The 144,179-nt window shown below is 39.1% G+C and overlaps 1 protein-coding gene across 1 annotated transcript; it reads right to left on the bottom strand.

Annotated features, from left to right (window-relative positions):
- Positions 1-69,397: 69,397 nt before the first annotated feature.
- LOC149174105 (neutral/alkaline invertase 1, mitochondrial-like) lies at positions 69,398-120,899 on the bottom strand. The gene is made up of 6 exons (XM_089419170.1): positions 119,738-120,899; positions 119,177-119,342; positions 118,795-119,006; positions 70,567-71,060; positions 70,074-70,122; positions 69,398-69,995 (listed from the first exon to the last, which is right to left on the bottom strand). The coding sequence occupies exons 1-6, from the start codon at positions 120,452-120,454 to the stop codon at positions 69,663-69,665; spliced, it is 1,971 nt and encodes a 656-aa protein (XP_089275296.1). The 5' UTR covers positions 120,455-120,899; the 3' UTR covers positions 69,398-69,662.
- Between the last annotated feature and the right edge of the window lie 23,280 nt (positions 120,900-144,179).

The following is a 144,179-nucleotide window of genomic DNA, read 5'->3' as shown; positions in this document are numbered from 1 at the left end:
GGGGTAGTGCACTGAGAATTTCATCTAATTTCTCTCCAGTTCCATAGCATCCAGGAGTTTGGTTTGATATGAGACCGAATGTGATGTCATTTAATGCTGCATCTCTTCCCTAATATTATTATTTCTTTCTTCAATTAATTTCCCTGCAGGCCAAATGGCCTTTGTCATAGTTTCACTCCCTGTAGAAATTAAAATGGATGCCTTTGAGGATGATGAGGCAGAAACTTGCAATGGATATTCCAAAGTTACATGGAAGCTTGGTTGGACTAGTTTTATCTCCACCAACATATTTCAATTCCCTCTTCCTCTGCTTCCTAGGTTTTGCCATCTTTATAGTGTGAACGTCCCCCATCTCCACGTCCCTTGTTTCATCCACGATCCTTTTTTGTGCCTTGTATTTTTTTGTTGGAGTCTCAATCTCCATTTCTGTGTTAATCGGCCATGAATCAAGGTTAGCCTTCCATTCAATCTCAGGCCTAGATTCATGATCATAAGTTGAAGCATTAATTCTCTTTCTCTTTTTTGCAATGACACCATGAGGGTCATAATGCCAAATATCCCCCATTTCAAAATTCATTTCTTTTAGTAACTCTTCTGCTACCTGAAGGCCTGTCTGGTGTTAATAATGAAAGGACCTACAAACTTACCCAATTTGAACATACACCCCTTTTTAGAAGGGACAAAATAGTCTAGGTCCACATTCAGGCTTTGTCTAATAAACTTCGGGGAAAACATCCTCATTGGCATGAACAAAGGCAAGCAATAAGGGGGAAGCTCACACCCATAAACCCTAATATTTGTATATTCCTCAAACAAATACTAGTCATCCACCCTGGTGCCCTTGCTAAGATGGAGGATCTCTTTCTGTTGGGGAAAGATCCTTGGGCGGGAGACATTATGAATTATTTTGTAAGGAATGGCCATGTAAGAGGATATAAATTGGGATTAGCCCTCATTGTTTGGTTTCTACCTAACAGTAACATCCCAATTGAAGACTAACTTCCTCTCCTTGTTTGAGGCCATTAGACTGATACCTAGGCTCTCAAATTCATCAACATGAGTGTATAGGAACAAGTAAAACATTAGGAAATAGTATCTGAAAATGAAGTGCTATAAAAGTGTTGCAGTTGGAATTTGATGGACTCAACCAGGAAGGAAGGTATGTCAAACAGGTGGCATGGCTACATCATTTGCCTCAGAAACCCTACAATTTCTTTTATAGCAATGTTGTCATCATCCTCTCCAAACATATGGGCAATTATAGTAAGGATGGGTTGCACTACCTCTATGAATATGGACACTAGGATAGTTTCAGTAATAGGCAGAGCTTAGTGACCAGGGGCTAGAATCATTTGCAATAATGGCTTATGTTCCCTAGCTGAGAGGGTGGCATAGTTGTAGAACAAAGTGTTCTCAATGAATTTTATGGTGTAGGAGAAGTTGGGTAAATTTTTCTGGTGTAGGAGAAGTTGGGTAAACTAGAGCCTTCTGGATTAGTTCAAGGGTCACCTCTAATATTTTGGCTCTGGTAACTTATATTAAGCAGTTCTTCTTCTCAATGTAGGATATAGACAGCCACAAGATAAACTCGTGGAAATGATAAACAGAAGGTGCAATTTGATAGTAGATACCTAATCCAACTACTTTGAAAGGGTCTTCCCTCCTGACATGGTTTCCATACAGGTCGAACCGGAGGTTCGAAAGGTGATGAGGATAGGAGGGGTTGAAAATTTGAACCTTTGTTTCCATCTGTGGCTCGATGTTGGGGGAGGGTTTGACTTATCTGGCTTTGGGGGTCTTTGGAGCTGGTTTCTTCATTTTTAACTTATATACAAACAAGTTGTAGGTGGGGAGACTGGTAGGTTTTCTGGTTGACCAAGTGAGAGCTAGAGAATGGCGCTGGTGGGAGCCTTGGACCGATCTGGTGGTTGAACATCAATGTAGACCAGCTCAAATGGTTGGAGAAATTGGGAATAGGAAATACAATTTAAATTCAAACGGTTGCACCGGGAAGGATTTTTATAGGCAGAGGGGAAACAGTTGTATGATGTCAAATGATGTCACGGTGGGGGCACGTGGCAGAAGATGATTGGCGAGGTAACAGGTGGACAAGAGCAGGGGGGGTGGGAGGGGGGGGGGGGGGGGGGGAATTTACTGTTTACCTTCACCGCTCGCTTTATGATGGTATCTACAGATCCATGGCGTGGTGGGTGGTCCCAACCTTTCTCTAGCGGGTGAATGAACTGGGAGCGGGATCAAGCCAAAACCCCCTAGAATCAAACTGGGTTGTTAATCGGTAGATCCCTCCCCACTAAATTTTCCACCCCACTGGGTAGTGTTGGTTTATTCACCGCACAAGTTATCCCCCAGAAGTGTCTCTAGGGTCAGTTGGGTGGAGATGGAAGGTGATCCGCCCTCAAACTTGCTCGATCATTAACCCAACCATCATTCCTTTGTTATTTTATCTTATTAAACTACTTCATCCGCTCAAGGAAGGATTATATTGATGCGAACTCTGACATTAGAGGCTCCTTGTGTACCACTAGGGACCAGAATTTCCCACATGATCAATTGATTTATTTCTAAGCCAGAGATACTTAATGAAACCCTTTTGATACACACACAAAATTAGGGTATACAACAACACAACCAGTACAAGGTTGACCTCAATTTGAAATTTTCTAAGAAGAATACAACAACATACGCAGTGCTTGGGATACCCTCATTCCCAAGGTATCCTAACAGGGATTAAGGTGTCATCTAAGCATTTTCCACTATAGGTACCATAAGGCTACAACCCTGGTATCCATCCAGTAGGACACCATCTAGGATTCCATGCCCTGACACCAACCCTTACAGGGATCTAGGTATCAACACTAAACCAGAGCTCCAAATAATACCCTCCCTTTGGGATCTAGACATTAACTGAGATCTCAATGCTAGCTATGCCACGATGTCCTCCCAAGTACCATCATTATACAGCCAGTTTTATGGTAGTTCGTCTCTTCCTTTCAACCAATTTAGAGATATTTATTAATACGCCAACTTTTCAAGAAGAGATCAACACATCCACCAATTTGAGCATGCTCCTAAAACTAACTTCTTGTGGGAAGAGATTTTATCAACACATCAGCTACTTGTTCATTCATTGGCATGAACTATACCTTCACGAGCCCGACCAGTATTCAACCTTCCAATGTATATGATCTTGTATTCTAGGATAGTCTTCATAGTCTTCAACTAATTAGATCATCATAATATCCAAATACATATTTATGGAAACTTCCTTATTCAACTTCTCTAGTGGCACAAAACTTAGCCTCAACACTTTCCAAAACATTCAATTCTTGTTCACAAATACATTAATCACAAATAACCATTTGTAGTGCTTTAGCCTTTCTCCGCTCTTACTCTTTCTTTATTACAATTGTCACAATATTCCCTCCCTCTTAATTGGAGAGATATACACTCTCTTTATCTAAGCTTCTTCTCTACAAGGGGACAAGTACATCAACAACTTAGCCACATGTTATTTCTTTCGTTTCATCGTATCATCAAAGAACTTAAAGCTTCTGGAACATCATTCTTTCTATCCTCACTTAAAGACAAGGTCATCAGCAATGTATTTACCAAGATTCTTACAGCTCCCTCTTTTCAGCATGCTCAAAATCATCATCGAGTATGAGGTAGGTAAGAATCTTCTACATCTTGAAGACTACATACCTGCAAATCTTCAAAAACAAGTTCAACCAAGTACAAATATAAAGCATGAAGTCAACTTTATCAATATAGGTTTAGAATGTCATCACAATAAGATCATATTGAATCAGACTTTAGATATCAAAACCTAAACCTAGTTAGATTTTCAATAAACAAGGGTTACACTTTTATGCCATAGACTTGCACATCAATCTATGCTAGATTTTTGTCACAAACCCTAGATTCCTATATCAAAATTAAACTTTAGATATTAGCAACTAAATTCAATCATAGTGAAAGCATTTTACATCTAGGGTTTTGTTGTAGCTTATATTGGGCTTGAGGTTTCTTTATCCGTTATATCACTATCGGGAGTTATAAAGCTCCTTTATATCCTTTATCCTTACCGAAAAGTCCAAAAGAAAAGAAATATTTTATTTATTATATATCGGCATCACTAAAGGAAGAGATGCAAAATAATCGGATATAGAGGGTTATATGAAATTATATGTATATATGTATAGCGCAAAGCATAATTGTAATGGATTTACAAAGAAAACATGTGTTAAAGTGATTAACACCGGACCTGGAAAATATATATTATATTTTAAAATTCGGCGGGTCCGTAAAGTGGCCAACACATATGCGTTGGTTCATTACCTATTGCCGATTGCGATTCGAAGAGACGGACCCGAAAGGTATATACGGCATGGTTTAAAGTCTTGTCGGGTCTGCCACACCGTAGAGCTTTGAATGTTAAGAACCGTCGATTGCGACTTGATATGGCGGACCCGAAATATTATATATCCTGTTGTAGAGTTCCGGTGGGTCCACTATATCGAAAACTTTTTCATATACATTATAATTACGCGTTTTTTATATATTTTTATTATAAGGGGAATTATAATGGAAATGAGTGTCAATTGTGATATGGTAAGCCGGACCCGATATTACATGCATTATGGTTAATTATTTCGTCGGGTCTGTGGCCATTATAATATTTATATATATGGTTTCTGGGCCGATTGCGATAAGTGGAAAAAGCATATCCTACAGTATATTTTCGTTATAAAGTATATAATGGAAAAGGGTAGCTTTGAAGAATTAATACGTAAGTATAACATTATATATATATATATATGGAAAATGTTGACTATGTGATGGGTTTTCGGATCTAATGGATTTATGAAATATATTTAATACTTTTGAGTTTCACGGTAAACAAAAGGTTTGCATTATTTTCATTAGAATCAGTGATATGGCCAGATTGGAAGAAAAGGCAGTTGGTCGAATCTGATACATGCGTAACCAGGTTTTACACAAGTTAATCATGATTAAAACATATTAAGGCATTTACTGAGGAATTTAACAGCGGATTAAGCAGAGCGAGCCAGCAGTTATCATCTCCTTCTAGATTCAGTTTTGTTCTTGCTATTTCATGTTCTCTGAGGTGTTTTACCCTCTGTAAATTCTATAGTATTTTTACTTCATATAGTTAGAAAACAGTTAGATAGGTTTCAGAAATCAATAACTGTTCCACAAATGTATAAAGGTGGAAAAGTTTACTAAGAAAGGGGTGGTTGGAATTTTGTGTTGGCATTATGAGACAACTGTTGTCCTTGATGGCAAAATGACAGATTATAGTGCAGCAGGTCAGTAGCAAAGAATTGATGATCAAACTACAAAGAATGAAGAAAGAAGAGTATACACGCAGGTTCACTATATACCAAGTAGGGTATACACGCAGGTTCACTATATACCAAGTCGCGTATATGCAGGTTCGCTATATACCAAGTAGGGTATACAAGCAGGTTCACTATATACCAAGTCGTGTATACACAGGTTCGCTATATACCAAGTAGGGTATACACGCAGTTTCATGCACAGAAAAGCGCGTACATGTCGGAAAGCTTACTTTTGGTCCGTGGTAGTTAGTCCTCAGTATTTGAACCTATGTTTGTGGACCATGGTATCTCGACAAGTGTGTTGATCCCAAGTATTGGGCTTTTGGTATTGATTTATTATGGTTTTGGACCATGGTATTGAGCAAGGCCTAAGACTATAAAAGGAGAAGAAGATCATTAGGAAAATGTATCGAAAAAGTCTTGAATATCTGATGAAGGATGAGATCCAGTATGCAGGTTATGGGTTGATGATGCATTGCTTGATCTGGGCTAAGGAGGGATCTCACCGGTTGATGGAGAACAAGATCTAAGGAGAGATCGGGATCGAATGGTTTTAAATGAACTATCTTTATGATGCTTATTCTAGATCTGCATACTGACGCATGTAATATACTATAAATGTTATGAGTATGACTGATGTCTGGTACAGCTGCAAAGTTATAAGAAAATAATTTTAGATTTGTACGCGGGTTGCCTTTGGCAAAAGCGCGTATGTACGCGGGTTTGATTCATTATAGAAGCGTATACATTATGAAGGATAATATTTGAAGTTGCAGATGGATCTGATGGTTATGGCAGAGTTCTGTTGTCTGCTCTGTGTTCTGGTGACTGTGTTATTGATAGGGTTTCAGTGTTTCAGTGATTTAGAAATTGATGATGCTAGTATTGACTGTTTTGTGCTTCAATGATATTTATGGGTCCAGTATGAAAATTTGATGAAACGTGGCCTTCAGATTATGTGTTGTGTCTGAAAATGTATGAAACGTGGTACCTGGAGGAGAGAAGATTGTAGGCCGGCGCCTACGTACTAGTATCTTAGCTAGTACAAGGGCAAAGGGGGTTGGAGCTCCCTTCCAGGAGAGTCTGGAGAACGAGAGAAGGTTGTAGCCTTCTGCAGGTTGTAGCCTGCGTGTTGGTAAAGGACTGCACCAGTACATTGTAAAAGAAGTTTCTTAATAAAGGAAGATAGAAACGAATTGTAGCAGGTGGTTTTCACCCACATTGGGTTTCCACCTTATATCTGATGTTCATGTATGCTTCTTGTGTGTGATGATCTGTTCTATTTACTGCTACTATTTACTGTTTCTATGGTTAATAATGTTCTGATGCACTCATTAAGGATCAATTAACTGAAACATAAGGTTACTAGATATACGCGGGTTTCGTTAATCACAGTTGCGTATACACGCGGTTTTACTTAAATGAAGTAGCGTATTTGAATCTGAATATGGAAATGAAAACATTTTATTGATCTGATAATACTGATTCACCCCCCCCCTCTCATTATTATTTCCAACATTTTGGAGAACTAAGCCACTGTATTCCTGATAACATCATTGATTAATGAAACAACCAGAAGTTTCCAGGAGTTGTTACATATAATTTGTAAGTTCCGCTATCATGTGTCATGCAATGTTTTCTTCTTTTTAAGTGTAGTAATGAAGCTGCAGGGTAAAATCCCTTAAAGAGCGCTCCTATACTTAAAGTCCTCACTTCCTTTCCAAGTTATAGATAGTAGTTTCTGTGAAAAACCAACATATTTTCTATGATTTATTTCTCATGATCATAATTCCTCTAAGTTACAAATAATAGTTCCTGTGAGAGATCAGCATATTTTCTTTAACTTCCCCTTCAAACTTTCCTCATTCATCATTTATATTTAGCAACAAATGGCATTCTGAGATGTTCTGGTCATACATGTATTAAGAGTCTAAGGTCAAGTTTTCCAAGTCCTTCATTTGGGAATATAATAAACAATAAGTGACAGTAAATAATCTTTATTAATGTCTTAAGCACAATTTCCCTACAACCAGGAAATTGGTTTCTTAAGGAACAACAGGTTTCATTATCATGCTTAAAACCTCATTTCAATCTCTACTAAGGTTTTTTCATAAACCCTAGATCAAAACTTCAATGTTAGATATTCAATAATTTTGACCAAGCAAGGGTTTCAATCATATGGAAGCATATACACCTAGGGTTTCATTACTAGGATCTTTCATTAACTATCACAAGGGTTTTGTCATAAACCCTAATTCATCAAACCCTGAAAACTAGGGTTTCATTATATAACCTAGATATCAACAACAAACCCTAAAAATTTAGGGTTTCATATAAACCTTAAACATTAAGAGATTAGGATTTCATTATATATTCTAGACTTTATCAACAAACTCTAAGTATATTAGGGTTTCATCATTAATGTCAACATATCCTAATCATCAAAGGCTATGGTTTTACAGTGAACCCTAAATGTTAGTGTTTTACCAAAGTAAACAAAAGATAGAATGTGTGACAAGGGTTGATTTAATCTAGAGATTAATCACCCTAATAATTATCATCTTAATGATTCTATAGCAAACCCTAGACACAAAAGAGTTAGTAATACAAATCAAATTTCAAAATGATCGTACCTTTTAATGAAGAAGACCCGCTACAAATCTTGTATTTTATACATACCTAGAGTTGCTTCTTTCACAAACCTTGTAGGGATACCTTTTGAATGGCTCCTCTTTGTAGAAAGGTTTTTACCATGACTCAAGTCTTTGAGAGTCTCCCTCTGAATCTTGACATAATCCTTTTTCTTTTATCTACAAAATCTTTAGAATATACCTTTCAATGAAAATATATAAAAAAAAGGATTATATTTGAGAAACAATAATAAAGCTAAATGTATTAAAATACTTATAATTTTGTGAGAAGGAGGAAGATTATTTTTGAAGGGTTTCCTTTTGTATAATATTAGTATTTCTCCATGTACCTGTAACATTTATTTGACAAGCGCCACGAAAAATATACAAGTACAATACAAGGGATTTCATAGATTCTTTAGGAAGGGAGAAAGTCCTAGGGTTTTCAGATCCAAACCCTAAGATATTTAAATTATAAACAAATGATCATGTTATGCATACCTACAGAATTATATACGCATGCCTTCTATTTAATTTATTGTTCTCTTTGCAAATTGAAGACATATTGTTAGATGTTAGAGACATAAAGAATAAAACAATACAAACTTGACTCTGATCAGCTCCTCAAAGCTTCTTCCACAAGTTGGTGCAAAACAAGTTTTTTAGTGTAGTAGACTTCTTCCTTCCTTGAGATAGAGATGTTAAGATTGTTTGTACTTCAGTGATAACCTATGTATAGAATTATAGTAGGTTGCTTAAGATAAGTCTGAAATGTATTGCACAACAAAAATTCCTTTTGTCTGCTTCTCTATCACTTATAGGTATCAGCCTTTCTATAAATATGTATTCACGGGTCTCTTTAGGTCATATACCTTATACCTTAAATACTTCCTTTGATGCTTTATGAAGCTATACCCTTTTCTATAAATGTATACATGTTTCTTTTCAGTGATGATTGTAGCTCCTAACCTAGCCTTCCAATGGGCTTAATATTGCCTCTATAAAGTGGTGGGCTCCAGTATTGTAGAAATAATGCTACAACTCCTGGAGCTTCCTGTCTCTTAATTTTATCAACCCGGTAGTTCGTACAAACTTGGAAGCGACGGTGTTGTATGCACAAGTACCATCTCTTGTCGCAGCTGTCACTTGGTCAGCTGGCACAAGTCCGCTAGGGCTCAAGCCAACTTCTATAGGCTCACAGAAGAAGCTTTATCAATGATGGACGAAAGCTAACTCAAAGGAGACTAGTCTAATTGCAGAAGGAAACTGAAAACCAATAAAGCATGGAAACCCTAGGAAACCCTAATTTGACTAGCTAGACCCTAACTATGCAAAACTGTGAATGAAACAACTACCAATAATGCCATTACTTGCAGTGAACTGAAATACATGCATCTAAGCTACTTGCATCTGAAAAATCATGTTTTTGTACTTTTTCATTAAGTGGTTGGATTTATTGTGATGATGCTTTTGATTAGGGTTTGGTTGTGCAGGAGCGACTGGAATGGAAGGAAAGCATGGGCAAGGTCAGGATGGCTAAGGGAGGTCCCAGAGGGTCTCCAACATCAGTCCCCAGAAGCCTACCACGTTCGGATGCTCAGCAACCGAGTTTGCAGGTTTCTACAGGAAGTCTGCAGGGGATCCTACAGGAAACTCAGGGGTTTCTACAGGAAGTCTGTGCAATTCTACAGGATGATTGGCCGTGGAAGTTTTGGGAGATGGTGGAGTGTTGGAGTGGTGTGGAAGGATAGGTGAGATGGAGATGGAGCTGGTGATGGCTCAGGAGCAGAGAAATCATATGGAGGAAGAGTGTATGCAGTGGTTTGATGGTTGGAAGGATGGGGTCAACGAAAGTTGAAGTAGATGGAGCTATGTGAGAAATGAGAGAGTTGGAGGGTAAATGAGTTGGACAGAGGCTGAATAGGAATTGAGGATAGATCAAGAAGAAGAAGAAGGAAGTGGAGTGATAAGGAGCAGCGTAAATGAAACAAATGACTTATGCACCAAAACGAGAAATTCATTAACCTATGATAACTGTGCCATGAAACCTATGAACAGCAATGGAAAACCAAGAAATGAAACTTATGCGTGGAAGTGGAATGAAGAAGTATGGTTCAATGTCAAAAATGCATGGATGGATCTTCAATGAAAATGTTTATGTTGCAGCTTGCATGGAAATGAGAAGAACTGCGTTTCTTTTTGGTGGTTGGTCATGGTCTGCACCCCAATCCCTAACAGAGATGGCAGTGAGCCTTTACAACCTTTTTGCTGGAGCTCCAATGATTTATAACTATCCTCCTATCGAACTTAAGCAACTGAAAACAAATCACCATAAACTAATCCTATCTAAGCTCATGAAAAAGACTAAACTAACAAACTGTAAATTCGAATTGCATGTGAAAGTAAACAAACTCAAAGTGCTGGAACGAAATGCAAACACATTACAACACCGAGGAGATCTATTGCTCTCAGGTTGGGCCCTAACCTGAGAGCTATAGCTCCCTTAGAAACTCAGAATGAGACCAAAATCTGACTGCCTTTATTCATAAACGAAAGTCTGATGACATGCCAAAATGGCTTACAAAACCGAGCTGTAGCTCGTACTTCCAAATTACAAGAATAATACCAAGGTTCAAAAAGCTTCTATCCAAGGCTACGGCCTCAGTATTTATGCAAAAACGATCATCCAACAGGTGTCCTTGATTTTAGGAGCTCGGCTGTCCAACTGAAGTTTAACTGCTGATCCTGTAGGACAGTCATAACTATTGTTCCTGTAGAACAGTTATAACTGCTGTTCCTGTAGAACAGCTGGCTGCTTCTAAGCTCGGTGGGGAGATGGATTGGAGATTGGAGCTATGGTGGGAATCACGAGGAAGGTCCCCAAGACCGTGGACATCCTCTCCTAAAAACCAGCAGTGCCACCTCATTGTCTCCTTGTCTCCTTTCTCGTTGTCTTTTCTCCCTTTTAATGCCAAAAACCTGAAAGCATCATGCATTAGTCACGTAGATAGAATGTCTACCCTTCTTCCTACAAACAACATGAATAAACCAAGAAATGAATGCATAAGCAATAAAAAATGAATGGTTTGAGCAAAGCAAGTAGGCCAAATGAGCCCAAATTGTACCAAAAATTGGGGCTCATCATCACCCCCCAGCTAAACTATTTGCTCATCCTTGAGCAACTTAGTCCAAATCTTCATCCTTCATTGCTTTCACTGCTTCCCTTGTATCCCAAGGCTCTGTGGTGGTGTCTTCTCTGTGGATATGAAACCCTGCTTTCCTGTTCACCTCTTCCCATTGTTGACTGTCATCCTCCTCTGTATTTCCTTCAGTCAGTCCTAGCAGTAGTGGTGGGCTGAGTTTAAGGCCAATCCAGCTGGCCTGGAGGCTTTGCATGGATTTCTTGTAAAGTTCAACCCTTGCCAAAGCTTCCCTCATCCAAATGGGGGTGTGGTACTCTCTGATTTTCAAGCTATGTGCCAGGGTATTCCATCTGCGTGCACATGCATGGGTAGCACTTTCTCCCAACAACCTTTCCATGTCTTCAAAGTGGGCTATGGCTTGGGCCTGTTGGTCCATAAATCTCAAGGAAGCTGTGGGATCTGTAGCCAACTGTTGGTGGGCTGAGATGAGTGCCACCGGATCCTCTACTTCTGGTCGAATGAACAGTGGTTCACTTACTTCTCGGTTCATGACCGATTTTGCTTCAGCTGCTCTCTGATCCTCATGGTTTAACCATGAGGCGAACGCCATCAATTGCATATCACCCAAAGAAACATTGGGATCACAGGAGACTTCATTAGGCAAAGCCAAATTGTGGAGGTAAAACTCTGCTAATTTGGCTTTGTCCTCAGATGAACTAGTACTGCACAATTCAGAAAATTGTTGTGGGCTTTGGATATGTGAAATAGCTCTTTGTGCCAAGGTGTTTATTTGGAACTCCAGCCATTGATCTTTTAAGAAAAATCCATAGGATTTTGCAGGTGTTCTGCACTGAATTGCCTCCATGGCCCAACTGGCCATACAGGCCAATTGTGCTTCCTTTTGTTGCAGCTGTTCTCTTAGGGCTTGCACTTCGATTTTTGTTTGCTGTTCTGTTTCCTGTAGAAGTGTCATTGGCCCTTCAAGACTCTTGGTCAACTCCTTTTTTCCTTCTTGTTCATTTGTGATGTCTTTGGAGGATGTTCCTGCCCCTGCCTTTAGTTCCTGTAGCTGCAATTTCAGTTTCTGATTTTCTTCCTGTAGAAGCACACGTTGGCAATTCGCCACATGTTTAGCCATGGTGAATTCACTCCTGACCTCCCTGAGTTGATCTTGTAGAGGGCCTATGTCCGCCACCCCCTTTGATTTGGCGATTTGCATCCATGTGTGGGAACGGACTCTTTCTTTCTCTAGTTCAAAAAATAGAGGTACAGTAAATTTCTGCGGTATGATTTTGCCCGCCTCTAAAAATGTATAGTATGAATTCAGATTAGGTGAAGGGCTAGGTTCTGGTATATGTTCCCTTTCTATCTCTTCAGGTAGTTCTACCTCACCCTCCCTTGGTGGTGATGAGAGTCCTTCTCCTTCCTTATTTTCCGTTTCCTGTAGCCGGGCTAGAGTATCCTGTAGAACATTTTCTGCTTCCTGTAGCCGTGTTTGTTCAGTCAACAAGTCTAACCTTTCTTGCCATGTATTTTTCTTTGGACTCCCTTTCTCATAGGTGACTGTGATCCTGGAGGGTGACTTTTCTTTGGGAGAAACAGATGTATCTTCGATGACAATCAGGCTGCTGGATTGGGCCTGTGGCTTGCCCGTTTTTATCCTAACACTTCTTCGAGCCTTAAAGTATAGAGGGGTCTCCCTCTTCCTCTTTCCTTTTGGCTTAGGTGGCGTGCTGAGGCCAGCTAACACAGCTGCTGCCTCCCGTGCCAGAATATCCACCTTTTTCTCCTTGGGTTTCACCTTTTCGGGGCTTCCTGTAGAAGCCTGTTTCTGCAATTTCGGGCTTCCTGTAGAAGCCTGTTTCCCAACAATTTTCGGGCTTCCTGTAGAAGCCTTGGTCTTTGCTTTTGGGCTTCCTGTAGAAGCCTGCTTCTCCCTGATCTTCGGGCTTCCTGTAGAAGCCTTTGTTTTTGTTTTTGGGCTTCCTGTAGAAGCCTTTTCCTTAATGATTTTCGGGCTTCCTGTAGAAGCCTGAGTTTGTGTTTTCGTGCTTCCTGTAGAAGCCTGTTTTGGCTTTCCTGTAGACACAGGTGTCTCCACTTCCGCTTGCTTGCCTGCCTTAGTTTCGCTTTTTGCTTTGGGTGCAGGTGTTGTTGAGGTACTTGGGCTAACGTGGACCACCTCTGCTTTGTCCATTCTGCTCTTCATCCTCTTTTCCCTTGCTGACAGGATAGGTGTGCCACCCTTTTCTTTGTCCTCCTTTTCCTCATACTTCTTCCTCTGTTCTCCCTTCTGTACTGTTGTCGGGGTCTCTTGGCCTTCTTCTCTCTGTTCCTCGGCCACTGCTTCGTGTTCCTCACTGCTGGAGGAACCCATGTCTTCGATCAACATTTTAATATCCCCATCTTTTGTTAAATTCCGGAAGGATTCCCATGAGAGGGGGACCTTATATGAGTGCAATGCATCTTCCACAAGCAGCTTGATCAGCCCATGGTGGGCTATCTGATCTGGTATTCCCTCTCTCAGCTTTGTAGCACACTCCATTAGAGACTGCAGGAGGTAATAAGGGATGCTCAGTTTTTGTTCTACAGGAAGGTCAATTCGGTGCCTCAACTCAGTGAGCAGCCGAAAGTGATATGCATATACGATGCTGAAACGGCCTTCACAAGTAATATATTTCATGATTTGCAAACTGACTTCATTCCAAGGTGGTGACAGGCTCGTTCTTCGCACCCCGTTTTTGTCCTCCGAGAATTCTTCCTCAGGTGGGAAGAATTCCTTCTTTGCCTGCTGACTCAGCTTTCTCTCCTCTTTATCCCACGGCAGACCCATAGGAAGTTCTGTGATCCGACTTATATGTTCTGGGGTGAGTTTGAGGCTTAGACCTCTGAAGTTTACCGTGGCCAGCATCTGAGATTTAGGCTTCAGAACCTGCAAGAATTCTTCGGCCACTTCATCATCGTAACCCTGCAGCTTATCACAAAAAGGCATCCACTGTGCTCTGGTGAAGAGCTCTACCACTGTCGGGTTTCTCCTTAGTTTAGTTGAATCAGTGGGCTCCCGTCTTATAAACCCACCCGGCATGATGAACACGGTCGGTTTAATTAAAGGTGGCAAATGCAAAAGAGATTTGGTCTATGAAGACAGAGCATGCACATACAAAATTTCAACACAGTCTACTTATACCGACATCCTGTAGAACGGTAGCAAAGGCACAGCAAACAACAATTCCACCAATATCTTGATGACCCGACTGCGGACGATGGTCTTGCCACTTCTAATAACCAGCTACATTAAGAGTTCAGGGTTACCTCTTTAATTGGCCACCTTTTTTCGTGAGGCACCCGCTTTCCTGTAGATGACTGTGTTCCTGTAGACTGCGTTCCTGTAGAACTGCGCTCCTGTAGAACTGCGTTCCTGTAGAACTGCGTTCCTGTAGAAGCCGTGCGCAATTCTCGGGGAGGACTGTAGTTGGCCGCGCTCGAGGTGTGCTTTACCGGCGTTCTGGTAGCCAACAGCTCGGCGTATCAAAGTGCAGAGGAGATCATAATAGCCACCCGAGTTTGAAGTGTTGGATTATAAATGTAGGCGCATGATCTAGCCGATTAGATTTTGAATCGGCGCAATCCGTGGCGCGGGGGATGAGTTGTCCCCGCCGGACCGTTGGGCGACGTCATCCATCATTCGCCTGCGTATTTACTTGCTGCCGCATTCATTCCCACAGATTTGCCGCCGCCTTTTCCTGTTAAACTCATGCTCTGACGAGAGTGTTCTCACGTGCGTGCAGTTCATTCTCTTTGTCGTGGCCGCCACCCACACATCCAATTACACTTTAACTAGCCGACGTGGCCAGTCAACTGGCCATACGGCCGCTCAACCATTCAATTTTACGCCATGCAAACAATTTCAAAGTAAGATTCATGCGATTTGATGGAAGGAAGGGTTGAGACACTTACCTGCGTGGCTGCACACGATTTTTCAGTTCCTGGACGATGGTGAGCGGATCTACCTGCTGCATGCGACTTACACAGACCCGGAGGCTCGTGGTTACAGGCTGCCGACGATGGAGTGGATGTTTTGCTCGCATGCGCCCGCGTTTCATTTCAGATGGCGGTACTGTGAATGGTATCCACTCGAGCAGGTTGAACTGTTACAGGATTCCCGCGAGGGGTCTCGTAACAGTCCTTTCTCCTTGGGTGCATGCTGCACGATGGCGGTTCTGGCCTTTCAATCACGTTCCCGGAGCTCTTTGATGCCTGCGGTATGAGATCCAGCCTTTGTTTGACTTTGAAAATTGCTTTCCCGCGAGAACTCATCGATCTTCTTTGTTTGTGCAGGGAACTTGGTCGCATGTCGACAAGGATGGTGGAGCAAGGTGACAGCAATGTGCAAGGATGCTAACAGAGGCTTGCATGCATCCAAACCAATCCATAGTCGCGAAATCTCTTTTTATGATGAATTCTGGCCGTCCAAAACTCCTACAGGAAGTTTCCTGTAGAACACAGAGCTTCCTGTAGAAAGTTCGGCCTTCCTATAGAAAGTCTGCACTTTCCTGTAGAAAAATTGCGCCTCCTGTAGAAAGACAGCATCTTCCTGTAGAAGATTCAAACCTTGATAAAATTGCACATACCTTGAAAAAACATGGGTACTCTTGGAGGAGGTGCTGGTGAGGTTCCTTGACAGTATGATAAGGACCCCTGGCTGTGAGTTGAAGGGCTTCCTCTTCTCCATAGAGCATCTGCAACCTACATGCAATTTTACCATATTTTGCTTATTGTTTTTTTATTTTTTTTTTCTTTTTCTTTTTTTTTTTTTTTGAAAGATAACAGGGGCGCCTCAAAGAGGTTTTCACCCGTGCCATCTGCCCTGAGCGCCTCAGAGAGGTTTTCACTCAAGGATCTTTTTCAACCCTTTCTCTTTTTTTTTTTGAAAGGCAATAGGGGCGCCTCAATGAGGTTTTCACCCCTACTACCTGCCTTGGGCGCCTCAGAGAGGTTTTCACCCAAGGATCTTTATTTACTTTTCCTTTTTTTTTTCTTTTTTTTCTTTTTTTTTTTTTTTTTTTTTCTTTTTTTCATTTTTTCCTTCAGGGTATGCCAAAAGCAGAGGCAGAACCCTTCTCTATGACCAATACAGATCTCTCCATAGTTTTGATGAATTCTTGTCTTGAGAGAGGTCTCCTGTAGATCTTCAAACGATGCCCATTGACAAGCATGGGAATGGCTTCCTCATCAATGGTTCGAATGAGGACAGATCCATTGTCATGGCATTTCTCCACTGTATATGGTCCTAGCCATCTGGTTCTCAACTTCCCCTTGAAATCTTTGTATCTGGAATCATACAACAAGGCCCAATCTCCCCGTGAAATTGCTTGTCATGGAGATGTTGGTCATGCCACACCTTTCTCTGAAGTTGAACCACTTCTGAGTGAAGGAGGGCCTGCATGCGGTGCTCATCCAAGCCATTTAGCTGCAGCAGCCTTTCTTGCTGTGCATGGCTGAGATCTAGGTCCAGCTGAGCTGCCATCCTCAAGGTGTTGTATTCAAACTCAATGGACAGCAAAGCTCTCTTCCCATAGACCAGCTCATATGGTGTGAAGCCAGTGGTGGTCTTCCAAGTGGTGTTGTAAGCCCATGTGGCTTCAACCAGGCGATCTGCCCAGTCCTTTCGGCTGCTGCTCACCACCTTAGTCAAGATCCCCTCCAATGCTCTATTGGTGACTTCCACCTGCCCATTTGCTTGAGGGTGATAAGGGGTGGAAGTCCTATGCTTGATCTTGTGATGAGCTAGGAGATCTTCAACCAGGTTGGAGGTGAACTGGCTCCCTTGATCGGTGACCAGCTCTCTTGGATAGCCAAACTTATAGAAGATGTTCTCTCTTAGGAACTCGGCCACCTTTTCTTCTGTTGCTGCTTTGATTGCTTTGGTCTCTGCCCACTTTGTCAAATAGTCAGTACACACAATGATGTAAGTCCTTTGCCTCGAAGAGGGGTTGATTGGGCCCACAAAGTCCATGCCCCACTTCTCAAATGGCTCAAGAGTCACTTGAGGTTGGAGAGGCATCTCATCCCTTTGGGTCGGTTTCCCCGTTCTTTGGCATTGGTCACACTGACTGACATATCTTCGGACATCTTGATGAAGTGTGGGCCAATAGTAGCCTGCCTGCAGGATCTTGAAGGCAGTTCTCTTTGCTGCAAAATGTCCTCCACAAGGCCCATCATGACAAGTGAGGAGGATATCAAAGACTTCCTCCTCCCTTACACAATGCCTTAAGATCTGATCGGGGCCAAGCTTGAACAGATTGCCCCCGATCCAAGTGAATGAGGCACTTTTTCTGATGATTCTGCTCTTCTCTCTGGAAGATAGGTGTGGAGGGAACTGTGCTGAAACCAGATAGTTTGCTATATCAGCAAACCATGGAGAGAGTACTGAAATAGCAAACAGATGTTCATCAAGCATCTGATCGTCCACTGTTCCATCCTCATCTGCAGACAAATCCAATCTAGATAAAAAGTCAGCAACAACATTTTCTCTACCTGGTTTATCAACAATGGTTAGATCAAACTGCTGCAATAAAAGTAACCATCTAATAATACGAGCATTCACATCTGGCTTATTCATTAAATATCTAATAGCAGCATGGTCAGTATGTACAAAGGTCTGGTAACCAGTAATATAATGTCGGAACTTGTTCAATGCATGGACCACAGCCAAGAATTCTTTCTCGGTTACAGTGTAATTCAGCTCAGCTTTGGACAAGTTTTTGCTAACAAAGTAAATGGCATATGGAAGTTTCTGCTCAACTTGTCCTAAAGCTTCACCTATGGCCTTGTTCGAGGCATCAGTGTGGATGTGGAAAGGTAGGGCCCAGTTTGGACCTCTCAGGATTGGGGCTGACACCAACTTGTCCTTTAATTCATTTAAAGCCCTCTGACAATCGTCAGTCCAATTAAACTCCACATCTTTTGCCAACAGGCCAAACAATGGCGAGGCTAGCTTGCTGAAATCTTTAATGAATCTCCGGTAGTATCCTGCTAATCCCAAGAAACTCCGGACATCCCTAACCTTTTGAGGAGGTGGAACCCTCTTGATGAGAGCAATTTTGTTGGGATCCACCTGCAATCCTTGGCAAGAAATGGTATGGCCTAGCACGGTCCCTTCAGTCATTAGGAATTCACATTTTTCAGGACTAAGGGACAAGTTCATCTCGGTGCATTTGGTTACGACTTTCCCCAGGTTGGACAATGCTTCCTGGAATTTGGCCCCATAAGGAGTAAAGTCATCCATATAGATTTCTACTGCATCCTGGACCAGCTCCGAGAAGATGCTCAAGACAGCTCTCTGAAAGGTAGCAGGAGCATTGCATAGCCCAAAGGGAAGGACTCGATAGGCAAAGGTACCCCAAGGACAAGTGAAGGTGGTCTTATCTTGGTCTTCCGGGCTGATTTGGATTTGATTGTACCCGCTAAACCCATCCAGGAAAGAGAAGAACTTCTTTCCTGCCAGTCCATCCAACACTTGATCTATGAAAGGTAGAGGGAAATGGTCCTTCTTGGTAGCTTTGTTCAATTCTCGGTAGTCCACACAGATCCTCCATTTCCCATTTTTCTTGGGAACCAACACTAGAGGGGACACCCATTCACTATCTGAGATGGGGTAAATGAATCCGGCATCCAACAGTTTTTGCAATTCTTCCTTAACAATGTCCTTAAGGGCTGGATTCATTCTCCTCTGAGGTTGCCTAACCGGTTTACAATCCTCTTTGATGTATATATGATGGGTACAGACCGAAGGATGGACTCCTTTCATTTCCTTATAGCTCCAAGCGAAAGCATCAAGGTGGTTGGCCAACAGACTGCACAGCTCCTTTTCCTGGGAAGGAGATAGGGAGGAGCTGATCTTCAATGCTTTCTCAGGGCCGAACTCCACATTCTTGACTCTGGGAGTAACAGGGTTGGTTGTACAAAGATCCACTAAGGTGCTAGCTTGGGCATCCTCCACCAATTTCTCTAAGGGTAGTGCACTGGAAGGTGGATTCTGGATCAGGGCCTCGATCAAGTCATCCTCGGTTGGGGGGTCTTTTCTAGTGGTATCTAAGGTGCATAGAGGTGCTGAGTACACCTCATCTTCCTCCCCTTCTTCCAACCAGAGTGGTAAGTCATGCTCTAAGGAGGGTTGGGCAGGAGGGTATAGGACTAGCTGCTTGGACATGGGACCATTTTTTATGGTCATATTTCCTGCACGACAACTTATGTAAGCATCTGCAGTAGCTAACCAAGGCCTTCCCAAAATGAGAGGATATCCGGTAAGTTTGGCCTTTGGTTGCAGAACCAGGAAGTCTGCAGGGTATTCCCAAGAGTCAATAGAGACCAAGACATCCTCCACAATCCCTTCGGGAGTCACGGTGGAGCGATCTGCTAATTGCAGTACTGTCGAGGTCTTCCTCAAGGAACCCTGAAGATTAAGCTTAAGCATGGTATCCCTGGTCATCACATTAATGGCAGCCCCCAGATCAATCAAGGTGTGAGGTATAATGGTGCCATTGATGTGAACATCTACTACAGGACTTCCAGGATCTAGGTACTTTGGGCAGATGACTTGTCCTAGCATAAGGTCAGACAGTTGTCCTATGACATTGATAGTTGAGGCATCTTTCTTCCGTCTGCCTGGGTGTTTGAAGCACTTCTCCTTAACCAGCTTGTTGTATATTGGCACATCCTTGATGGCTTGGAGAAGTGGTATTTTTACACACAACTGCTTGAGCTCACCCAAAAGCTCTTCCTCCTCTGGGTTGGGTTGTGTGGTGGCTGTTAGTCTCTCAGGAAAGGGTGGAATAACCTTTGGTTCACTTTCCTGTTTATCTTCCTCATCCTCTGGGGGAGGAGGTTGGCGATCTGGTAGAGTCTTTCCAGATCGAAGATTGATCTCCTGGATCTCCACAGCATAGGTAGGGCATGAGGTTTCCCCAGTGTATACCTGCTGGGCCTGTCTATTGTTGGGGTTTGGGTTCGGTTGAGCAGGCATTTGAGGCTGCCTTGGAGGAGCAGGAGGCAATGGCTGAGGTTGAACTGGTGGTGGAGGCAAGATGGCAGGAGGAGTGTTGTATTGGGGCCTCCACCCCGACTGAGGTGCATTCCATTGAGGCTGTGGCTGGGCATGTGAGTGGTATGCATGAGAAGTAGGTTGAGTGGGATACTGAGGTGGATAAGACCATGGTGGAGGCATGGACCATGAAGGATGAGCAGGGGGACCCCAGGAAGGCATAGGGGTCGATTGGTTGGGGCTGTAGTAAGCTTGAGATGCCCCTTGCATCCCCTGCTGATAAGGTCTAGATCCCTGTGGCCTCCTTTGGTTGAGGTAATAGAGAGGCTCTGTGGGAGCTTCTGTCCCTTGGTACATGGCTTTAAACCCAGGTAAGGTTGGACACTGATTTGTGGGATGGTCCTCCTCACAAACGAAACACACTTCAACCGAATGCAATGGACATTCGTTCTTAGGGTGCCTCCTTGTGCACCTAGGGCAGAAGACAGCTAAGGCTCTCTCAGCCTCTTCTTTCTTTTGCTGAATCCTGAATGTGTCAAGCTGCATGGCAATGGTTTGTCTCACCTCACTCTTAAGATCTTCTAATTGATTGGCAAGCTCATGTTTGGAGAAAGGGACACTAGTTGCGAGGTGGTTTCCTCTACCTCGTTTCCGAGCTGCCCTGGAGTGGTTTCTAAACACAGTCTTGATGTCTTCATAAGGCAGTTGGTAAATGTCCCCCCCAGCTAACATGTGCAGGGTATCTAAGAGGTCTTCAGGGACTCCTCGGAGCAGGACCAACTTGAGGGATTCAGGGTCAAGTGTGCACCTGGCCCGCTTATAGCTTAGTTGGAACCTCTCCTCATAATCCTCTAAGGACTCATCATTTCCCATGGACATCCGAAAGATTTCCCCCTTTATTTCCTTGGACCTACAGTAATCCCGGTACTTGGTGTTGAAAGCTTGCTGCATCTGAGCCCAAGTGGTGATACTATTCCCAGGTAAACCCATGAACCAGCGTAGTGCTGCATCCTTGAGAGTGGAAGGGAAAAGTTTCAACTTTTGCTCATCTTCAGTATAGTCATAGGTTCTACAAAGGACAGCAAACTCAAACAGGAAGGTGTCTGGATCTTCAGTGGTCAGCCCATGGAAGTGAGGTAAGGCAGAGGGGCTAATGTTCTTCATTTTCATCTCTCCATTGGTCTCTCGGATGGGGAAGGCACCTTCTATCCTCTCATCTTCTCTTCTATTGTCAGCCATAGCTTCAGATGGATTGGTCTCTAACTCTTCTTCTACTATAGGGTCTTTGGATATCTCAGGTTGTTCACCTATAGGTTCTTCTGGGTCACTGTCACCAAAGAAGAGAGAAGGGTGACTCAGTGATGTGGTGGGGGTGTTTGGTAGGAATTTGCCTGATCTATCTCGGTTCCTACGAGGCATGAAATGGAAAAGACTTTCTTTTTCTCTTTGATTGCTTTTGCTTTGCTTTTCTTTTGGTACCTGCAAAACTGAGACAGATTGATCTACAACTAACTATGAAAGATGCAAAATTAACTGAAAGCAGGAAAGAACTAATCTACTTTGCTCAAATGAAATTGCAGAAAGGAAATGCTAGTCTACGCTTGCAGAAAGGAAATGCTAATCTATGAAAGCGAGAAATGCTAATCTATGAAAGCAGGAAATGCTAATCTATGAAAGCAGGAAATGCTAATCTATGAAAGCAGGAAAAGTCTATACTACTTTTGCAAAATGGAAATGAAGTAAACTACTCAGCAGAAGGCAAGAGTAAGGAAGTAGAAGAAAAGCAACAATTACTAATACTCTGACGCTTCCCCGGCAACGGCGCCAAAAAGATGGTGGGCTCCAGTATTGTAGCAATAATGCTACAACTCCTGGAGCTTCCTGTCTCTTAATTTTATCAACCCGGTAGTTCGTACAAACTTGGAAGCGACGGTGCTGTATGCACAAGTACTAGCTCTTGTCGCAGCTGTCACTTGGTTAGCTGGCACAAGTCCGCTAGGGCTCAAGCCAACTTCTATAGGCTCACAGAAGAAGCTTTATCAATGATGGACGAAAGCTAACTCAAAGGAGACTAGTCTAATTGCAGAAGGAAACTGAAAACCAATAAAGCATGGAAACCCTAGGAAACCCTAATTTGACTAGCTAGACCCTAACTATGCAAAACTGTGAATGAAACAACTACCAATAATGCCATTACTTGCAGTGAACTGAAATACATGCATCTAAGCTACTTGCATCTGAAAAATCATGTTTTTGTACTTTTTCATTAAGTGGTTGGATTTATTGTGATGATGCTTTTGATTAGGGTTTGGTTGTGCAGGAGCGACTGGAATGGAAGGAAAGCATGGGCAAGGTCAGGATGGCTAAGGGAGGTCCCAGAGGGTCTCCAACATCAGTCCCCAGAAGCCTACCACGTTCGGATGCTCAGCAACCGAGTTTGCAGGTTTCTACAGGAAGTCTGCAGGGGATCCTACAGGAAACTCAGGGGTTTCTACAGGAAGTCTGTGCAATTCTACAGGATGATTGGCCGTGGAAGTTTTGGGAGATGGTGGAGTGTTGGAGTGGTGTGGAAGGATAGGTGAGATGGAGATGGAGCTGGTGATGGCTCAGGAGCAGAGAAATCAGATGGAGGAAGAGTGTATGCAGTGGTTTGATGGTTGGAAGGATGGGGTCAACGAAAGTTGAAGTAGATGGAGCTATGTTAGAAATGAGAGAGCTGGAGGGTAAATGAGTTGGACAGAGGCTGAATAGGACTTGAGGATAGATCAAGAAGAAGAAGAAGGAAGTGGAGTGATAAGGAGCAGCGTAAATGAAACAAATGACTTATGCACCAAAACGAGAAATTCATTAACCTATGATAATTGTGCCATGAAACCTATGAACAGCAATGGAAAACCAAGAAATGAAACTTATGCGTGGAAGTGGAATGAAGAAGTATGGTTCAATGTCAAAAATGCATGGATGGATCTTCAATGAAAATGTTTATGTTGCAGCTTGCATGGAAATGAGAAGAACTGCGTTTCTTTTTGGTGGTTGGTCATGGTCTGCACCCCAATCCCTAACAGAGATGGCAATGAGCCTTTACAACCTTTTTTCTGGAGCTCCAATGATTTATAACTATCCTCCTATCGAACTTAAGCAACTGAAAACAAATCACCATAAACTAATCCTATCTAAGCTCATGAAAAAGACTAAACTAACAAACTGTAAATTCGAATTGCATGTGAAAGTAAACAAACTCAAAGTGCTAGAACAAAATGAAAACACATTACAACAGCGAGGAGATCTATTGCTCTCAGGTTGGGCCCTAACCTGAGAGCTATAGCTCCCTTAGAAACTCAGAATGAGACCAAAATCTGACTGCCTTTATTCATAAACGAAAGTCTGATGACATGCCAAAATGGCTTACAAAACCGAGCTGTAGCTCGTACTTCCAAATTACAAGAACAATACCAAGGTTCAAAAAGCTTCTATCCAAGGCTACGGCCTCAGTATTTATGCAAAAACGATCATCCAACAGGTGTCCTTGATTTTAGGAGCTCGGTTGTCCAACTGAAGTTTAACTGCTGATCCTGTAGGACAGTCATAACTACTGTTCCTATAGAACAGTTATAACTGTTGTTCCTGTAGAACAGTTGGCTGCTTCTAAGCTCGGTGGGGAGATGGATTGGAGCTCGGAGCTATGGTGGGAATCACGAGGAAGGTCCCCAAGACCGTGGACATCCTCTCCTAAAAACCAGCAGTGCCACCTCATTGTCTCCTTGTCTCCTTTCTCGTTGTCTTTTCTCCCTTTTAATGCCAAAAACCTGAAAGCATCATGCATTAGTCACGTAGATAGAATGTCTACCCTTCTTCCTACAAACAACACGAATAAACCAAGAAATGAATGCATAAGCAATAAAAAATGAATGGTTTGAGCAGAGCAAGTAGGCCAAATGAGCCCAAATTGTACCAAAAATTGGGGCTCATCATAAAGTTCAGTCTTTAAACTTATAGCCTAGCTATTCAGATCAAAATGCCACTTGGCTCCCTTTACTATTGGTCTCAGTCTGGGAAATTGTGGCAAGAAAAGGATTCATTTGACTTGTGTCTTAATCAAATAGAGAAATCCAAATTTCAACTTGAGTAGGATGACTTAATTTGCATTTAGCAGGAATGACATGGCCAAATCACTCTGTTAAATCAGTCAATTCAATTTTGTAGGCTATAAGTAGAATTGTGCATGGGTTGATTGTTAAAATCTAGCAATCTAGTGGATTCACTATTAGTTAAACTCAGTTATATGAGCTCTAGCCCAGAATAGAGTCAGTAGGAGTTCAATTGAGTGATAGTAATTGTTGTTAACTCACTAATCTATCAGTTAACTCGTCAATTTACTAAAATATCCCTAGTAATGCATAGAATTTGAATTACCTAGTTGAGTGGTGGGAAAAGGCATAATTTTATTTATTGTTGTATACTAGTTGAGCGTACAGGGTTTTTCATAAGATCAAGTGATCAATTCCTTCAGGGAATTGCGCAAGGAAATAGAGAATTATACTTTTTTTAGGGGCTAATTCCTCAAGGATTACGTAAGGAAATAGGAGGATATCAGAGACCTATTTTGGCTAAGCGTTGGTCAGAGCAAGTTAATGATCAGGAGATCATAATTGTAGTGAAGGGTGTGCTTCATGTGTGAAGCGGTCATTGTAATTTATCAATATTCTCATCTGAATTAATGAAAAGCAGCGGAGGTGTTTTCCTAGTTGGGTTCCCCTGTAAAATCATTGTGTTCCTTGTGTTTTGATGGTTGCATGTTATTGCATGTGTTTCTATCGTGTCTTTTCCTTTCCGCAGAATAGTAGAAGAAATTTGTGTCTCTTTTTTTAGTTCGAATTCATTAGCAATAGAAAATTTCTTGATATTTATGCATTAGGGTTAATCATTAGTCACCTTCAACCCTAGTCTTATGCACAAATAACCTTATAATAGTTGTGTCTATCCTTTTGTGGACTCCTTAACACTTCACTAGTTGTTAGGGCTATTTCTAGCTCACTACACAAACTTACAGCCCCTTTCCAAAGAAGGATCTAAGGCTCGGCCCTTATTCAAGATTTAGTACAGTTTTGTGACCTAATAACCAAAGGTATAGTCTTAAACACATGCCCAAAAATGTGATATATCAGTTCAGTTCTCCTTTTGGATGGATTGATCTTGAAAGGTAGACTTGAAACTCTTGTTTTTCCTACCAATAGTGATCTTCCATCTACCTTTTCATCACTGACCTTTGCTCTGTTACCATGTTGAGATATACATTAGGGCAGCATTATGACATTTTATTCTTGATTTCTCTTACTTGACATTTACCTGTTAAATTATATTTGTCTTTTTTTTTATTATGTTAGTGTTCTTATCATCAAATAAATGCCAAAAACATGAAAATCACAACTATACAAAATGAACATCAGATGTAGGCACTCATGTAATATCCCCTAATAATAATAAAAATAATAATATAATATTAAAATATAAGTAAATAAATAATAAAGAAAAGATAATAATAGTAAATAAATAATAAATAAATACAGAAAAAAAAATAATAAATAAATAATAAATAATGAAAATAATATAATAATAATAAATAAATAAAATAGTAAATAATAAACTCAAGTTCTAAATAAATATATATAAGTAAACTATTAAAATAGTAAAAATAATTAAAGTTAACAAAAAAGTAAAAAGGAATAAAATAAGAAAGAGTTAAATTAAGAAAATTATTAATTAAGTCAAACTTAAAATAAAGAAATAAAAGTTGTATGTTGGCACATGGAATATGTGCATGCAAACCCCTTTCCTTTGTTTGGTCTATTTAATGGACAATGAAGAAGATGAAATTCATCTATTCTCTTGAGAGAAAAATGTTGTGAGACAAAGGATTCTCTAGTAGTTGTACATTGATTGAGGGCTCGGGGGTGGCCAACAGTAGAAATATTATGTGCCGCTGAGCCTACGGTTAGGTGGAGATTCATCCCCAAAATGTTTGTTGTGGTTAGCATAATTCAAAGAGCATTCAACTCTAAAAGCACAAGTAAAGAATATTGTCAATACAGGTAAGTCGTTTCTACTCGTGTTTTTTGAAAATTCTATGTTAAATAGTTGAATAATTGGGTTTTTGTTATTAATCATATAAATTAATGTAATTATTTGTATATTTTAAGTTAGGGTTGTCTCATATGGTATCAGAGCTAGTTTCCACTTTGTGTGACCTCTAGGTAAAAGTTCGAGAAATATATTTGATTAAATTTATCTATAATTTTGTTTATGGTGAAATTTAAATTAACCCAATTTCGAATTTTGGTAATTGTATGTCTATGACAATAACATTATTTATGATATTCACTAATTTTATTCTCATAACCAAAAAAAAGAAAAATATATTTGAGAAAATACTTAATAAAAGTTCCTATAAATACTCCAAAAATCTATCTTTTATTTAAATTAAAATAATGATAATAATATATTGGATATCTATTTTATTTATTTAATTAATTTATTATTTTAATAAAATCTATCTTTTATTTAAATTAAAATAATGATAATAATATATTGGATATCTATTTTATTTATTTAATTAATTTATTATTTTAATTTTGGTTCATAACCACGTGAATCAGTGCTAATTGCTGCCGTTTCGTATTTTAATAAATCTCTTTCTATATGATGTCTTTCGCATAATACTCTTTCTTAACGATTCCATCCTTTAAAGTCCCATTTAATTTATCTCTCGCATGATTATTTTTATTTCCTTTTGCCTAATATTTGTTCTTTATCAACCTTTTTTCATCGAAGCCTAAATTTTGTTTAGAAAGCCGGAATAGTGTTATCGTCGACGGCAATTTCTTGCTGCCATATCCACCAACTTTTTTGTCTAACGAGAAGAATATATGTTTCTGGTCATAGAATGACACAGAAGTTAAACGAGAAGACGTAGAAACCACGAAATTGAAGCTTAAAAAACCAGAAATCACACTTGTTCCTAAAGCGCGATCCAAAGAAACCTCATGTCGAGTGCGTGCAACACTTTAAGAATGGAGACTTTATTATCTTCTCCACAAAATTTAGCCGCAAGTAACAGTCTAGCTAGGCCTGGCTAATCTTTTTCACCTCTCACAAGCAAATAGTAATGATTATAGATATAATATTGAGAGTCAAAAATAATAAATATATATATATATATATATATATCATCATCTTAAAATAATAATAATAAAACAATTATACCTAAATAAAATTAATGGGATGTGCCACTTGGCCAAAAACATATCTAATTAAAATTCATTCGTGGACTCCTTGTTTAATCAACATGAATGTATATAGATATATTTAAAGGCTTTTATCCCAATAGAGAGATGATTCTCTTTTTAAATAACCCTTAACATCACGAATATTAAGGTTTAGAATGGTTATATAATTATTATTATTATAAAGCAATGAAAAATTTAGCTAAAATATTATTTTTTCTATTCAAGTTTATGTGATTCATAATGAATTAAGCAAAGTTTTTTGGTTTAAATCACATAAGAGAAATTTTTGGCCAACGCGTTTCAAACCAATAATTATGGTTCATCATCAGGACTAGATGAAGAGGCAAACCATGGCAAAGGCTTAAATAGAGAGCAATGTAGAGACAAAATTGTGAAGATCCTAAGGAAGCATAAGGTGCCCTCAACCTTTAGGCCTTTAAATACCATCTGGAGCTCCTTTAGATCTGTAAAAAACCTAGAGGACCCCAAAAATATGAAGTGTTTATGTTATCCCATGCTCTTGTGGGACTCCCTACATTGGTGAGACTGGTTGCTTGATTAATCAAAAGATTTGTGAGCATGTTGCTGATATCAAACATGGTAAGACCTACTCCTCTACTTTGGCAGAGCATGCAGATAAAGCTAAGCATCACATCTGCATTGAGGAGGGCCAAGTCGTTGCTAGGGTTAATCATTTCCATCATTGTAAATTGAGGGAGGCCCTAGAAATTGAAAAAAATCTCAATAATTTGAATAGAGATGATGGTTGGAATATTAGTAGAAGTTGATGTTGGGTTGTATTATATTCTTTCGCAACTAGTCCACGTAGTTAACCAAGGGGTTAGAGGGGGAGTGGCGGGAGGGTCACAGGGGTGGCGGCAGCTCCCCTTGTTTGGGTTTTTGAGGGGGGCAGATAGCCCCCCTCTATGGGGTCCAGGGCAGCGCTCTGGGGAAAAAAAAAAATTGGACCCTATATTAGGTTGGGCGAACCTACCTATGGTTTTGTGCATGATTTTCACACATGGTTTTGGACACGATGGTTTTCGATCCATGGTTTTAGATGCTTCGGCATGTATAAATATGTATTGTAACATTGAAAGGAACATAATGAAAAATCAAGTTAGTAGTCCCGGTTTTGGGATCCAGGGGAAAATCTCTGTGTATATGTGTTTTATGTGTTATGCTCTCTCATTGTTTATTTTCTATGTTTTAGAATTCATATGCATGTAATTTTTGTAGGGGGTTAAAACCTACTGATGCAGGAGCATCTGGACTTAGCCAGCAATGTGAAAGTATGTTCACATGTTGTGGCTAAACAAGTTGAATTTCACTGACCTAAGTGGTCAAAAGTCAGTTTTTACTTAGAGGATTGGATCTCTCAGAAAATGAGTTGTAATTCATTATCATAATAGTTAGAAATTGTCTTATTTTAGATTCAAAGATAGTTTGTTGGCATAGGTGTGTGATATAGCTGGAAAATAGTGATTTGACTGTTAAATTGTTTAAGAATAGAGATTGAGTTGTTAGACAGGACTAGATTGATAAAAATAAGGAAAATGTATTGTATTCGAGATGGAGAGAGAGATAGAGGATTGAGCGAAGCAAGAGTCAAGAAATAGGGTGTGGATTTCCAGATTGAGATAGAGGTCTTATAGTCGCTATAATAGATCCAAAGGCAAGACTCTGTAACCATTTTTATGAATAATTGATGTTGTGTGTATGATTATATATCAAATCTGTGTGAATGTTTATTTTGGGCATCTATGTATTCGCATTCTAGACAAAATCGGTATTTTCCCTCTTCTGCACTCTATATTATTAATCGCTATGTTTATTTGCACTCGGAGCCAAACCAAATATTACTCTGTTGTATGATTCATGTTATAAAATTTAGAGTTCAATGGAATCGCAGCTTTAGTGTTATTATCATTGTTGATGCCGCTTAAGATCCCAACCGTTGATTTACGTTTGAACCAACGGTGCGAAACCCCGCATCGCATCGCAAAAGATTTGTTTACAAGGGGCAGACCTCAAACCTTGAAGAATTGCGATATGCGATCACAACAATATCACATCGCAGACAAACAGTGGAGTATGACCAGATCGAGGTCTTAGGAATCAGCGAGGTGTGATCGCCAAAGTATCGCATCGCAGGAAAGTTATATGTTATCGGAACCCCGGCTAAGGAAACGCCACGACATGCGATTGCGATCCATCGCATCACAACACTTCCCTACCAAAGGAAAAGACCTTGAAACCATAACAATTTGCGATCATGCGATTTAGTCTGGACCGTTGGATCTAAATGTATTATGATCTACGGTGTATCATGAACAGTTCTATTCAAAAGGGAAAATATCAGTGTTATATCAGTGTTCAACTATATAAAGTGGGAGATCAAAGATCGGAGTAGCACAACGAGAGGAACTGTAAGGGAAATAAGAGACGCGGGCGCTGATTATTGTGATTCTTGAGAAACGATTGATTCTTGCGTCATTTGTGGTATCAGAGCACAGAGAGATTAAAGTTGATTGCAGTAAACATGTCGCCAAGGAGAGGAGCTGGCATTGGTCGAGGAAGACCGGAAGCAAATGCAGTTCTATTGGAGGAGATCTGAAGTCTGCGTATGAGGATGGAAACAATTGACACTGCTCAGAGAAGAACACCTAATGAAGGGGATGACAAGGCTAAAGAAGAATCTTCTGAGGAAGAAGAAGAGGAGGAAAATGAAACTATTAAGAGTTGTTAAGATGCTGGTGAAAGTAGGAGGAAAACCAAAGGTGGAAATTCCTACGTATGAAGGGAGTCTCAATGCAGAAGAGCTAATGGATTGGATTAGGTCATTAGACAAATATTTTGACTATGAAGAAGAAGCTGATGACAAGAAGAAGGTGAATATTGCAGTCACCAGATTGAAGGGTCATGCAGCGATTTGATGGGATAATCTACAGACATCCAGAATGAGGAAAGGAAAGTCCAAGATCAAGTAATGGGACAAAATGGTATGTAATATGAAAACCAAATTTATGCCTAAAGATTATCAGTTGAATCTTTTTAAACAGTTTCAAAATTTAAGGCAAAAAGGAATGACTGTTAAAGAGCAAACAGAAGAATTTTATAGATTAAGTATTAGAGCAGGACATGCAGAAGATGACATGGAGAAGGTAGCCAGATATATCAATGGCTTACGATATGACATACAAGACGAGATCAGTTTGTTAAATCTGAAGACTATTGAGGATGTCTATCAAGCAAGTTTGAAGGCAAAGGAGAAGATGTTGAGAAAACAGAATCAGAAGAATAGAGGAAGAAGTGTAGCAAGAGGTAGAGGAAATACCAGACCAAGGGGACAACAACATCAGCATGAAGCAGGCAGTTCAAGTAGAAGACCGCTGCAGAGAGGGGATTTTAATAGAGGAAAATTTGCGCCCAGAGGAAGAGGCCGAGGAAGAGATGTTTGATGCTACACATGTGGAGAATGGGGACATGTGTCGTGGGATTGTCCTCATAATAAACTGGAAAGTCAGAGGAATGCAAATGTGGCTGAGGCAAAGCCAGAAACACCTCGACTTATGGAGAAAGAAGAACCCCTGAAGTAGGAGAATCCCTGATGTTGAGAAGGACATTGCTTAAGACAGAGAAAGAGATTGAAGAACCAGCATAGAGAAATAATTTATTCAGGACTACCTATAAATCAAAAGGTAAGTGTTGTAAAGTAATAATTGACAGTGGAAGCATTGATAACCTTGTTTCTACAGAGATAGTGGACAAGCTTGGATTAGCGAAGACCGTGCACCCTACTCCTTACAAAGTGTAGTGGTTGCAGAAAGGACATCAGATCATTGTGACAGAACAATGCAAGGTTGAAATACAAATTGGTACGTATAAGGATGTAATATTATGTGATGTAATGCCAATGGATGTATGCCATGTATTGTTGGGAAGACCATGGCAGTTCGATCGGAAATATATTCATGATGGGAGGATAAACACTTACACTTTGGAGAAGGATGGAAATAAACATACATTGCTGCCATTGAAGGATGACGTTGACAAAGGAGCGGTTGGATGTAGTGTTATGTTGATGAGCGGAAAGGAGTTGTTGCAAGAGATTGGAAAAGGTGAAGAAATGCGTTTTGTTGTCATAGGGAGACCAAAGGTAATTTTAACTTCCACGAACTTGGATGATTTGCCTGAAGAAGTTAAAATTATGTTAAATGATTTCATTGATATTTTTTTGGATGAGTTGCCAAATGCATTGCCACCGATCAAGAGTATTAGTCATCATATTGACTTAATACCAGGAGTGAGTTTGCCAAATAAAGCAGCATACAGATTGACACCTCAAGAGAATGCAGAAGTTGGAAGGCAAGTGCAAGAAATGATGGATAAGGGACTAATCAGAGAGAGTCTTAGTCCTTGTGTTGTACCAACAGTACTCAATCCAAAGAAAGGAGGTGAATGGCATATGTGCACAAATTCTAGAGCCATAAACAAGATCACAATCAGGTATGATTTCCTTTGCCATGCACAGATGATTTAATGGATTGTTTGAGTGGATCAAAGTATTTTACTAAAATAGATCTGAAGAGTGAATATCATCAAATAAGAATTCGAGAAGGAGATGAGTGGAAGACTACATTTAAAACAAATAGTGGGTTGTATGAGTGGTTAGTGATGCCTTTTGGACTCACTAATGCACCTAGCACATTCATGAGATTGATGAATGAAGTCTTGAAGGAATATGCAAGCAAGTTTGTGATTGTTTATCTTGATGATATTCTAGTTTTTAGTAAAAATAAGGAAGAACATCCAGAGCATCTTAAATTGGTCTTAAGAACTCTGCAGAAAGAAAAACTACTGATAAATATGAAGAAATGTAGTTTCATGAAGGAAGAATTAATTTATTTGGGATTTGTAGTTTCTAAAGAAGGATTGAAAATAGATCCAGAGAAAGTCCAAGCAATTTGGAACTGGCCTATTCCCATAAATATATTTGAGGTAATAAGCTTTCATGGTCTTGCAAGTTTTTACAGAAAGTTTATCAGAGGTTTTAGTCAAATTTGTGCACCAATTCTTGAAATAATCAAGGAGACTAATCAACTGTTCAAGTGGACAAAAGCAGCAGATAGGAATTTTAAATTACTGAAGAAGAAAATCACAGAAGAACCAATTTTAGCTTTGCCATATTTTGAAAAAATATTTCAAGTTGAAACAAATGCTAGTGGAGTTGCAATTGGCGCAGTTCTGAGTCAGGAAAAAAGACGGATAGCGTACTTCAGTGAGAAACTGAATGAAACAAAGAAGAAGTATTCGTCTTACGATAAAGAGTTTTATGCTATTGTACAAGCCTTGAAAAAATGGAGACATTATTTTCTACAAAAGGAATTCATATTGTATTCGGACAATCGTGCATTACAGTTCATAAATAACCAACCGAAATTGAACAAGAAACATGCCAAGTGGGTAGAATTTTTGCAGAGCTTTACTTTTGTGATAAAGCACACAAGTGGTAAGTTAAATAAAATAGTTAATGCGTTGAGTAGGATAAGTTTTATTGTGCAATAATTCAAAGTTGGTGTGGTAGGATTCGAAGAAATGATTAAAATTTACAAAGATGATGTAGATTTCAAAGATATCTATACAACAGTTCAAAATCCAATAGTGCATAACATAAGTCAATGGTTAGATTATCTCATCTAAGGAGGCTTATTGTTTAAAGGCAACAAGTTGTGTATTCCCAAATGTTCTATGAGGAAAAACATAATAAAGGAGAAACATAGTGGAGGATTATCTGGTCACTTTGGACAAGATAAAACCTTTGTTCAGGTGAATGTTTTTTTTTTTATTATTGGCCAAAAATGCAAACTAATGTTAAGAGATTTGTTGAGAAGTGCAGGATATGTCAGCATGCTAAGGGGAGAAGTCAGAATACAGAATTGTATCAGCCATTTCCAATACCAGACTGACCATGGGATGTAGTTAGCATGGATTTTGTTTTGGGATTACCTAAAACTCAAAGAGGGAATGATTCCATTTATGTTGTGGTAGATAGATTTTCCAAGATGGCACATTTCATTGCTTGTAAGAAGACTAATGATGCAACACACATAGTTAATCTATTTTTTTCAGAAATTGTAAGATTACATGGATTACCTGTGTTAGCACTTGAAATTTCACCTCAGGCTGAGAAAGGTAAACTCCAAGGCAACATCAAACCACTTAGCCTCGTAGCTAGCCCTACGGGGCAGGAGAGGGCTCTCTCCGGTCTATCTCGGTCAAAATCTTCAATGGGCGAGATAACCAATAGGGTAACACTGATTTTAGGCTAGTAAACTGATCAAAAGGGTTGATTTGGAATTTTTAGGGTTTTTGGTGGCAAATTGAGGAATGGCAATTTTGGGTGCGGGGATAGGACACAGTTTCTGCAGGGGGTTCTTTGGGGCGAGATAGGATACAGTATTGATGCCTTAGATTGAGGTGAATGGATAGGAAAGACAGGTGAGGAGCTAAGGAGAGCAAACAATAACTTTGAATTCTCCTTAAACAGTAGAAAACATTGAAATTAAACAAACTTAAAAGCAGAGCATGACTGTCATGAATTCTACTTTAACACTTCATTTGTTTAATGTGCAGAAGGAAAAGAAAGGAAATGATTCACATAACACACTTACAAGTACATAGAGAAACACACCATCAATACATGTAACCACAAGAATCCCAAAAAGGACTACAAAACCCTGGTCTTCCTTAGCCAAAAATTGCAGAGATACAGTGAATAATACAATGATAGCTTATCCCTCAAGACTCCAACCATGAAAATGAGCAAGAAATTACATAATATAGATCATCTAACCTCTTTCCCTGCCTCCATGGGTCGAGCTCACTATCCTTGTCAATGTCATAGCTGATATACATCATTTGATCATTGTACTCGATCTGCTGTAAGTGAACCTCTTCCTCCCACAAACTAGCTGCTGATTTGTGTGTAAGATTAGCTTCTGTTTGGAGAACATAATCATCATCATACTCATCAAACTGAGGCAAATCATCATCAAACATACACATCATATCAACAGCTCTCTCTTCTTCACAATGATCTATAAAACAATCACTATGACAACTGGGATTAGAAACAAAAGATTTTGAATCAGCAACTTGTTCTTCTTCAATCAGCGCGCCATGATCTTGAACATCATAAGCATTTCTTGTGGTGACCTTGTCCATCATCTTCTCTACTGCACTTACCAAAATGTCAAGATTTACCTCTAGAGATGTCGATTTTTCCGGATCTATGTTTTTCATCTCTTTTTCCTTCAACCTTGCCCTTCGGATCAGCAGATGAGCCTCTACATTTACTGCACTGTTTTGCATCTCGTGAAGTGTTGCAATATCCCTTTCTCTCAGCTGAAACTCCATCTCCGGGTCAAAGGCACCCGGATAGTACAAGAGAGCAGATCTAGGAGTAGGCCTTATATCAACTGGCATCGAATAATAAACTTGGTTAAATCTGGTTGAAAACTGTTGTACTGTCTCCCCTGGCAATCTTTTCAGCTGGTTATACTCTTCTATAATCAAGAAAAGGTTCTGCCCGATCATCCACCTATCGAGAAAAACTTTGACAAACTGCTGGAAATCTGAGATGCTCGCATCAAGCAAGGTTTTGAACCAACTCTTGACTTTGGCTTGCAAAGAAAGAGCAAAAAGCCTTATACTGACATTTTCTTCATCAACTTCAAAAAGATCTAGAAAATTCTCAAAATTCTGCACATGTTGCTCAGCGTTGACATTCTTACATTCACCATCAAACCTCGGCAAGTATAGATCATAGTTTTTGGGGAAAGCATGAAGAACAGAAAGTAAAACAAGAGGTTTATACCGATCTGGAATTTTACAAGGTGTAGGGGTATGTACAGCAGGTATAGAATCAGTCTTGGTCTCTTGAGGTTCATCAATCTGAAGATGGTCGTCACAAAATTTAGAAGAAAGGTCTTGATCAAGCTCAAAGGTATGCAAATCTTTGGTATTCACAATCTTCAAAGGGAAAGAATCAACTGCAGGCCGTGGATCTTTCCTCAAACACAGTATACTTTGCAAAGCCTTCTTAACATTCTTGGGAAAAGAGAAGAAATAATTTATGACAAAGAACAAAATGTCTTGGATGAAATTCCAACTTGAATACCTGGTCTGTCCATGTTGTCCTTTCATGTTTTTGCTGGTCGGGATCATCCTCCAGTGGAGTCTTTGGATCTGATCTCGAAAATGATTTAGAGTCACCAAGTGAATGATTTCAGCCTTTCAAGTGTCTGATCGTTGTCCACTATCAACAATTAGATCTGAACTTGATACATGTACTGGGGTAAAATGCAATCGAAGTGTTGTATTCACAAGCTCACGGAGATTGACTGAAGCAGCGTTTATCTACTTCCGCTAATGCAAAGCAAAAGTGTTTTGAATGCTACCTGGCATAACTTCAGGCTCCGTCTAAGACTTATGAAACAAACACATCAATCCACAGACAAGTTTGTTCTCCCCAGTATGGTCGCCAATATGTTAGCACTTGAAATTTCACCTCAGGCTGAGAAAGGTAAACTCCAAGGCAACATCAAACCACTTAGCCTCGTAGCTAGCCCTACGGGGCAGGAGAGGGCTCTCTCCGGTCTATCTCGGTCAAAATCTTCAATGGGCGAGATAACCAATAGGGTAACACTGATTTTAGGCTAGTAAACTGATCAAAAGGGTTGATTTGGAATTTTTAGGGTTTTTGGTGGCAAATTGAGGAATGGCAATTTTGGGTGCAGGGATAGGACACAGTTTCTGCAGGGGGTTCTTTGGGGCGAGATAGGATACAGTATTGATGTCTTAGATTGAGGTGAATGGATAGGAAAGACAGGTGAGGAGCTAAGGAAAGCAAACAATAACTTTGAATTCTCCTTAAACAGTAGAAAACATTGAAATTAAACAAACTTAAAAGCAGAGCATGACTATCATGAATTCTACTTTAACACTTCATTTGTTTAATGTGCAGAAGGAAAAGAAAGGAAATGATTCACATAACACACTTACAAGTACATAGAGAAACACACCATCAATACATGTAACCACAAGAATCCCAAAAAGGACTGCAAAACCCTGGTCTTCCTTAGCCAAAAATTGCAGAGATACAGTGAATAATACAATGATAGCTTATCCCTTAAGAGTCCAACCATGAAAATGAGCAAGAAAGTACATAATATAGATCATCTAACCTCTTTCCCTGCCTCCATGGGTCGAGCTCACTATCCTAGGAGCTGTTTCAACCACTTCTAAACTAAGCACTGAAAACTAGGCAGTCAAACAACTTGCCTCTATAAGCTTGGAAACCAATTCATTCATTTAATTTTCACCTATTTCATGAATGAATCTTCTAGAAGAGGTACATAAGTGTAAAAGTGTCATAAAAGTACATTAATTACATCAAAGAGGATAATAATCCACCCCAAAAAGTTAAACAGGGTCAAACTGCGTTTTTCTGAGCTGTACACTGAAATTTGGAGAAATTTGCCTGACGGGTCGCGCGCCTCTGCCTGACGGGTCGCGCGCCTTTGGGACCACTTTTGGGGCACTTCTAGGTGTCCTAATTGAGCAAGATTAGGCTTGCTGGAAAGGTCTGTGAGTCTACTTTCCAACCCAACTGGAATTTCTGAATTTGGTGGTCATTTGCCCCTCCAAAAGTGCAATCTCCCAAGACTGCTTTCTGTGTCTCAAAAATGTGGCAGAAAGTCATTTTTTGCTCCTTTTTTGACTTTCTGGAGGCCCAAAACTTCATAAAATCTCAAGTCCATTAATGATCATATGTAACTTCTCATGAAAAATCTGGAAATGCTGAGTTTTTGCAAAATGGAGTTGCCAGGATGAAGGGTCGCGTGGGGGGTGAGACCCGTTAATGGACAAAACCTGTAAATTGCCTGAAAAAAACCAAAATTGACCCAAAATGTTCAAAATTTCTTGGTATTTGTGCTGTGGCTGAGCTATTTAGTGCCTTGGTCCTTCAGTGAGGCCTCGGCCAAGATATGGAGGGGATCGGGCCTCTTTCTCCTTTTCTGTGCCTTGGCCAACCGCCTTTGGAACATCTTCATCTTTGCCTTGCACATGTGCATTCTTGCCCAATAATGGTTCTTCATGTTCCTCAGCAATTTCTTCTCTTGGTTGGCCTTAGCCAACAGCCTCTCCAAGTGTGCATTTACCTGGATGAGCATGGACTCTCGCTCATCGGGCAATGGATCACCGGGTCTTCTTCGATTCAAGTTGTGGTCACTACGGATCCTCCACAACTCATCAAGAGCTTGCTCATCCTCCAACTGTTTGTTGCGCTGCTCTAGATATGAGATTGTCCATTGTGCCCCCTCTAATCTCCTCTGCAATGCATCATTTTCAGCTCTAAGGTGCTGAATGATCTCCTTCGACTCTAGGCTAGGAGAACTGACATCAAGATCAATAAGCTCGATAGCTGGAACACCTGATGGCCCCTCATCAATCTTGGGCTGCTTGCCCCTCTGTGCTGCCTATGCTGCTGAAGAAAGCGAGGCCCCTTCCACCTGCTGTGGAGATAACACTCGCTGAGCTGATGAAGAAGGCGAGACCCCTTCCACCTGATGTGGAGAAAATACTCGCCTAGCTGCCGCAAATAAGGCCCTGTGGCCTCTCTGATAAGTGACCAATGGAGGAGCTGACATGTCTAGTCACGGGGATGTCATGCTGCTGTGATGGTCCTCCCTCCTCGTGAATAACCTCAGGATGTGGCGGTGGTGGTGTTGTGAAAAGCTCACGAGAGATAAACTCCTCCCATGGGATGCCCTGCTGTTTTGACTGTTTGAGATGTTGTTTCAAGGGGACAAATAACACAAGGGAGAAGTTAGGGAGGGGGACTTTTGAGGGGACTTCGGGAAAATATATGTAAGAGGGAATTTAGGGAATAAATTATGACATATACAACATCACATAATCATAATATGCAAGGGTTTTATGGGAAGTAGGGTTTAGGGTTATGTTATTGATTTTTAGGGGTAGGTGTAGGGTTTTAGGGCTTTTAGTATTTTTGGTAGGGAGATTGGGTAAAAATGATAAGGGAGGTGGTAATGGGATGTGGGGAAAAAGTGGGGATGAAAAGGATGACCTTGAGCACAGCAAAACGAAACCCTAGCTTTACTTGCACTTTGACCTTTTTAAGCAAAATACACATGAATTTCCCATTTCATCTTGATGGCATTTGACACATCTTCCATGCTCATTTTTTCTTTACCAAGCAAAATCACCATGATTTAGAGGCCTACCTGAAGAAATTTAGGAGAAATAAGTTGATTTGTGGCTCACTGGAAAATTTCTGTGGAGAAATCCCCAACGGGTCACTCGCCCTCAACGGGTCGCACCAGTGTAATTTTTGCACTGGCAAATGTGTCCTGATGGGTCGCGCTCCTTCAACGGGTCGCGCGCTTTTGCAGGAGGATTTTGGAGGCCTTCCCGGTGTCAGAATCGGGTGTAGGATAGCTCGTTGGAAAGGTCTTTGAGTATACTTTCCAACCCAACTGGAATTTTTCAATTTAGAGTTGATTTGACCTATCAAAAATCAAATCTCCCAAGACTGGTCAAAAAGTGCCAAATGAGGCTGCCTCAAGGAAGAGTGTTGTTGCAGTCAACTTTTGAATGCCTTCCTCAACCCAAAATTGAGCTCATGATAGCTCATGGGAAATATCTTTGTGTCTAGTTATCATTTTACCCATCAAGCAAATCATTTGGCCAACCAAGCTAGGAGAAAACTTGATTTTCCCAAGGTCACTTCAGAGGTGTCTTTGATTCTCCTGAAGCAACGGTATTCTTGACATTTCTCTCAAACCATGACACCTGTGTAAAAAGTGAATGAGATTTTTCTTCCTTCGCATGTTTTAAACAAAAACCTCTCTCAGTTTTCCAAAATTCATCTTTGATTGCTCTGAAACAGCTTTTGAGTGAAACTTATCCCGATGTGTGAAACAAGGAATTTTGTCGAAATGAAGCGAAATGAAGGGGATAAGGGGCTTCTAAATTCTTGGGGAAATTTTTGGAAGTAGGGAGGGATGTTAGGAAGCAGGGGAAAGTGGAATCTCAGGGATTGAGTGAGGGAAAGGGGTCCAAAAGGGCAAAACACAGGCCCAACCTAGAAAATTGCCAGGTTGTAGCTAGAAACTAGGGTTTGTGCAAAAATGAAGAATTTGGGGGATCTCAGGGATGGGAAGCATTTGATAAGGTACATTAATGATAGGGGAAGGTGTATGAACATCAGGATACAAGTTTTGCCGATGATTTTGCCGCCCAAGAGAAATTACCTCCAAAACCCTAGGAGAGGGAAATGAACTTACCTAGGCGCAACTGAAGCATGAACAAGGTGTAACATGACCCATTAGACACTGAGATGATAATGACAACCCTATGAATGATGATAGACTCAGCTGAATAGTGACATAGACCAACATTTGGACAACTTTAGAAGGAGTGAAATCAAACCCTAGACCTAATGCCTAGTGACCAAATTTTTCTTGAAGACTCACTGAAATGACAAAATTTGACCTTGACACTTCAAAATCACTTTGTAAGAGCACGTTTGATCACTGGAGGAAGGCTGGAAAGACTGACACTAACAACCTGTAAGTATTGTGTCTGATAGAGGTACAAAGTTTGTAGGACATTTTTGGAGAACTCTTTGGAAGAAACTAGGAGCTAACCTCAGTTTCAGTTCAGCATACCACCCTCAAACAGATGGACAGACTGAAGTAGTAAACAGGAGCTTGGGGAACATATTGAGAAGTTTAGTGTAGCAAAATCCTAAGCAGTGGGATTTAGCACTAGCTCAAGCTAAATTTGCTTATAATGACACTCCAAACTGAAGTATTGGGATGAGTCCATTTCCAATTGTTTTTTGAATGAATCCAAGAGGTGTGTATGAGCTCAGAAATTTGGGTAAACAGGAGACAAGAAGTGCAAAAGCTTAAGATTTTGCAGAACAGATGCAAAGACTTCAAGAAGATGTCAAAGGTAGATTGCAGGAAAGCAGTGGTAAATACAAACAAAGAGTGGATATGAAAAGAAGAGAAATAATTTCAAGTGGGAGATTTAGTGATGGTATATTTAAGAAAAGAAAGATTTCCTGCTAAGACTTACAATAAACTGAACATGAAAAAGATAAGACCATGTAAAATTGTAAGAAAGTTTTCAACTAATGCGTATGAAATTGAATTGCCAGAAGGGATTGGAATATCTCCTATTTTCAATATTGCAGATTTGTATCCATACAAAGGGACAGAGACAGAGCTACAAGAGGAAACCATAGAAGATGAAGTTCAAACCTTGAACTGGGAAGAACAAATGCCAAAGACCGTTAAGAAAGAAGTGGAAGTTGTTTTGGAGAAAAGAGTATCCAAAATAACCATAGGACAGACTTATTTCCAATATCTAGCCAAATGGAAAGGACAGCCAATGGAGGATGCTAACTGGTTGACAACAGTAGAGTTGCGGAAGTATGGAGTAAGTCCTAAAATTTTGAAGGATGATTCTTTTCTTGCCCGGGAGTCTAATGCAGGAGCATCTGGACTTAGCCAGCAATGTGAAAGTCTGGTCACATGTTGTGGCTAAACAAGTTGAATTTCACTGACCTGAGTGGTCAAAAGTCAATTTTTACTGAGAGGGTTGGATCTCTCAGGAAATGAGTTGTAATTCATTATTGTAATAGTTAGAAATTGTCTTATTTTAGATTCAAAGATAAGTTGTTGGCATAGGTGTATGATATAGCTGGAAAATAGTGATTTGACTGTTAGATTGTTTAAGAATAGAGATTGACTTGTTAGACAGGACTAGATTGATAAAAAGAAGGAAAATGTAATGTATTCGGGATGGAGAGAGAGATAGAGGATTGAGTGAAGCAAGAGTCAAGAAATAAGGTGTGGATTTCCAGATTGAGACAGAGGTCTTATAATCACTGTAATAGAGCCAAAGGCAAGACTTTGTAACCATTTTTATGAATAATTGATGTCGTGTGTATGATTATATATCAAATCTGTGTGAATGTTTATTTTGGGCATCTATGTATTCACATTATGGAAAAAATCGGTATTTTCCCTATTCCGCACTTTATATTATTAATCGCTCTGTTTATTTGCATTCGGGGCCGAACCAAATATTACTCTGTTGTATGATTCATGTTATAAAATTTAGAGTTCAAAGGAATCACGGCTTTAGTGTTATTATCATTGTTGATGATGCTTAAGAACCCGACCATTGATTTACATTTGAACTAACGGTGCGAAACCCCACATCGCATCACAAAAGATTTGTTTACAAGGGGTGGACCTCAAACCTTGAAGAATTGCGATATGCAATCACTGCAATATCGCATCGCAGACAAACAGTTGAGTATGACCAAACCGAGGCCTTAGGAATCAGTGAGGTACGATCCCCGAAGTATCGCATCGCTGGAAAGTTATATGTTATCAAAACCTCGACTGAGGAAACACCACGATATGCGATTGTGATCCATCGCATCGCAACACTTCACTACCAAAGGAAAAGAACCTGAAACCATAGCATTTTGCGATCATGCGATTTAGTCTGGACCGTTGGATCTAAATATATTATGATCTACGGCGTATCATGAACAGTTCTATTCAAAGGGGAAAATATCAGTGTTATATCCGTGTTCAGCTATATAAAGTGGGAGATCAAAGATCGAAGTAGCGCAGCGAGAGGAACTATAAGGTAAATAAGAGACGCGGGGGTCGATTGTTGTGATTCTTGAGAAACGATTGATTCCTATGTCACCTACATTCGGTATCATAGTTTTTTTGGCTTCAAGGGGACACCTTTGTTGTTGAGGGGTTTCAATCGGGCCTATGGTAGACCCTAGTCAGTGGGAGATCTACGAGATCGATTCGGGTGGTGAAAGAAGATGGTGAGCAGTGAAAAGATAGAGATCGAGAAATTTAATGGTCAGAGTTTTGAGTTTTGGAAACTCAAGATGGAGGATATGTTGGTGGATAAAGATCAGTGGATCGCGGTAGATCCGGGTAGTAAAACAACGGGAGGGTCCGATGAAGAATGGAAGAAGTTGGATCGGAAGGCAAAGAGCACAATACCTTTGTGTGTCTCAGATTCAGTATAGCTGAATGTATCAGGGGAAGCTACGACTAAGGCTTTTTGGGACAAGTTAGGGACTTTGTACCAATCTAAGTCTCTGGTGAATAAATTTTTCATACAGAAAAAGTTGTATAACCTGAGGATGAAAGATGGAGACTCGATGCCAGAGCATCTGAACGCATTTAATACAGTGGTAAGTCATTTATTATCTGTTGATATTAGAATTTCAAATGAAGATAAGTGCATCAGTGTGTTGTGTTCTCTACCAGATTCGTGGGACAGTCTAATTATTGCAATAGGTAGCAATGCAATTGCCTTGCAGTTTGATGAAATAGTCTCATCCTTGCTAATGGAGGAGATAAGACGGAAAAATATGGAGAGCCAGAATGGTGATGCCTTGTCTGTACGAGGATGGTCCCAAAACAGAAACAAAAATAAGTCATGGAGTGGGAGATCTAAATCTCCAGGAAAACCTGTAAATGTGGTGTGTTGGAAATGCGGAAAGGAAGGGCACTACAAAAGGGACTGTAAATCTAAAGCTCTTGACAAAGGAAATCAATCTGATGATGCTCCTTCTTCAAAGGCAAAAACCACCTCCAATGAAGGTGGGGATGTGTACTTGGCTTCTTCAAGTACACATGTAGATCATGAGGCATGGTTGATTGACTCAAATGCATCCTTTCACTTCACTCCCCATAGAGAATGGTTCTGTGAGTATGAGAAATACGATGGTGGTGATGTCTTCTTAGGGGATGATAAGAAGGCTAGAATCGTTGGTCGTGGAAAAGTAAAGTTGAAGTTGCAAGGTGGAAGGGTTAGAACAATTTCAGGTGTTCTGTATATTCCTGCATTGGGAAAAAATCTGATTTCTGTAAGCAAGCTGGATGATGCAGGTGTAAAAATAGTGTTCGAGAAAGATACCTACAAGATGGTTCGGGGAGCACTGGGATTGATACGAGGAGTTTGGATTGGAACTCTGTACAAGCTTCAAGGTAGCACTGTTATTGATGGGTGCAACAGTTATGTCGTTCCTGAAAGTGGAGCAAAAAACCTAGTGGTCTCTAGAGAAAAGACCATGCTATGGCATCAAAAGCTTGGACATATTGGAGAGAAGGGTCTCCGAATACTTCATGGTAAAGGTATGGTAGATGGTATGACTAATAGCTCTCTGGATTTTGATTTCTGTGAAAATTGTGTATATGGGAGGCAAAATCGGGTGATTTTCCCTCTGGTGGTAAGAGGGCGAAACAAATATTAGAGCTTGTGTACAGTGATGTGTTTGGACCTGTGAAGGTTCCATCACTGGGTAAGTCTGTGTACTATGTATCATTTATAGATGACTTCTCAAGGAATACATGGATATATTTCCTTAAGAATAAATTTGAAGCATTTGACAGGTTTAAATAATTTAAGGCTCTAGTGGAAAACCAGATAGAGAAAAAGATAAAGGTGTTGAGGTCAGATAACGGTGGAGAGTTTTGTAGCAAGGAATTTGAAGAATTATATAAGAAGTGTGGTATATCATGGCAGAAGACTACTCCATACACACTTGAGAAAAATGGAGTTGCAGAAAGAATGAACAAGACGTTGACGGAAAGGGCAAGAAGCATGCTCAGTGATGTCGGGTTAGGAAAGGAATTTTGGTAGAGGCGGTGGAGATAGCATGTTACCTGGTCAATAGATCACCTTCGTCAGCATTGGAGGATAAGACTCCACAAGAGGTATGGACTGGTAAGAAACCCTCTCTTTCACATCTGAGGATTTTTGGATGTGATACATATGTACATGTTCCAAAGGAGAAAATAACCAAGTTGGATAGTAAATCTGAAAAGTGCATCTTTATTGGGTATAAGGATGGTTTAAAGGGTTACAAGATTTGGAACCCAGTAACAAGGAAGGTTGTGTATAGCCGAGATGTGGTGTTTAGAGAGGTGAAAGATGTTATTAAACACAAAGTCTCATCAAAGGAACTTGAGAAGATAGAGTTTGAGCTAAAGGAGGAAGAAGCAGACTCCACAGCAGAGGAGAAATCAGAAGATGAACAGCCACAAACTCCAGGTGTGAGAGGATCAGTTCAAGAAATAACACAGCCAGAAAGGTATATTCCATCTGCTTTCTGTTCAAAAAAATTTTTATCTATTACTGATGATTATCTCATAGCTGTGAAGGAAACAGTAGATTCAGAGGATGAAAAACTCTAGAAAGAGGCCATGGTTGATGAAATGGCATCTTTTCACAAAAATGAGGCTTGGGATCTGGTGGAGTTGCCAGCTGGAAGGAAACCCATTGGCAGAAAATGGGTGTTTAAGAAGAAGACCAATGCAAAAGGAAAGGTAGAGAAATACAAAGCTCGGTTGATAGCAAAAGGTTATTCCGAGGTGCTGGGAATTGATTTTGGTGATATTTTTTCTCCTTTTTCCAAGGTAGCTTCTATTAGATTACTTTTATCTATTGCTGCTACTTTTGATTTTGAGGTAGAACAGATGGATGTGAAGACAACATTTCTTCACGAGATCTGCAAGAGGAGATCTACATGAAGAAACCTGAAGGATTTGCAGTGAAGGGTAAGAAATAATTGGTATGCAAGTTAAAGAAGTCTTTGTATGGGTTAAAACAGTCACCAAGGATGTGGTATCAGAAATTTGATACATTTATATGGGGACTTGGCTTCACCAGAAGCAAAGCAGATCACTGTGTGTATTTTAAATTAATTGGTGACCGTGTTATTTATCTGGTCTTGTATGTGGATGATATGTTGTTGGTTGGAAATGACAAAGAAATTATCCAGGATTTGAAAACCCAATTGTCCTCCAAATTCGACATGAAATATCTTGGTGCTGCAAACTTTATTTTGGGCATGGAAATTAAAAGAGATCGGGCAAAGAGGAAGCTTTGGTTAAACCAGAGGAAGTATGTCGAGACAATATTGCAGAGGTTTAATATGTAGTATAGTAAACCGGTGAAGGTTCCTATTAATGTAGGTGTAAATTTATCTGTTGAATAGTGTCCCAAGACATAAGAAGAGAAAGAGGACATGTCCTGTGTTCCATATGCAAGTGCAGTTGGTAGCCTAATGTATGCAATGGTCTATACTAGACCAGAAATTGCACATGCAGTGGGAGTATTGAGCAAGTTTATGTCAAAACCAGGAAAGGAGCATTGGACAGCACTAAAGCGGGTTTTTAGGTATTTGCATGGCACTAGTGATTATGGTTTGTGCTACCAACAAAAACCAGGATTGGACAGAGTGTTGGATATTCATGGCGTTATTGATGCAGACTGGGCTGGAGATCTGGATCAGAGAAGATCTACAAGTGGGTATGTGTTCAACATATTTGGAGGTGCAGTCAGTTGGATGAGTAAGAAACAATCTGTAGTAGCACTATCAACTACAGAAACAGAATACATGGCAGCCACTCATGCAAGCAAGGAAGCAGTTTGGTTGCAAAGATTGTGTTCAAGTATGTGCTGGGTCCCTATAATACTAGTGATTACCCCATTACTATTGTAGTTATACCCCTTATTTATATTGTTGTGCCCCTATTACCCCCATGTTGTTATTTTTTTGCCCCATAGAATCCCTCTATTGTTATTTTTGTGGCTTTATATTATTATTGTTAGGTCGCTTGATTATATTGTGACTCCTTAGACTCCTATATATAGAAAGGAGGTTTTGTCATTTGTATCATCAAATAATTGTCCATTTATGTAATGTAAAGGAGGTTTCCCCCTCGAAGAGGCTGAATTCTAAGGCGTTGATCTATCTTTTCTATCTTTTCTTGAGCTGGTTTTATAACATTTGGTATCAGAGCTTTGGATTCTAGGGTTTCGCTGCTCCAAACAGGTCATCGTGGCATTTTAGATATAACTTTTTTTCTGTGACGTTTCAGAAGTCACAAAAAAAACCCATTTGAGAAGAAATGGCGCTGAACCTTGGGTCCGAATTTCAGAGATTTTAGCTTGATATTTGCGGAGATATGATCTGAGGAAGTTGGTCTTTTTGCAGACTCCTGAATTACATTCAAAACAGGTGACCTAGGGAAAATCGTCATAACTTTCTCTCTGGGGATCGGATTGAAATTTCGTAAGAAGGTACAGAAAGAGGACAGATTGTAGTTTCTTGTATGTGTGTTTCAGATTCAAAGGTTGAAACAGTGACTCGTGGAACGTCGTACAAGTTCGTTCTACTGAACTAGTCTAAAAGCAAGTCACTGTGGGAGATTTCACATAACTCTTCCTTGGAGAATCCAATTTGGGTCAAACTTGTGGCATTGGAAAGAGGACGCAGAAGGCTACTACAAATCGCAATTTCAGAACTGGATGATCCCAAATTACAGAGATACATCAAATTCAATATCAGGCTTCTATAAAGTGAAAAAAGGTGTGTAGTTTTTTTTTTTAATTTTTGTGTAAGCTTGGTTTAACGGAATTCAAAGGGCATAGTAATGCATTATTATCGGTAACTGATGCCCCGAGGAAAGAAAATGCAAACACCTAGTAAGGAACCTGAAAGCTCGAGCATGACTCATGAAGAAGAGGAAGAAATGCTACATGATATATCAAAATTACAAGAACAAGTGCAACAAATGTCACGCTCACAAAAGCTAACAGAAGCTAAGATAAGTGGCGTGGAATCTAAGATGAATGGCGTGGAATCTAAGATAAATGGCATGGAATCTAATATGAATGGCGTGGAATCTAAGATAAATGGCGTGGAATCTAAGATAAAGGGCATGGAAGCTAAGATGGATGATTTCAAGATAGATTTGAGGACAGATTTGAAGACAGACATGGCAGATTTGAAGACAGATTTGACAAATTTTCTACAAGAAATACTTACTAATGGTGAAAAGGTTGTAAAGGAAACTCATGATGTGAACAAAAGTAATTTTAATCATGATTCCATAGACGCTAATGTTGGATCGAAGACCTACCATATTCCAAAAATCGATATGAGGAAGTTTGATGGCAAGGATCCCGCCACATGGATATTACAGATGGAGCAGTTCTTCGATCTCAATAATGTGAAAAACACACAAAAGGTACGTATGGAAACTGTATATTTGGAACCAAATCAGTTTGTATGGTATCAATGGCTTTGCTCTCATAAAAAATTTATCACTTGGGCAATTTTTACGGAAGAATTGATAGCACATTATGAAGATATAAAAAGCAACACTTTTTTTAGCCAATTGATAAGTCTCAAACAAAAGGGTTCAGTAATGGAGCACATTGAGGAGTTCCAAAAATTGAACATAAGGGTAAAAGATATTCCAGAGGAGCATAGGATTGATGTGTTCATAGGGTCTTTAAAGGATAATATCCAACATGATGTTCGCCTTTGGGAACCTGATTCATTAGAGAAGGCATTCAGGTTAGCAAGAAAAATGGAAAGCAAAATTATGGAAACCAGGAAGCATACCACTCACAACTATAAAGATGGAGGTGTTGTTGGCCCTAGTCTTCCACAACCTATAAGGTTGACACCACAACAATTGGAAGAAAAAAGAGCAAAAGGGCTTTGTTACAGTTGTGATAGCAAATACACTAAAGGTCATAAGTGTGCTGAGAAGAAATTATTCTACATAGATTGTGAAGAGGAAGAAGAAAAGGAGCAAGAAAGGTCAAAAGAAGAAGATATACTCCAGGAACAAAGCCTAGATGAAGAACAAATAAATCCGACCATATCTTGTAATGCATTGGCGGGAATTACCACTCCTCAAACCATCAAGATAGAAGGACAAATCAAGAAGAAAAAGGTAATAGTGTTGATTGATTCAGGAAGCACCCACAATTTTATTCATTGTAGGGTAGCAAAAGAATTGAATTGCTTCCTATATCCAGCACCAGAGTGTCAAGTGATGATTGCAAATGGAGGAACAATAAATTGCTCTGGAAGGTGCCATAATATCAAGCTATCCATGGGAGAATATGTATTGACTAGCCCAATGCTTTCCATTCCAATGGGAGGTGTTGATGTTGTACTAGGAGTCCAATGGCTACAATCCTTGGGTACAATAGCTTTTAATTTTCAAGAACTTTTCATCAAATTTTCTACAGAAGGAAAGGAAGTTGAATTAAGGGGTATTGCAGGGAAACCAGGAAAGATAATCAGCTCTAATGGTATGACAAAGCTTCTAAAAAAGGAGAAAGAGGTGTAATTGCACAATTATGTTCGCTAGATGTTTCCACATCGGAATCATCTATTTCTCCAGATCTCCAAAAAGTCCTGGACAATCATTCCAAGGTATTTGAGACTCCCAAAGGTCTCCCACCTATGCGTGATCATGATCATGCTATTCATCTGATTCCAGGAAGTGTTCCTCCAAACATCAGGCCGTACAGATATCCCTATGTCCAAAAAAGTGAAATTGAACGTATGGTTGCAGAAATGCTAGAGGCTGGTATAATTCAACCAAGTCAAAGTTCTTTCTCTGCTCCAGTAGTATTGGTGCACAAGAAGGATGGATCATGGCGCATGTGTCCGGATTATAGGGAGCTCAACAAGCTCACTATTAAAGATAAGTTCCCCATTCCTGTCATTGATGAATTACTGGATGAATTGCATGGATCAATTTACTTCACCAAGTTGGATCTTCGTTCGGGATATCATCAAATCAGAATGAAGATTGAAGACATTCCGAAAACGGAATTTAGAACTCATGAGGGTCATTATGAATTTTTGGTCATGCCTTTTGGCCTTACCAATGCACCTTCAACATTTCAAGGTTTGATGAATTCAATTTTCAAACCATTCCTTAGAAAATTTGTGTTAGTATTTTTTGATGATATACTAATCTACAGCAAGTCTTGGAAGGATCATGTTGAACATGTTGACAGGGTGCTACAACTATTGGAGGAGAAACAATTATATGCAAAAAGATCCAAATGTTTCTTTGGAGTCCAGGAGGTGGAATATTTGGGTCATATTGTATCTCATGAAGGAGTTAAGGTAGACCCTAGCAAAATTAAAGCCATTAAGGAATGGAAAATCCCCACATCCATAAAGCATCTGCGAGGATTTCTTGGGTTGACAGGGTATTATCGCAAGTTTGTTAAGAATTATGGGAGAATAGCAGCACCTCTAACAACATTATTGAAGAAAGATGCATTTTCATGGACTCCGGAAGCAACAAAGGCCTTTGAACATCTTAAAGAGGCAATGTGCCAAGCACCGGTCTTAGCTACACCGGACTTCACAAAAACCTTTATTGTGGAATGTGATGCTTCAGGAAATGGAATTGGTGCTGTTCTAATGCAAGATGAAAGACCCATTGCTTTTGAAAGTCGTCCAATCAAGGGAAAGTTTTTAAGCAAAGCTATTTATGAGAAGGAAATGTTGGCAATACTCCATGCACTTAAGAAATGGCGACCCTACCTAATGGGAAGACACTTCAAGGTAAAAACAGATCATGATAGCCTTAAATACTTTTTAGAACAAAGATTATCCTCTGAAGAGCAACAAAAGTGGGTCACAAAGATGTTGGGTTATGACTTTGAAATCATCTACAAAAAAGGGAAGCAAAATGTGGTGGCAGATGCACTCTCAAGAAAGGATGAGGATGTGGAAGCATTGTTGTGCGCCATTTCTATTATCCAACCAGATTGGATAAACGAAGCAAGGGAGGAATGGAAGAATGATGAAGAAGTGTGGGCACTTATTCGAAAGCTACAACAAGATTCCAGTACGGCTGATACATTTAGCTGGCAAAATGATTCGTTATGGTACAAAGATCGCTTATACCTCTGTAAGAATTCCCAGCTAAAACAAAAGATTCTTATGGAATTGCACACTTCTCCCTTAGGAGGGCACTCAGGATTTTTAAAAACTTACCACAGGGTTAAGAAGGAATTTTTTTGGGATGGCCTTAAATCAGATATTCAAAAGTTTGTGGCGGAATGTTTGGTTTGCCAACAAAATAAAGTTGAAACAATTAAGACACCGGGTCTATTACAACCTTTATCCATTCCAAGCCAACGTTGGGAGGAGGTTTCAATGGATTTTATCACAGGTTTACCCAAGTCTGAGGGAAAGAGTGTCATCATGGTGGTAGTTGACAGACTTACCAAGTATGCACACTTTTGTGCATTATCACATCCATTTAAAGCCAGTACAGTTTCTACTGCATTTATGGAAACAATTCAAAAGCTACATGGAAACCCAAAGATTATTGTAAGTGACAGAGATCCCATTTTCACTGGAAATTTTTGGACAGAATTATTTTCTTGTCTTGGTACTCAGTTAGCTCATAGCTCATCTTATCATCCTCAATCTGATGGGCAAACTGAGATAGTAAACAAATGTTTGGAAGGATATCTTCGTTGCTTTGTATCTGATAAACAGACACAATGGGTCAAATGGTTGCCTCTGGCTGAATGGTGGTATAACACTTCCTTCCATACAGCAACAAAAATGACCCCATTTATGGCACTTTATGGGTATCAACCACCATCCATCACATCATATTTAAGAGAAAATTCTAAGGTTCAAGCAGTGGAACATCACATCGAACATCAACAACAAGTCCTCCAACTCTTAAAGGATAACCTCGTGTTGGCACAAAATAGAATGAAACAACAGGCAGATCAACATCGCAGTGAAAGAAGTTTTGATGTAGGTGATTGGGTATTCCTACGGCTACAACCATATAAGAAAATGTCCCTAAAGCAAGCTAAGAAGGATAATAAATTATCACCAAAGTATTATGGTCCGTACAAGGTGTTGCAAAAGATTGGTACTATGGCATACAAATTGGAGCTTCCTGCAGCTTCTCGATTGCACCCAGTTTTCCATGTTTCATGTTTAAAGAAGGTTATAGGCGACAAGCTCCCAGTTCAAACAATATTGCCAGAACTTGATGAGGAAGGAAAAATTATATTGGAACCGAAAGCAGTCACAGAAACAAGAACTCGACAGCTACGAAATCGATCAATTTCAGAGTATCTTATCAAGTGGAAGAACTTATCCGCTGAAGATTCCACATGGGAGGATGAGAATTTTATGCAGAAGTATCCAGAACTACTCAAGCGTTGAGGACAACACTTTTTTGAAGGAGAGGGGCATGTTGGGTCCCTATAATACTAGTGATTACCCCATTACTATTGTAGTTATACCTCTTATTTATATTGTTGTGCCCCTATTACCCCCATGTTGTTATTTCTGTGCCCCATAGAATCCCTCTATTGTTATTTTTGTGGCTTTATATTATTGTTGTTAGGTCGGCTGGATTATATTGTGACTCCTTAGACTCCTATATATAGAAAGGAGGTTTTGTCATTTGTATCATCAAAGAATTGTTCATTTATGTAATGTAAAGGAGGTTGCCCCCTCGAAGAGGCTGAATTCTAAGGCGTTGATCTATCTTTTCTATCTTTTCTTGAGTTGGTTTCATAACAGTATGGGGTTAGTACAGGGAGCTATAAGGGTCGACTGTGACAGCCAAAGTGCAATTTTCTTGGCAAAGAACCTTACTTATCATTCAAAGTCAAAATACATTGATGTTCAGTATCACTTTGTGAGGGATATGATAGAAGACAAAAAGGTGGTGCTGGTAAAGGTGGAGACTTTGAAGAATATTGCAGATGCATTGAAAAAATCTATGAGCTCTGAGAAGTTCTTTTGGTGTAGAGAAACAATGGGCGTTGCAGGGCTAGATAAATGACTAAGCTCTCTTACGGCCCCCTGTGGAAAAAAACAACAAGTGGGAGGATGTTGGGTTGTGTTATATTCTTTCCACGACTAGCCCACATAGTTAAACGGGAGGCTAGAGGGGGGGCGGAGCCCCCCATTCGTTGCGCTGATTGTGCAGCGGGGGGGTCACAAGGGGGGCGTCAGCCCCCCTTGTCCGGGAGGTTAGAGGGGGGGCAGAGCCCTGTTAGGATATTCCGACACATAGGAAATAGTTAAGTACAACTTGGTCTAGTTTAGAGTTAGGTATAGAGTTAGGTAAAGTGTGTTTCTTTACCGTTGTACATTTTGTAACTTACAATCCGACGGTCACGATATGTAGTGATCCGACGGTTCATTCCCTCCTCGGTATTACCGACACTTGATCCGTGGCTTGACACCCGATTGGTCCATGAGTTCTATTTAAAGCGCATGGAGGGTCATTGTTCGGGTAATCCGTGCATGAGAGAAGCTTATGTAAATTTTCATTCTTTGATTAATAAATTGCCTGTAGTAGCCACGTTGGCGCAGGCCGTGGACTGTTTCCCTCTTTGAGGGTTTTAACCACGTCAAAAATACTGGTGTATTGATCTGTGATCTGGTTGTGAGCGGTGTCCTTTTGGTGTTCTTTCTGAGGAACTTACCCTATAAATTCCTACAAGCCCCCCCTTTGTTGCGCCAATTACACAGCAGGGGGGTCAAAGGGGGGAAGTAGCCCCCCTATTCGGAGGGTTTGAGGGGGGCAGGTAGCCCCCCCTCTACGGGGTCCAAGGCAGCGCCCTGGGAAAAAAAAATTGGACCCTATATTAGATTGGGCAAACCTACCTATGGTTTTGTGCATTGTTTTCACACATGGTTTTGGACGCGATGGTTTTCGGTCCATGGTTTTGGACGCGATGGTTTTTGGTCCTTGGTATTGGATGCTTCGGCATGTATAATATGTATTGTAACATTGAAAGGAACATAATGAAAAATCAAGCTAGTAGTCCCAGTTTTGGGATCCAGGGGAAAATCTCTGTGTATATGTGTATATGTGTTTTATGTGTTCAGCTCTCACATTGTTTATTTTTTGTGTTTTAGAATTCGTATGTAGGTAATTTTTGTACGAGGTTAAAACCTACAGTTGGGTCCCCATCTTGTCCTCCTAGTTTTTAGGCTTATTTTTGGGATTTATTTTGTTTGTTTGTTTACCTATGTAGGTATTGGTGTCCTTTTTATAGTATTTGTTGTTGATTTATTCTTCATTAGAGCTTATTTTCTTGATCCTTCGTGTTTTTCATGTATTTTATCATCATATTTGTTCTTAACTCCTTTTCGAATTTTTGTCATTTGTTTAATGGGCCTCAGCCCCATATTTTATTGTTGACCCTGTTTTATTTATTGATTACTTTTCTATATATATATATATATATATATATATATATATATATATATATATATTCATTTATTTATTTATTTTGACTTGTGTATATATTTGTTTTATTTTATTTAATTTTCCATTAATTATTTTTAATTTAGTTTATTTTATTTCCATTAATTATTTTATTTATCAAAAGATCTTGTCTCGATTAGGGTATTGACTCATTTTTTATAACTTTTGACTTCCCTCCTCCTTTAGAATTTGACTTTTATTTTATTTATTTATTATTATTATTTTTTCTTTTTTCTTTTTTATTAAATTAATTTAAATATTATTTCTTAATAACTAGTTGTTTAATATTGTAGTTACTTATTAAGCAGGCTAAAGGCCAAGCGGGTTTTAGAAGGCATCACTCAACAATAGACCATCTCGTTATGCTTAGGATCATTGTGGAGGAATGTCGTAATGATAAATCCAATCTCTTTTGTTGCTTTGTGGACTTTAGAAAGGCTTTCAATACAGTTCCTAGAAACAACCTTTGGAATAGATTAGAAGAGCGAAAGGTTCCTTTCAAGTTGAGAGTTGTTGCTATAAGATTATACGAGAACGTAATTGCCAAGCTAAAAAGCAATGAGGGGTGGTCGAAAGATATTAAATGTAATATTGGAGTTAAACAAGGTTGCCCCCTCTCCCCTACCCTACTTGGAATGTACATCGACAAGCTTGAAGGTTATTTAGAGGAAGCAGGTTGTGCTGGCACGATCTTAGCTGGGATAGTCATCATCTTTCTTGTCTATGCTAACGATATTGTTCTTCTCGCAAGGTGCCCATCTAATCTTGATAAGCAACTTAGGCTTCTTAAGGATTTCTGCTCTACCATGGGTATGACTGTTAACACTGACAAAACAAAAGTTATGATTATCAAATCCAAGAAGGACACTTATGCTAATTTTATGTATGACAATAATAACTTGGAGGAAGTGTATTCTTACAAGTACCTAGGAATTGATATTCATCACAAGCTCAACGTGAACTATAGCATTGAGAAAAGGATTAATGGTGGGTGGAAAGCTTATTTTGGTCTTGAAAATAATTGTAAAACGACAAACCTTGTAATGTGGGATAAAAAGAAGTTCCTCTTTGAAACTTTAGTCACTCATGTTGTCTTATATGGATGTGAGGTCTGAGGTTGCAGCATCTCTAGAGAATCCTGGAGAAAGATTGAGCAAATCCATAAGTGTTTTATAACGTATAACCTGAAAATTAAAAGCAATACGCCCTATCCTATTCTCCTTATAGAAGTTGGTATTTCCCCTATCGAGAGCCTAGCTATGACTAGGCTTCTGTTGTACAAGCACAAACTCAATAACGTAGGAGATGATAGACTTCCTAAGCTAGCTTTAAATTCCAGCCAAAACCACCTAAGGCTCAAGCGGGGGTGGTATAAAGACATGAAGGCCTGGTTTAACCTTTGAGAGATCAACGAGATGATGCTTTGCAAAACATTAATAACATTAAAAATATTGTTACAGTTTCTAAGTTCAAAGAAAAAATGTGGTGTGAGAAAGATTTAGCAACTAAAAGAAAATTAAGTTTTTATAAGAAGGTCATCAACCCCACCCTAGAAGATCAAAAGCATCTCTCTGTTTTAACTAGCTCAAAGAAGAAAATTAATATAGCGAAGATTAGAACGAACTCTCATGAGCTCCATAGTGAAACAAGTCGTTGGGCAATTCCTAGAACACCATGGATGGAAAGAATCTACCATCTCTGTGAGAATAGGAACATCGAGGATGAAAACCACTTCCTCTTAGAGTGCCCCGCATACAACCACATTAGATCTCAGTTTCATAATCTTTGTTGCAATACTGACCTTCCTAGCCTTTTACGATGTCAAAATTATAGTGAGCTCGGGAGGCTTCTCTCCAAGCTTTTTGAGCATAGGAATAAAATCTTAAATCAAACTAAATAATTTGTTTCTTTAGGTCTGATAGACCAAAGTTTGGTCTCAGTGGACGTTAACCATCATCATCATCATCAATATTTGTTTTTAATAAATTAATAAACTAATATCATAATTTAAATATTATTTTTCAAAAACTAGTAATATTTTGTTTTAATAAATTAATTTAAATATTATTGTTCAAAAACTAGCCATTTAATATAACAGTTACTTATTAATAATTTTTAATAAATTAATAATCTAATATCATTATTTAAATATTATTTTTCAAAAACTAGTAATATTTATTTTTAATAAATTAATTTAAATATTATTTTTCAAAAACTAGTCGTTACTTAATAATATTTGTTTTTAATATATTAATAAATTAATATCATAATTTAAATATTATAGTTCAAATTTATGTCTCTACATTGCTCTCTATTTAAGCCTTTGCCATGGTCTGTCTCTTCATCTGGTCTTGATGATAATCCACACTTGCTGGTTTGAAATGCGTCGGCCAAAAATTTCTCTTATGTGATTTCTGCAGAAAGACTTTGTTTAATAGAGTATTATTTATTATATTATTTAATTAAAAGTTAGTGATGTAGAGTACTTGATCTTTATTTTTAAATATTACTCTGTGTTATATTTTAATATTATGAATAGACTTTAATTTTTTCACCAATATATTATTAAAATTATGTGTGTATCAACAATATAATATTAAAAATTATGTGTGTGTATATGGATGGTCAAACAAATTTAATTATGATGATTGTTGATATGATAGTACACTTTGCAACCTAAATTAGTATCACTTTCCTCCCATCACAGTGCTTAAGTAATAGTTAACTTTTTTGTGTTTTAATGTATCAAATATTTTTTCAATAGAAGTCACATTGAAGATTTTAGTCAATGCATTTCAAACCAACAAGTGTGGTTCATCCTCAGGACATGATGAAGAAATAGGTCCATGAAGAAGGTTAAATAGGGAGACAGGTCAACCTAACAGCTAGAAGAAAACGGCTATATTTGACCAGGGGAAGAAAAGGGAAAAGTTTAATATTATTTAATTAAATTTAATTAATTTATTAATTGTTAATTTAATCAAAATATATATATATATATATTTATTTATTTATTTATTTATTTTTTTGAATGTCAACTTATTAACTCAACGGTTATATTTGACTAGAGTTTTAATAATATTTATTCATTTATAAAAGGGTTATACCTGAAACTATGTATTTATTTTATTAATACATTATCTTATTATCTCAACGGCTATAATATTTATTTAATTTATAAAACGATTGTTATTGTTATTATATATATTGGATATAATTTTTAATATCACTAAATACTAATATTAATATTAATAATACTAATATCCATATTACTAATGCTAATATTAATAAGTATTATTATTAGTATTATTGATATTTGGAGTAGCATGATCCGGATAAAACAATAGATAGAATAATAATTAATTAGTTGATTAATTAAAATAATTTATGAATTAATTAAAAAATATTTTTAGATTCTTAGGTTGAATAAAATAAAAATAAGAAAATTAATAAAAAGGACAATAAAACTAACCTATAATCAAGAAAATTAAAAAGATTAATAATTTACATATTAAAATCAATTAAGTAAAATAAAATTAATTAATTAAACTAAAATTATTATAATATTCAGATGTATATATGAGTCGGCTTCTTTATAAAATTAATTAATTCATATATATGAGAGTCGGCTTCTTTATAAAAATTTATCAATATTTAGGTTTATTTATACTCTGGTCGCATGATTCTTCTCTCAAAGAACTATCAATCATATTCTAAAAATTAGTCCTGATGATGGACCCTCTTTGGGGTTTGAAACGTCGACAGAATGAACATGATACTGTGGATAATCCGGATCATGCTACTCCAAGAAACAACCACAGAAGCTTAAAATCTAACATTATTAATATTAGTATTATGTATTATTAATATTAATATTAATATTTAGTATTAATATTAATATTAATAGTATTATTAATATGACCAAATTTTTAGCTTATTATTACTAAACTAATGTTCACTATTCATCTTAATATTAATAGTATTATTAATATTAATAATAATAGTCTTAATTATTTATATTAATGTTAGTAATACTAATAATTCTAATATTAATATTCTTATTACTAAAAAAGGGGGGGACAAAGGGTCTAGACAAAGGCGGAGGAAAACTAAGAAGAGAGGGCAGGAATCCAGCAGCTACTAATTTTCCAGTCGTCATCCCTATTAATATTACTGGAAGACCTATCAATTTCAATGGCTTTCCTAAACTTATGATGATGAAAATGAGGAATCTTAGTGATAACCCTAGCCTCCTCAATGCATATATGATGCTTGGTCTTCTTTGCATGTTCAGCCAAAGCCGAAGATTTGGTCCTCCCGTGCTTGATATCAGCCGCGTGTTCCTTAATCCTCTGGTTAATAGAACGCCCAGTTTCACCAATGTATGAGGTTCCACAGGAACAAGGGATGATATAAACACCTTTCATATCCATCGGGTTCACCTTATCTTTCATAGTCTTTAGGGAGCTTCTAATGGTGCTGAGGGGTCTAAAGGTCGAGGGAATATTATGCTTTTTCAAGATTCTCGCAATCTTGTCTGTCGTCCCTTGGATGAAGGGGAGGTGGACTCCTGAACTACGATCAATGGGTTCTTTCTTGACCTTGGGACCTTATTTACTTTGAGGAAAGCTTGGACACCCTGCTACCTACTATAACCATTTTGGACAAAAACATTAAGGAGATGGGACTTTTCTTTAGAAAAGTGGTCGCCATCAGAAATTCTTAGAGCACGAGTGGCTAACATGCTAAGAATACCTATCTTCTGAGCAGGGAAATGGTGGGAATTGGCATGAAGATATTGCTCAGTATGATTCTTTTTTCGATGCACCTCATGGGAGAAAGATCCATCATCTTTCCTAGAAATGAGGACATCGAGAAAAGGGAGGCAACCATCGACTTCAGGCTCCATCGTAAACTTAATGGAATTAGACTGATTATTGAGATGTTGGAAAAAGAGATCTAATTTATCAGGCTCATGCTGCCATATGTTCAGGTGTCATCAACAAATCTTTTCCAAAGCTTAGGTTTAAATAAAGCTAAGGATTCCCGGATGCAGGTATTTTCAATGGTTGATGCGATGGTGGAGATACGGACCGGCAAGTGGCGTAGCCACATGGCCACCTGTAATCTCACACATCACGTCATAAAAATGTCTTACAGCCCTTCATAAATGCGCTTCAATGATGCACTCACACCAATTTACCACCGCCATCCCGCCTCGGCTCTTCATTATGGAGACCTCAGGCACTCTTCGGCCGCATCCTCGTCTGTTTATGCTCCTCTGCCTCTGAAATGTAAGTGCCCCTGGCTGTCGTGGAGCCAAGCACTCGCACGACAACAGGCAGGAGATGCCAAATTCTCTGGTGTACAGAGTTTGGGAAGGGCAACCACTATTCGCAAAGCCTGTTATGTAACTTGACCCACGCTTCTGAGCCTTCCGCCACCCTAAGTGACCATTTCTACTCTGTGCCTACTCCTCACAGTCAGTCCCTTTCTCCCTATGAAATTATGCCTCGGTTGCGTCAGCGAATGCGTTGCAGGAGGGGAAGCAGCAGAGGCAGAATGCTCCATTCTTCACCCTCAACTGTCTCTGACTCCTCCTCCCCCTCGTCAAATCATTTCTTGGCTCGTTATCCTGATATGCAGTGGAAGGGGTCGCACTCGCATTGTTAGCTCCCAGCCTTCGCAAACCTGTCCATCAGCTACTACTCTCCCTTCCAGCACTCAGCATTCCAGTTATACAACTCACTTCACATACCATTGCTCTCTGAATCGACCTCTTATCAAGGCCACCATAACAGTTACGTTTCAAGAGGAGCCTTCCATCGCTGAAGGACGTCCCACTAGCACAATGGAGAAGAACGACACTGCTCAGGGCGAGCCTTCTGCTCTCAATTCTGATAGCAGTAGAGCAGAATCGACAAAATATGGACCACCCCACGGTCGGTAAGAGTGAGAAGGAAGACACGGGTGAACTGCAAAAAGAAGAGGATGACCTCGATGCCTACAGGTGCCTAATTCTTGAAGAACACCCATCGACACCAAATGACAACTAAACCAACACATTTCTTCAGGTTTCAGGTTCTCGGCACCCAATCCTATGGGTTTATTTCTGCATTTTTGAGCAAAATAGTTAGTTTTGAAGTTGTTTTCAAAAGAATATCACACTATGTTCACGCGCTGGTTTCCACTACGAGGGCAGCAAATCTATTTTGGACTGGACTGGTTTCCCTCTTCTAGGCAGTCTTCATTTTGTTTTGGTTGCAATATGTCATGAACTTTGGCTAAGAACTGCAGAGCCCAGTGCCTCCATGTATCATTTTGTTACAGTAATAGATTTTAGATATATTTAGAAAAAAAAAAAATACTGAGGATAAAGCCTTGGATTCAAAATCTTCCATGAATAGATTAGCAACGATAGGGGACAGGGGGAACCCATGGCCACCCCACAGGTTTGTTCATAGAACACACCTTCAAAATAGAAAAAAGTAGAGATGAGGCAGATCTCAACCAATTTAGGCATGTCAAGATCAGCAAGACAAAAGATGACATCCAAGGCTTTCTTAATGAGGATGCTAGTGTATACGGAAACAACATCAAAACTAACAAGATTATCACTCGGTTCAAATTTCATATCCTTCAACTCTCTAACAAAAAAGAGGAGTCTTTGACAAAGGACTTTGTCCACCCCACGAGGGGCTTCAACTTCACGGCTAAATATTTAACAAAAAAAGTTGACCTACCAATGATGTTGACAATAAATCTAAAAGGGACGACTCCTTTATAAAAATTTTAAATCCACCATGCATATTCCGCTATGCATATTCCACTATGTCCATAATTTCAGTGATATTGCATGCTAAAAAGTTATACTATTATTTATATAAGGCTATTTAAACTCGAAGTATGTTCAGAAGTAACCACGTGATTTACCAAAAACACTACCCAAGACTGGTCCAATCGCAGGGCGTTGTCCAATGTCCACCGAGGGCAAGGTTCAAATCCCGACAAGTTCGGCTCACACCCAAGCTTGAGTCACTATAATTGGGTGTTTGTTTTCCGCTAGTAATAATTGAAATCCACAAAGTCAATTTTCTTTTGTTTCTAGACATGTTTTCTCTATATAATTGTTGAACGAAAGCCACCCTACTTAATCGTCATACTAGTGGAAAATTAGAAAAGCATGTCCTTAAAGAGAAATTATAAAATCTTTAAAAAACAAATATATTCGTTGGGATTGTATGACATGTTTTCTCTATATAATCGTTGAACGAAAGCCGCCCTACGTAATCGTCATACTAGTGGAAAATTAGAAAAGCATGTCCTTAAAGAGAAATTATAAAATCTTTTAAAAATAGATATATTCGTTGGGATTGTATTTTACATGTTGGAAAATTTTAACATATTTATACCAAAGAGAGATTTTAAATTTAGAAATCATCAGCCATCATCCCAGTGGAAAATTAGAAAAACATGTCCTTACAAATATTCGTTGGGATTGTATTTTACATGTTGGGAAATTTTAACCTATTTAAATCAAAGAGAGATTTTAAATTTAGAAATCATCCAGCAAACCATTAGTTCATAATGTGACTGATACCATTTAATATATTTCTGAGGAATGATAAAAGAAATTATTTGAATATAAATTAAATATATTTAAGCATATACATAAAAGTGAGATTATATATAGCGTGGAAAAATTATATTAAAATCAATTACTATATGTTTTCTTTAAGTTTGAATTACACATTATTTATATAAAATAGAAATGTTGTTATTCACCCAATTTGCTTTTGAATGTGCATATTAAATAGCAAAATCATCCCGTTGTAATATAAGTATATACATTATCAAGAGTGATGGGACATTATTATATAGAGTTAGTTTAGTGATATTTATTAGATTAATATATAGATTTATGGTGACATGAAGGGATTATTTCTATAATTAATATTGTAATTCATATAAACTTATTTCTAGTTTTATATTGTTTTAAGATAATTTAGTAGGGATATGATAAAATGATAAAGTAAAACATAAGAAGTTATTTATGCATGCTAAAAGATTATTTGTATATCTTTATTTTAGAATGTTGTGTTTAAACAGGAAAAAAATGGTAATGAAATCTTAACTATGGACATTTTGAAGAGATCAGTGGATATAAAGTAACACATTAGATTGATAATATGCTAAATTTGACAATGTAACATGTTAAAACAAGGAGTGGAAAATCATAATTGAGCAATTGAGAAAAGCATAACACATTTCCCTAAAAGTATACATCAAATGTAGTTGAAGCTAGAAGCCATATACTTTAGGATAGTATGCAAACACCTTAAAAGGGAGGTAAAAATGCAGTGATGGGAAATAATTATAAAGAATACAATGGTTGTAAGAAAGGAATGAATGTTTATAAATTTGATTTTCAATATTAACAATATATGTTTGATAAAAATACTTATGAAGGAAGAGTGAAGGATGAACTTACATATTTTTCGTGACTTTCCTTTTGATTAATTTATGGTGAACCAGATAAGATTGCCTAACTTAGCTTAGATAGATACTTCTGTGGAAGATCCAAATTATGTTTTATAGATTAAATTTTATTGATACATCTAAATCATACACTATGGTACTAAGTATGAGGTTATAGCTTCAGTTAATTGTGATGTCAACATAGGAATGTTGAAGTACAATGTTGTGATGATGTTTCATGATATGTGGTAATTGGGCATAGTTCTGATTAGATGATAATGATGCACATGTAGTTCTTATTTATTTATTTTGATAATTGTATGTAGGTTTTATAACATGCATAGTATGCAATTTTTTTACCATTCAGAATGTGGTGATTAATAAGGATGTTATGTTATCATAATGGCATGCAAAGGTCGGCATGTGGATTATTTTCTATGATACTATGATTATAACTAATGCATTGGATGTATGTTAAGATGTGGTGATTGACAGGAAATCCACAAATGGGCCGAGAAGGCTAATTTATCTAATGATCTCGTGGGAGCTCATACCCGCGAGGGAGAATATGTAAACTCATATGGGTTGGGGACATACTCAACCAACACTACATATTCTAGTGATTCCTTTATGTTGTATAACTCTTTATGGATAGCTCTTGAGGGGCTATGGGACCATCTTGAGGAGGCCAACTGCCTGATATTGTAGGCCAATTGTCTGATATAGGAGTGGGATGCTAAAGTCTGGTGGGGATGTAAGGACTTCGATGTATGGGGTTGTGCACCTTAGTGAGTGTGGAGGGAGTGGTCCAGTCCTTCGAGATGCCTGGAGTACTGAGACGAGTGCATGCCTTTGGACAGATGAGGTCCTAGCCAGGCGCGAGCCTTGGGACCGGCCTTAGGCTATGGTACAAACTAATGAGGCTTATGTCGAGTTTTGAATGTGGGAAAAATGACAGATATTCTTTGGGATTCCCGGATGTTGTGGAAACTTTCTAGGCATGTTGGTTATAATAGTTCGACAAAGGGTGTAGGGCAAACGTGCAGAAATAAATAACTAAATAAATAAAATGTTAAATGATTCAACTTAACTTCAGGACGAAGTTTCTTAAAGAGGGGGAGTATGTAATGTCCCTAATAATAATAAACATAACGATAATAAATAAATAATATAATATAATATTAAAATATAAGTAAATAAATAATAAATAATAAAGAAAAGATCATAATGGTAAATAACTAGTAAATAAATAAATAATAAACAATAATAGTGAATAAATAATAAATAATAAACTGAAGTTCTAAATAAATATATATATAAGTAAACTATAAAAAAAAGAGTAAAGGAATAAAATAAGAAAGAGTTAAATTAAGAGAAATATTAAATTAAGTAAAACTTAAAATAAAAAATAAAAATTGCATGTTGACACATGGAATGTGTGCATGGAAACCCATTTCCATTTTTTGGTCTATTTAATAGACGATGAGGAAGATGAGATTCATCCATTCTCTTGGGAGAAAAGTGTTGTGAAACAAATGATTCCCTAGCAATAGTACGTTGATTGAGGGCTCAGGAGTGGCCAATTGTAGAAAGATTATGTATAGTTGAACCCAGTGGGGTGGAGAGTTGTCCCCAAAATCTTTGTTGCGGTTAGCAAAATTCAGAGAGAATTCAACTCCAAAAGCACAAGTAAGGAATATTGTCGATACAGGTTAGTCGCCTCTACTCATGTTTTTTTTAATTCTTTGTTAAATAGTTGAGTAATTTGTTGTTTAAATAGTTGAGTAATTTGCTGTTGATTATAAATCATATAAATTGATGTAATTATTTGTATATTTTCAATCGGGGTTGTTACAACTCAGCGAGGGAAAAACCCCTCTCTAGGGGAAAACCCAAAGAAATTATTCTCTTCTTTAGAATTTGATCAAATGAGATAACCAAAACTAGACCAAGACAATGACCTCCTCCAATCCATCAAGTCAGCGTCTTCATACTTTAGTCAATATCAAAAGTCAAATCCTACATGATTGAGGTTTTGTCCTTCCTTCTACTTCAAAGATTTTCAGCCTGTAATAGTTTGGTCTTGTAATAGCACTATCTTCGTATAAGAAGAGATAGAAACTTGCTTTCTCTTGTTTGGCAATAGTCTCCCCTTCCTTCGCTATGAATCTTCTTGATCTTCCAATGAAAGAGGCTCCTTATACTTCCTTTTTGCACTAGAATCTTCAGTTGAGTTCTTCTAATGAGTTGCAGATCAAATTGCTTGCTTAGATGGTTGAGTTTCACTGCTTATATATATATATATATATATATTCGATGTAGCTTCCTTGAAGGGTAGATCGATTTGATGTACTTGATGGAGTCGTTGATGTAGCTTCCTTGAAGGGTAGGTCGGTTTGATGTACTTGAGGCCGACATGATGGAGTCGATGTAGCTTCCTTGAAGGGTAGGTCCACTTGATGGAGGGAAAAGACATAATTTTAACATAAAAATTATTTGTCTTTCTTGATACAAATAGCCCAAGAAGGTTCTAAAATATAATGACTTTGACTTTGACTCAAGATATAAACCCTAGAGCACTCAATGGGTTCTTTGAACTAGAGATGAAATAAACAAGACATGAAACTCATGCTTAATAATCATTTTTCATTTTACAATCATTTTTCTTATCTTTCCTTTTGACAAATACATTACATCATGACTCAAATATAATTATGAAGATTGGTGCTAGTTACATTCTTCAATAAGAGGAGTGTAAAGTTTCAAGAAGGTCCTCTACATGCAACTCCAGAGGAACTTGTTACACAACCTCTGCCACTTCCAGATGCCAGTCTTCGAGATGATGATTCTTCATCCACTTCAGATCAAAATTTGAACCTAATCAGCAGGTCATAGAAAATTGAAATTCCCCTTCCATGAGATCTCAAGTGGAAAAAGATCCACATGCACATATAGATATGGAACCATGCATGCCTATGCACTACTACGTGGTATTAGCTATTGATCCTCAAACTTATGAAGAGGCTAAAGGCAATCCCAACTGGGAAGTAGCAATGAATGAGGAATACAATACGCACATTTGGAACCACACATGGGATTTGGTTCCACTTCCAGTATATTGAAAGCTTGTTCGTTGTTAATTGATCTACAGAACCAAAAGAGCAACAAATGGAATGATCAACAAGTATAAAGCCAGGGTGGTAGCCAAAGTTTTTTCGCAGGTACATGGGATAGATTATGATGAGACATTTGCAATGGTGGAAAAAATGGACTCCATTAAGATGGCTCTTGCAATTGCAACAACAAAGAAGTGGGAGGTTCACCACATTGATGTGAAGAATGCATTTCTTCATGGTGATATTAATGAAGAGATCTATTTGGAGCAACCGAAAGGATATGTTCATGACTCATCCTTAGTGTGCACACTAAAGCGATCTTTGTATGGCCTCAAACAGGCACCTCATGCATGGTATGCGAAGATGGACTCCTACCTTCTCTCCCAAGATTTCCAACGTTCTAAGTCTGATCCAAACGTTTATATGTTGAGGAAATCCGATTCATTATTGTTGATAGTATTTTATGTATATGACTTATCACAAGTAATTCAAGCTCAACAATTGTTGCTATCAAGTATGCTCTACATGACAAGTTCTTCATGACTGACATGGAACTTCTCAACAACTTTCTTGGTCTTGAGATTAGTCAATCTAATTCAAAAATCACACTGGCTCAATCAAAGTGTGCATGGAATGTACTTTTCATATTCAAGATGACTTACTGCAAGCCAACAGCCACACCTTTCTTATCCGAAATTAAGCTAGAAAATGGAAGTACAACACCTTTGGTAGATTGTACACTTCATAGGCAATTGGTGGGTAGTCTTTTGTACCTCACTCACTCACAGCTAGACATCTCCTATGTCATTGGAGTATTATCCAAGTACAAGTAGGAGTCGCATGCTCCATTGGAAAGCAGCGAAGAGGATTCTTCAGTATATTAAGGGGACCATAGATAATGGTATCCATTGTGTAGCAGGATGCTCATTAGATATCATTGGTTACACATTCAAATTGGGCAGGTGATGGAATAGATCCCAAGTCCACTTCAGGGTATGTCTTTAGCCTTGGACCAGGGCCTATCTGTTGGTCTAGTAAAAAGCAATTAGTAATTGCTTTATCTTCAGCAAAGGCGGAGTATAGGGGTACAAGGAATGCAGCCACACAAGCTATCTGGTTGCAACACTCTCTCATAAACTTTGGCATACAATTCCATCGCTCCACAATCATTTCGTGTGACAACTAGAGTACTTTAATGTTTTGCAGAGATCTATCCCAGCGACAACATACCAAACACATCGAAGTTCACATGCACTTTTTTCGAGGCTTGATCTGCAATGTTATCATTGATCTGCAATATTGTTCCCCTGCCGAACAAATTGCAAATATCTTCACCAAGCTCTTCACAAAACAACGATTTGCAGCATTGCAAGCTCTTCTTGGTGCGAAGGCAGTAATCACTGCCCAGCACTTCTGATAGTGACGTTTTAGGGGGGATTTTGTTCCCACTGGGTTTTCTCTCTTACGTCTTATTTTTTTCTTATTTTTTCTCTCTTACATCTTATTGTGTACCTAACATGGCAAAAAATTGTCAAGACCCACTTTATTTAATTTTTCATCTTAGCTAAGCTTCGTGGGGTATAGGTGTATATAAACATCTCTATGTATTTTCGCTATTTAGTCACACGTTTCTCTTACCTTTGAACCATCACCGTGCATTGGATTCCTCACCATAAGTTAATAGAGTTGTACTCCAATCACACTTAGTTGTACTTCAATTAGACTAGTGGAGTGGAATCACACTATGAGTGGAGCCATGCATGAGCCATGAAATAGTTAACTAATGCTTGCATGTTGATTCTCTAGTTAATTAGGACTAGGTGTCAGTTGACTTCAGTACAGTACCACTTATGCATGTTGATTCTCTAGTTAATTAGGACTAGGTGTCAATTGACTTCAGTACAGTATCACTTATGCATGTGTATTCACTAGTTATCTCTGGGATTCTACTAGTTCAGTTGACTAGTTAACTAAACCTATACTTGAGAGACGTTATCTATGTACTACGACACCTAAACAAGGCACACATACTCATGGAGGTTATATATCATTGTATTATAGTTCATTTTTTTATCCAGATATATAGAGAGAAATTGTATTCTATTCTCTTTTGCAATCTTTAGTTATTATCTTGCAATTGTTACTTTTGTTTCCACCTAGATTCTTTGAAGGTGTAACACAAAATTTCATAGTAGGCTCCCATAAAAGAGTCTGATTGCACCATTGAATTCTAAGTTGTGCAATCACTTTGCACGATTGAATTCTAAGTTGTGCAATTACTCAGCATCCTGAACAGGGTCAAAATCGGCAGTCAAGACTAAATATTTTCCCACAAATGATGTGGAGTTCTCTTTGGAAGATAAACAAACTTTGAAACTTCCCTTCAAAAGTGCTCATCTCCTCCATTTCATTGGTTTCCCTAGTAAACTTGGACTTGAGCCTGACTAAGACCTTAAAGGTAAGGCAAGAGCTTTGCAAACTCTCTAACAATTCTCCATCAAATGGATCGATTTCTTTTATGGCCACTAACAAAAACTTCAAGTTGTGTACGAGTCGATTTCTTCTTATTATAATTATTATTATTATTTATTTTTTAATTTAGTAATAATTTATCTTCATCATCATTGTATATATTAATTCAAAATACAAACACATTACAGTCTTTAACAATGCCTTGTCCCCAAAAAAGGCCTTCACTCTAGGTGGCATTTATTTCAGATCCTACCCTCTTAACAACACAAATTATCTCCTTTCCTCTGGTTCAAGGTATTACTGGGGTAAAGCACCTTGTGGATATCGCTCAATTGGACAGCACTAGGCTTGTACAACACTCTCCTTGGCCCGCACCACCCAAGCATCAAATCACGTCACGTTGAGGACTTTTATAGGGGGTCATACCCATTCATCAGCTTCAAGCCTTCGTCACTACAAGACACTAGCCCACAGTTGTCATACTGGCTCCTTCGATGCTGATGTCGAGTACCATAAACTATAGCCCAGGTGAGAAATCAAGGTCGCCCTTAAAAAATTGTCCATTCCTCCTTGGAAGAAAATATTAACATTAAGAAACCTCTGCCGAGAAGGGCGAGATTCTAATCCCTATTTTAATTTCCAGCAATCATCTGTGGAAAGATGATTTGAGGGCCATAACCCCATGAAATGAGAGACATGTGAAACAGTGAAACCAAAAATTTCACTTTAACAAACTGCCATCACACCATTAGGATAGGTTTCACTAATTAATTTTGGGTTGTTACACTCAAGATACCCTTCTACAGGAAGTGGGGAATCACCTCCCTTTTGGTTCATCCTAAAGATACTGCATCAGTTCATTTCAGTCAAGGGAAGGCTCAATGAGCATGATAAAGCTTCCCAACAGGAAAGACTCCAAGGAGCTCGACAGCGCCCAGCAGGATTTGCCATCAGAAGCCTTGGCTGTCCACCATGCTCCCTTGAGTCCATCATTTAGAAGTATCCAACTCCAGTTCGTAGTAATTTGATCTTGGACATCTCTATCCCAATACTGGATCTTGTACAAAACCAAAGACAATGGACTATCTATATAATACACAGGATTTTATACAATAAATTTGGAGATCGAACTGGACACAGCACTGCTACTCTTTCCAACCCTTGATGCCGTGGTCATTTCCATGAGACAAGTAACTTGTCAAGGGGATGTGTATTGAATAACGAAAATTTATATTCACGTCTCGATAAAAACATCCAAATAAAATAAAACACATTAGAATACGGGCCTGTTATATTTCTCTTACACTGAATTTGCTAATAAGCATAAATTGACTAAATTGATGTCCTGTACATAACTCGGAATGTCATGATATCCTCAATCAGTTCAAATCAAACTGAGGTAAACTTGTTGCAAAGTGTTCATTGTGCAAGTAGAACTTTTGACAAGACAGGCAAGTTATGATGTAAATTGTTTGACTGAAACTTTCAATTTGAACATACTGTGGTACTCCTTCCATTAAAGATCCCATCACTCGTTATTTTCATCTTCTGAGCTTCATAGGAAGTTGCTGGCTCTGTTATATGCATGACTTAGACCTGCCCAATCTGTTATAAATCCTGATAAAATGACCTTTTGACATCAAATTCATTTCATATACAAAGGTTACAAACAACACTGGTTGGGTGTGTTTCTTTGAACAAATTTTGACAGTTTTAACATTACATTAGTTACAATTACCCCAAAGAGAGAAAGCTCTCGTCTAGCATTTAAAATACTGCTAGAGGGCTTTGCAATTCCTCTATAAATGGGTTAAATTTGAGAAATGAATATTCTAGCTAATTAATAGCAAAGAATTTTTTTCCTGGTAGATTTCTATACAAGAATGCGTGATTGTGATCGCATTGCATTTCTGGAACATTTTCTACGAGGGCTAGCACTTATGGGACATGAACATCCTTCCATAAGGGCAAGGTCCTCTTCACATGACAATATGCACGCTATGTCTGGATTAGCTAGGAATGACTTGGCAGCAAGGTATCCAGCAATTGACCATGTCTGGTACAGTCGAGCCTGCTTGCCAATAAATCTCGCTGTTTTTGTGTCATAATACTCTGGCCAGCGGTCTTTTGAAATCCTTTTCTCTGCAATTTCCACTGCTCTACTTGCTAGATCTGGCCTCCCCATCTTTATGCATGCAATAGTAAACTGCATCCAGAATCACAAGTCAGAACACCACACCTTCAATTTAATAACTCTATGCAATCAATATGGATGACCTGCTACCTGCCAAAGAAGTGTCGGCCATGATCCTCCATTGTGATATGACCAAGGCCTGCATGGCATACTCTGAAGCTATTAATGCCACATATACAAAACCTGTGCTGAAAAGTAATTCAAATATGTATTTGTTTTTTACAAATCAACTTCCTTTTCTAGAATCATTTTTTATGCCTATTCTGGTCTTTCCCATAGCAAGCAATCAAAAATAAAACAGGATACATGATCACAGATGATAGCATTAGGGTAGGTGAACATCGTAATTTTTCAACATCCTACAGTAGGTATATCTCAACATACAACATGCAGAATGCAACTGCAAAAGTCCATCCTGTCCTTTGGCACTCACATATGACTTCAATAATAAAAGCGAAGACAGAATGCAAATGCAACCCCAAATATTAAATTGAAAACATGCATGCCTACAAACATCTCTATATGCTTCCTTTCTAAAACCCATGCATATTGACAGTGAATAAGCAAAAGGAGACAGCAGTACGTGTTCTTAGGATCACTGCCAGTGATAATTCGCCACTCTTCATACTCCAATGCAGGAAAGCAGATTTTCATAGGCATGGTGCCCACAAGATCATCCCATTTGCTCTCAATTAGGTTCAATATAGCCTCAGCCTGTTCGGAAGTAGTTAGGGAAGTTACTATAGCCCAAAGATTACCCAAGGAGAAAAACCTGAAATCCATGTGAGCAGGCTGGAGGTTCCCAATTAGGAACCCCCCTTGATCAGGCATCCAATCAACAAGCCATGACGGAATTTGTTCTGGGTAAATATTGAACTTGTTGACAGCATCAGGAGTATATTCTTCTGTCTTGTATCTGTAAATTTCATTGAGCTTTTGCGTATCAATCCAATAATACTCTCTGATATGAAAAGCCAGTGCACTTAGCCTGCTATTTACAGCCCTCAGTAAGTTCTTTGATCCATCATCCACAATCATTATTTCTCGTGCACAACGAAGAGCAGAGTAGAACAAAGCCTGCAATGCAACGATATGAAAATTAGTCTCATAGTTTGCAATTTGGAAATATTAGACAACAATAGAATAGGCAAACAAAATGCCACATTTAAAGGAACAATAAAGAAATCCTCAATTGTCAAAACATTACACATCTTCAAATAGACAAAATGAATAATCAGAAAATGCATGAAATCTTCAAAGAAATTTAAACTAGGAAATGAATCATGAGAACATCACGATCTCAATACTGTTAATATGGGGTTCTGCAACAATTATAGGATGGCTTCCTACATTTTGGAGGTTTTCTGACTTCATTAGGAGCACCATTGGGTTATGCAGGGTCGCCCCCTACCCATGACAGAATTTCAGATTTCGCCAATGCACTTTGGATTTATATTGATGCAATCTAGAAGAACACCCCAGCCGGTGATGGTTGCCATATAAACCATGTCCTCACTGCAGTACTCTTCTTTGTGTTGAAGATGTGCTATATTCTTTGCAAGTAGGTCTGTATAGGGTTGTAATCTAATCTGCGTTAATTGATTAGGGTATTGGATGCTGCAGAGCACTTAAATATCATATAGTAAACAGTCATTTTAATATAATAAAGGTGTGGCTCCATGTTAGGCTGGTTTCCCAGTTAAGGATTTCCAGGGTGAATCTCTTTAAAGTATATCCTATGTGTGTACAATTATTGTTCTTTCTGTTTTGTTTAAGAATCTATAAGCATTATTCCATGTGCATAGATTTAAATATTAAATTTGGTATTAGAGCAGGATTATTGGCTTTAGGGGGTTGCCTTTTGTTGCTAGGGTTAGCTCATTCTTGATAGAGCAAGTTTATTGTTAGCTTGAGGGGACCTGACCCAAGTTCGGAGTTATTTAGACAAACAAATCCCTACACTACTAGTCCTTTCGGCCTCAGCCCGCAGAGCGCGGACTGAAGTCTCACCCGAAGCAATATGAGGGGATGCTGAAACCAAGTTTCCGCACCCTTGAGATGTTTGTGGTGTCGATTTAGTCCAACTATGCCTACCTTCGCGCAGGTTACTTTGCGCACTGTTCTAATCTTCAATACCCTCGCGATCTGTTATAATCACCTTTCGTGCAGCTCTAACCAGGGGCTGAGATGCTTTCGTGTTGCTATGGTAGTGAACTGCACTATTTCCCCAAACTACACCGCATATCTTACTTATCTTCTTACAAATGTTAGCCAACTTCGCGTAAACAGATATTCTATCTTGTATTCACTTAATCAATACAACCATATATATTCACGCATCATATAAACAATAGAAGTGCAATTTATACCAAATATATTCAATGCATAAAACAGGAAATAAATACAGAGAATTGATATGAAACTTCTCTTTATTAATGTTTCCAACTTGTTACAAACTCGACTTGCCCTGCGCACTCAGCTACAGGGGCCCACACACTCAGCTGCAGACTACTAGGCCTCTACGCACTCAGCTGCAGAACCTTCTCCTACTCTACGACCCAAACTAGACTTTACACTTCCGTTCTTCCACTATGCTTCTATTCCATGTTTTGATTAGATTATTCTTCCATCTCTTAACTACTTAGAGCCTCGCTCTATTTATACAATCCCAAAATTGAGGGCAGACAACCCTATGACTCTTTTACAAGTTACGTGCTTTGCACCCACAAAATGTGGAGTCTTTACATCGGAGATACAATTTTTGACCGAAATCTGGGCTCTAAGCCCCAAAACTTCCCATGGGGGATCCTGCGCCCAACAGGCCCCCAACACAAACATCGTGACTCGCCCTCGAGTCACTCTGTCTGTGCGAAGATCTTTGCGCGAAGACCTCCCAATTCTGCCTGAATCGCTGCAAGATCAGCAGCGCACTGAGCGGTTGCCTCCCGTACTTCCTCGACTTGTTGTGCAGAGACCGCTGTAGCTGAACTGCTGCCCTGAACCTTTTCCTGCGTTGCCAGCAATTGCGCAAGCTTTGCCTCAATGGAGGCTGTAACAATGTACGCCTCATCAATCCACGACTGTAAGCGCACCTTCGAAACGACTTCCTTATGTCGATCAGCATCTACCTGTTCCTTGAGTGCTTTCGCCTGTTGCATCCTCGCAAGCCTCTGTGTAAGGGTAACCATTTGCGCGGTCCCTTTTACTTCGTCGTATTTCTGTTGTAGCTCGCGCACCTCTATCTCTAGGCGTTGTATGTTCGGGTCCTCCTGTAGGGTGGTGAGAACCTCGAACAACTGCTTGAACAGCTTTGTGAAATCCGTCTCTGTACTTTTAACCTCTGCTATTGTTGTTGTAATCACGTTGGCGCGTTGTTCCCTAACTTCCGGTGGGGTTGAAGGCTGTGCCTTCAATTGCAGTTCGGCTAACTGAAGGTTCAGTTCGAGCTGAACCCTGGCCATTTCTTCCTTTGCCTCGCGCACCCCTGCGGCTAATTTCCGAACGCGCGCCTACACTGGTTCCTCTACTTGGATGGCCAACTCCGAGACCATCTGGCAGGCTTCCTCCACCACCTGTACGAGCTATCTGTTTTGCGCCACTACCTCGTCGCGCTACAGCCTCAACTATTTAATGTTGATGCGTTGCTCGCTCATTACCTGGAGTGCGCAACCCTCCCTGACTCGCAGTTCTACAGTTACTCCATCCTACAAACCATAGAGCATCTCCCAAGGGAGCGCAACCATATTTATCCCGATTCCCTTCAACGTGCTAACCATAGGCCTGTCGGCCTCATTTCTGTAACTAACGCTCCCTCTGGCAGCACTATTGTGTTAGTCATCCAGGTGCGCAACATCTCTTTGGCCACGGTCGTGCCTAGTGCGAGGCTGGTTGACACAATGCCAGCCTGTGGGGTGCACACCTGCAACTCCTATATTTGCGCTCGGAGAGCCCCCAACACCATCTGGTGTTCCTCCGCGAACTACTATAGGGTCTCCGCGGTGACGTCCCTCACCGTCTCACCAATGTCGTGCACATCCCCCTCAGTGAGGGTGATCAGGTCAAAAGAAGTCTTTGAAGCCTTCGACTACTTCCGTGGCCCTACCTGCTCTCTTGGGCGTGGTCGTTTCAGCTGGGTGGACGTTGTCTGCGAGTCCGCGCCACCTTGCTCTGTATCTATCTCTTGTTCGGGCGAAGGCGACTTCTCTCCCTCGCGCTCTTCCTCGACTGCCTTCTGTTGTTCTTCCACCAGCTTTACAACATCGCACGTCGCCTGGGCCTTCGCTGCTACCGCTTCCTTCCTACGTTTTTTTGCCAACTGCACCATCCGCAGTTTCGCCTCGTCCTTTTTTCGCTGTGCGGCGGACTTTTCTGCTTCCACCGCAGAGCTAGCTGGAGCGCGCCACTTCGGTGGCCACGACTCAAGGGCTGCGAAGATGACGTCGTCTGTCGCCAAATAGTGTAGCTCGCGCCATGCCTTCACGGGGTCCTTCCGCGCCCTGTTGTAAACGTGATGGAAATCTGCCTTGAACTCCGTGAAGCTCTGCAAACTGTTGTAGACCGTGGGCGATAACCACGGCTTGCGATTAATAATCCCCATTCTGATGTTCATCTCCATGAACACCCAGAGGGTTTTACTGTCCCTTATCCTCTACTCATCTCGGGTTGCCCACAGCGAAGCGTACTTCGCTACCTCCGAAAGGTCCTGCGCGATCGTCGAGAACTGGCTATCTTCAAGCAATTTCCATGCCACCAGTACTATGGACAACAGAAACCAGGCATAGTGAAAAGTCTTCCCCTGCTCCTGTGCCTCGCGGCATTTCTCAAGGAACTCTCCGTATAAGTAGTTTCCCAGTTGAACTGGACCCCTTTTGTGCATTGCGCTGCAAGTGCAACCACCAGCGCAAGCACCTCATCCGCACAGCGTTTCCGCATAACCTTCCCTGCCAATATCTACGTCGCAACTTTGACCGCAGGGCTATTGATGCTGGAAATCACATACCCTCTCTTCTTCTCCAGCTTGAACTTTTTCTTCATGGCCTCTGTGATGGCCAAATCATCACTCTTGCCCTCCGAGATGTTCGCTGGGTCCAACCCTTTGCAAGGGAGCCAGGTAATTCTGTGAATCAAGTGGTCTATGATGGGGATGGGCTCCTCCAACCACAAGCACCCATCATGCACCAAGCAGAGCAGCTGCATGATGACAAAAATGGCCACTGGGGCGCGAAGGTAATGCGGCACCCAGAGTAGGTTTAACAATCCTACCTTTTCTACACCTCTCAGCCATTTACGCGGCTCCAACTTTATGCCTCTAGTCAGCACGTCTTTCTTTTGGCGCATTAGCTGTGCAGTTGCCAAATGTGGGAACTTCTCGTGGTCCGTGAGATCCCAGTTTTCAAATTTTAGTACAGGCACTCGCCCCAAGTGCGCTCCTTCAAAAATAATGTCGTCAAGAGCAGCGGGGTTTGCAGAGAGGTCTTGCTCTCATCTATATCTTTAGGCACCTTAGCTTTACCCTTCTGCGGAGGAACATATGCGGGCAGCCTCGTAAGAGGGTTCACACCCTGGGTGTCAACCTCCATTTCTACATCCTCCTCCTCTACCAAGATTTCTTCAAATTCTTCCTCCTCATCGGCCTCCAAATTAATAGCTTTCCCCTTTTCTTCCATGGTAAGCTTAGTCCTTAACGAGTTCCTATGGGATATGTGCACTGGTACCATAGCTTGCTTGTCTTTCTTAGGTCTCGGCGTGCGCTGCGATTTAGGGATTTTTGCGACTATCCCGACACTTTCAGGGGCTTCTACTTCCGTAATGGCCTATGCGGCTTCTTCAGCGGTCATTACTCCGGTATCCATGGCTTCCTCAGGTGCTACCATAGTGTTATTCCACAATTCTCTCAACGGCTCGGGTAATTGCTCAAGCAACGAATTCGCCTTCAGAAGATCAAACAAGTCATGAGTGTCTGTGCGCGCAACAACTCAGTCCTCAAATTGCCAAGTGTTGTTTGTTGGACACCCCTTTGTAATTTATGACGCCTTTGGAATTTGAATTCGATCGTTCCCCCCACATTCGGTCCATTAATGCTCAATTGGCAGCAGATTTTCAAGAATCTAGCCCATAAAGTTCACCTTAAATGCCTGTCGCCCGCTCCATTTGGTCTCAAACCAAGCATCACATCATGAATAGTGACTGTAACGGTCACTTTCCAGCCGACCCGAGCGGCAGTGCAGCTACCCTTGCGCTATCGCCGACCCTGCGACACTTCACTACTGCGCGCAGTCCTGACATCGTGCAATGCCTGGGCAGAGTAGTTTATAGTCCCGAGCCTCCTTTCAGCTGCTGGAAGCGCTAAGACTGTGCTTCTATCAGCTAGTCAGATGGTCGAGCCCCCTGTGTACATCTTCAAATGACTACCATTGACTTTTCCTGGGAAGAGTTCTCCATTTAACTTTACCAACTGCACCACACCACCATCTGTGATCTCCTTAATAACATACAGCCCCAGCGAATGCATTCCGAGCTTCCCTGGGAATTTATCGAACTGACTATCATACAACAACACCAAATCATTCACCTTAAACGTGCGCAACTTAATATGTCGATTATGCCAAGCCTTTTCGCGCTGCTTTTGGACCTGCTGGTGAAATCCAGCCAAAAATCGCTCTTCCTCGAGCTCCTCTCACTACGCGAGCCTCTCTTCAAGGGCTCCGTGATCCATCATACCTGTGAGCGCTGCTATGCGCAGACTAGGCACGATGTATTCCATAGGCATTACAACTTCCACTCCATAGACAAGCCTAAAAGGTGTCTGTCCCGTCAGTTTCTTGCATGTCATCCTATAAGCCCATAATACTGCAGGTACGCGCAGGTCCCAATCACTTCGCTGCACGTTGCATACTTTGTTCAACGCATGGCATACCTTGTTGAACACTTCTGTGCGGAGAACCTTCTGCGCGATTGTTCTTCCTACATAATGTCTTCCCAATATTAAGAGCCATTTGCACATCGGTCCCCCAACACATGCTTATTGATCATACATTTCAGCGCGGAGTTCATGTGCATCCGCGTAGGTTGTTTTCCACATGCCTGTGCCCACCTGGCCAGATGCGTGCGCGGATCATCTCGGCCATTGTCTATCAATCGCACCTTAAGCTTCCCAAATCGTGTGCGCATCGTTCCCCTACACTCGCACCAATCGTCAAAGCTCCCTTTGCGCGTACCCCACCACCTCACGGGCATAGCGCACAGTACCCAGTCCAAGGCCTAAAAGCGTTGCTTTTCTGGCACTTCCCTTTCAAATTTATTCAATAAGGCATCTACCTCACTTAGACCAGCGTAAGTACGCAGGTCTCTTACTTCTGTCTATATGCAGCGCAACGACCTTGTCATCATATTACAATTCAGTGTAGTTACCTCATGTAACCGATTTTGCCATCGCTCTGTCTCCTCATCCGAATCCGAAGTATAGGAGCTTTCGCGCTCCCATGCAATCCGCCCATCCGCGGTGGGATTCACCCAATCTTGGTTTCGCGTTGTTATCTTATAGATGCAGTCCAAATCATCATCACTTTCATAGTCGCGCATCGGCTCCGTATAGCGCGATCCTTCAACAGGGTCCAGGGGTATAATTACGCGTAGTGACTTCTTTTCAAAAATCATTTTTCGCTTTTTCAGATTGATCACCCCATTCATGTCAATGGCCCAATCAATTCCTAAGAGCGCGGGGTAGGGATTGTTGTCATCAACAATCTCTATCACTTCAAAGTCTGCCAGCACGCTCGCTCCCTCAATATCCACGGTTATTCCCTGCAATCGCCCATGGTTATTATTTTCTGTTGGTTCACCGTCCTTAGCTGAATTGGAGACGAATGCAGCGCAAGTCGCCCCATTCGCTCCCATGTCTGTTTCAACAAAACATTGGCATCCGATCCTAAATCCAGGATGACTTGATCCATCTCATATTCTCCGATCTGCGCGGTTAGTCTCATTTCTCTTCCCATTCTTGTCTTATGTTTTCTGATCTCCTTGACTATGCGTAGTTCCCGACACGGGTGAACAAGTAGAGTATAACATAGTTTTAAAACTTCGACTCTGACTCCGACTCGGCCAAGGGTCGACTCCGACTCCGACTCCGACTCGGTATCGACTCAGCCGACTCGATTTCAATGACTCGGTCGTTGTAAAAAATACATTAAATATTTATTTTTTATAAAAACACATAATTTTAAAGATTTTCATTCATGTTTCCAAACACACAGCATTAGAATATAGATAGAAGACAACATATGATCAAAGTAGGCTCATGAATATATCCATTATATCAAAATGGCACCTAGTGCATTGTCCAATACATACACGATGATGATATAGAGATCAAAACAAAAACACATAACCAAGGAGGTTATAAATGGCCTCTACAACAAAAGTCTGTGACCAATACTACTGGCTAGTGGCTACTGCTAGAGTTGCCAACATCATCTGGCTCAGTGTTACTTGGGAGCAGGAGCGAAAGTGGGGAGCGAGAGCGAAAACAGGAGAGGGAGCAACATTTTCAGAAGCTCCTGGTTTGGGAGCGAATCCCAGAGGAGTTCGACAACCAATGTCACTAACATCAAGGTACATAGAGGGATTGGTGCTCTTGCTTAAATACGAGTTCCAACCCTAATACATGACAAAATTCAATGGAAACATTGCAATCCTCCAATCCTGAAATCCTGAAAAACTAATAAGTCTGCTGGATTTTGAATGAAATCTAAAATTCTACTTTCTCCATATGAAATCCAATGAGGCTGAAACCACTCTCAAACATCCTGAGTCATTTCAAGATTAAGGAGAATGTCACTTTTACTTTAAGAATTTAACATTACCATGAAAATTGAATAGCATATCAATAGTACAGAGCATTTGAGTGTGTTAAATAGAGTTTGGAAGGGGGAAATGGACTCCAAATAACATTTAACTAATTCGTAAAACACATTGGAGTCCAAACCAATCAGCAAACACCTTAAAAAATCATTAAAAATTTGTTAAATCGTTGTTTTACTGGGGTTAAGGGCCGTTGTTTGTGACTCGGCCGAGTCAGTATGGAAACGGCCGAGTTGGCCAAGTCATGGCTGACTCGGCCAAACGAACCGTTTCTTCTACCGAGTCACTTCTGAGGGCAACGAAACGGATCAACTCGGCCGTTTCAGTTTCGAAACGGCCGAATTTTAAAACTATGGAGTATACTAGGGCGCTTGAGAGAACCATGTTTCAGGGTCAAAATGACCCCGTCACTTCAATAATGACAAGGAATGGGCGTTTATGCTACTGGTGCTTGATAAGATGTGGGGTAACCCGGTGAAAGTGAATTGACCCGATGGGCCAACAGATGAACCCCGACGGAAGGCAGGAAGGAAAGCAGGGAGGAAGGCAGGGGGGATAGCTCAATTTTGCTTGCTAATAATAAGGAATCAAACAGGCACTAATGCTAGTGCCAATGCCAACAGCAGTCCCAACACATCTGTTAATGAGTTCCTGTAACCCTTTCACCGCCTTACTGTCACGCAGTAGCTTCATACATGTTTCCAGCAAAGTTGTGAGCATAGATGGTCCATCTCCAACTCCGGTTTATCTTTGCTTCTGGACGTGGAGGCATCAACGAATCTCTTTTTGGCTTCCGCGAAGGTTTCCCGAGTGCGCTCCAAATCAAACTCTGCTTCCTTTGCAGGAGCTTTGTGAACCCAAGTATTATCTTCTGGTTGTTTGCCTTTATCATCTCCCGTCGCGATTCCACTTCGGAGCACAATGTTCACATTCGGATCTTCCTCGCGCGACTCAAACCTCATCATCTGCAGGTTCTGAGTCAGGGGAGGCGGTAACGCTCCTTTGTCGCGTATCCTAGCTATCAGTGTAGGAAAATCTTCTGTCTCATGATCAAACAAGTTGCAATACAAACACGACTGGCGCGTTGGATTCGTGCAATCGCGCGCATAATGTCCTGGCCCTCAGCAGTTGTAGCATATCAACTGTCTGTGGCCTCTTCCAGGTCCTCCTCTGCCTCGACCTCGTCTGCGCCCCTAAAATCCTGTTCGCGTCATTCCTGCATTTTGGTCAAGGGGTCACATTTCGCACTGAACTCTGTAGGTGGGAGTTTTATCCATCAACTCATAACTTCTACAAGTGTGCTTATCGTATCCCACTGACCTACAAAAGTTGCAGAACAACTGTTGCGAATTTTGTGTATACTTCTGTAACAAGTGACAATTGTCTGTGGCATGTTTTCCTGCTATTTGATAAATCGCGCACCACAAAGCAGGTGCTGCACTAGGTCCTGCTTGCGCTTCCAGTCTTAAGGGCATCGGTCCTCCTGCAAGGTAATTTGCGAAAACCGGGCAGTGGTCCTTGTCATGACCCTGACCCTTGCATTTTACGCACCATACCTCTTCGCGCACTTCTAGTCGAGTTGTCCTATCCTATTTTAGACTCTGCATCTCAAGGCATAAATTCTTCAGTTGCGCGTGGATCTGCTGAACTCCTAAGTTAGGATCCTGCATCGGGGTCTCATGTAGCCTCATAGCAATCTCTAAGGCCTCCGCCTGAGTCGTTATCTTGCTGCGATAGCGCACTTCTTAAATGTGGCATTAGCGAAGCTACAAACCACTCGCGATGTTGTCCATCTGTCATATTCATATTAGCTTCGCGAATCGTACATTTCAGCGTCTGATCCAGCTCCCAAGGAATCTCGCTTGGTCGCCTCGTGATCTCTTTGAATCCACATATCCATTGTGCTTCAGACTTAGACTTGCTAAATACTTTGTTAAGCGTTGCCTGGATATCCGTGATTCCTGCATTTGGATTATCATTGGCGTGCTTAATATACCAGGTCAGCACGCAATCCTACAGGGCACTAACTAGTGTCGCTTTCTTTATATTGTCATTTGTAACTCTTGCGCTTCCCATACAGCCCTTACCACGAACCAGAATTGGTTTGGATCCTCATTTCACAAACCTTTGAACACAGGAAACTTCACTGTGCTTGCCATATTGAATCGCGGTGGTGGTGGAGGTGGTATGGGTGAAGATGGAGGTGATGGCGGTGAAGCCGATAGCGGTGTGGGTGGTATTCACGGAATTCTTTGCCCTATCAGATGGATCACACGTCACGATGAGACCTTCGCGAGCTCTTCCTCGTCCCCTCGCGGAGATGAAATCAAGGGGCTATTTCTGGTCCCTTATTTCCTTCGTTCCTGTAAGCTTTTCAACTTCGCGTAACCCCGAATATCAAGGTAACTGCATAACCCTCTTTTCGCACAATAGCATTTTAATCCAAGTATTCAAAGACTTTACATACTTACCTCGCAGTCCTTTGAGAAAGCGTCGCTCTGCCTCGCTGTAGCTAACTGAGGTGTCAACCGCGAACTCAGTAATGAATCCTCCTATAATACGATCGAGCCAACGATCAAGGTGCACGCAATCTTATCCTCTGATGCTTCCAACCTTCGCACTATCTCTGGGGTCCACACAATAGGACCGTCAAGTTTCCACCTTCCTTGGCTATCCGCTAGCTTCGCAATCCACTCGTATAGCTCAGTGGGGAAGGACGCGAAAAATACTTCGTGGATCTCCGTGTACAGGTCCTGTTCTACTGTGTTGTGAACTCGTGAATTCTTTTGTCCAACCAGCCTTCAACTTCCTTTTTAGTTGGATTCCAATGATACGGCATCAAAGATCTCTATGCAGATTCCGGTCCCGGCAAGGGAACCATTTGTTGGCTTAAGAGGGCCTGACCCAAGTTCGGAGTTATTTGGCCAAACAAATCCCTACACTACTAGCACTTTCGGCATCAGCGCGTGGAGTGCGGACTGATGTCTCACCCAAAGCAGTATGAGGGGATGTTGGGACCAAGTTTTCGCACCCTTGAGATGTTTGTGGTGTCGATTTAGTCCAACTATGCCTACCTTCGCACATGTTACTTCGCGCACTGTTCTAACCTTCAATACCCTCGCGATCTATTATAATTGCCTTTCGTGCAGCCCCAACCAGGGGCTGAGATGCTTTCACGCTACTATGGCAGCAAACTACACTATTTCCCCAAACTACATCGCGTATCTTACTTATCTTCTTATAGATGTTAGTCAACTTCGCGTAAACAGATATTCTATCTTGTATTCACTTAATCAATACAACAATATATATTTGCGCATCATATAAACAATAGAATATATTCAATGCATAAAACATGAAATAAATACACAGAATTGATATGAAACTTCTCTTTATTAATGCTTCCAACTTGTTACAGACTCGACTCGCCCTGCACACTTAGTTGTAGGCAGTTGCAGACTACTAGGCCTCTGCGCACTTAGCTGCAAAGCCTTCTCCTACTCAACGACCCAAACTAGACTTTACACTTATGTTCTTCCACTATGCTTCTATTCTATGTTTTGATTAGATTATTCTTCCATCTCTTAACTACTTAGAGCCTAGGTAGGTCTCTACAGCCGACATTACATTACAAAATTGAGGGCGGACAACCCTATGACTCTTTTATAGGCTACGCGTTCCGCACCCACAAATGCGGAGTCTTTACATCGGAGTTACAATTTTTTATCGAAATCTGGGCTCTAAGCCCCAAAACTTCCCTTGGGGGATCTCGCGCCCAACATTTATCATGGGTCTGTGATCAACTTGGTTTCAATCGAAACTTTACTGCAATGATTCTTGTCTGAAAGAGAATTGCACGCAGTTAGAGAAGCATGATTCAGAAATTTAACAGTTAAATTTTCAAGCTATAGGTAGCTTAAGATGTAGGACCTTCTTCTAGACAAAGAACAGTGGATCATTTAGATCCCGATACTATACCTATGGGTATGGTGACAACAAACTGGACAAAGCTAGATAGGTAGGCCAAGATTACGTTCCAGTTATGCCTTTCAGATTAAGTGTTACTGAATATTTCAATAAAGTTATAGCCAAAGCGTTATGGGACAAGTTAGAGGCTTTTCATCACTGTAAATCCTCAGTAAACAAACTTTTCCTTTGAAGAAGTTGTAACTCTTGAAAATGAATAATGGTGACTCTGACAAATCATCCCAATGCCTTGAACACTGTGGTAAGTCAATTATTCTTTGTTGATACTAAAACTTCTGAAGAAGATGTGTGCAATAGTTTACTACGTTCTTTACCAGATTCATGAGATAGCCTAGTTGTAGCTATTGGGAATAATGCACCCACATTAAAGCTTGGCCATGTAGTTGTGGACCTATTATCTGTAGAAATGAGGGAGGAAACCATGGATATATTCAAATCAAAGATGCCTTATTTGTGAGAGGCCACGCCACTAATAGAAACAAAAATATGTCTTTGAGTAGCAAATCTAAATCTTTAAGACAATCTATAAGAAAATGTTTGAAATACAATAAAGTTGGGAATTATAAGAAAGATTGTAAATTTAAAATGTTGATAAAAGCAAGGCATCTACTGATGCTCCCTGAGTCCTTCTACACAAGGAAAGGCCACTTGAGAAGAAGGGGATGTGTACTTGGCATCTTCAATCAAACATTGTGATCATGATGCAATGCACGTACATCAACTCAGTTGTGGACTACTAGGTCTCTACGCACTTAGCTGCAAAGCCTTCTCCTACTCACAACCCAAACTAGACTTTACACTTCTGTTCTTCCACTATGCTTCTATTATATGATTTGATTAGATTATTCTTCCATCTCTTAACTACTTAGAGCCTAGGTAGGTCTCTACAGCCGACATTACATTACAAAATTGAGGGCGGACAACCCTATGACTCTTTTACAGGCTACGCGTTTCGCACCCACAAAATGCGGAGTCTTTACATCGGAGTTACAATTTTTTACCGAAATCTGGGCTCTAAGCCCCAAAACTTCCCTTGGGGGATCCCGCGCCCAACATTTATCATGGGTCTGTGATCAACTTGGTTTCAATCGAAACTTTACTGCAATGATTCTTGTCTGAAAGAGAATGGCACGCAGTTAGAGAAGCAAGATTGAGAAATTTAACAGTTAAATTTTCAAGCTATAGGTAGCTTAAGATGTAGGACCTTCTTCTAGACAAAGAACAGTGGATCATTTAGATCTCGATACTATACCTATGGGTATGGTGACAACAAACTGGACAAAGCTAGATAGGAAGGCCAAGATTACGTTCCAGTTATGCCTTTCAGATTAAGTGTTACTGAATATTTCAAAAAAGCTATAGCCAAAGCATTATGGGACAAGTTAGAGGCTTTTCATCACTGTAAATCCTCAGTAAACAAACTTTTCCTTTGAAGAAGTTGTAACTCTTGAAAATGGATAATGGTGACTCTGACAAATCATCCCAATGCCTTTAACACTGTGGTAAGTCAATTATTCTCCGTTGATACTAAAACTTCTGAAGAAGATGTGTGCAATAGTTTACTACGTTCTTTACCAGATTCATGAGATAGCCTAGTTGTAGCTATTGGGAATAATGCACCCACATTAAAGCTTGGCCATGTAGTTGTGGACCTATTATCTGTAGAAATGAGGGAGGAAACCATGGATATATTCAAATCAAAGATGCCTTATTTGTGAGAGGCCACGCCACTAATAGAAACAAAAATATGTCTTTGAGTAGCAAATCTAAATCTTTAAGACAATCTATAAGAAAATGTTTGAAATACAATAAAGTTGGGAATTATAAGAAAGATTGTAAATTTAAAATGTTGATAAAAGCAAGGCATCTACTGATGCTCCCTGAGTCCTTCCACACAAGGAAAGGCCACTTGAGATGAAGGGGATGTGTACTTGGCATCTTCAAATAAACATTGTGATCATGATGCAATCCACGTACATCAACTCAGCTGTGGACTACTAAGCCTCTGCGCACTTAGCTGCAGAGCCTTCTCCGACTCAACAACCCAAACTAGACTTTACACTTCTGTTCTTCCACTATGCTTCTATTCTATGTTTTGATTAGATTATTCTTCCATCTCTTAACTACTTAGAGCCTAGGTAGGTCTCTACAGCCGACATTACATTACAAAATTGAGGGCGGACAACCCTATGACTCTTTTACAGGCTACGCGTTCCGCACCCACAAAATGCAGAGTATTTACATCGGAGTTACAATTTTTTACCGAAATCTGGGCTCTAAGCCCCAAAACTTCCCTTGGGGGATCCCGTGCCCAACATTTATCATGGGTCTGTGATCAACTTGGTTTCAATCGAAACTTTACTGCAATGATTCTTGTCTGAAAGAGAATTGCACGCAATTAGAGAAGCAAGATTGAGAAATTTAACAGTTAAATTTTCAAGCTATAGGTAGCTTAAGATGTAGGACCTTCTTCTAGACAAAGAACAGTGGATCATTTAGATCCCGATACTATACCTATGGGTATGGTGTCAACAAACTGGACAAAGCTAGATAGGAAGGCCAAGATTACGTTCCAGTTATGCCTTTCAGATTAAGTGTTACTGAATATTTCAATAAAGCTATAGCCAAAGCGTTATGGGACAAGTTAGAGGCTTTTCATCACTGTAAATCCTCAGTAAACAAACTTTTCCTTTGAAGAAGTTGTAACTCTTGAAAATGAATAATGGTGACTCTGACAAATCATCCCAATGCCTTGAACACTGTGGTAAGTCAATTATTCTCCGTTGATACTAAAACTTCTGAAGAAGATGTGTGCAATAGTTTACTACGTTCTTTACCAGATTCATGAGATAGCCTAGTTGTAGCTATTGGGAATAATGCACCCACATTAAAGCTTGGCCATGTAGTTGTGGACCTATTATCTGTAGAAATGAGGGAGGAAACCATGGATATATTCAAATCAAAGATGCCTTATTTGTGAGAGGCCACGCCACTAATAGAAACAAAAACATGTCTTTGAGTAGCAAATCTAAATCTTTAAGACAATCTATAAGAAAATGTTTGAAATACAATAAAGTTGGGAATTATAAGAAAGATTGTAAATTTAAAATGTTGATAAAAGCAAGGCATCTACTGATGCTCCCTCAGTCCTTCCACACAAGGAAAGACCACTTGAGAAGAAGGGGATGTGTACTTGGCATCTTCAATCAAACATTGCGATCATGATGCAATGCATGTACATCAACTCAATTGCATCTTTTCATAGATCAACTCAATTGTGTATTTCATATGACTCACACAAGGAGTGGTTTTGTAAATATGAAAAGTACAATGGAGGCGACATCCCCCTAGGGGATGACTCAACAACCAAAATTACAGGACGTAGAACGGCCTGGTTGTTGCAAAAAGATGGATAGATTAAAATGCTTCCTATTGTTCTACATATTTGAAATTTGAAAGAAACCTAATATATGTGAACAAGATGGAAAATTGCAAGGGTACAAACTATATTTGAAAAGGATACATGCAAGAAGGTCCAAAGAACAATGGTGTTGTTGGGAACCTCAAGTTTGATTCAAATTGGAGCTCTATCCAGGTTGTTGGGAACCTCTACTTGTTGGAAACACTGAGAGGTGAGGTGAATCAGTTTTTCTTTCGATTGTTATATTAAGCCAGTTAAACTTTATCACAAGTTACACCAGAACACAAATGAAGAATATGAAAATAATTTTAGTAAAAAAATAGTGAAGACTCCAATCCTCTTTTAGCAAATCTATACAACAAAAACTCCAACAATTTCAAGTATCAATTCAGGTTCCATCCTGGTCTCAATGAGGCTCTAACCTCTTATGAGGACTCCAATCTTCAAAAATCAATCAAGGCTCCAACCTCGTATGAGGACTCCAATCTTCAAAAATCAAACCAGGCTCCAACCTAGTTTCTCATAAGGCTCCAACCTTTCAAATAGGTTCAAGACCTCATATCACAGATCATAAGAGAAAACTTTGTTTCCATATTTTTGCAGACTTTTTTATAACTCAGCGCCTTCACCAATTGTAGAGATCGAATTCCTTTTTGTGACTTCTTGCTTTTTCTTCATGAGGTCAAGTAGTAGCCTTTATATATATGTCCAGGAGGGTGTCAATAGCCACACAGGCCGACTTTTCGAAGGGATGGCCAACTTGGAGGAATGACCAACAAATTTAGAAAAATAAAATTCCTTTCTTTTCTTTAACAAATGTCAAAATTTGACATGACTCTATTATACATTCTTTTGACTTTTATTGACTCCAAAGAACATGCTAAATCAAAGAATAAAAATAAATTCAATAATAATCTTTTCTTTCATTATGAAGATCGATACTAGTTACATTTTTTTTGTTGGGAATCACGATTGTCATTAGACCAAAACCCGTAAGTGTTAGTCAACAATCGCATCACCAAAGATAAGGATCCATGAGAGGTGGTTAGTCCATGTCGCGAAACACAGAAGGAGCTGGTTTATCCAATGTCCAACAATCTCCTCCCCCCCCAACGCGAGCCGCGTGTGTATCAAACTCGTGACCTACACTCTGATACCACTTGTTGGATATCACGATTGTCGTTAGACCAAAACCTGTAGGTGTTAGTCAACGATTGCATCGCCAGAGATAAGGATCCACGAGAGGCAGTTAGTCCATGTCGCAAAACACACAGGAAGTGTTGGTTTATCCAATTTCCAACATTTCCAACACTCCCTCTTAACTAGGGAGGTATTCATGCTGACTCGATGTGTCTATCTCAAATTGAAACATTCACATAAGAAGGGATCCAGATTGATAAGCATCAAAGTATCATCATAACTAGCATTGTCACATTATCAAGGCCTTAACAGGTACACTCTATCTCTCACAAGATTAGAGCACAATGCTAGGAGGCATTTCATAGGACACTACATCACCTCACCATGGTACATACTCCACCTAGGATAACCAAAATGTATCTACCACAGGACCATTTACCTCAAGGAAATGTTTGTCCATTGGACCACTCTTATCCAAGTCCATGTGACTTAGGATCTCGATCCTAATCCATCACATTACATGACTCAAGAATGTTTGTCCAAGATGCTTATCCAATCCATCATTCTCCTTATCTATGTCCATGTACTTGACTTAGGACATCAGTCCTAATCCATCATAGTACCTGACACAAGTAGAACCAAGCTTATTCAAATCATCATTCTCCCTATTCATGATGCATGCACTAGACTTACAGTGGTTAGTCCTAACCTAATACATGACACAGTGAGAACCAGTGTCCAACCTTACTCCCTCTCATCCTAAGAGGAAAAATTCATGCTCACTCCCTCTCAATCAAGGAGAATTCATCAACAAGCCTCATCCTGTGTCAGAAGTACCCATACTTCTCTTAAATCAGCTACTTGTAATTATAGCTTTCTTCAATCGGCCCTTTTATTACTGAATTTTCTCATCTTGCAATTCCCACGGCTCCAAGTCTGCCTCTTAATAGATCATTATCCTATACTTGAGGTCTTCACCTATAGCATCCTCAACTGTGTCTATCACTAATGCTTGTATTGTATACATCTACAGGTTTGTGCATCTATAGTCATCTCTTAGTGTCATCAAATCAGCCCTCTTATCTAAAACTTTGATCATCAAATTGACCAGAGCTAGGGCTCTTCGGTGTTACCCACAATACTATAGATCTAGGACACCATCATACTGTTGCTTCAAATCCTGAAGCATGCTTCCAAACTGTCCATTCTTGACCCTTACCAACCTGGCATTAATCTCCAACTTCAAAGGAAAATACTCATACATGATGTTGTATTTGTTTCTCGAAGGCAATTCTTGGCTGCGAAACTGCGCCGAAAAACCAACTCGACCAAACTTTAGGTTCAAATAAGCCCTCGAACCAGAGGGGGCTCCCTCAATATTACGTGGCATTTTAATGTTGTTCACTGTCACTGGACAGTAGCCTATGAAGCACAACGGCCAAATCTAGGATTTGTATAGGTGGTTGTTAATGAGTCACAAATCCTCGGTTAACATATCAAGCCCTCTCTTGCAGAGGCCTTATCAAAGTACTAGCGTTCAACTATGGCAAAAAAACATATCTTGAAAGGTTTTGATAGAGGAATAGAAGAGAAATTAGATAATCAAGTATCCTCCCTAAGTACTTAATCATCTAAGTTGCACGAGTACCACTCCCAGCCATTGGAGAACACGTACCCCACACTCCAATGCTCCTGGGAGCTTGAGAGCAGGTACAAAACATTCCAAAATTTGCAGGAGCGTTGTTAGGTACTTTGGAGCGTTTTGGGAACGTTATGATTCAGAATTAGACGTTCCCTGTACTAGTTTCTGCAGGGAGAGTGGCTCGGGAGCTTGCGGGAGCTTCAATCCATCAAGGAGTGTCTAGACGCTCCTTGATGGATCGGAGCTCCCACAAGCTCCCGAGCCACGCGTACCGCACATTCCACAAAGCCCAAAGAAAACCCGGGAAAAACCCAAGGAAAAACCCGGGAAAAATGGCGCAAACGGTTGGCAGCAGATTAATTTCACTGGTATTTTTTCTATATAATCAATCATCTCTGGAGTAAGTCAAGCCATCCAGTAGTTTCATTCTGATTTTTCAGATAATCAGATTGTTTTAACTCAGCGTGGGTCAGGGACACAGTGATGCAACGTGGGTGAGGGACGCAGTGATGCAATCTAGCAGCTGCAAGTGCTGCCATTGTCTAGGTAGACTAGGCTTAGTTCTCAGTTGTGTTTTGGAATTTAATTTTTGACTGATGTGAAATATGTAATAAATTATAATCATTGCTTTTTTTACGGCTGGTACAGTCGCTGGTAGAGCGTTTTTAATGAGATTCGTCGTGTATATGGTATATTTTTACACTGGCGATCCTTATCTTTGCATTTATGATTTTATGTGTTACCCTTTTTCATGAGTTGGACTATGCACCTGGTCATTTACTTGTTAACATTTTAGATTGTATCGCAACAGCATTTGATCTTTGAATTAAATTAATGTTCATTGTTCATGTTTCATAGTTTACGTTTGATTTTTAAAATTCTTATGCACAATTCTTTCAAAACTTTGAATATATATATATATATATATATATTAAATTCACAGTCTACTATTGCAACTTTTGTGCAATGACTGGGCAGACAGATCTTGATGAATTGTCCTGATCCCATCCTGCAGAAGACTATTGAGATCTGCAACGCCACATTAGGCAAGCCGCAACTTCATTCTCAAGGACATTGTGTGTCAATTTTTGTATCTATTGACTTTCCTGTTAGGCCCATGCTTAGCATAGCCTGAGGGATTTATCTTGTGTTCGCTCCATACCCTTTCATTCAAAGTTAAGGCACATATTGAATGTAAGGGTGTTATTATTTAATATTTATAAATTATATTCATTTCTTGCTATGGTCAACCTTATGTCGAGTTGGGTGTTTACTATTTACAACTCCCATTCCTGGCCAAGACTGACATTTATTGAGCTGGGTATTTAATATACAGTTTACTGTTTTTCTCATTGTATTGGCCCGGTTAGATGTGGGTAGTCACCCACAACACAAAAAAATTCAATGTTGGATTCCAACATTTAAAACTTCGACCAGTTACTAGACTCTTCCACAAGATCCATATTTGTTGAATTTTGACTTGACTTAATTAATTAGCAAATTAATTCAGTTATTTAAATATTGTTTTCTTTGCCATAATTTTGATGTAAACCATTATGGCCAGCTCTAAAATTTGTATAGAATTTATAAAATTATAAGTTTAATATTTATTCATTAGCATGGTTTACATAGCAAAGTAGAAAATTCCTTAACTGCACATTTATTGTGCCAAGGAGTACTCAATTTTTAAATAGACAATATACATCCCTGCACAAATAAACTTGCCATGTAACAAATCTGTCTTTCAACCAAGCTCAATGGAATGCCTTTAATGGATTATAATTTAATCATTTATAATGCTCTCCTTTAGCTTCATTTCATTTGTTTTCTGATGGAAGATAGAAGGTTTTGCTTCGATTTTCTTTTTGAACTTATTATGTTGTTTAGGGATTTTAAATCCTTTTTACACTCATTAATAATTATATGTTTAGTCTATATGTATACAGTATACCTGTGACTAGAATATAAGAAGAAATTTGGAGCATGATTTTTGTAAAAGTAGGTATAATAATATAATTCAACTTCTCAAGTTTCTTTGCAATGATCTGTAGGAAGTTATTTTCATCGGTAAAATAGATTCATCTTTGGTGAGTTTTGACTTAACTTGAATTAATTAATTAGCTAATGAATTTAGTTATTTTCGTCTAGGTAAATTTGTTGCACTTTTGCTTGGTAGCAGAACTCATAACACCACCACCTTTCATCTCTAATTGATATCTTTTTATTATTTTAACAATACAAAATATACACCCGGATGCGGGTGATAACCAAGCCATTAATGGCAATTAGACGGATAGGCGGCGGGATGTCTGGCCACATGGCCGCCTGCGTCCCCTCCCATGCCAGCCTGAAAGGAATTCATGGCGCCTTGCAAATGACATTAAATGGGTGCTTTGGTCGAGATTTCTCCATCATACGCATAGCTATGGCCTCCTCAGACCGTAACGCTGCTCCTCCTCCCCTGCTCCACAGCATTTGCCCTCCTCAGGCAGCGGAGCCTTGTTCTCGCAACTGTCACAGGAAGCCGCTACTAGCTGCTCAGCTGTGTAGACCTTGGTAATGGGTATTATTTCTCCCAGACTAGGCTCTGCAATCTGACTCTAGCTCGGACTTCCTTCGCTCACTCTCTGCTCAGCCATCCCGCCAATCTCCCCACTGATAGCTCTGCTTTGAATACCGCCATGGCTCGCATCTGCCACCGAATGCGTAGCAAGAGAGGGGGATGTCGTGGGGGAGGCATCCGTCCTCCTGCAACACCCAGCCCAAAATCTGCCTCCCCCTCCCCTTATCATGACATCCCAAATCCTCATGGCTCCTTCTCTGGCCGCTGTCCCGATACCCGCAGTGGTAGACAACGAGCTCAGCTCCAAGGTGCAGGCAGGAGGGACGTCGTTGTCCATACAGCCAATTTTCCCCTTCCCCCTCACCCCGCTCCCCACACGACACAATTTCAGTTCCACAGCACCTTGTATAGGCTTGTTATCACCGCTACTGTTACCATCACTTTCTCTGAGGAAAACAACCCGCAGGATGCTCCGCCAGAGAACAATCGTGAGCAGCAGAGGGCCGCTCAAAGGAACAGGAGCGCCAGCGACCGAGGCAAGCAGCAGGTGGACGAGGATGTTACTACCGCGCATGGCAAAGAGTTGGTTGGCAGTCAGCAAGCTACTGAAGGCAGAGTTGGAGACACACAAGCACAAAGAGGCAGAGCAGGAGACACGTCCGGCCCGCATGCAGCAGCAGGCAGCTCCGCTGGCATTCAACCAGCTCGTGGAATTCAGAGCAGAATGTCAACAGAGGAGGAGGAGTGGTATCAGTACGCGTGTCTTATCGAGGAAGAGCCTGCCCCAGATGACCTCTAGAATTGACACATGGCAGCCAGGTGTCGCCCTACTGCCAGCTGGGTGTTTCTTCTGCTGACTGGATTTTTCTGTTATGATTTGTTTTGTCAAAAAACTTTCTTGGTTTTTTTTGCAATGTTTGATATTTTTCTGGTCAAAACTGATAACCCCTATGTGGGTTTTTCTTCTACCTTCATGGACTGGTTTCGCCTTCATGGACTGGTTTCCCCATTGATGAGGCAGTCGAGATATTTTTTGATGAATGATGTTTAGCACTGCTGAGGCCCGAGCCTCAATGTAATTATAATTTGTTTCATATTAATAGAATAGTTTTTACTTAGAAAAAAAACAGTACAAAAAATACAGTACAATTTACTTTGTTTTTTGTATTGAACCTACAATCATGATGGCATTAACAATAACCTTGAACTTAACTAAATTATAAATTCTAGAAATATTTTGAAATTTATTTACTGTTAGTTATTTATTTTTATTTATTATGTTTTTAAATTAAATAATTTTAAAATGTTTTTTAAATTTTCTTCTTCCAAATTTTATATTAGAAAATATGAATTTTTTTTATGCTACATTTTACAAATTTAATTAATATCTTTCAATTTTTTAATATCTTTTAAGTTTTTAACAATTTTAAATTCCTAGTAAGTTTATACTTCTAAGATTTTTGTTTTTATGTAAATTTTTAGTATTGATACCATGGATAGAGGGTTGGCTAGTCATCGTGGGGAAAGCAGGATGAGACCCCCACTACCTCCACAAGCCCCACAAGCTGAAAAAACAAAATGCAGAGATAATGATAGCTACCCACAATCAATCAAGCAACATTTCCAATAAGCCCTTTCTAAATTTCATGAAAAAGAAACACAAAACAAGGCAAAAAATAGTGGTGGTTGTGAGGAATGGCAATGTACTTTGTGTGATAATGTATTTAAGATTAGCTATACAATAGTATGGCATCATCTTTTAGAATGGAGATGACTAAACTTCACATGAAAGTTAACGGAAACAATGAATGTGATAGTAGCACAATATCTCCTAATAAGAGAGGTAGGCATGAAAATTCATCCCAATGTATGAATGAACAAAGTCACATCCATATTAAGCCTATTCAAGGGGGTTCTAGTACTAGGAGGACTAGTGTAAGTGAATCCATTCAAAAAATGTACAATGTCTTGCATAGGGATGAAGCAAATGATGCCATGGCAGAATTTTTATGGCAAATGGAATTTCATTTAATGCCACTTGTTCACCATACTATAGAGAAATGGTGAGAAAAATCATAGTTGCAGGGACAGGATATACACCCCCAGGTTACAACAAAATGCGGACTTCATTGTTAGAAAGAGGGGTGACAAGAATGCATGGACTTATGGAGGACCCCAAATAATCTTGGGTTCAATCAAGTTGTTCAATTGTCATGGATGGTTGGGCAGATGTCGGATATTCAACAAAGATCTTTGTTGAATATTATTGTCACATCACCAACGGGGCCTTATTTTTTAAAAGCAATTGATTGTAGTGGAAAAACTAAGGATGCTACTTTCATGTTTGAAACATTGAAGGATGCAATTGATGAGGTTGGTCCTTCAAATGTGGTACATGTCATCACAGATGCAGCGCATGTTTGTAGAGCAACAGGATTGATGATCCAAATTCGATATAGACATATCTTTTGGACTCCTTGTTGTGTACATGCCCTTAACAATCTTTTAAAAGACATTGGTAAAATATAGTGGATTGCAAAAATCATTTCAAATGCGAGGGAGGCACAAATGTTCATTTGCAACCACCATGCTTCCTTGGCAATTTACAAGATGTATTCAAAGAAGCATTTTTTAAAACGTGCATAAACAAGATATGACACATACTTTATTTTTCTTGAACACGTGGTTGAGGTCTATGCATCTTTACAAGCCATTGTTGTTTCTTCAGAGTGGAATGCATGGACCGAATCTAAGTCACCTCAAGCGAAGAAGATAAAAGAAATGCTTCTTAATGAGGATTGGTGGACTGATTGTATATACGTTGTCTCTTTCACAACTCCAATTGTGTAGTTGATCGGGTATGTTGATTCATATTCTCCTGCCCTTGGAGAAATATATGAATGTACTGATACCATGGTGGGCAAGGTAAAGCACATCATTCGCCAAAGAAACCCTTCTTTGGAGTTTTTCCATGAAATCCATAATTTGATAGAGAAAAGATGGATAAAATTCAATACCTCCCTTCACATGGCTGCATATGCCCTTAATCCAAAGTGGTATATGGAAAGAAAAAATAGAATTCTTCCTATTGATGATGAAGAGGTAAAACAAGTGTTTCTTGATGCTATAACTAAGATGTATATTGTTGATGAAGCAAGTGTGATACGGGAGCAATTTATTGATTTTGGTACATTAAGCCCTCTTGCATTCAACCAAGATGCAAGTAGGGACATCAAGCATTATGCTAAGAAGAAACCCCTTAGATGGTGAACGTTGCTAGTTCCTCAATTGCTGAAAGGAATTGGTCTACTTACAGCTTCATACACTCTGTTAAGAGGAATAGACTTACCTCTAAGAGAGCAAAGAAACTTGTTTATGTGAATAGTAGTCTTCGACTTAGTTAAGGAAGCTACCTGAATATTTAGAAGGACCTGTTGCACGATGGGATGTGAATGTTGAAGATGTTGCCCAAATTGTTGATGATGATGACAATCCTTTACCAAATGCAAGATTGGTTGGCATACCTTTAGATGACATTGTTGCATATGATGATGATGATGATGATGATGATGATGATCCAGTCCTTAGTGAGGCTCAAGCTTATATGGATCACCTTGATGTTGAAGATCGTACTCTATGATCATCTTATGCTTTGTATTTTTGTTGCTATATTTTGGCTCTTGGGCATTTTGAATTATGTACTACTTTAGGCTTTTGCCTTTTTTCTAGTATGAACATCAAGATGATGGGTGGCTTTTAGTTTTGGTTTTAACTTTTTATGGATGTCTCTTGAATCACTTAAAAATTCAATTTGGTACATACATTTAATCTTCACACTTTATTTTTTTTTAAATTAACATATATTAAATTTTAATTTTTAATATATTATATTATTGTCGCTCCCAACTTGACACTTGTAAATTTTGGCAAAGCTTCTAGCCGTACCGGATACTCGTTCCCACATACCAAAAACTCGTGCAACATAGTTAATCATCTAACAAGAGTAGATGCGTATAGAAGAATCTATATAGCCCACATAAATACATTTAAGAGATGACAAAAAGCAATAATTTAATGATGCAGAGGTACTAATCCAAACAACTTGTTCAATTAGCTATTCTCAGTAATGATTATAACTTTGTATTGGGTTTTCAGGGAAGTCAATCCTCAACTTAGCCTTACCTTCTACTTCTATGTTACCTTAAACATATGCAGAAATTCCAACAATATACTAAAATAAAAATCAATTTCTAAATATCTGCAGGAAATTTGGAGTTGTTTGAAAATTCCCTGCCTCAAAATTTGGATAAGATTGACTGTTGATCTTCCTCCTTCTTCAGATGCTAAAATCATATCCATTGCTAAAGTATAAGAGTCAAATACATTATATGTGGAGCCAAAGTTTATTTAATAGATTTATTTACTAATTTGAATTATTATTTTATTAATTTTATTTTCCGCTTATTTTAAATATGTGCATTTTATTTTAAAACTATAGTTCTATCACAAATTATTAAAGTTGTTAAACTAACGATCATTGTTATTTATTAAAATATAACATTTTAAATCAAATATAATTCCCAATTCCTATGTAAAAAACTATGGCTAGAATTAATTGCGGGGGGTTCTGCCCACTGACATTTAAGGAAGGGGGGATCCTTAATTTTTACCACCGGTTTTTACTTAAAGTTGTATCATTCTCTCATGAATTGCGGAGCCCCCCCTTCATGGTTTTCAAAACAACTAGTGTGGGTCCGGAATCCACTTTTGTTGCACAAAGTTTAACAAAAATAATATTTTATCCCCCCATAAATTTTGGTGGGCTACAAAAATTGGTAGGCGGGACATTTAACTTTGATTTTTATTAATTGATTTTTAATCATTTTTAAGCCTAATTAATTTCTTAACTTCAATTAATATCAATCATTCTAATATATATATATATATAAAAACTTTATTTATATTTGTTAATTTAATTAATCTACCTTGATTAATTATGTTTTATTATTTAATTAATAATTAACATTATCATTGTATACATATATGCATTGATTTATTTATTTTTATTTTTTTAATTTGAAAATTTTTGTAGCTTTTCTTGAACAAGAAAAAGTTACAACGCCTGAAACCTCATTATTCTGTTCCAATTCATCTAGATTGATGCTGCACTTTTAATCCTGGTTAGGGCTGCTATAGCAACTGCTACAGCCTACCAGCATGGCTTCAAAACCTACGCTCTGCTTTCTCCAACAGAACCTCTATCTGTGCTAACCCTTATCATTGCTTAGCCCTCATTTGCAGCTACTGGTTAAGGCATTCGGCCTTCAATTTTGAGGCTACAAAAAGCAGCTGGCAGCTGGGATCTTCTACTAAGGAAACACAGAACCTCAGCCTAATGAAACAGAGAATTACTCATAAAACCGAGCTTTAGTCAGCATAAACCAGCACCAAAACCATCTAGAATTGTCTTCCTAGACTGCGGCCAGCATCTGCCCTCATACCTAGACTTGTCACAAGAAAACAAGACCAAAACCAGGCCTCTTTCTCAACTTCGGCTAGGGTTCTTAGGTTGTGGCTGCCTCAGACCTCCTTCTCCTATGACGTAATACACTTGTTGACTTAATACCTCTGTCATCAGCTCTTGCCTCCAACGTTTCTAAGCATCTCCTTGACTGGTGCTTGAATTGAACTCCAGATCCTAGAAGTCCTCAAATTAAGATTACATCAGTCAATCTGTGATTACTTCAGTTTAGGCCTTAGATTTCAGCAAAGGCCCTACTCCTTGGTCCAAATAAACTCACAAATATTGTGGCCTCTTCTCTCAAACAGACTCTTCTACTTTCGCGTCCCTCTTACAGCCACCTGTAGAAGTCTCTTTGGTCTTCAAAACAGACCCTACAGAACTCGGCCTGTACTCCTATAGCAGAACTTGAGCTGATTCTTGGAGAAGTCTGTCGCAAAATGATCATAGAACTTCTCCAAAGATACTAGTTTTGCTTTCTTCTGGATTATTTTATTGAACATTGAGACCATAATTCTTCAAATGATGGAGCTTCTTTTCTTGCACAGATGTTACTTGCAAAGCCATCTCATTCTTTAGGTAAGACATTGATTGCCACTCTAATTAATTCTGAATCAGATATTTTCTCACCAGCTTCTAGGACTTGATCTTTGATTTTTGATAGCTTCATGAAAAAGGAAGCTATAGTGTCTTCTTTTGTCATTTTTTATTGATATAGTTGAGACCTCAAGGCTATCATGTGACATGTTGTACTGACGGACTATAATTTTACCAAGGTATCATAGACTTCTTTAGATGTAGATAGTCCTGATACAAAAGTGATAAGGTAGTCCTTGATAGACTCGAAGAGAATTCTTTGAAACTTAACTTCTCCTTTTTTATATTTTTCAAATTCCTGTATATTTTTCTCATCTGGAATATGAACCTTTCCTAGAATGAACTTCATGACATCATTCTCTCTAAGGGCTAGGTCAATCCTCTTTTTCCATGCCCTGAAGTTGGATGCTCCTTAAAATTTATTGCTTTCCTTGCACATATATGCCATTGGATTAGACATAATGAATTGGAGGTGAGCTGCTATTAAAAGGATATAATTAGATATGACTGCAAAAATAATTTTCTTGAGCTGCCATAGTATAATCTTCCTTCCTCTGTCTAGTAAAGGTGTCTCCTCTTCACTTTAGCCCTGATACCATGTTAGAAAATCAACAGCAATTATATTTGCTTAATTGATAATTACTTGTGATATTTTATCGTCTTTTCTTCAGTTATTTATAGATTCTTATTCATCTAGTAATTACACAAATTATTCTTCCAAGATCACAAAGAAGTAAGCCAAAGGGGAATACCAAGGCAAGCATCCTAGAATGCGAGCATACCGCAATGCAGTATTAGACATTCTTAAGACCTTTCCTGAATATACTTTATCATTGATCCCAAGAAACAACAACCTCATTGCTGATTCCCTTGCCACTTCAGCCAGTATGTTTAAAATTTTGGTATATCCCAACGAGAAGTATGAGATCAATGTCAAACATCACCCTGCTGTTCTGGACAATCTTCGGTATTGGCAAGTTTTTCAGGATGACAAACAAATTAACAATTTTCTGCAGATGGAAGAAGAGTTTGCTAGTTCTCAAATTGATGATCAGTTTTATGAAGATGATTAGGAAATGCATGCAGCCGAATTAGAGGTACTACAGCTGAAGGATAACTCAATTCCAAGAGGTCTTGTACCCTTGGAGGAGCTTTTTGATCATGATGATGTTGCACAGAAACCAAAAATGATGCCAACTGAAGCAGGAGTAGAAGACCTTAATATTGGCACACCTGAGAAGCCAAGAATGGTTAAGATATCAAAGTCTTTGAGTCCATAAATGAAAGGTAAATATGCAGCACGTATGACTGAATTTGCTGATGTTTTTGCATGAGATTACACTGATCTGAAGGTTTATGACGAGCATAATTCAGCATACTATTCCCATAAAGCCCGATCAGAAGCCCTTCCATCAGAATCTCAGAAGGATGAATCTGAAGCTGTTGCCCTCTATTGAAAAGGAGGTGAACAGGTTGTATACTGCTGGTATTATTGTCCCTCTCCGTTTCTCAAATTGGATGTCAAATTTAGTACCAGTAAGAAAGAAGACAGGTGAGATCTGGTTGTGTATTGATTTCCGCAATTTAAATAAAGTGTCATTGAAGGACAACTATCCAATTCCAAAGATGGATCATATCCTACAGAGGGTGGTTGGCTCTTCCAAGATGTCATTGCTAGATGGATATTCAGGGTACAATCAAATCTTAGTTCATCCAGATGACCAAGAAAAGACAATCTTCACGACACCCTGGGGTACTTTTATGTACGTTAAGATGCCCTTTGTGTTGAAGAATGCAGGAGCTACTTTTCAGCAAGCGATGGATATCACGTTTGCCAATGAGAAGGATGTATTTTTGGTCATTTATCTTATGACATAACAGTTTTTTCCAAGACGGATGAAGAGCACTTGCAGCATTTAAGGACAGTCTTCCAAAGGTGCAGAAAATTTGGCATATCACTGAATCCAAAGAAAAGTTTATTTGCTATGGAGGAGGGCAAATTGCTCAGTCATATTATATCTAAAGATGGAATCCGAATAGATCCTTCAAGGATTGAGGCAATTCAGAAACTGGTTTTTCCTACAAATAAGAAGGACATTCAATCATTCAATGGTAAGATCAATTTTTTGAGGAGGTTTATTCCTAACCTTGCTGAACATTTGAGGAAATCACTAACATGTTGAAGAAAAACAGCTAAGTGAAATGGTCCAAGGAGAAAATCATTTAATCAAGTCAAATTTGCATTGTCCCACACTCCTATCCTTATTAGCCCAGATTATACACTTGATTTTATCATCTTTTCCTTTGCCTCTAAGCATACATTGGCTGTTGTCCTCATGCAAAAGAAATATTAGAAAACAGAGCAGCCAATTGCCTTCTTTAGTAGAACAATAAGGGATGGGGCTCTAAAATATAACATCATTGAAAAACAGGCATTGGCACTAGTTAATGCTTTGAAAGACTTATGGGTTTATAACTTTATATCCTTCATTCCCATATTCTTGCCTATGTTCCGAACACTGCTGTCAAAGATGTGTTAATGCAGAATGTTCCTAAAGGCAGGCGTGGCAAGTGGATAGCTGCTATGCTGGAATATGACTTAGAAATCAGACCTACAAAGCTAGTCAAAGAACAGGGCTTGGCTAAGCTTATGGCAGAATCTAACTTACATGCCTTGGACATCAACCTTATTGCTGCACTTTCCGAGGAGCAGGTGGTTGATTCATTTCCTCAGGTATCTCAACTTTTTACTTCATCAACATGGCATTCAGATATAGTTCATATGCTGCAACATTTAAATCCTCCGCTGGGTGTGTCCAAGAGTAAAGGTAGATCTTTGAAATTGAAAGCTCTAAAGTATTGTATTCTTGATAATGCTTTATATTGGAAGGATCCAGGAGGGGTTTTATTGAACTGTTTGGTAGAAAGTGAAGCTAAAGAAGTGATGAATGATTTCCATAAAGGTGATTGTGGCGGTCACCTTTTCTGGAAAACTACAGCAAATAAGATATTGAGGGTTGGTTTCTATTGGCCGAGTTTGTTTTCCGATGTGTATAAAACGGTCATGAGTTGCTATCAACGCCAAATTTTTCAGGGAAAGAGAAAGTTGTTACCACTACCCTTGCAGCCAATTTCAATCCAAGCACCCTTTCAACAATGGGGACTTGACTTCATCGGTGAGATTCATCCTCCATCCACAGCTCAGCATAAGTGGATACTTACTACCACGGACTATTTCACAAAATGGATTAAGGCCATTCCCACAAGACAAGCTACAGATATGGTGATTATTCAGTTTATGGAGAGTAATATTTTCTCCCGTTTTGGTTGCCCACAGAAAATCATTACTGACAATGCAGCAACTTTTAAATCCAAAAAGATGATAAAATATCACATAAGACTCGGGCATTCGACAGCATATTACCCCCAAGGCAATGGGCTAGCAGAATCATCAAACAAATCATTGGTAAACATAATCAAAAAGATGTTAGAAGAGAACAAAAGGAATTGGCACAAAAAGTTAATCAATGCCCTATGGGCAGACAAAGTGAGAACAAAGAAATCTATCGGCACGTCTCCTTTTCAGCTAGTCTATGGTATAGATACAGTGTTTCCAACTTCCCTACCAATGTTGGTGATGAAAATCCTACAAGAGGTTGACAGTGAGCCAAATGATATTCAGCGGAGAATCAATCAAATGATCCACTTGCAGCAGTCCAGGGAAGAAGTTTTCCAGAATACTTCAAAGATCCAGGAGAAGATTAAGAAGATTTATGATAAGAAAACAAAGGTTGATGATTTCAATTTTGAGGATGTTGTTCTCCGATGGGATGCTCGGAATGAGGATAAAGGAAAACATGGTAAGTTTGACAATCTATGGAAAGGACCCTACAAGATTGTAGCATTCAGAGGTAAAAATGCTTACTTGTTAGAAGATCTTGATGGGCAAGCACTTCCAGGAGGATCTGTGAATGGTAGACTCCTCAAACATTAGTTCGCCTAATCTTGCAAAAGTTTTCATTTCCATTGTAAATAACATTTTTATTTGTTGTCAAGGAGTGAAGGAGCTGTCAATGAAGTTTGAAGCCCAAGAAGAAGGCCATAAGGCTTCTCTGACCAGCTGTTGTTTTATTTCTAAAGTTGTAAAGTCAAGTCAGTTTTTCTTAGTTTAGTTAGTCAGTTATTTGAGTGTCAAGTGTTTTATTTTGACTCCACTACCCAATGGATGAGGCTACCTGGTCTACGGTGTTCTTGACACCTCCTAAAGGAGCTGCATCCCCAGTTGGAGCCAATGTTAGTATCCATTAGTTCCAGTGATCAAATGTACTCTTTCCATGTGATTGATAGGGTCATTAGGTCAAATTGTTATATTTTCAAATAAATTTTCAAATAAAATTTGATACCTCTTGGTTGTCAAATGAGTCTTGAGTCATGTCCTAGGTGTCATTGCTACTCCCTCCATTTTCAAGGTCATAAAATGTCATCATTCCTTGTGACAGGTCATTAAATGAGTGTCTTGGTCATCATTTTGGTCATTAAGTCATTCACATGCATACTTTAAGGGTTCTAAGTTCCAAATCATGGTTAAGATATGCATTAGGTGTCATCATTTGCTCATGTCATCAAAATCTACATGGGAGTCATGTCATCACCATTGTCACCATCATGGGAGTTAGTAATTAGGGATAACTTGATAAGTTTGTTAAAAAAGGTATCAAAGGTACATTTACCCCACATGGAGATGTAACCTTTCCAAACAAAGTAATAAAGTTGCAATACACTACCTCATCAAGTCACTTTTCAAAGTACATGATAATGTCACACCATCACCAAAGCAAAAAATTGAGTTTCAAGCTATTAAAAGACCATCCAAGCATTCAACAACTTCATTTCATCCTCCAAGAGTTCTTCTCCACCATTATGCCTCATCTCAACCATCAGAGCATCGATCTTCATCATCAAAACACCTTGCCCATCAACTCGCTATGCTTCTGCTGCCTACACGCTGCGCTTCTAAACATTCGCTGCGTTTTTGAGTTTGAAGGCCAAAGCAAGCAAGCAACAGGTTATTTTTCATTCATGAAGTGTTCAACACTCCTAAGCAAGTAAGTGAACCATTCATCAGCCTTCTCATGCAGTGATTTCCCTCAGAAATGATGAAATCCCTCTAAACAAGTAAGTGAAGCATTCATCAGCCCTCTCATGCAGTGATTTCCCTCAGAAATGATGAAATCCCTCTAAACAAGTAAGTGAAGCATTCATCAGCCCTCTCATGCAGTGATTTCCCTCAGAAATGATGAAATCCCTCTCTTAGGGTTTTAAGCTGCATTTTTAAGATTTCGTGGTTTTGCTTTCTTCCAAGGAGAAAATCCCTATGTTTTCTACCTAAACACCATTGTATACACTTGATAGACCTTCCCCAACCATTTCCCATACCTGTTTTCCCTATCTCACCACTTTCCCCAAAAACCCAAGCCCACACTGTGTTTCTGGGTTTTCCCTGTGTTTTCCACTTTTTCCCTTCCTTCCCTCTCCCATTCTAAGAAATTTCACTACCCCTGTGTCCCTAACATCTACCCCTACCCCCTAAATTTTCCCTAACTCCTATCCCCTCCATTTCCCTCCCTAAACTAGCTGCTTTGTTTTCCCTGTTTTGCAACCTTAAACCCCTACCCTTTCCCCTATCAAACTAGGGTTTTCAGTCAAGCAAAACCAACAACATGGCCAGTGAAAAGAAGAAATACAACAAGGGGGGACAAGTCTCAAGATATGAGCCAACTCATATGCAAGAGATCAATGCTTCAGAGTTCATCAAGAGGTCATTTGAAAAAGTAGGTTGCTTAGGGTTTTGTGAGAAAGTACAAGAAGTGGCCTACCATTATGGGCTGACTCGTCTATTTGCCACCAATTTCAATAAGAACAAGACCACCATAGTAGGGATGGACTTCTTAGTCTTAGCAGAGGTTATAGCTTCTACCACTAGTATCCCCAATCAAGGAGAAATTTGGTTTAAGGGGATGGATTTGGACATTGAAAACTATATAGTGTTCCTGAAACCACAGTATAAGGAAACCCCATCTCATATCTTTCTTAGCAGGCAATTATCAGATAAATATACTCCTTTGATGAAGATGATTATGAAATATTTCACTTGTGAAGGCAGGTTCAGCAGGTTATACAGTATCACATCAAGTTGTTGATGCATTTCACATCCATCAAACAACTAAACCTACCCAATTACTTGTTCAGAAGTCTTGCAAAGATGACTTAGAAAGTGCAAACTAAAGGGAGAGACCATTCAGCTAGGTTATTCCATCATGCCTTGGTCAAAGTCATAGTTCTTCATCAGCTCACACAGGTTAATATGTCTTGGGAGGCATTTTTGGAGGCAATAACTCTTTTGCCTATGTCTCCTCAGTCCAAAAGCATCAACACTCCTACATCATCTGGGCCACAAAGAGCTGAGCCATCTAGCATACCTTTAGTGACCAAAAGACAGCCTAGGCAAAGGTTTCTCAAACCTACAAGAAGGGGAAAAGATTGGTTTTTTCCCCTGAGATAGCTAAAGACATGCCTACACCTAAACCTCTGACTAGGTCACAAGCTAGAAGATTGCCTAAGGAAGCTACAGTTGAAGAAGTTCAAGGAGAATCTATGGAGCAATCACCTAGACATGGAAATGAGTCACCCCTGCAGCATAATGATGAAGAGATGCCTCATGAAGAAGAAATACTTGACCATGGAGATAAGTCAACTACAGACAATATCAAGGAGCAACAAGCACAAATCAAGGGACTACAGGGTGATCTCTCAAAGGAAACTTTATGGTGGCCTTCTTGAAACAAGGAAATAGGCACTTGAAATTTATTAAATTATGGTATGTTCTATGCTTAAAGCAGTTTACTTCAAATCTTTTTATTATCCATTGTTTAGCAATCACATAAACATAAAGTAAAGTGCAGATAGAACATTAAACAATCGACAAAAAACAAGCCAAGACAAGAGACACAAGATGTGGCGGCTAGCCAGGGACAAACCCCAATGTGGGGAAACCCTTTGATCAATTCTTCTTTAATCTTCAATAGTTCAGCAGAGAGAAATAGTACAATTCAAAATTCTGTAATTTTATAACAGCAACAGCAAACCCTAAATCAGCAAAGTCAAAAGTGGTCAAAACAGCCCCAGATTGACTTCTAGTCAACTTGAAGAACTCAGTCTTCAACAGTTATTTTCAGTAGCCCAAAACAGTCCACAATAATCAGTCTAAGACTCTAAACAACAATCAAAAGTTCAGCGATCTGCGGTCAGCCCTAACCAGTCAACGCAGCCCCTAAAAGTCAAGGCAGGCCTTCCCTTGGTCAACGCTCCATAAAACAGTCCAACATTTGGTCAACGCAACCCTAGAACCCAGAAAGTCAATGCTGCCCTAGTTTGTCCTTCTTGCACGTGTGAGAGAAGTTGCCCTAATTCATCCTTCTTACTTGCCTAATCAGGTGAGGAGAGAGAAGATGAGTTGAGATGAGATCAGTTGATAATGAATCGACCTCACTTGTACTTATATGATTTGTTGGGCATGTGCGCCACACATTTAGCTGATGGTTGACCTTGACAATTTGTCAAGGATATACAAATAAATTCATATCTCCATAAATATTTGTCAGAATCGAATGATCTTTAGATCAATCCTACACCTCTCGACAAGAGGAATCTAAGAAAAATATCAACTGCCATAAATAAGGTGACCCACATGGAGTTTGGCCCTAGGTTGCCAATTTTAACACTCCCTCTCAACTAGGGAGAACTCCATCTGCTAATCCGTCTTACCATCAGTCCTATCCCTGCCATCAAATGTACTGCTTGGCTCTACTTTGCTGAACTATGAAGAAGAAGAAATGATCGAGGATGTATCATACCACCCTCCACTAACCCAAAGTCAATCTCAGAGTGTATCATACCACTCTCACTGATCCCAGATCAATATCATTCATCCTAGATCAATGGAGGTCATCCTAGCATAGGGAGTACGATAGATACTACGATGCGTCCATCGATAGTACTACTAATGGTCCCTAACCCCATTTCCCTACTCATTTATCACATGAGATGTACTTCCCATGAGTCCCAGACTGCATGGGTAGGATGCCTCAACAGGAGAACTAATCATCCTGTCCACGGGAGAACGAATCATCTTGTCCAATAGTCTCCACGAGAGAACTAATCATCCTGGCTCACAGGAGAACTAATCATTATGTCCCACAGTGGCCACGGGGTGTCATAGGGGAAGGTTGAACCTTTCACCCTGTACTTAGCGCACCACCAGGGGAGGGTGAGTCGCCATGTGGTCGCATGTCACTCCAAGAAGTAACCTGCGCCCCCCTGGAGCTCCCAGAGCTCAATGTATGCATCATAAACAACCCTCATAAGAGGGTCTCTCAATGACACCAAGTCGTTCTCGAAAAGTCAAGAATTTGACCTTTCCCAGGGGCTTCGTCAAAATGTCGGTGACCTGTTCATCTGTACTGATATGTTGGAGCCTTATTACTCCCTGCTGCACCATATCCCGGGTATAGTGGTACCTGATATCAATATGCTTGGAGCAATCATGAAATACAGGATTCTCTGATAAGCGAATCTCGCTCTGGTTGTCACACGGGATCACAGTAGTATCAAATGTAAATCCAAACAGCTCACTGAAGAGCTTCCGCAACCAGACCGCCTCACAGGAGGCCATACTAGCAACAATGTACTCTGCCTCGGCAATGCTCAAAGTCACCGACTTCTGCTTCCTGCTCATCCAGGACATCAAGGCAAATCCCAAAGAGAAGCAACACCTGGAAGTGCTCTTTCGGTCCACCACACTGCCTACCCAATCAACATCGGTATATCCATGTAGTCTCACAGTCCCGACAGTGTATCTCAACCCATGAGTGATTGTGCCACGAAGATATCTCAACAGATTCTTGGCACCGATCCAATGTGTGTGGTGAGGCTCAACCATATGTTGACTCAATGTGTTGACTGCAAAGCATATATCCGGACGGGTGTTCACTAAGAACATCAATGCTCCGATGAGTTGACGATACTCAGTAGCATTTTGTAAAACAGGTCCGGCAGCACTACCGCTTAACTTCTTGAAGTCAAGCTCCATCGGGGTAGTCACGAGCTTGAAGTCCACCATACCAAATCTCTCCAATATCTTCACCACAGATGCTCCTTGAGATAGGAAAATCTCCCCTGGTTTTTGCCAAACTTCCAATCTTAGGAAGTAGTGCATCAGTCCTAGGTCCTTCATCTCGAACTCGGAAGCCAACTCCTCCTTACATTTGAGAATGGGGGGGTCTGCACCTGTCGGAAAGAGGTCGTCAATGTACAGCACCAATATGAGAGGCTTGTCATCTTCAACCTTAAAGTAAAGGTTAGGGTCGGCTTCACTCCTAGTGAATCCCAGCTTCATCAAGTAGGCTATCGATCCTCTCATACCATGCTCAGGGTGCTTGCTTCAGCCCATAGAGGGCTTTCTTCGACCTGCACAGGTGAGATTCCCGATCATGAATCTCAAATCCTTCGGGTTGTTCCACATAAACTTCCTCTTTGATCGAACCATGCAAGAATGCAGTCTTGTCATCCATCTGCTGTAGGATCCATCTTTGCGAAGCAGCAAGGGCTATGATTGATCGGATGGTGGTGTGTCGGGCAATAGGTGCAAATATCTCGTCATAGTCTATTCCTTCCTTATGAGAGAACCCACGAGCGACAAAACGAGCCTTATACTTTTCAGCGCTTCCATCAACTCCATGCTTTATCTTGTAAAGCCATTTCGAAGTGACAACGGCTTTTTCCTGGGGTCTGGGGGCCACATCCCAAACATCGTTTTTCAAGATGGACTCATATTCCTCAGTCATAGCATCCTTCCAGACTTTATGCTTGACAGCTTCTCCAAATAATGAAGGCTCATTTTGGATGATCGTGCTCATGATGGTCAAGTATCCCTGATACCTGGCCGACTTCTTACTTTCCCGAAAAGTCCCTTTGCATGCAATATGTCCTTCAGCATCATCAAGTGTCCCCCTAAGCCATGAAGGCCTCTTCCTAGAAGAGGAAGGCTCTTGCGGAGGGGGATCAATAGGATCCATAGGTTCTTCCACATCGAGCATCGTCTGATCTTCCTTTTCCTCTGGTTTCCTGGTGTAAGCTTCTTTAGATTCCCTTAGAGTGGAAAGATTGTCAACTTTGCTAAGAGCCATATCTTCGTCAAAGGTGACATCATGGCTAATCTCGACTTCCCTTTGACCAGCCACATAGATTCTATAGCCCTTAGTATTTTCACTATAGCCCACGAAGATTCCTTTCTTTCCAGATGCACCCAATTTATTCCTTTTCTCTTTCGGCACATGAAAATATATAGGAGTTCCAAAAATTCTAAAATGAGATACATCATGTTTCTTACCAGTGAACATCTCTTCGGGAGTCTTCGAACCCAATGCTTGATGAGGGCATCGGTTTTACACATATACGGCGGTATTCGCAGCTTCGGCCCATAGAAACTTCAGAAGTCTTTGATCATGGAGCATAGCACAGAGAGCTTTCACAATCATATGATTCTTCCTTTCCGCCACACCATTTTGCTCAGGAGTATATGGTGTGTAGTCTCCCTCTTAATGCCAACCTCTTTGCAAAAGTCATGGAACTCATTGGATTCAAACTCGGTCCCATTATCGGTCCTTAAGATCTTGATCTTCTTTTCGGTTTGATTCTCAATCAAGGCTTTGAAGTGACGAAACCAAGAGAACACTTCATCCTTCTTTTTCAAGAAGCATATCCAAGTCTTGCGAGAATAATCATTTGTAAAAGTGAGCTAATATAAATATCCTCCCAAGGAGTTCACAGGCATCATACCAGATATGTCTGAGTGAACCAACTGCAATATATCAGAGGTCTTGCTTTGGCTTGAGGGGAATGGTCCCCTTTTGAGCTTTCCTTCGGCACATCCCGGACATACACCTTCTTGCTCTAATTTGAACTCGGGCATCTCGGTCACCATTTTTCTCACATCAGGTAGAGCTTTATAATGAAGGTGAGCAAACCTCCGATGCCATAGTTCAAACAGAAGGGATGTGTCACAAGACATGACACCCAGCGGACTTCCTCTGACCTGATATAATGAATCAACTCGAAACCCAAGAGTGAAAGCATCTTTAAAGTTCTTTTTCCATACACGTACCTTGCCATCGATGAAGGCCACCTTGTAGCCTTTGTCTTCCATTGCCGAAATGGACACCAAGTTCTTTTTGAGATCAGGTACATATAGGACTTCTTGTAAATGAATTGTATTTCCCTGATTCAATTGAAGAGTGACATTCCCTACGCCTTTCACAGGATATTTTGAGTTGTCCCCAAGAACAATTTCCAGGTTGGTCTCCTTCTCTATCAGATTAGAGAGAGCTTCTTTGTAACCAGTGAAGTGCCTTGAGGCACCACTATCAATAAGCCAATTTCCCAGTGAGTTTGGGGGAGCAATAGTAGAGAGGGCCGCTGGTAGATAATATTCATCTTGCTTATTGTTAACAACGTTAGATTCATACCTAGAGTTTCTTGCCTTCTTGAAGGGTTGACCTCTTCCTTGATTTCCAACATTCCTTTTACCTCTACCATTGGACCTGCCATTCCTTTGATTGCCTTGAGAGTGATTTTGGTCATCGTCATGGTGTAAGTCCCTTTTATCAAGGAACTCCCTTGCATAGTGGCCCATTTTGTTGCAATTGTAACATCGTCCTTTTCTTCCACCTTTCGGTCAGGCCTTTCCTTTGGATTTAGCCCCATAATGGTTTCTTCTTTTAGCATGAGAAGAAAAGGCAGAGGGATTGCCTTTAAGTGCGGGCATTTCTTGCTCTTCCATCCTTGTTTCTTCTTGAATGCATCTTGCCATCAATTCCTCAAATCCAGGAATTACATTATTGTTGAGAAGAGTAGTCCTGAATATATACCATTCAGGTGGCAACCCTCCGAGAGTTGTGACAGTCATTTCCCTATCAGGTACTACTTCCCCAATAAATAGGAGATCATCTCAATGATCCTTAAGAAATATGCTTGCATACTCTCATCTTTGCCCTTCTTAATTTCCTTCAGCTTATTTCTAAGGAACAAAACTTGATTTGCATCATTAACTTTGAATAAACTCACCAGTCTATCGTAGATTTCCTTGGAGGAGGTCAGCTCGGAAACACAGGCCACCAAGCACTTGTCGATAGAGTCCCAAATGATCTTCTTTGCTTTGACTTCTCCCCTGGTCCACTTGTTCTTAGCAGCAATGGATGCATTTGATGGAGGCTCAACAATTCTGCCTCTCACATGGTCCAACATTTCCTGCTCTTCCAATGTTAGATCGAGAGACATCTTCCATCCGTGATAGTCAAACTTCTCACGGAGTTTTTCTTCAGCAGGGAAGTGTGCTGGGGGACCCATGACTTCTTTGAGATTGCTTCAACAGCCTTCGGTGATTGCTCTAGCTCTTGCTCTTGCTTGGGCTTTGTCTTCACCTCACCTCTGATACAATGTTAGATTATGGTATGTTCTATGCTTAAAGCAATTTACTTCAAATCTTTTTATTATCCATTGTTTAGCAATCACATAAACATAAAGTAAAGTGCAGATAGAACATTAAACGATCGACAGAAAACAAGCCAAGAAAAGAGACACAAGATGTGGCGACTGGCCAGGGACAAGCCCCAATGTGGGGAAACCCTTTGATCAATTCTTCTTTAATCTTCAATAGTTCAGCAGAGAGAAATAGTACAATTCAAAATTCTGTAATTTGATAAAAGCAACATCAAACCCTAAATCAGCGAAGTCAAACTTGGTCAAAACAGCCTCGGATTGACTTCTAGTCAACTTGAAGAACTCGGTCTTCAACAACTATTTTTAGTAGCCCAAAACAGTCCACAATAATTAGTCAAAACAGCAGTCAAAAGTTCAGCAATCTGCAGTCAGCCCTAACCAGTCACGCTGGTCAAATTTTAGGTCAACGCAACCCCTAAAAATTCAGCGTGTGTCTTCCCTTGGTCAATGCTCCATAAAACAATCCAGCATTTGGTCAACGCAGCCCTAGAACCCAAAAAGTCAACGCTGCCCTAATTCAGTCAACGTTGCCCTAGTTCATCCTCCTTCTTGCACGTGTGAGAGAAGTTGCCCTAATTCGTCCTTCTTGCTTGCCCAATCAGACGAGGAGAGAGAAGATGAGTTGATAATGAATCAACCTCACTTGTACTTATATGATTTGCTAGGCATGTGTGCCACACATTTAGTTGCTAGCCAACCTTGACAATTTGTCAACTAAATACAAATAAATTCATATCTCCATAAATACTTGTCAGAATCGGATGATATTTAGATCAATCCTACACCTCTCGACAACAAGAATTTAGGAAAAATATCAGCTACCATAAATAAGGTGACCCACATGGAGTTTGGCCCTAGTTGCCAATTTTAACAAAAATGAACTTGATGCAGCAAAGTACCTCACAAGAGCCACCATCATCCAACAAAGTAGTTGAAGACAAAGGTAAAGTAGTGATAGATATAGAGCAGATTGAAGACAGAGATATTCAGACATAGCTAAGGAGACCTACAACCAGAGCCATGGCTAAGGGACGGCAAGCAAAAAATCCCTCTCCTCCTCAAACCCTAAAAACCTTTGATGACTCCATAGCAGTTGAAATTGAAGAGAACAACGAATATTGGCTTGAGAAGGTAAATGTGCACTTGGAGAAGCTGTTGAAAAAGGAAAATAGAGACACCACCATGCAGAGGCATATGGCAAGGCACTATTATGCAAGAAACATGATTTCTAGGGTTAAGGTCAAAAATATGAAGAAGAAACTCAAGAAGATCCTAAGCAAGCTCAAGAAGAGGGACAATCTGGATCTACTAGTTGAGGCATCCTTAGTTGTTTGAGCCATGACAAAAAAATGCAAAAGGAGAGAAGTTTGGGCAAACTTTGACAATTTTGTAGATTTTTTTGGTCATACAAGCAATACTAGTGCATTGAAACGCAGCGTGCCCATGCTGCACTTTTTCCCAAGACCTCCAAACGACAAATGGAAAACATGTATAGGTGTCTTATGGTTAGTATATCTCAGAAATCTACTTTTGGTGTCTTGTAAGCTCATGGATTTGCAAGAAAAGGTCGAAAACCACTAAAATTTCACCTTTCTACCACTATTTTTGGTCACATGTTGCGCTTCTAGAGTAGTTGTGGCAAATTGAGTTTTAAGTGGTCTTGGAGAAGTGTTTTTGTTGATTTCAAGCTCCAGCGATATAGAGGACATCCCCAGCTACTAGTACCAATCTTTAGTTCATCTTTACGATGCACCAAATTCGTTCAATTAGCCTTCAAACTTTCGCTACGCTTCTATGCCTGCACGCTGCGCTTCTGCAAGTTTCATTGCGCTTCTGTAGAAGAGGCATGTTTCTGAGTTTTCATGGTCAAGAGTCAGCTTTGGTCGATGTAATTAGTCTTTTTACGATTTTACATGATGTAATTAAATATTCTAGTGATGGTTAGAGTGAATATCTTGTAATTAAATGCCTTCAAAGTCATATTCAAATCAGTTAGTGTAAAGAAGGAAAGTGGTTTCTTACTACTCATGATGTGACAGTGGTTAGGAAATCAGTTCCTAGGAAGCAGGATTTGACCCCTGAGAGGGGGGATATTGTTTTGCATATATATGTAGTGAGAATGAACTCATAGAGGGGTTGGATTCTTGAAGCTCAGCTCTTGGACTAGTGTACTAGACATTTTTGCAGAAATAAATGCAGTTGCAACTATTTTTATGGGATTCTTGTGATGTGGTTTGTGGCACTGTTTTTCTCCAGTTTTCTTTATGCATTTGATGATTAAGTATTTCCAGCATCCATCTATATTCTTCTGGTGATTATCTCTTAAGTTTTAAAGCAGATTTCATGATCCATATGCTCTATTTGTATGAGAATTTCATATAAGTGTTTTTTCTTCTAAGCAAATGAATTCATACCTATATGCTCATTTTGCTTCTTCTTTTCCCCTCATCACACTACAATGACAAATCCACTTTGTGCCATTGATTACATCTACCTTGCCCCATCTAATCTCTGCAATTGATCATTTGGGATACTTGACCTAGTTCTCAAACCTAGTGTTTTTGTCCAGCAAACACTAAAATCAAACCCTCCTGTGCCAAATACCTAGCCTAAAATCCATATATTCTCCAATCACTTCCATTGGCTGTGAGGTTGTTTTAGAGAGAGAGCCCTCTCTGATTTGGCAGGGCTAGCTGCCAAGTCCAAAGTAGTCTGAGGTTACCTTATTGGCTTCCTTTCTCAGCCTTGGGAAACTGAGGAGTACTAACAGGTCGCATCCATATCCTATCCAAACAAACCCAAAAGTAACTTCCATATCCAAATCATCTCACATGTAGCCATGCTTGTTGCCATGTATTATGCCTCTACAAAACTCAATGCAACCAACCTCTGCTTCATGTTGAACCAGGAAATAGGTCCTGAACTTAAGCTAAAGAAGCAACCTGAAGTACTCTTTTTGTCCACTGAGCATCCCACCCAATCAACATTTGTATAACCTGTAAGCCTCACTCCATCTCCTCGCTCATACTGCTACCCAAACTCCACAATGCCTCGTAGATATCTGAGTACATGTTTCATAGCAATCCAATGGACTCTCCTTGAGTCCACCATAAACCGAATAAGTGTTTATTGCAAAACAGATATCTAGCCTAATGTTGACTAAATACATAAGCAAGTCAAACAACTGGCGATACAATGTGGGGTCAACAGCCTCTAACTCTGAAGCATCCACCTTCCTCCAATTTGTGACCATAGGCGTAGACACGGGCCTACAGTCCAACATCCCAAATCTCTTCAAGATCTCCACAATGTACTTCCCTTGACTAAGAAATACTACCCCTCTCTCTATTGCGCTTCCAAACCAAGGAAGTGCATTAAACGCAATTCCTTCATGTCAAACACAACAATAAGGTTTCTCTTATAGTCAGCAATGAGCTCCTCACTCCCTGTCACGAACAAATCATCAACATAAAGCACCAATATAAGAGACTCCTCCCCTACCAATGTGTAGTAAAGGTTGGGATCGACCTCACTCTTCTCGAAGCCCATCTCCTACAAGTAGTTATCTATCCTTGAGTACCATGCCTAAGGCACTTGTTTGAGCCCGTAGAGTGCTTTTTTCAACCTACAAACATGGGAATCCCCCCCATGCACCTCAAACCCCTCAGGCTGCTCGATGTAGGCAATCTTGACATCCGTCTTAAGCACCCACTATAGAGATAACAGCCTGAACTGAGGTATATCTGGCTACAAGGGCAAATGTCTCCTCATAGTCAACCCCATCTTGCTGCAAGAACCCCTTAACGACGAAGCACACCTTGAACTTCTCAAGGCTCCCATCAGCAGTGTGTTGAATCTTGTACATCCATCGTGATCCAACCACCCTCTTGCCATGGCACTACCTCCCAGACATCATTCTTCATGATGGAGGCATATTTCTCCACCATGGCATCCTACCAAACTTGTTGATCAACAGCCTCCTGATAGCTAGAAAGCTTTGCATCTATCAGCACCATCATATGCCATGCAGCCAATGTATCTTTGTGATGGTCTGCTATCCCTAGTAGGCCTCTTAGGGGGGCCCACATCCTTGACATCTCTCAGGGTTTGTAAGGCCTACCTAGGCCACCCCCTGCCTGATGTGGAAGGCTCATCCTGTGGAACAAGATCTCCCTGCTCCTCCTTGCTCCCTGAATAGCTTGCGTACCAATACCAGTACCTATACATATGCCTATACCCTATACCTGTGGATCTGGATCATTTTTTTTCTCCTCCTATCCCTACGAGTCCTAACCTCCTACATATGTTGTATCATCATCTTGTGTGGACTTCCTGAAAGTCCTCTCCTCCTCAAACTGTACATCCCTACGCACCACCGTCTTCCTAAGCATTGGTACGTATACACAGTAGGCTTTGGAAGTCTCAATGTATCCAACAAAGATCCCCTTTTTTGTAGTCGATTACAACTTGATTCTCTTCTCAAAAGGAACATGACAATACACTAAACACCCAAATATAATGAAGTGTCGCACATCTAGTGTCTTGCTTGTGTATGCCTCCTCAAGGGTCATCCTTCCCAAAAACTCATGGAGACTCTTGTTTTGAATGTACACTGCATTATTGCAAGCCTCGACACACAAAAACATGGGCAGCCCCTAATCATGCAACATGGCCTATGCAACCCCAACTATAGCGCTATTCTTCCTCTTCGCTACTCTAATCTACTAAGGATTATAAGGAACAATCAACTCCTTTTTGATCCCCAAGCTCGCATAGAACTCAATTAAGGCATTCGAGGTGTACTCACCACCATTTTCTAATCACAACACCTGAATCTTTCTCCCCATCTGATTCTTCACAAGAGCTTTGAACTCTTGAAATCTATCAAAGACCTCGTCCTTGGTTTTAAGAAAATAAATCCAAGTCTTCCCGAAGTAGTCATCAGTAAATGTGACATAGTAACTGCATCCATTGAAGGATGTGGAAGACGTAGGACCACATACATCTGAATGTATAAGATCCAACACACACTTGGATCTGCTGTCACTGTGTGGAAAAATTGTCTTGCCATATTTTCCCATATTGCAACCTTTGCATGGGTCATGCCTCTCTACACTAAACTTTGGTAGTCATGTCACTATATGGCTAACCACATTAAGCGCTCCATGACGAAGATGTGCCATCCTCCTATGCCATAGCTCCCCCAAATCACAAATTGTGTTCACCAATGCTCTCGCTGGCTCAAATTGCAATCTGTACAGCTTGCCCCTACGCACACCAATCACCTTTGCGCCCTTGGGTTGGATGTAGGATTTTCCTTTGTAGAAGGTTACCACATACCCCCCATCCTCCAAGGTTGATACTGACAAAAGGTTCTCGGTTAATCCAAGAACATTGAGCACCTCTGTCACTTTGAGGGGTTTGTGTGACTCACACTGAAACATGATAGTATCATGGCTTACTGCCTTGTACTTTGCATCATTGCCCAGCACAATATGGAGATCAATGTCCTCCACCCTCAACCTGCTAAAGAACTCGTGCACCCCTGTCATATGGCATGAGGCACCACTATCTATGTACCACACTCTTGTGGTTACTAAACTCGATAAACATGCAATGAGGTTGAATTCTTCCTCAAATTTGCTAGAGAATTATTTAATCTCTGCTAAGGCCGCACTTATGACTTGGTCTTCTTCTAGTTGTTGTTGGGAATTGACTCGCAAAATGCCCCATCTTGTGATAGGAAAAACACTTCGTTTTACTAAAGTCCACGTCCTTCTTTACCTTGGAGGTTGCCCTACGACTACTAGAGCCCTTCTTCTTGGACTTGCTCTTGCGTACTGGGCACTTCACAAATAAAATGCATAGTAGAAACAATAGGAACAACAATCACACAATTTTACCTTGGAAACCCACAAAAGGGAAAACCAACAACGAGTTTATTATTATTGGCTCAGGAAGATATGAAATTTTCTTACATAAATTACAATGTTTCACGAGAGAAATTCCCATAGAAAATACACAATTATTATGGCCTCCCCAAACCCTACAAAAATCAAACTCTATGCAGTGCTTGCCTCACCCTGTGTGTGGTCTGCATTGGTTTGCACATGCCACCCGCGTCACTCGGCTATGGCTTGCATCATTGTTCGTATAGCCTGTGTCACCCAGTTGATATTGCCATGTTTCACTTGGCTTAGCTACTGATAATTCTCTCGATAAATTCCTTCGTCTTCCACCAAGTCATTCTCTCTCTCAACAAATCGATCTACCCAATTCACCTTGTCTCAATAATGTGCCTTCACGTCATGGATATGGCTTATATCAAAATCCCTTGAGCCTCCTAATCAAACCCTAGTGCTTCAAAGAGACGGAGGGTTGAGATCATCCCTCATCTGATGTCTTGAAATCAATGGCTCAAATTAGATCTTGATCACCTAAATTATTTATCTCCATAACCTTTAGACTTTGGAGTCTTTTGCATGCAATGTGCACTCCTCAAAATCACTTTGGAGGCCAAAAGGTTGATACTATTACCAGATTTGGACAATCGGATGTTGCAACTAAATGCAAAGGGATGTCACAGCATCTTTCAAGCTATTATACAACCTACTATGGACTTCTATTGGGATGGCAATGCATCTTCAGTTTTTCTGACCACAACATCCTCGTTAGGTATCAAACTCTATGTTACACTAATGTGTTTAGTACAATTGGTTGTATTACTTTTTGGAATAAGTGGTTTGGGTTCAAATCTTGCTCTCTATTCTTCAAGTGCTTATTCATAAAATGCACCTGTCTGTTTTTTGTATGCACTCCTCAAAAATCTCTTTGTAGGCCAAAAATTCATACCGTTACCAGATTTGGGCAATCTGATATTGCAACTAAATGCAAAGGCACGTTTTCGCATCTTTCAAGCTATTATACAACCTACTTTGGACTTCTATTAAGGTGGCAATGCATCTTTTTGGTTTTTCAGACAACATCATCGTTGTTAGGATTAGACTCTATGTAAATGAACTGTCTTGTGCATATGCTCATGATCCTGTAAAACTGTGATATTTGTAAAAAGACCACTTATGAAAGAAGGACCTAATCACTCTTATTAGTATCTTGATTCTTAAGCTTTAAGTTTGGGTTTTTTCCAATTTATTTGTAGAAAATAGATGTTCCCCCCCACCCCCCCCCTCATGTGTATCCCTTATCATATTCAATACAATCAACATGTTACTAGTGTTTATAGGACATGTTTTCTTCCATTCTTTGAATTGGCAAGTAGAATCCATCCTCGGGTATGGATTAGTTGCCCCACTCTTTTCCTTACTTTGGCTCTTAATTCTGTTCCTCTACATTTTCTATTTTGCATTGCACCAATACAGTGGTAGTTCCATTTTGAGTACAGAAACACTGCAACTTAGTTACTATCAAACCACATTGCCAACTACGCTACCATAAAACTAAAATAGAACGCAAAAATTGCTGCAAAACAGAATAATCATCCCCCCAAAAAAAGGCCACTAATATCAACCACTGAGCAATGTGCTAAAATAGGGCACCTACCAAACAGCCTTTTCCTTCAAGATACATGTGCTTTTAGAACAAGCTATCTCAAAAAAGGTGCTTGTCATGAGCCTAACTAACGGTGGTGGTTACTTTATTAATACATCGCGAGTGGAGAGTCTCTTCACGCATTCAATATAATAGACATTGTAATAGAACATCACTTCATCGGCTTATTCAATAGTATTCTGCATATAAAATTTTCATCTCCCTTTTGTGATAGTTCACATCAGTGTTCAAGGCTATCAAGGAGAATCTTCATGAACAAGACATTAGCCTAGGAGAGATTTCAAGTTAGTCGAAGAGTATATCTGTGAAGCTATTAAAGAAATCCTTTTGAATAGGCCATTTCTAAATTTTGATAAAGATGCTCCGTGAGAATTTTGAAACCATAGATCTTGTGCTTATTAGCAGAGTCTGCAGGCTAATCTGGCCATTTTTGGAGCATGCAGCCTATTTATACAATCTAATGAAATCCATTCAGCTTTATTTACTATATGATATTATGATCCACTTCAACGGCAAAATCTGGCAACAAAAATCATAATAGAGGCAATGTCCCTGTTCTCATAATCAGCAAATTCCCTTTTTGGATGAGGGGCACAAAGTAGGAGCTGCATCCCATCAAAATCCCAATTTTATTTGGAAGGTGTCGAAACTCAAAAGCTTGCTCAGTTTGGATGCAAACCAAAAGGTCAAGAAACAAAAAAACTTAGTTTGTACTTAAAATGAAACATTACCAGAACAACAATGAAATCTCTTTTCAAGGGGGTGTTCTTTGCTGAGGATGAAGGAGAAAGATGCAGTCTTTCCCATTGGATATGTTATTACTGTGAATAGCTTCAAATAAAATGGGAACTTCGTGAAATCGAGAATGACCAACCCACCAACAACTCAGAGTACCTGAATTTCAAGAGGGTGTCCATGAATGCCCATGCGCCGATCAATCATACAGGAACCGTCAGTTACTAGTAAAGTTGGGAACATGTCAAACCCATCTGCTAAACATAGCTTTAAAATCAATTTAATGCCTGTTTGAACATCCACTCTCTCCTGGAGGGCAAAATCTCCCGTTATCTTTCCATAAGACCTCAATAAGATAATCCACCAGAGTCCTGTCAAAAAAACATGCTATTTGAGATGCCTACTTACAAAACATATGATCAGGATTACACCAAAGAAGAAAACATGAGAAGTATCACGAGTGTTGATAGTAGATACGTAAAATTTCATTTAAATTGTTTGGCTGCAGAGTATCTTGAATGAACTTTATCAGAATGTTTACCAGAATCAACAGGAGCGACACGGCCTATTGCTGACTCTCCAAAATCAGGATCCAACACTTCCTCGACCGCTTGATTGTTGCCATCAAGAGGGACAGTCCTAACCTTAACACTGGCTGGCATCAATCCCTGCCCAGGGCTGTAACAGTCCACAGTCCTTTCCCAGCTCTGATATTACAAAATAATATGAAGTCATAAGTCAGAAGTTTCGTCGAGGTACTTTTCTATCTTCAAATCAACATATAGTAAACAAATGCACTGTTACTCTATTAAAACACGTATAATAATACTAGCTAACGGGTAATTAGATTCACAACAGAAATATCAGCCAATCAAAGCCAAAGCATACTAATGATAGGAGTGCAGAATAAATAACCTTCAACTATATTGCAAAGAAATTAATAATAGGGCATGAAATGTAAATAAAGACATCCGGAACATATATCTGTATAGAACCTTTATCCTTCCCATAATAGTAAGGACAAAAGGATAACCCATAACACAGAAGAAATAAAAGACAACCAATACTCAGAGGGTTCCAAACTTGCTAATTAGAAAAGCACCTGCAATTGAAGTGTGTGGAGAAGGAAATTCCTCACAATCTCTGTCTCTCCCCTGAGCATAAATGCAAGGGCAGAAGGAACAAAATCCCTTATGAACACCTGATCATAGTTAAGGGGAATCGTATCAGATGGATCGTTTGCAGCAACAGTCCCAATTGGGCTTCCACAATAATTCACAACCGCGGCTCTTAGAAGATTCCATGCTTCTTTCTCTAGCGCCGATTCCTTTTCCTCCTTTGTAACCGATGTAGCAGGAGACAGAGACTCTGTCAACCCAACATTGGTGAAATTTTCTTCTTCGATCCTCTCTACTTCAAGAGGATTTACACTAGTAACATATATTCTCTCCGGCCTCGCACACTCAATTTTAGGCCCAATTGTGGTAGAAGATATGCAAGATTCTTCTTCCGAGGTTTTGATGGCAACGGCAGACAAAGGCCCCGCATTAGGGTTCTTGATTTCGGAATCCTCCTGCAAGAATTCGGCACTCGTCGCAAAATCTGACAATGCCCTTCTATGGATTTTGGGCATACTTGAACACCTTTTGAAAGCAACGTGTCTGAACCATGACGATCTGTGGAAGGATCCACATGATACGGTTAAGATTTTTAAAGATGAGATGTATGAGGGTTTCCTTTGTGCTGCAAAAGAGCATCGATTTAGCAATCGACAGCAGGGCTGTGCTGCTAATGTTCCCAACGAACTGCTTGGACTCATAATTAACGGCGATTTTTCACAGCGATGTCTATGTCTGCCGGAAATAGAGGGATTATCATACACAGTACTAGATCCAGATCTGGAGAGAAAGTTTGTATAACCTAAATAACGAATATCGACTTTACGGAAAACTTTGAGCTTTAGAGAGGCCAGATTGTACCTCCCAAATACCACCCAATGAACGAAATTCTCAGACCCTTCGTGCCTAGCAGGAATCTTAAACTTATTTTCAGATAGACAGAGATATCAATCAAGATCAATGGCCGACGCACGAAAAAATAATGGTTGAATCCCAAAACCAGCCAAAACCCACAGATAAATTGATCTTATGCAAAACACATCACGTCCCAACCAATCGAATAGCGCACGTTAAATGAATGAGAGATTAAACTGTAGGATACGCCACAGCCACAAGCTGAACACGGTCGGACGGACAAAACAAATCCACTCGGTGAGTAACTGAGAGAGCGAAATATCTTACACATGGACGGCGGAACGGTTGAACTTTGTCCACGAAAATAAAGTCAAACTCGGCCGTGCCTTCCGAAAGCCGCGTCCACGTACTTCCAAGAAACTTCGCCAACGTGTTGGACGTTTATTGCAATTATGTTCAAATAAATACAGTCCTTCACATCTTTTTAAAAAATATAATCATTTTTACTTTACCTCAATTCTTGTCTCGCAAGCAAATTTGTAAAGAAGTTTTTGTAAAAAGTAGGTAAAAGAATAGGGTAAAAAAAAGAATTATTAAATTAAAGAAATTAAATCTACTTGTGATTTATATCAAAAAGAGTTTATTAGAGCTAGTATTTTATGGAGGGCAAAGGTTCTTATCGCTGAATTAAGGACCAATTCACATCAATTTGACGGTGGAAAAGGCCTAAAGAAGATTGAGAAGAATGGTGTATACATTTTGCACATCTGGAACTGTGGAATCTTGCACGTTTAGAACTGTGGAATGGAAAAACATTTCATTTTGGAATGTGATGCATTCAAAGACATCACAGAAAGTTATGAGAACATGTTAGCATCAGTTTCTGAGCATTGTCTTTTTAGCAAGGAGATTGTTGGAAGGTTGGGTCAGCGCATCATCAATTTGAATCGGAAAAAGATTGAATTGCCAAAAGCGAAAAACAAGGAACTAATGGTCTCATAGACTAAAGATTGAATTGCCAAAAGCGAAAAACAAGGAACTAATAGTCTCATAGACTAAAGATTGAATTGCCAAAATCCAAAAACAAGGAACTAATGGTCTCATATACTATTTTTAATCTAGTGAACCTTAAAATATCATTTCATTTCTTTTGATTATAGTTTTTATTGTTGTAATGTAAATTGTTGCAGTGTAAAGTTTTATTGATTTTTTTAATCAAAATTTGGAAATAACTTTTTTTAATTATAGTTTTTTGTTACTTAAAATATTTTTAATCTGGTGAACCTTAAAATATCATTTCATTTCTTTTGATTATAGTTTTTATTGTTGTAATGTAAATTGTTGCAGTGTAAAGTTTTATTGATTTTTTTTAATCAAAATTTGGAAATAATTTTTTTTTAATTATAGTTTTTTGTTACTTAAAATATGCTCTTAAATTAAATAGGAGACCATAAGACTTCCTAAGCTAGCTTTAAATTCCAGCCAAAACCACCCAAACGGGGTTTGTATAAAGACACCACTGCCTGGTTAAACCATTGGGAGATCAACGAGAATGTTGCATTGCAAAACATTAATAACATTAAAAATATTGTTACTTCTAAGTTCAAAGAAAAAATATGGTGTGAGAAAGATTTAGCAGCTACAAGAAAATTAAGATATTATAAGGAGGTCATCAACCCCACCCTAGAAGATCAAAAGTATCTCTATTTTAACTAGCTCAAAGAAGAAAATTAATATAACCAAGATTAGAATGAACTCTCATGAGCTCCATAGTGAAACGGGTAGTTGGGCAGTTCCTAAAACACCATGGATGGAAAGGTTCTGCCATCTCTGTGAGAATACGAACATCGAGGATGAAAATCACTTCCTTTTAGAGTGCCCTGCCTACAACCACATTAGATCTCAGTTTCAAAATCTTTGTTGCAATACTGACCTCCGTAGCCTTTTAGGTTGTCTAAATTACAGTGAGATTAGGAGGCTTCTCTCCAAGCTTTTTGAGCATAGGAATAAAATCTTAAATCAAACTAAATAATTCGTTTTTTTAAGTCCGATAAACCAAAGTTTGGTCTCAATGGACATTCTTTATCATGATCATCAATAAAATAAAATAAAATAATAGGAGATTCAAATTATATAGATTTTATAATTTTAACGAATTTTTACATAACTTTAAATAAAATTGGAAAAAATATATAACAAAAAACCATTATAATATTTTATTTGTTTTAATTTACTATTTAGAATTTAATAACAAAATTATATTTTAATTGTAATTAAAAAAAAATAGTTATAATTTTATATTAGTAAAATATTTTAAAATAAATTCAATATTTTAAAATATGATGATGATGATGATGATGGTTAACGTCCACTGAGACCAAATAATGGTCTATCGGACCTAAAGAAACAAATTATCTATTTTGATTTAAGATTTTATTCCTATGCTCAAAAAGTTTGGAGAGAAGCCTCCCGAGCTCACTATAATTTTGACATTGTAAAAGGCTAGGAAGGTCAGTATTGTAACAAAGATTGTGAAACTGAGATCTAATGTGGTTATACGCGGGGCACTCTAAGAGGAAGTGGTTTTCATCCTCGATGTTCCTATTCTCACATATATGGCAGATTCTTTCTGTCCATGGCGTTTTAGGAACTGCCCAACGACCTATTTCACTATGGAGCTCATGAGAATTCGTTTTAATCTTTGCTATATTAATTTTCTTCTTTGAGCTAGTTAAAATAGAGAGATACTTTTGATCTTCTAGGGTGGGGTTGATGACCTTCTTATAATAACTTAATTTTCTTTTAGCCACTAAGTCTTTCTCACACCACATTTTTCTTTGAACTTAGAAGTAACAATATCTTTAATGTTATTTATGTTTTGCAATGCATCATTTTCGTTGATCTCCCAATAGTTTACCCAGGCCCTTGTGTCTTTATGCCACCCTCGATTGAGCCTTAGGTGGTTTTGGCTAGAATTTAAAGCTAGCTTAGGAAGTCTATGATCGTCTATGTTACTGATTTTGTACTTGTACAATAGAAACCTAAGCATAACTAGGCTCTCAATAGGGGAAAGACCTGCTTCTATAAGGAGAATAGGATAGGGTGTATTACTTTTAATTTTCAGGTTATAAGTTATAAAACGCTTCTGGATTTGCTCAATCTTTCTCCATGATTCTCTGGAGATGCTGCAACCCCAAACCTCACAGCCATATAAGATAACAGGAGTGACTAAAGTTTCAAAGAGGAACTTCTTTTTATCCCACATTACAAGGTTTGCTATTTTACAATTATTTTCAAGACCAAAGTAAGCTTTCCACCCCCCTTTAATCCTTTTCTCAATGCTATGGTTCCAGTTGAACTTGTGATGAATATCAATTCCTAGGTACTTGTAAGAATACACTTCCTCCAAGTTATTATTGTCATACATAAAATTAGCATAAGTGTCCTTCTTGGATTTGATAATCATAACTTTTGTTTTGTCAGTGTTAACAGTCATACCCATGGTAGAGCAGAAATCCTTAAGAAGCCTGAGTTGCTTATTAAGATCAGATGGGCACCTTGCCAAAAGAACAATATCGTCAACATAAAGAAGAAGGATGACGACTATCCCAGCTAAGATCGTGTCATCACATCCTGCTTCCTCTAAATAGCCTTCGAGCTTATCGATGTAAATGCCAAATAGGGTAGGGGAGAGGGGGCAACCTTGTTTAACTCCGATGTTACACTTAATATCTTTCGACCACCCTTCATTGCTCTTTAGCTTGGCAATTACATTCTCGTATAACCTTATAGCGGCAGCTCTCAATTCAAGAGGAACCTTTAGCTCTTCTAATCTATTCCAAAGATTGTATCTAGGAACCGTATCGAAAGCCTTTCTAAAATCCACAAAGCAACGAAATAAATTAAATATTTATTTTTAATATATTATTAGAGAGATTGTGTAATTTTTTATTTAAAAATGGTTACGATAAACCATTTAAAATGTAATATCAATGTAAAACGAAGCCAATAAGGTGAATATGACTGTAGAATAGGGTGTGAAAATGCAACGAGGGAGGTTAGTGTCGGATAACGTCATCATTTAAAAAAAAATATTTTAATAAATGTTTTTTTTAATAAACATGTGTTATTCCTCGGACCTCGGCGATTTTCTCAATAAACCTTCTAGATGTGAATTTTTACCGAAAGACTAAATAAAGTTTTTCACAAGGTGTCCACTTTCCACTATCATTCATTTTGGTCTCTACGCCCGAAAAAATTATTTGCCTTTATCCGAGTATATATGAAGGAAGAAATTAACCACATATTCGATGTAACGTTAAAATGAGTATTTTGCCAACAAAAATAATGTGACGTGTCATCTTATCGTTTGGGAGTAATTTTTCCAAATTCTAAAACAAAAGAAACAATCCATTTTATATTGTTTGTCGCACATGATGGCCCCATGGAAAATACTTATGTGGAATGGGTTCTTTTCCTACCTCTAAGCCATCAATTCTCCTTCCAAACAATCGCATGTATATACCCAAACAACATAAATTAACTATCTTATAACATTCATATAGTTCTATATTCAAACATCATAAAATGATGGTAGAAATGCGAAAATTATATAATATATGTTTTATAACGAAGTAACATGGAAGGAGAGTGTAAATGTAATATATCTACACATGTTTTTATAATCCACAAATATGGAAATAACATTGAAGTATAACATTATATGTATATTTTTTTCCAATGTCATCTTTAATGTAGTCTTTTTAAATAAGTATATGGTGTTTAGTCTTTATTGTGCTACTTGGATTAAGCCTTTGTCTTATCTATTATTCAATTTTTCAGTTGATTTTCTCTTAATTATGTTTTGTGATGCTATAATTTAAGTGATTTTATATTTATAGGGAATTAAAGAATATAAATTTATTTTTAACTAATTTAGATTTATTTTAATTTTGGATTTATCAAGTATTTAGAGGTATTATATATTTTTGAACACTAAAAGAAGTTAATATTAAGATATTTGATTCCTCTCAGTACTTGGTAGATCCAAAGTTCGGATAGATGGTTTAATTTCCCCCTTTAAATAGATTATATTCCACATGAGTACAATGGGTTAATTCCAAAGTTCGGATAGATCTAGACTGGTTTAATTTCCTCCTTTAATAGATTATATTCCACATTAATATCATGAGTGAATACCATTTAAATAGATTATATTCCACATGAGTACGATGGGTTAATACCATTGGTTCTCAATTCCATGAGCCAATACCCTTGGTCATTTTTATTTTTATTATTATTTTATTTTTATAGGGTTTTTTTTATTTTGTTATTTTATTTTAACCTAGTTATTATTATTTTAATTTTATAAGGTTATTTTTAATTTGTTATTTTATTTTAACCTAGTTATTTTATGTAATTTGACTTCGTCAAAATTAAAAACATTACATTACAACATCTCTACCATTATGGGCTTAAGAGTGTCTCTTAGCGCAATGAAAGAAGTGGATTTAATTGTTTCATCTTTAAGGTTCTAAAGTGATTTTATGGGGTTTATTGATTTTTTTTTTCCATTTTTTTCATCTTTCTCTTATTTGTTAAAAGTTTTTGTTGTTTCTAAACCAACCTAGATCCATCTTAACTCCAAATCTACCATGTGTTGAGAGACACCAAATCCTTTTTCATTCTAAAAGAGGTTTGCATCTCAAGAGATTTGATCCCTCTCAGCTCTTGATAGATCGGAGTCAAGATGGATCTAGGATGATTTAATTTCCCTCTTTAAATATGTTATATTTCACAAGAATACCATGGGTTCTTATAAACCTGGAGCTCAAAAACCATAGGTAAATTCACCAAGTCAAATTTACCTTAACTACCCAGCAAAAATTAGTAATAATAATAACATATAATTTGTATTTTTATTATATTAATTTGAAGTTAATTTTATTTTAACATAGAGTTATTTTTATTTTTATTTTATTTGATATAGTCAAAATGTTTACATAACAAGACATTACAACATCTCTATCATAGTATGTTAGAGAGCACCTTTTAGTACAAATACTTTAAAATCCAACAAAATATAAGTCTAAAAAACTATAAATTGGCATTCAACACAAAGCAATCTCTTTACTTCTCCCTTTAAAGAAGTAAATGGTTACTTCTTCCACATTCTACGATTGTGTTAACTAATTATTTAGAAATTTCCAAAATTTGATTTGTATTTTTGCTTTTTTTGGCATTTCTTCACTTTTCCATCTTTGTTATTCTACATTCTTTGCTATTCTACATTCTTTGCTCTTATATTGTGTCTCTAATGCAGGGCATGGAATTCATATTCTATTCACTTCTCCAATCCTTCTCATTCCACATCGCATATAACCCGCTTTCAATTTTCCCTTCCTCCGTATGAATATATATTTGATTTGGCATTTGGCATCTCTCATTAAACACAAAAGCGTCCAAAGAAGCCTTAACCTTTATGATCATCATAATTATATTTCAAGATTTGGAAAGAACTTCAAGAAAGCAATCACAAGTTAAATATGCACTATTCAAGCCTATTTTTTTTATAAAATATGAAGGATAAAGGTTGAGGATGGCACCTAAGAAGAGATTTGATCCACACTATGGAGATACCGTAAACATGTTAAGACAAAGATTTTCACTTGACCTCAACTTACAAATGGTGTTCAGATATGGAAGAGGAGAAGCAACAATGCAATAGAATTTAGACATCTTTTGTATAGGCAAGCCACAAGCTATAAATGTTCAACTTCTAGGAGGTTGTGAATTGTTTTTAAAGCAATTCAACTCCAAGCATTGGCTAATTATTTTAAAAGAGGTGGGTAAAACTCATGTTCCTTTAAGCCCATCTATGTTCAAGAACATATTGAGGTTCCAAAAACTAGTTAAAGTTTTTAGGTTTCCTAAATTCAATGCCTTTTTAGAAACTCATGGGGATGGTAGTTATAATTTCAAAGAGTGGCCCTTGCACCCAACTACTAAGGGCGTAAAGGCATATCATATTGGAGTCACAAAGTTGATTGAAACTTGTTGGGAGTTAACGTGATTATTTACTTGAGTCATCAACCAAGAAACCATTATACAAGTTGCTAGGTATATCTTATAAGTTATATATTACACTCCATAGAAAGAAGTGGTCTTCAACTAGGGTGAGATCACATCCAATGAATTCATCCATCAATTCTCAAATTTCTAGAAAACTATGAATTTTTTAATGCCCTCATATACCATTCATGCATTACTTTTCTACAATTCATTTGAGAAATTGGTTCCAATAGGAGATGCCAACTTTAAGGCTGAGCAAATATTAAATTGGTATTCTTCATTATTAAGACACAAAACTCCATCCCACTTATATAAATTTAGGATGCATTTGTAGGGGTATTGAAGAAAATGATTGTTAGACAAGACCCTACTAGATTGGCATTAGAAGCTCAAACTTACCTCATAGGGAAAGAACAATATTTTATGAAGAACAATTTACTTGCAGTAGTCTTTATGGGTTTGAATGGAGGCCTTATTTTCTAGCTATATGTATATGTGACAAATTCTTTTTCTCAAATTCTATCAACAATATCATAAATGATCCAATTTCATCGACCAAAAGAAAGGAAAAGAGTTCATTCTACTATATTTAATTTTGTGGGGTATATTGCAAATAATGACACACATCTAGTTGAGCTTGTATGAGGTTTTTAGGGTTTTGAGATAAGCAAGTCAAGGCTATTCAAGGTTATGACTCACATAATACTTTTAAGACTCATATGATATTATCCAACTATGGATTAGACCTTGATCCAAAAATTAGAGGACTGAATTTGTCAAAAGAAGTAATCACAACCCTAGATAATGTGCGTACAGTGGCTAGTTCAAATGCAAGATCAAAGAAGAAGTATCTATCAAATAATTCCAAAACATCATTGATAAACCAAGTCCAAAAATGAAGCAATGAAGAAGTTCAAGGTTAAGTGGAAGAGGTGGTTTTATAACATAGTCAGCTAGAAATGTTGTTATTCCTTCTAAGAAGACTATCTTAGTCATATCCCTAGGAAGAATACACGAGAATTGTTAGAGATGCAAGTAATGGCGATGATGATGATGAAGACATCATATGCTCCAATCTTGAGCAAAAACATGCTAATCTTTATATCCCTAAAAGAAAAAGGTCTCCAAAACCAAATAGAGAGGATCATCCCAAGACAACAAAGGTGAATATGCATGACATGGAAACAAACAACCAAAATTACAAACTACCTACATGGGAAATATTGTAATTAGAAAACAATAGCCATATAGTTGAAGAGGTGTGCAACCATAATTGTTCACCTTTGAAGATAATTATATTACTTTGCATTGTGCAAACTTCAATTGGTGGACCAAGAAGCTTTAGATAGGAAGCATTGAAATCAAAGGAAAGAAGTTACTAAATGGAAATAGCACCACATTATAAGGAATCAAAACTTGTGAGTACCATAAGACTACATGCAACCACTAGATATATTCTCAAACATTCAAAAAATGAGAAATAAGAGGAAAATATCAATTTAAAAAAAAGAGTTGTTGAGTTAGAGTTCGCATTAAGCCCTAAACCTCTATTTACATAGCCCTTGCCCATTGTAGGCTTGTTGACAAGAATAAATGACCTAGAAACAATCAAGGGGTTCTCTTCAGGATGAGGTCTTGTTGAGAGATTTAAATGGTCAGATTAAATCCCTTAATATTAATTGTCAACCTGGGTTTCGCAAACATGAATTGCCTTGCACTCTCTTTGTTTAGGGCTAGGTTAGAGTTTGATGATTTCCTTTTTACAATTTATGGAATGATAACTATTTGTAAATCAAATCATCTAATTGTCAAGAGCAAACCCAATAATCAAATTCAATCTAAAACCTTTACAAATTTCAATATTCAAATCTGTACTCAACTATGTATCTCTAGAAAACAGACTTTTATCCACACCAAACAATATCAATCAAATCTTTGAATGTTGGTACTAGACTTCCTATGTGAAAAACCACTCAATCATTCCTCAACAAACATCCTATGATAATAGCAGTTCTTACTCGAAATAATCAAACAACCTGTACTAATAACTACCCAACTGATTAAACTCTTGATTGTAAATAACAATTCATTCTTGAAGCAATTTATAACCATCCAACTTGTAAGCAAATGAGTATTTTATCCTAGCAGTGCTTTGATCAAACAATTGTTATGTACTTAATGTTCCCTTATCAAGACTTAGGAGTTAAGGACTAATTTGGAGGATTTACTCTATCTTACTCTATCACTTACTTACTTATTGTCCCATCTTCAAATCAACTACTTACAGGATTTGATTAATGAAAGCAATCTTAACGCTGATTTTGCTTAACACCCAGCTATGTAATCACACAAATTCAAGGAACTGTACTTAAATATTTTCTGGGATCACACCAATCCTGACTTATGAATATCCTTACTCACAACCAATATGTTGTTGCAAATTTAAGCAATGATTTAACTACACAGTGGATAACCAGAACCTTATGAACCAAGAAAAGATCAATCATTCAAATGAGACTAATTATTGCACAAAAGCAGGGTAGAGCAATTGTTTCAAACGGTTAATGAAATTGGCAATTGCATGAACAAGGGAGGTAAACTAAAGAATTGATCTTCAGTAGCTAATCATGCACAAATCTATCCTGCAATGTTTTGTTACCAACCCACAACACATTGACCCAATAGTTTGTTGAATGAAATGAAACGAAATGAATTCCAATCAATCATTTGTGCAAATAATGCAACTTCCTACCTTGGTCATTAATTCAATTCATAACATCTTGAATAGTCAATGCAACATTCGCCTATTTTAGGTTGCCTAATTCGTGCTACAGGTCAGTCAAGGGATTGATTTGAGTCGGTCTTCCCAGAGAAACAGAGGTAGGTTTGGTGAATAAACTGAGCCTGTCTTTAATCAATTAAGATTGTGTTAAAGAGTTTAAAGACTTATTCTGGCGTTGTCCACAGGTACTGATTCCATCTACTCAGCAAGTGATCATACGATGTGTCTAAGATGAGAGTAAGTCAAGGTAACGGTACAGCTCTAGTTTGGAAGGCACACAAAGTTCACACCAAAATCTAATTGCCACTATGTCAATAACAAGAACCTCGAAATCATTCACACACCTGTATGCACTAATCAATCAAACAAAACAACACAATTAAACTGACTGATAATGGAAAAGGAAACTAACTGCACTAATTTCACAGTGACACTGTCAATGAAAAATACAGAGCTAACCTAGATGGGTGGGCCCAGCCACACCTGGGGGCTTTTAAACTTACAGTAATGAAACGGTTGCAATCACAGTTAAAACATGAGCATCAACTTCCCATTCAACACATTCAACTGGAATTCAGAGCAAGAGCGTCATAACAGACTTCTATTAGAACTTAAGTCATGATTACACAGCAAAATATTTCAAAGGTTCAGCATGCTGCCTGACATATTACATCCCCGCCTTTTATAGGCATTTGATTACAGTTAGACTTTAAACTTAAAAATAGCAATTTATAACAGTTGAACAATATTATTCCTTCAAAACAAGTTGGTTTGAACTGCTGGCTCGAATTGATGAACAACCTCGTAACCAAACCCCAACTTAGTGTATGTTGTATCTAAAGGAAGGAGAGTGAAGATTTTGAGATCGGATGCGTTCTTCTCATGGTTGGCTCGATCTCCCCATCCAGCAGCGCGTGATTCCTTGCCCATTGCGTTGTTTGAGTGCCAATCTGCATGTGGACTTTGAGTACTGAAATAGAGAGTCATGGTTCCTCAACCGCTTCTTCTGGTATCATCCTGCACATTTTGCTGAGAAGTCTACACTCGATTACAAGAATGAGTTAGTTTAAGAATATGCTACCTATATTCACTTAAATCTACCAACAAACAACCAAATGCAATCAAAAGAAGATTTACCTCGAATGGGGATTGGGACTAGATTAGGATAGTAAAATTAGCAAAGAAGTAGGTTCCATAGTGCCAAAAAGAGGTCAAAATGGGGATTGAACTGATAGTAATAGGGACAAAATAGGGGATCAACAGGTCCCAATTAGACCTCACATCATTTGCGATAAGAGACCCATTCAAATTCTAGGACAATGATCGTTCTTGGTTTCTGTAGAATATTGTGAGAAATGGATAATCATCATGGCAGGGGAACACATATTCTAAACTAAAACTATCTAATTCACTAGGATGGAAAAGGCTAAGCTAGCTAGCAGTGGAATATAGAGAAGAATTAGGAAGTGGTGAGCTAGTAAACATACAACTACAATCAAGAAAACAATTAGCTGAGATTCAAGACAACAATGGATGCTTAACTTACTAGAACAACTCTAGAATAATCAATATGTTTATCCATTAAGTACTCATAAATGAAAGCTGTAGAACTAAAACAGTAAGATTGTGAGAGAATCAATCTAATTCACAGAATAGTTTGTAACCTTGCATTATATATCTCACAAAGTACACACATACATAAATTATTGAAGAGTAATAAAAAATGAGGACAATATGTGTTGGATTGTATTTTTCATTGATGTCAAAGTATCCATTTTATTTTTATCCTTATGTGGATATGTTCTACTCTTGAATATTGTGATAAAGATGTTATCACTATTTATCATGGATTGGAAAGTTTGTTATGTTCTGGTGAACCAAATGGTTACAAGTAGTCTTCTTGCTTGTTTAGGTTATCATGAGTGCTTGCAAGCAATGTCATAGGCATAATTTCAAGGACTAATCCAATGTGCTTTCCTTTGGATTTTAAATGGAGAAATATATAATGATGAGTTTTCCTATCCTCAAAGAGTCCCTGAATACCACTAGTGACAATGCATCCCCATTGTGTGTTATTATCATTAGCCTTCCCTCCATGAATATAACTCCCTATGAAATTCTCTTTCACATGTGGTAAGACACATTGAATGTGCACCAACTCATATCTAAGCATAAATATAAGGTATCCATTTTGCCAAATCTAGGATTGACCTACAGACATTAGGTAAATGATGAATTTCACCTTGTAAATTTGTGAATTGGTATTCATCTCCTACTTTGTAGTTTCTCAAATTTTGATCCAAGTGGATATTGGTGGCCACCAACCTATTCCACTTGGACCCCCAACATTGTTTCTTTTCAGTTCCTCTTTTCCAGCACAATTTCCTATTTCGATCGTTTTCTATTTTGGCAATTTTTCCAGTCCTGAACTTTTAGAGTCGTTTTGAGGCCCTTAGAGGTGTTTTTTGGGGAAACATGCAAATGAGAGGCCAAGGACCCTTCCGTTCATAACAAAAAGTTGTTATCCTCAAATAGGTATTTCTAACGAGGTATCGTGCGTGCCAAACTGAGATTGTATCCCAAAGTTATGATCTCGGGAAGTTGACATTCCAACTAGCCCTAGCAAGGCCCATAATCTTTTGGCGCTTCATATCTTAGGGTTAGGATTTTGGATGTTTGTGGTTTCCCATAATTTCTTGATGATAAAAATGCCTCTGAGCCTCATTGTAACATAGTTCAGAAGGCATGTAGTCGTCACATCTCTTCTCAAAGATAAGTTACCATCGCCCAAGATAGTTTGTTTATTTTCTGCATGTAAATAGTTTTCAACAGTTGCTATTTATTAATTGAAGTTTTGATTCGTTGTATCTACATGTCATTGTATAAATCTATATTTCATTTCTTTCCTTCATAAATCTAGATTAGTGTTATTAGAGCGATATGCTTTTCCTCAGTTTTTTTGAGCATGTCCCCAATGAGGTTAGGGTATAAGGAGTTGGGACTTGAACTGGTTGAACCCTTGCAAGACCAGCCTCATCGATCCCTATAGCCTCCCTTGGCAGAAGAGAAGAAAGACGAGGAAGCAAAAGATCCTTTCAAACTATTGCTCGAAGAGGCCCTTAAGCGACAAAGGAATGAGATGATGGACAATTTTTCCCAGATCCTTCGACAGGTATCAGCGGGCGAAGCATCTTCATCCAAAAGTCACTTCGGAAGCACCGCCCCTTTAAGGTCCAAGTTAACTTTGACATTCCTATATTTGAAGGCCAAATAGATGCAAATGCCCTATATAGATGGTTAAATCTACTAGAAATATATTTTTTGATCCATAATTTTCTCGATAGGGAAAAGATTGCTTTTGCACTCCTCAAAGTTGTCCCTCATTTCAAGGATTGGTGGGAAACTTATTGTGAGTAGACAGACAAGGAGGAAACCTCACTATTTTCAGTTGCACCCTCTTGGAACTATTTCCAAGATGTCATAAAGGAATATTATTACCTTGTCGGGAGTTATGAAGATAAATACATAAATTGGACCACACTACGACAAGAAAGGGACCAAGACATGCTAGGGTTCACGAAGATTTTCTATACCCTATGCACGAAGTTGGGTATCAAGGATTATGAGTGACATCTGATACTCAAGTATCGTGGTTTTTTGCACAAATACATCGAGGCAGAAATGATGTTCCTATACATCTCCTTGCTGTTGGAAATAATACTTAGAGGGGGGAGGTGAATTAGTATTAGCAAATCAATAACTTTTTCATTTCATACTCTGATTCGTGTACGCTACTTCAGTTAAGGGAACCTGCGTGTACAAGGAACTGTGTTTAATGCAACTAGCGTATATCCAGTAAACTTATGATTCAGTTAATCCATCATATGTTGATCTTTAGTCAGTGCATCAGAACTTCATTAACCATATAAACAGTAAACAGGTGCAGTAAAACAGAACAGATTATCACACATAAGAAACACACATGAACACCATGATATAAGGTGGAAACCCAATGTGGGACAAAAACTACCTACTACCGTCTTCCTTTAATATAAGAAAAACCTGTTTACAATCTTGCACTAGTGCAGACTCATACCAGTATGCAGGCACCCACCTACAGAAGGCTACAACCTTCTCTCGTTCTCCAACTACCACTAGAAGGGAGCTACAACCCCCTGGCTCTTGTACTAGCCAATATATTTACTAGTACGTAGGCACCAGCCTAGAGAAGGCTACAACCCTCTCTCATTTTCCAACTGCTACAGGAAGGGAGATCCAACCCCCTGGCTCTTGTACTGGCCGATATGTTTACCAGTACGTAGGTGCCAGCCTACTGAAGTCTCCAACCTTCACTCTTCCTCCAGGGACCACATTTCATAAATTTTCAGACTGGATACACCTGGATCACAACACCATAATTTGAAGGCCACGTTTCATCCAATTTTCATACTAGACCCATCAACAACATTGAAGCTCAAAATCAATCACCACTGCAATACAACCATTGCATCAACCAATCATCAAATACTCAATCATCAATCACCCAACAACTGAATCACTGAAGCCCTGTCATCAAAACACAGTCACCAGAACACAGAGCAGAACCCAGAACTCTGCAACAACCACTAGAACCAACTGCATATTCAGATATCACATTTCATAATGTATACGCCACTCTGATGAACTGAACCAGCGTGTATACGCACTTATACCAAAGAAAACCTGCGTACAGATCTGCAAATACTAATTTATACACTTCATAGCTATTTTAGTATTCAGTCATACCCATATCATAACATTTGCAGAATAAAACATGCATCAGTATTTAGATCTAGTCTATCCATGATTAAACCACATAATGATAATACATTCCAAGCATTGAGATCTCGATCCATCATCCATCACCATCCACATAGGTGCATCCTTGGTTCATATCAAGACAAACCCATAACCTGCATATTGGATCTCACACTTCATCAGAGATTCAATCCTTGCACCCTTTGGCCTAATGATCTTCTCCTCCTTATATAGTGTTAGGCCTTTCTCAATACCATGGTCCAAAACCACTTAGGACCAATACCTTGGACCAAATACCTAGGGTCAATACTTTGGACCAGATACCTTGGACCAATACCATGGATCAAAATACCATGGACCAAATACCACGGACCAAAACTTAGTTTTCCAACATGTACGCGCCTTTCCTTCTGTGAAACTGCGTGTGTACATTATACGCTTCTTTTGGTCTGTTAACCCACATGTATACGTTGCTTTGTCAAGGTGAACCTGCGTATACCTCTCTCTGATCATTAATTCCTTGTTATTGATCTTCTGCACTATGATCTGTCATCTAATTAAGTTACCATCAAGGACAACACCTATATCATAATGCCAACACTTGCTTGGTGTAGCATACCAATATGTTGTGAGGATCGAGCATAAATTTAAACAGAAGAAGTAAGACTTTGGATCTACGAATCTGAAGCAGGGAAAAGGTACCTCCAAACCATATAAAAAAGGACAAAACCAAGGTGGAGTGACCCAAGACAACCCGTTGAAGCTACAAGCAAAGAATATCACCATGAAGACGAAGAAGGACACTTAAAAGGGGTGTGAGTTCCACAAGATCCCCACCCACAACACACATGAGTGTCACACCAAGTAGTCACTGATGGCCAAGCTAAAATTTTCAGAGTCAGATGCATGTTCTGATTCTGAGCTAGAACCCGACAAGGGGAAGTAGATTATTGATGTAGAACCTAGTGTCACGGTTGCCACCACGAAGGTCCAAAAGAATGAGCTTGAAGATCCAGAGGATGGGGAGCATCTCTTCCACTCACAGATGTGGGTGAAGGGTTCTCCACTGCAGTTCATTGTCCACAATGCGAGCCAAAATAACCTCATATCAACAAAATTCATTAAGCGGTCGGGCCTTTCGACCACACCACACCCACAACCATACACCATCTGGTTGCTTCACTAAGGACAAGATCTTCGTGTTAGCCAACAATGTTGCCTTACCTACAACATTAAGCCCTTCACATATGAGGTACTATGTGATGTTTCTCCTATTGAAGTCTATGATGTTTTATTAGGCCAACCATACTTATGGAAGTGTCATGTTGTGTATGAGTCCATACCTCACATTATTATTATTACTTTAGGCAAAAAGCTATACGAGATGTCAAAGGTAGCCCCGCCTACCGCCATTTCTTTGATCTCTACTAAGTAATGTAGTAAGATCATCTCCCATACTGGGAAATTTGTTTTCTTTATGATTCACTCTCAAAGTAAGGGGAGGATTGTGGCCACATCCATGGCCCCCAAAAAGGGTCCCTCTGCATAGCAAAAGCAAGTGGATAAGGTCGTGGAAGAATACAAGGACATTTTCTCCTCGCCCACAGGGGTACCTTTACACTGATAGGTCAAACATTCAATTGATCTGACTCCCATAGCACCTCTGTAACAAACCTTGGTTGATTTTCATGTAAATAAAATATAATACCAAGGTCATGGGACATGTATTCCAAGTTGAATGTTAGGCAAAACATAGTGATGGGTATCACTGGTGATTAATTTGTGGCTATAGAAATTGGCAAAGGCAAAGTGGCAATAATTGGCATTTTATTTATAAAATAGAGGAAAATAGCAGAAAATGAAGGTGAAGAGAAACATATTTGCATGAGAGATAATTTGAAGGAAAAATGAAAGAAAAATGAAGAAAATAGAGACCTCAATGATAAAAAGGATTGTGAGGATTAATTGTTAGCCTTTTGACAGTTTTTGGGTGGAGCTCTCTTCTATTCTCTCATTCTCTCACACTCTTGCACACTTAGAGCATTCTAGTTTCACTTGGATTTGGAGAAAGAAGGAAAAAGGAAAGCATGAAAACGCAAGGGAATAAGTGGATCAATAGCTACAACTGGATTGCTTTGTAGGTAACAAGTTGCATGTGTGATTTCCTTGTTGATTTATGGATGCATGAAATATGCATGTGATTATATGGTTATGTGTTGTCATTGGCATGGAGGATTTCCCAGATTTACAGTGTTTTTAGCCTTGCCTTTCCATTTCCTAGATAGCCATGGTATTTTGAGTTTTCCACTTGATTGTTTTTCTGATTGGTGCTTAAGTTCCTTATGGTTGCGAGTTGGAACAAACGCTCTGAAAGCCCTGGAAAAACTTGGGTTGAGTTACTAGTCCTGGAGCCTAGGTTGGCACAAACGCTCTGGAGCCCTTGGTGGGTTGAGTTACTAGTCCCTGGAGTTGGGGTTGGAGAAACTCTCTAGAGCCTTAGAAGGTTGTGAATTGAGTTACTAGTTCTCAGAGCCATGGACAACTTGGGTAGAGACCGATTTGGTTGGTGTTAGTGATGTCCAACTGTGGAGGTGGAATCACTATGGTTGAGGGTTGAGGTGATTTGGCCATTGGAAGCCTTGATTTGGTTTTGTCTTGGTTTATTCCATGATATCCCACATTCATGCTTCGAATATGGCGCAGGGGTGATTGGGTGAAAGAGAGATTTGGTTCAACCCAATATATGGTCGGTTGGTACGTGAAATTCCCTGACTTGGTTTGTATTTTGCTATGTTAATATGAGACATTTCCTTATTGTGATCTGTGAACATTTGTAGTATTATATTGGTGATATTATGGTTGAGTTTCCATGGTTTCTGTGTGGGATATTTTCTGGTTATATGTTGGTTATAGGATGTGTACCATCTATGGCTCTTGTCATGAATCATTTAATTATTGATTGATTGATGAATGTATGGGCTAATAAGCATCTATTCAACTATGTGGAGAGGGCATAGAGCCTTCTTGGTAATTCTCAGATGAATCTCAGACTCTTATGATAAGATATGTATTCATGACATAATAACTCTTATGTTTTTCATGTGTTTAATGAAATGTCTATTATGGATTAGGCATCTAAGGGTCTAGTTCTTGTTCAAGTTTTGTATGATTAGCTTTTTCATTATGTTATTTATCACTCTAAGGAGTTATAGGAAGTTCTAGGTAGTGGTCTTGAGGTTGACCTGGAAAAGTGGCTCAGATCTTAGGATGCACCCTCTGAACTGGAGATTTTGGGCTATAACCACATGGAAGTAGTGTCATGCGTGCATTTCGAGCCTTATAATTACACCCTTGCCTTGTTGTGCATGCAGTTGGGGCTTAATATGTGAGAAAAGCAGCCCCAACTCAGGGTCTAATCACTTGGGGTGGTCCTTTGGTCCCTGAGTGTCTTGTAGCCCTGAGTGATGCTTGTGAGAAGTTAGTTGTTGACCCTACTTTCATAACTAAAGCTTGGAGGTCAGGTCATGTTATAGTAACTCTCTATCTCATGTTTACCCTGACAAGCTAGTGAAATTGAGTAAATGTGGAAGGGGGTGGTTACAGGGTGGTAACAAAGAGGCCTTCGTTCTCTTTGGGTGATATCTAATACCATAAGGAGGTATCAGATCTTCCAGGTTCAAACACTTGTACTAGATGTGCAGAATGTGTTTGTCATGCATGCATGTTAGTTGTCTATGTGTTTTTTATGCAGTGATGGTCATTGTTATGGTTTCATTTCGTCATGATGTTGATGTTGGGACGGTTGATATGTTGATTTCATTATATATACATATGTTGTGCTAATATGAATCGATTGATATGTTGATTTAATTATATATGCATATGTTGTGCTAATCCGAATTGACTATGCAGATGAGATATCCTCCCATGAACTTCACTGAGGTATGTTTTATTATGTTTATATTTGATTATCTGACATGGTATGTTTGTAGGAAGTAGAAGATTAGATATGACAAGAAAAATGGTGGATTATATTTCATGCGGCTCTCCTTATAAATTAGATCAACAACATAGAGATGAGTACTCTCCTGACATAACAAATACCTTGAGAAGTTTAAAGTCAAAGATTAGGAGTTGCAAAGAAGATAATGACATAATCATTCAGTCATAGGAAAGACTTTCCAGGGCATAGGAAAAACAAGCAGAGGTTAATGCGGTGATTCTTTAGAAATGATCATATTTGCATAAAAAAGGACAACCACAAATCAGTTATGGATAGTAGGAAAGGACAAATGGGGCATATGGTAGCAGGTCTCAAGGATGTTCTAGATTTTATGAAGGAACAAAATGAAATATTGATATAAACAAAAACACATATATACAACAAAAACATAAATTCAATTCATTAACAAGTACTAAAAATTGTCTACATGTAGAATGGAAATAAACTAGCTGAGGCGATGGTAGCTTATCTTTGAGAAGAGATGTGGCTGATACATGCCTTTACAATGGTGTTACGATGAGGTTAGAAGTCCTATTTAATATTTAAAAATAATGGAAAACCCTAAACATCCAAAAACCTAACCCTAGGAGATGAAGCGCCAAAAGTTTGTGGGCCTCATTGGGGTAAATTGGTGCATCAACTTCCTGAGGTTGTAACTTTGCAAAACAAAATTCGTTTGACGCGCACGATACCTTGCTAGAAAGATCTTTCTGAGGGCTGCAACTTTCAACTACAAACCCCACAACCCCACCCCCCCCCCCCCAACCACCCAAAAAAAAATAAAATTATGGGTTCTCTTGTTTTCCAAAAAAATGTCGTTTAGGGCCTCAAAACAGCTCTGAAAGTTCAAGACCCGAAAAACTGCCAAAAATAGTAAATTGTGCTACAATTAAGGAAACTGAAGGAAACAATGGTGGGGATCTAGGTGGAATAGGCGGGTGGGCACCAATATCCACCTAGATCAATGGAGGACATAGGTTAGACATGGATGACACAATTAGAAGTGGTAGATGGATGGATACAACTAACAGGAGAGGTAGTGGTTATGGATTTTACTATACTTTTGGATCAAAGAGACATCATGGTCATCATCGTTATCATCCTTATAGGAGGAGTGAAAAGAGGTAGTTGTTGGATGAGTTCAAGAAATCCAAGCCTTCTACCTTTGATGGAGAACTGAAGAAATCGAAAGATGCAGAAGCATGGTTGCTTGGGATGAAGAAGTTCTTCTGGTTGAATGATTATATAGAAAAGATGAAAGTTAGGATAGTCATTTTCAGTCCCAAAGGGAAAGTAGACATTTGGTTGGAAGATGTAAAGCGTGTCAGATGTTAGAAAATTATACATTACAGAGAAATGGAACACATAAAAATATTGCATAAATATAAGCATAGAAAACACATAAAACAAGAGAGACACAGATATACGCAGTTCACCCAATTTGGGCTATGACCACGGAGAAATAGCCAGTCCTTCCTTTTATATTATCCATCAAAATGAAGAGATACAACCTACAGCTTATCCATTGTAATTCCCTCTTCGCTCTCAATCTCCTCTCTCTTTTTCTCTTTCAGAATACACATCTACATAGATGCAGTACAATTCCCTCATATATAGCGAGGGGTTGCCTTCTAGGGAAAAAAACCCTAAATTAAACATAACTTCTACCCTTAGATTTTTGCCTAAAGAATGGCCCAGATTGACTATGAAATTGCAACATTTTGGGCTCCAAATAATCGTCGTCGCCCCCCTAGCGGTGCACATAAATGGGCGGCGTTGTTGCCACATTACGAAACGGGGTCCAATGCGGCGATACCTCTAACTACAGAAGATAATCAAGCTCCACACCCAACCTCAGAGGCATCAAGACAGAGGAGTTGATTTGGCATGATTTTAAGAGACTTTTCAGAAAGAAGTATTTATTAGAGAGATAATCTGATGGTAAGGCTAAGGAGTTCTACGAATTGAAGATGGGATTTATGAAAGATGACGAGTACACGACTAAGTTTCTAGAGTTGTTGAGGCATGTACAATATCTTAAGGATGAGAAGAAGAAGGTTCAAAGATTGGTTAGTAGATTACCATTATCATTTAAGGATCTGATTGAGTATGATGAGCCTTGATCATTAGAGGAAGTAATTGAAAGTTGAAACATTCTTATGAGTAGTCTAAGCGTAAGTCAAACCCTAAGCAGGGTTGGAAAGGTAATGATAAGACTAAGGGAAAATGGGATAAGAAGCAAGGAAGACCTCAAGATGTAGGTAACAAGGAGAATGCAACGTCGTACAAGAAATTAAATCCAGTGGATAGAGGACAAGGATTTCAATAAGAGGAGCAAAACAAGGGTAATGGAAGGAAGCCTTTGCAATGTTGGACTTGTGGCAAGGATCATCACAGGAGAGATTGTCCATAACATCAGGGTGGCAAACCTCATATTACAGTACTCAAGAGACATAAACAGATGGAGATTGTAGAAATTAGGTTGTAGATTTGCAACTACTAATGAAGTTTTAATCAAAATCACAACACAAACCTACTCTACTTCCTTGAGGAAGTTAATTCATATTTGAGAACAAAATCTCAGACATGCAAGAAGAAATAACACACATGCAACAAGTATTTTTATTTAGGGAAAGAAATCTGTTAAAAACCCCAATACTTGCTTGCATTAATCAAATGAATTGAGATGTATTACAATTGCTTTGCTCAACTGATCTCACCCTACAAGTGCACAACCTATCTCTCTACTCACTAAAGGCCTTTGACCCAGACTTAGTCAAATTTTGCCTCGGCTTGAGATTCTATTTCCTTGCACTGTTCCTTGAGGAATTAGCCCCTATTATTTAGGAAATTCCTCTAATTGAATTTTGCAATTCCTTAGGCTGATCATCTGACTACATGCAACACCTATACACCCAAGACTAGTTTACAACTGATGTTACATTGCCTTGGAATCTCTACCTCAATTGGGTAACTCAAATACATGCACTAACTATTTTGGGTTGACTGATCAGTTAACTAGATGATCACTAAGTTTGACTGAAGTCCCACTGCTTAACTGACCTTCCATTAGTTCCTCCAAAAGTTGGAACTATTTTAATTGGAAAAAAAACCTGAGATAACTGACCTTGATTGCTACAAATTAGCAATCACACATGAAAAATTTAACTCTAACTCCTTCAACTCGAATTTGCTGAGTAAACTAGGTGACACAAGCCATGTCACACAAGTTAACATCATCCAAGTTGTCTGCTGATGTGGAAATTCGAATTTTCTCAATTTAATCAAGGCAAAATCAAATTGAGAATTTATTGCTGCCTTTTTCAACACTCCCTCTAAGCAAGAAAGGGATTATCAACCACCCCTATCCTGCACTTATGGAACTCGAACTTCCCTCTTGACAATGCCTTTGTCAAAATGTCAACATCTTGTTCCTCTGTCAGGATGTACTACAACACCATTATATGCCTCTGCACACAAACTTGCAAATGTTGATACCAGATATCTATATGCTTAGATTGACCATGAAAAACATGATTCTCATAGAGCTTGATGCAACTCTGATTATCATAGTAAACCATAGTTGGATCCATTATCTGACAAAAAAATCCAACAAGTATCTTTATCATCTAGATCACCTCAAATGTTGCTTAACTGGAAATCATGTATTCTACTTTTGTCGAGCTAAGTGCCATAGATTTTTGCTTCCTGTTGTACCAAGAAATTGTTGTAGACCCAACACTGAAAATTCCACCTAATGTACTCTTTCGGTCTGATGGACTCCCTGCCCAATCTGCGTTTGTGAAGCCACATAGATTCACTCTCTTTGTCTAGTTGTACCATAGTCCAAACTAGATAGTGCCTCTGAGGTACCATAGAACATGCTTAGCTACCCTCCCAAATTTTTGGTTGGCCTAACCATAGCTTGGCTCAGCTAGTTGATTGCATAGCACATATTTGGTCGTGTGTTCACAAGATACATTAGTGAACTCTCCAACTATCGGTATACAGTAGCATCCACTTCCTCAACTAAAGTGGCATCCTCTTTCCTCCAGTTGGTTGCTAGAGGTGTCTCCATGGGTTTGCAATTGTCCATGCAGAACTTATGAAGTATCTCAATGGCATACTTGCCCTGAGAGACAAACAATTCCCCATCACCTTTCCATATTTCCAATCCGAGGAAGTAGTGCATGAGACCCATGTCCTTTATTTAAACTCTCTTGCAAGGTCCTCCTTGCAAGATATGATCAGTTGCTCATCACTAGTTAAAATCAAGTCATCAACATATAGGACAATAATCAATAATTTACATTCTACAAAGATATGATAGAGGTTTACATCCACTTCACTTTTGGTGAAGCCCAAACCAGTGAGATAGCTAGCAATCATGGTGTACCAATCATGGGGTGTTCGCTTGAGATTGTACAACACTTGCTTGAGTCTACACACATGAATCTCCCGATCAAAAGTCTATAAGCCTTTTGGTTGCTTGATATACACCTCCTCCTTAATAACACCATTGAGGAATGTTGTTTTTACATCCATTTGGAAGGATCTTCCACCCCATCTATGCAGCCAGAGAAAGAATTGATCTAATGAATGAGTACCTTGGTACTGGATAAAAGGTCTCCTCATAGTTAATACCCTCAATTTGAGAGTACCCCTTGGCCACAAATTTGGCCTTATACTTTTCTATGCTTCCGTCTAGTGCATGTTTTACCTTGAAGATCCATCTCAAACCCATAACTGATTTTTCTATTGGTCTTGAGACCACTTCCCAAACATTTTTCTTTATAATGGATTTGTATTCCTCCACCATTGCATCAACCCATACAGGTTTCTCTATTGCTTCCTCGAAAGAGGATGACTCAGTCTCCACAAGCTCAGTCATTAGAGCCATGCAACCAGTGTAGCAATC

Source organism: Pinus tabuliformis, chromosome 4_1, assembly GCF_031772625.1.
Source record: "Pinus tabuliformis cultivar Carrire ecotype Pingquan chromosome 4_1, CPIR1, whole genome shotgun sequence".
NCBI classification, from domain to species: Eukaryota; Viridiplantae; Streptophyta; class Pinopsida; order Pinales; family Pinaceae; genus Pinus; species Pinus tabuliformis.
Note: the sequence above shows the minus strand (reverse complement) of the source record. Positions and strands in the feature narration are given on the sequence as shown.

What these genes read in the sequence shown, in the direction of transcription:
- LOC149174105 (XM_089419170.1), bottom strand. Translation starts at nt 120,454, where the DNA reads ATGAGTCCAAGCAGTTCGTTGGGAACATTAGCAGCACAGCCCTGCTGT. An exon ending in TGTCGCTCCTGTTGATTCTG is followed by an intron (nt 119,007 to 119,176) that starts GTAAACATTCTG and finishes TTTTTTTGACAG; the next exon opens with GACTCTGGTGGATTATCTTA. An exon ending in GGCAGTGATCCTAAGAACAC is followed by an intron (nt 70,123 to 70,566) that starts GTACTGCTGTCT and finishes TATGCCATGCAG; the next exon opens with GCCTTGGTCATATCACAATG.